This window comes from Xenopus laevis, chromosome 2L (assembly GCF_017654675.1).
Source record: "Xenopus laevis strain J_2021 chromosome 2L, Xenopus_laevis_v10.1, whole genome shotgun sequence".
Lineage (NCBI taxonomy): Eukaryota > Metazoa > Chordata > Amphibia > Anura > Pipidae > Xenopus > Xenopus laevis.
In genome coordinates this window covers 146,415,753-146,559,931 of record NC_054373.1, presented here as the reverse complement: position 1 = coordinate 146,559,931, position 144,179 = coordinate 146,415,753, and the positions used below count along the sequence as shown (strand labels likewise).

The 144,179-nt window shown below is 39.4% G+C and overlaps 1 protein-coding gene across 2 annotated transcripts; it reads left to right on the top strand.

Annotated features, from left to right (window-relative positions):
• Positions 1–58,133: 58,133 nt before the first annotated feature.
• stat6.L (signal transducer and activator of transcription 6 L homeolog) lies at positions 58,134–139,073 on the top strand. 2 transcript variants are annotated; one of them, XM_041581074.1, is made up of 21 exons: positions 58,134–58,724; positions 97,420–97,457; positions 98,583–98,721; positions 99,851–99,983; positions 103,774–103,857; positions 107,041–107,217; positions 108,312–108,460; positions 109,305–109,433; positions 110,516–110,704; positions 112,268–112,355; positions 113,923–114,045; positions 122,099–122,191; positions 125,333–125,533; positions 125,752–125,846; positions 126,028–126,164; positions 127,789–127,935; positions 131,414–131,477; positions 133,438–133,554; positions 134,708–134,776; positions 135,136–135,270; positions 137,769–139,073. In XM_041581074.1, the coding sequence occupies exons 3-21, from the start codon at positions 98,597–98,599 to the stop codon at positions 137,887–137,889; spliced, it is 2,376 nt and encodes a 791-aa protein (XP_041437008.1). In that variant the 5' UTR covers positions 58,134–58,724; positions 97,420–97,457; positions 98,583–98,596; the 3' UTR covers positions 137,890–139,073.
• The last annotated feature ends 5,106 nt before the right edge of the window (positions 139,074–144,179 follow it).

Below are 144,179 nucleotides of genomic sequence, written 5' to 3'. Positions count from 1 at the left end.
GGCAGAAGGGAGAGGAGAGCGGTAGAGGGGAGCGAACACAGACTAGGGATAGGCAGAAGACCATTTACCTGCCTTAGGCAGGTGACTCTTTTGCCTACCCCTTGTTCCGGCCCTGCTCCGACACTGGGCCCCTAGGCTATAGTGTACAGGATTCCAACGAGTGATACCTGCTAAGGACTCATATGTGACTAAAACTCATGGAAGTAAATGTCAGTGTAATATTTAGAAAAATGTTAAAATCTTTTAATAAATCAGTGTTATACTATGTGACCTCTGTACTCTTGTCCTGGAGCCTAACAGTGAAGGAGGGGAGAATACTGCTGATCAACACTATATGTATTATTTCTACTACAATCTTGTAAGTAGGCAATTTTACTAAACTTGGTGGAGCTCTCAGAGAACACCGAATTCATCTCTACATATATTCCAGATAAAAGGAAAAGTGTTTTTTTTTGTTTGTTTTTCTTAAGGGGAACTCACATTAGTGAACACAGGGTGCTCCAAGATTAATTGAATCTACTACACCATATTTTGTACCTGTTTTTTTGCTTTCTCCGTTTGCTTTAGGCTGTGATCCAAAAAACTTTAAATTCCATATGTGACATTCTACATACAGCTGAGAGACTGTAAGGGAATGTCAGGAGAGAGTTACCCTAAAGGACTAACTAACCCTAAGATTTGTTTTTGTATTGTTTTATAGTGTACAGAAAACTAAAATTAATCCGCCCTTGATTGACTTGTACAAAGCAAAAACTGTTTGGATTGCGTTTTCTCTACTGCCAATGCCACATGGTACTGATTTCTGCCTGTGGAAAAAAGCAGCCTAAGAATCAGCCCCTGCACTGGCATCACAGAGACCTTGTTTGCATTATTTTTCATACTTGCAGGCGGTTGCAGTATTCTCTACTGCAACTCTACTTTCTGTTTTATGATGGGCAGTTATGGAGTGGGACACTTGTCAGTATTTCCATGGCTGACAGCTTTTCTGGAAAAAAATACCGGCCTTCCTATATATTTATCTTTTTTCCCTATTAATAGCATTGGGATCAACCATTATTTTTACCGGCCAGGCCGGTAAAATACTGGCCAGGTGGCAACCCTACCTGTGGTAATTTATTATGTAGGGTGTTCCTGCAATAGTTTAGGAGTAAGGACTATAAACGCACTCAATCCACTATTTTACGATTTGACTAGATCCCGAAACCTTTGTAAAAGATTTGGGCAAATACTGAATCAGAAGCTAATTTGCATATGTAAATTAGACAAACAAGGGGGAAAGAGAACCGCATGCAATTAAAAAGTTTTTGACTTTGTGTGATGAAAAGTCATGTGATTTTTTTTTTTTTGGGTTCTGTTCGGCCAGGCACTTGGATTTTTACCGAATCTGAAAAAGGCCAAATCTCGTCGCTTGCGAGCTCAGTGAAGCACCTCAATTTAAAGAAAAATAAATGGGGAGGGGGATTTAAACACTATGAGGAAACAGACCCTGCGGTCCAGGCCCCCCTGAAACCACAGGGTCTGCTTCCTCTATAGTTACGCCAGTGGGTGCATCCCTAGTAAGCACAGAGCGATTCAGAATTTGAGCCATGCACCACAAATTCTGTATGTTGGACATTAAAGTTTGTTTCATCTAGCATTAATGGACAGGGATCATCTATGGCTTTGCCTTAGAGCCTAAAGGTGGCCATAGATGCACAGATATTATCGTACAAAACAAATTTTCATACAATATTCGGTGCGTGTATGGTGGGAAAAGAGCCGACTGATCTTTCTTGGAAAGATCTTTACCAAGAAAGATCATAATTGTTACGTCTATGGCTACCTTAAACCTTATGAGTCTGAGCTACCGGTTGAGGGTCCTACTCATTTGTTTTTGGGGGAAAGCTGACAACATTTGTGTAAAGATAAAGGGAGAATGTTGAGCTGTTATGTTTCAAGTTGTATGCAGCTATTCACTCAACTGACAAGCCCATGAATTTGATGCAGGCCAGCTGCCTGGCATTGAGTGTTTGCTGGTGTGAAGGTGTTTAATATGGAAAAAATGAAGGAGAGTACCTCATTTAGACCGACATATCTGCTGGTCATCTCTTATACCAACTAGGTAACAGCAAGCTATTGGGGATAGCCTGGGCCATGGGGAGATGTCAGAAGATTTACAGGAGCATTTGTAGTGCTTTTACTTAAAAGTTTGAGCTACAGAAGTACTTTATTTATAATTATTGTCTTTAAATGATATTTAAATATCTGTAAAATTATATTTAAGAAAAAATGACAACAATTAAATGTACATTTATAAATTCCTATAATCATTGACAAATGGGTTTTGCTGCCGATATAGGGTAATGTGAAAAAGACATTCATTTCTTCTGCTGTGTTTAACAGTCTGGATGAAAACCTGGCAGCTGCCAAAATTTCACTCTGAATTTATCATAAAGGCATGGCTGACTTATTTTTTTGACAGCTTGTGCAACTCTCCCCTTGTCAGTGTGTTTGTGTGTTACTTAAATGTGGTTTTGTGCATAAACTAAACCTTTCTTCTCCAAACTGTCATAGCTGATCAGGAAGTACATGATTCTATGCAGGTGGCTCACAGATACTTATCTATCTGCAAATTAGTTGCCACTTCTCTGCTTTCTATAGAGCAGTGGTCCCCAACCAGTAGCTCGTGAGCAACATGTTGCTCTCCAACCCCTTGGATGTTGCTCCCAGTGGCCCAAAATCAGGTGATTATTTTTGAATTCCTGGCTTGGAGGCAAGTTTTGGTTGTATAAAAACCAGGAGTATTGCTAAACAGAATCTCCTGTAGGCTGTAAATCCACACAGGGGCTGCCAAATGGCCAATCAAAGCACTTATTTGGCACATCAAGAACATTTTTCATGCTTGTGTTGCTCCCCAACTCCTTTTACTTCTGAATGTTGCTCATCGGTTAAAAAGGTTGGGGATCCCTGCTATAGAGTATACTAAAACTAATCTTGGATGCTTTTCCAGATCTAATGGCCAACTTCCTAAACTTTAAACACCCATAGAGGCATATTTATTATGCTGGGAAAAGCGAAAATTGCCGAAAAAGCTGGGTAAAAGGTGTATATAATTTTACACCATGTGAATGTCAGATTTTTACACTGTTTCCAGGGGAAGCCACTCTAAGGGCTGAAATACACGGTGCGCCTTCTTCAGATCCGACGTGCTGTGAAGAGACGGATGCGCCAAATATAATGTAAGTAATAGAAATGTTGGACCTACAAGTTACATGCATCTGACATGACTGTCAGATGCAAACGCCACACGTTGTGTCTTCATCCGACAGTTGTGTTGGATGCACGCAGCTTGTAGGTCCGACAATTTTATTACTTACATTATATTTGGCGCATTCGTCTCATCGCATGTACTTCCTCTCAGCGCTTTGGATCTGATTAAGGCATACTGTGTATTTCAGCCCTAAGAAGGGACACGTTACGCTGGTTTTTACACAGAGAAGCCTGGTGATGTGTGGTGTATAATCCTGTAGTAACGCCAATAACGCCTCAAAGGTGTTGCGGGATGGATTTATGCAGGTTTGGGGGTGAACACCAGCACTGGCTCTGATTCCTCATTGACAACTACAGAGGATAAGCCCATTAGATAGGAGATAAAGGTCGGGCCTTAAAAAGTCCCAATTTACTCTAAAGTAGGATAATGGGGTTTTACTTTACCTCCTAAATAATTGATATATTAGTTTGTAGTTATTTTAACTCATGTACAATGAAAAGTTATGTTTTACCTAATACTTTCACTACTTTATTGGAATCTGGAGCACAATCTTTTCTTTATTTTTTGCACGTATTCTGTGTTACATTGACCAGATAGCACCACCTGTTGCTGGAAAGGTTACTGTTATCAGAGATGGAAGAGAGTGCCAAGAAATCTCAGGCATCTCATATCCCTCCACTGTATAAGCACTTATATAGAATGATCTGCCTTTTAATAGCGTTTGGAATATTTCCCTTGGAAATGTCCCCTTTTAATACAGGAAATGGAATAAAATTCAGGTTTGTCTAAAACGGTGAAAGGGTGATGTCAATATAGAGGTTGCTTTTGTTGGCCTTTCCACATACAATTTAAAGAAAATATGACAAGAATGTAACCCCTTGGCTGTATTTTGGACTATTCAGCTATTAGCTAAAGCTTTACTCAAAATTTACAGATATGGCAGAACCTTACTTTACCACAATTTCTTCCTATACTGCAGGCTGCAATGTCCATTGTAGATATTTCCTTATTCTGTTCAACAATGTCAGCATGTGGTAGTTGTGTTTTGGGTTTGCCAAGTCTTCCACTTTAGGAGATTTGCTGCCACAGAGAAACTAGCCACTTTTAATATCTGATATTGTGTAACTTTAATATATATATTTGTAAATGGAGTATCTGCATAGTAAATAAAGGCCTACCAGTGATTCCTGTTGGAGTAACATATCTGGCTATTACCTAACAAAAAACTTCTAAAGTGGTAATTTATACCATTGTAAACATTAAAAAAAAGGATAAAAGCATTCCTTCTGGGTTGAAGCCAGAAGTCTATTTAAAAACAGACCCCCAAAACACAGAACACAAACCCTCTAATTTATTTTTATATAATGAATGCACTGTGCCTGTGCAGAAAACTGAACACTTGGCTGGAAAACTACAGGAAATCCATTGGTAAATATTGGGCAAAGGCCAGCAATGTAATGTATGAGCGCAGTCATTATCTCTTTGATAAAACTATGTACACTTGGATGTGAAAATGTGCATATTTATTTCTGTTGCTCTCCTATTGCTCAGCCCACATATCCTGATTTCTGTTTGATTTCTAAATCCATATGGTAACATCATAGACCCGGCATTCTTCTTTCTTACAGCAAATATAAGACAAATGATCAAATAATTAAATATAGTTCTGGCTTCTTGAGTGGCAATATGGCCTAAAAAAATCTCTGTTCAGCAAGGTTTCTGCAGGTCTCACCTTATTTCGGGTTATTGGTTCAGCACTGGTCTACCCAAATGTGCTAAATAAGTAGCTCTGACGCACTCCCCAAACCTGCTGGTGTAGCCATGGGAGAATATTTAAAGCAGAAGTGGGTCTGGGGAGGGGGATTTCTATGCTATAAAGGAAGCCCCTCTATCCCCCAGCATCACAATTTCTCCACAGTCATGCCACTGGTAGTAGGGCATATTTATATAGATTTTCTGGATTTTATCAAGACTTTTCTTAATATCCCTTGGAATAGACTGATCCCGAATCTACATGGCTCAATGGACATTTTCAATTGTACATATAATAAATACAAGGCCTGAGATAATATGGCTAGTTTATAAACATAGTTGCTAAATTCAGAAGTGCAACAGTTGTGAACAAGTTATAAAATTAAAGTAAGTGAAAGTGTCTGATTGGTTACTACTTGCAATGAAACAATAGAAATATGGCCATACACACGTATGGCCTCTCATATGGTATCCATTTTCCAGCCTGTTGGGCAATTGGTAGGAATAACGTACTGGTTGACCCATGTATGGCTTTTACACAGCCTGTCTGGCTTTTGAACTCATCATGTGTCTCCAGGCTCTAACACAGGGGAATATAATACTATGCAGTATAAGCTGCCTGTAGCATCAGCGTCACAAATTGCTCTGCTGACAATTAATTAAAGGTGGCCATACACTAACAATTACAATCCTTCCAGCAACCATAGGTCACAGGAAAGACAGTTTGTTTTCATTACAGACATGTAGAGCTGAATTGTTAGATATACAATAGAAACAATATAATTCTACCCAGCTCCGAACTGAGAATTAAAATAGACCCTGGCATTTCAGGTACACAGAGGCCCATTCAGCCCACATAGAGGCCCAAACAGCCCACCAGCCCATTAAATACTGACTTCCTATGGGACCTTATAGCAGCCCTTCTGGCATTTGCCAGAACCCACAGATTGCCAGTACAGGCCTGATTCTACCTGTATCTGATGATTCAGCAGTAAACACTGGCTGAAGTTGGGGCCAAGACGACCGATATCCAAGTCTTTTGCGGATATCAATCGGCTCATCTTCGTTTCGTATGATAATATCTGTGTGTGTTCGGCTGCATTATGAGGTTGTGGGCAACCATGCCCCAGCTCACTCATTATGTGTATGCAGATTGGGGGATCTCTATTAGACCGCACCTCCTCGATCAGATGCTCGATCAAATGCTGTTATTTTTAACAAATGTGCCACCCACAATCCTCACTCTGAATCCATTAGTTGCAACGTATTTACACCACAGCGTGTTTTTAAATGCAATAATGCAAACTAGAGAGAGAGAGAGAGAGAGAGAGCAGAGCAGGTATCTGCACCGTTCATATGAGACTGAAGCTGACCTAGTGCTGCACAAATCTATGAATCTATTTCTCAAGGCGTCTTTCTCAAGTACTCTTAGTTTAGGAAGCTTATGCTACATGCTATGCACAATAAAAATGTACAATGTAATAAATTTCAGATGAAGAATAGTACATTGTGAAATGCAAATTTGTGTTCTGATTCATTCCAATTTTTTTCATTTTATTGTATCTCTCTGTAAGGGCGTGACAAATCTCCATGTATGCTAGCACCCTAAATGTTTAGTGTGTTTTGCTTTTCTCTTGCTATCTTCCGAGTACCCATTGTACATTAATCAAGCATTGATTATTTTGTTCTGTCAGCATCAACTGGGGCCCTTAATTTGCAGAGTATCATGTGACCAGCTGTTATTATAAAACCCTCTCCAGGGCAGATGGTTCTCTTTAGTTTGGAAGGGTGAGTATGATAGAGCTTTCTTGCTACAGGAGGCTGGATTGGAACCAAGGCAGAATACATCTGAGCAGTTGGATAATGAAGACATTTTTGGCTATGCCCCAATCTGACAAGACAAAAAGGTCCATTTAACCTATTGACATACATAGCTATAATTTACTCCAAAAAAAAACAATTTCTCCAAAAAGCATATTGTTATCTTTTATTTGCTCCCCCATATTCAGCTATTATCTGTGAAATCTCAAAAGAATCTGAGACTGAAGTTCCTGGATAAGCTCACATCCCTAGTATGATCCCTAGACTAATTGTTAAATGCTTAAAGAGATACTGACACCAGAAATTAAACTCTTTTTTACATCTATCATAATATTGCCTTTGAAAGCTACTTATAACTTTGCCATAAAGTATTTTCACAATGCTTTTACATTACCTGTCTGATGCCCCATGTTCCTGTATGAGGGGGTTGCCATATTTGTGCAGCAGGAGTCCGTTAGCATTAGAAAACTTTAAAGGAGAATTCAACCCTAAAGTTAAAAAACCCCATACCCCCCTACCCTACATAGACCCCCCCCCCAGCCTAAGTGTTCCCCCGGGCAAATGCCCCTAATGTTTTACTTACCCCTCAGTGCAGATTCAGGCATGGGAGTTCACGGGCGCCATCTTAAGCCACTTTGGTAATCTTCGTAATGAGACGGCACTTCTGCAATTTCTGCGAGTTTCGGCACATGCGCAGTTGTCTTTCCGAAGATTTCCAAGAGAAGAAGATGGCGCCCGTGAACTCCGATACCTAAATTTGCACCAAGGTGTAAGTAAAACGTTTGGGGGCATTTTCCCAGGGTAACACTTAGGCTGGGGGAAGGAGGGAGGGGGTCTATGTAGGGTAGGGGGTAGGGTTGAATTCTCCTTTAACTGACAGGCTAAGATGGGACAGTCAGGTTGGCAAAACAGTCAGGTTTAGAAACTTCAACTAACAATTGCTTACAAAAACAAACCTTTCAGCAAAAAACGACAAACATGACCTATAGGTAACTTTTAATGTACATTCAAGAAGTAGTTTTATTGTGTCTGTATCTCTTTAAGTAAAAACTAGGAGTCATGAATGGGGATTCCTCTGAAAGAGTATAATAAGAGGTATAGAATACCTGTAGTACAATACATACTTTCAGTGGCTTATGTACCTTATTGTCATTGATTAATTGCCCTTTAATCCTCCTACGTGTCAACAGGACAAGGGCTGACTGTGCATATTGTACAAATGTTTCATGTGTAAAATAAGTACAGCTATAGAATATTATAAATGAAAATAAGCCTCCCTATCTACCAATCATGTTGGCTCAAGAAAGTTTTTGCATGCAGAAAGTCAATATCTGGATGGTATTCCAAAGCCTACCTTCTATTTAAAATACTGGTAGCTATTTATGTGACTCATTTATGAAGCAAATGCAAGTGCAAAAAGCAAAATTGCGTGCAAATTTATATGACTTAAAATGCTATTCACTAGGAAACTTGACTATGAAGATTTTCATTCATCCAGGTCATGGTATATCTAGTATAGGTAAATCTAAAACAACTGGTTCAATGATTACTCAGCAAGTCCAGTTGTTTTAGATTTACCTATACTAGATACTAGGAAACGTATGTCTATGCAGGCACCTCTATACCTTTATTCATCTTATCCTTTATCAAAAATCTAGCCTGCTCAGTATTGCATGCCCCAAGACTCTCCCTGGCACTGCTAATAAGCACAGTCTCTCTCAGACCTACACAATAGAATTTTGTGTTTAACATTTTTAATGCCGTGGAAGGAATGGTAAAAGCTTTGGTCGCGTGGGCTTGTCAGTACATCAATAGCAAAATCTACCCATGCTCTCCACAATGTCTACTTACTTTAGAATTTATCACAGATATTGGAAAAGAGACGTGCAATCATTATAGCCTTGTGTAGAACGAGGAAATAAAATTGGTTCCACAGTAGGCTTTCTCTTTCCTTCCACATTATGCTAATGATATTCATGGATATGCAAATGAATCCAGACATGGATTAACCATACACTTGATTTTGTACATGTACAAATCACTAATCACACAAGCACTTCTCTTCCTGACCCTTTAATATATATGTAAATCATACATTTGTGATAATTCACATCTCAGTAGGGCTTCTGAGGATACTGAAGAATGGGACCAAGGAATTTCATTGTCGCGAGGAGAATACACCTGGTTTATCCAAATTTCAGATCAATAAAATACAGCGATGAATATATGTTCTTTATTCATCTTAAAATGGGTGCTTATAAATGTTGAAGCCAACTGGGGGTCCCTTGGGGCTTATTCATCAAATGCGATTAAAGGAAAACTGTAACACCTAACAATGTAGGTCTCTATAAAAATATATTGCATAAAACAGGTCATAAGTAAAACCCTGCTTTGTGTAAATAAAACATTTTCATAAAAATATACTTTTTTAGTAGTATGTGCCATAGGGTAATCCAAAATATAAAATTGTCATTTTAAGTACTATGGGCCTCCCCCTGGCATCATACGATTCATGGTGCACACATAAAAACTATAGGCATACATACTGTACATATTAAGTCACATGAGCCAAGTAATGGCCAAGATAAAGGGCCCTGTGTGGCCCAAAAGATTGCCATGTTTTGAGGTCTACAATCAGCCAATAAAACCACCTTTTACATTCACTAAAACTAAAAGTGTGCTACAGCGATTTTGGATTTTATTGCAGCAGGGGGTCTTATATGCTGTCTAGCATCAGACACCTGAAAAGGTTGATTGAGTAACAGGTGGAGCACTCTACTCCTGTTTGGACATGAGCCAAGTAATGGACAGAGCTTTCTAGTTTTCTCTCACACCTCTTGCTGTTACAGTTAGAGCTGCAGTGTTTCTGGCCAGGTGATCTCTGAGGCAGCACAAAGACCATCACAAAATGGTGGCTCTAGGTAAGAGCAAAATATTAACTGATATCCATATTCCAGTTTGGTAAGACTCTTTAATAGGCCATTTAATATGATATAAACTCTGTTGGGTAAGTAATAATTCTGTGGGTATAGTTTTCCTTTAACTGTTTATAAGCAGTACCAAATAATGCTGCTATAAGAGTCAACAATAATGTAATCATTTCCTGAATCCTTTTTCCTTCCATACATTTTCCATTATGGAGCAAGACAGTAGTTAGTACTCGCTGGTGGAGCGAGTCCATAGGGCAGAAAGAGCCTAATTTAACAGTAATTGGCATTTATCTCTGAATATCAATGGGATAATTTATTCTGGGGTCATTTTACAAAACTTTAATCCCTGCATGGTCTGCATGACAACATCATTGCAGTGTGAGGGTATTTCCTATGCATCACATTTGATCAACATCCAGCTACATCTCAACCATTTTATTGTAGTCTCTGAAAAAGATTAACCATACACCAAAACAGGTGGTAATTGGTACTGTAATTGACACCTCTTTTAAAGGGGTTGTTCACCTTTAAATTAACTTTTAGTATGATGTAAAGAGCAATATTGTGAGACGATTTGCAGTTGGTTTTCATTTTTTACTATTTGTGGTTTTTTAAGTTATTTTGCTTTTTATTCAACAGCTCTTCAGTTTGCAATTTCAGCGATCTGGCTGCTAGACTCCAAATTACCCTAGCAACCATGAACTGATTTGAATAAGAGACTGGAATATGAATAGGAGACAGTCTGAATAGAAAGAGGAGTAATAAAAAGTAGCAATAACAATACATTTGTAGCCTAAGGGTAAGGCAACTAATCACCTCTTCTTTGGGGCGACTAATCTTCCAGGACTGCTTCACCCTGTCTTCCGCCTGCTAGAATGAAAAATCGCCTGTGGCATGGCACTCACCGCGCTTCATTTTCCGCTCGGCGACTAAATCTCCCCGAATCTCCCAGTGTGACTTTACCCTTAAAGAGCATTTGTTTTAGATGGGATCAGTGACCCCCATTTGAAAGCTGGAAAGAGTCAGATGAGGAAGGCAAATAATCAAAAACATATAAAAAATATATAAAAGAAAGACCAATTGCTTAGAAATGGCCATTAAATAACATATTAAAAGCTAACTTGAAGGTCAACCACCCGTTTAAGGCAATAGTTAAAGGGGAAATAAAATTTGTAAGGCGATGCAAGTATATAAATGCTTCCCTGAGCACTTTTGCAACCTACTTGAATATTTCAGTAGAAAGATAACGTTAATCTGTGATCCTTCAGATCTCTGTTTTGGCTTTTGCATATGTTTGCTGTTTATATATATAAAACATAATAATATGCTTTCTTTCTCCAAAGAAAAGAAACTCTGACGCCCAAGGCCAGAAATTCCACATATTCATTGCTCTTGCTGTAAATAAAAAAAACTGATGCTTTAATTAGAAAGTTGATTCTCATTTTCCCAGATTTTTGCCTGTTCACCCTCTATGCAGGCTCATGCAGGATATGTTCTCCTGGGAGCTCTTTAAAGGAAATGTAATATTTATTTATTCAGTAGTAATATCCACAAGTAGGAGTCCTTTTTCCAATGCAAACAAACTATGTTTTAACTAAAATCTTTATTTTGCTGTATTTTATTTCAAAAACAAAACTCTGTACTTGAGACTGAGATCTACAATTATATTGTATATATCAGTGCTTTTCTGTATCAGTTCCACAATTGCACAATGGACTGAAGAAGAGTAGGATACATGGTATGAAAATAAGATAAGTGATACAAATCTAGTCTCAGAATGAATCACTGTTATGGTTACAAGAGTTACTGACCCCAGCGACCAGTCAGCATTTTCAATTATATATTAGACAAAAAATACAGAGCCAAATAAAGACAAAAACCATAAAACAAAGAATAAAAGAAGACCAGACTAAGAATAGCTAGCTGTTTTTATGTAAAGGTATGGGACCTGTTATCCAGAATGCACTTGACCTGGGGTTTTCCAGATAACGGATCTTTCCGTAATTTGGATCTTCATACCTTAAGTCTACTAGAAAATCATGTAAATATTAAATACACTCAGTAGGCTGGGTTTGCTTCCAATAAGGATTAATTATATCTTAGTTTGGATCAAGTACAAGTTACTGAAATTTGGATAATTTCATTATAATGGAGTCTATGGGAGACGGCCTTTCCGTAATTCAGAGCTTTCTGAATAACGGGTTTCTGGATAACGGATCCCATTCCTGTACCTGGCATCTATTTGCTTTGTGAGTGTCTAGTAATTCCACTGATATTGGTTGTCTTGTATGTGTATATTCAGTGTATACCCCCATTTATTGTACAGGTATGGGATCCGTTATCTGGAAACCCGTTATCCGGAAAGCTCTAAAACACAAAAACGCAGTCTCCCATAGACTCTGTTTTTTTTTAAACTTACTGTTTATTCAATTTTAGTATTTTGCACAAAATGAAAAAAAAAATAGAAATAAAGTGAAATAATATGTCATAAAAGACAATAAAATAATATGAAATAAAATATTAACATTTTTGCATAAAGTTTCTGTCCATAGAATCTGTTTTATCCAAATAATCCATATTTTTAAAAATGATAAAAAATATTGATTGACCTTGTACTTGATCCAAACTAAGATATAATGAATCCTTATGGGAAGCAAAACCAGCCTATTGGGGTTATTTAATGTTTCTGTGATTTTCTAGTAGACTTAAGGTATGAAGATTCCATTCCCGTACAGGGCTGCAGAATATGTTGGTGCTTTATAAATATGTGATAATAATCAAAATAATAACAATGGTAAAACTTTTTGCTGTTTTTAAGGGTTACATGATGGGTGACTACATTATACCAAAAGTTTATTCTAAGGTGAACTTTCATTTAACAATTCCCATAACACTACGTTGGTTTCTTCTCTGAGCTAAAGGCATTGCTTTCCTGTTTCTAAATTCCTATCCCTAACACGGCAGAGCAAAGGGGCCCACATACCTACAGTCACTTTAAAGTCACATGCACAGCCTATATCCTTGCCTCACTTTTCTCCTGTATTACCCCAAACTCACCTCATCAGACACGTCAACTCACCTACCTTTTTTGGAATTCATCCTGAATTAATCCCCGCTAACCTGCAGTAACAGGCCCTTCAACCACTGTCAGTAATTTGCACACAAATCCTTACTTGCCCTCTCCAATGAAATGCATATAATCAGCACCACAATCTTTAAATGCAATACAGTAGAGAGTAGTGATGGGCGAATTTGCGCCGTTTTGCAGTACAATTCGCGAAATTCGCGAAACGGCGAAAAATTCGCGAAACGGTGCCGGCGTCTCGTTTTTGTCCGTTTTCTTGAAAAAAATTTTTTTTTTGACGCCGACGAATTTTTGCCGCGAATTTTCGCGGGCGTTTCGCGAATTTATTCGCTGGCGGCGAAACGCGCAAATTCCCCGCGAATTCGCGCCTGGCGAATAAATTCGCCCATCACTAGTAGAGAGCACAAACCTGGCATGGGGCTGAGAGTTGGGTCAGGGCCATGGGTGAGGCAGGTGGTGCCATGATGCATATGGTTCACTTTAAATATGGATTGGCATCTCTGCCATATACCACGGGTCCAACTTTGCACAAGTGCGCTAAGCCATAGTAATTAATCCGCCATTAAAAAGGGAATATATGAGTTACAGGGAATGGTGTAGAAACTGCCAGAAGGAATATCATAAATTATTCAGTTATATAGTGAATAAAGTACCCCCTCGTGTAAAATATAAGGATATTATAAGCTACCGAGGAGTTTCATAGCCATTTAAAAACACGAGGCCGAAGGCCGAGTCTTTTTATACAGGTCATGGAACTCCGAGGTAACTTCTAATATCCTCATATTTTGCAACAGGGGGTACTTTATTTATTATAATACACAAGTTTCAGTGACAGAAATGACATCACTACTCACCGTTTATAACTGATGACATCAGTACTCACCATTTATAAAGATATAATTTACAAGATATTCATGGTTCTTGTGTATTTTAAAATTATAAATCCCTGTCCCTATATGAGCAGAATTATAACTTATAGTGGATGGCACGACTAGTCTTTTTATTTTTATTAAAGGGGAAGTTCACGTTTGTGTTAACTTTTAGTATGCTATAGATGGATCTTTTCAATTGATCATTATTTATTTTGTTTTTTTAATTATGAGTCATTCTATTGGGGCTTTCTCTGATATGTAGCCACCATTAGTAAATATGAGACCCAATTAAATGAACAGTCCCTTCCCCAAAGGGGCTCCAGTAATTAGCCAGTTGGTTACCTGGACACACTGTATGCTGGACCCTGCAAACAAGAAAAATAATTCAATGACAACAAACATTTGAATTCTGGTGTCTACACCATACTACAATTTAATTTCAAAGTGAACAAAAGAGTGTATATGTTGTTCTACACTAGAGAGCAATTCCCCTGAAGCACCTATTGAAGAACCTTCAACCTGTAATGAGTGCGGAAGAAGGTGTTAAATTCAGAAAAGAGCAGGATTTTGGGTGGTGGTGACCTGTTAGGAGCAGGACCCTAAACCTGTGTGAAATGACCATCAAGGAAAAGGGTCTTCCAGAATAGATATGGCAAAATGCCATCCAAAACATAGTCTTGGTAATGTGTCCTCCAGAAGAAGATATGAGGCTTAGTAAGGCAACAGCGATGAGCAGCTTCTTTAGGTTTAACCTTAAGAAAACCATAGGCTGTGAGCTGTTAGTTTAGAGAACACAGGTTGTGACTGGAATCTAAAAGGCCTGCCTTTAATTAGTGACATAATTTCTCCATAAAGTTTATTGGATCAAGGCACAAGGCCCACAAGGGGCTGATTAGCAAAACCATACATTGAGGTCCAGAGTACAATATATTTATGCTGTTGTACAAAGAAAGCAAAGAAGTTTTTGTGCAATCTGGGGCCATAAAAATCTATTGGAGGGCTACACTAATCTGTAGGCCAAGAGCTGGAAATTCTTCTGTTAGAGGGCCTCATGTGTCATATGGTCTGTCAGATGAAGAGATATATTCTATATTCTCTAATTTCCTGTAGTCCTTTTCGTCGCTGTTTCAGGCAACTCTTGAGCCTGGGGTGGCAGAGCCCAATCACCTGACAGCCCCATACATCCTCACCATCCTACCATTGCTTATCTGTAGTCCTACTTCAGAACCAAGCAGGGAATTTGTAGTGGACATTTGATATGCAGCATGGTGTGCATGAGGTAGTGAAAGCTGCATAAACATCCTGGTGAGTAGCCCTACAAAAGCTGTGAATTTTGACTAATTTGGAATGTTTATGGTACACTGGAAATCACATGTAGATCAGACCAAAAATTTATGGTTCAAAAAAACTTTAGTTAAACAATCATCTCAAGCCTTACACGTTTTGTGTCCCACAAGCCTATGATTAATTGTCCGAGGGACACGAAATGTGTAAGGCTTGAGATGATTGTTTATATAAAGATTTTTCTACTTTTTAACCAACTATTTTTGGTCTGATCTACATGTGGTTTCCAGTGAGCCCTAACCCTTCCATTTCTCTTTGCATGGATTGTCCGCTCCCCTGAGCTGAGGGCCTGGGGCAGGAGAACCTGGGTCACTATTCTACTTTGGTGATTTTTTCTCAATTGGATGCCTTTATGCTTACATATGTATTTTTAGATTATAAAAACATAGCTAGATTTAATGTATATTTTCTAACATATTCCTGGTGGTTAACTGGATTGAATATATTTATTAGAGAATATAGCAGGATTCCCAAAAGTTTGATCTAATTTATGACTTGTGAAAAAGTTAAATGTTATTCTTGTTTTTCCGGGAGCAAACTGATGCACCCAATTGAATCCCACATTAACATACAAACTCTATGCAGACAAATACACTGTTTCTAGTTGAACATAGAACCCCAGTGCTGTGAAGCAGCAATACTAATACCGGTGGCACCACTGTATATATGCTATATGTCCAAAGGCAGTGTCGGACTGGCCAACAGGGATACCAGGAAAACTCCCGGCGAGCCAAGGTGTCAGTGGGCCCTCATGCTGCTAAACTTTTGGCCTATTTCATGGCCTTTCCCTATTCTATGAAAACAAAGAGGCTAAATAGATGTAATAATAGAGTATAGTTTGTAAAGAAAACAAACTAGCAGAATAGAGGTTGATTGAGGAGATAAAGAATATTAGTACTGAGAGTGGGCCCCTGGTCTAAGGTTTTATGGTGGGCCCCTGGTCTAAGGTTTTTGGGTGGGCCTCTGGTGTCCCAGTCCGACACTGGCCAAAGGTATCTGGAATAATATGACTAAATTGAAATGCCCTCAGCTAAAACACTTATGGCTAAATTACAAACTTTCTCTGAAAGCAAGAACTATTTATAGACAGCAACTGGTGATTGGTGGCAAACAAACCCAATGTCTCCATGAGCAATGCTAATCATTGGTTTGAGTAGTGTATAGGCATGTGCAAATTAGGATTCGGATTCGGTATGGTCGGAATCCTGGATTTGGTGCATCGCTTATTAATAGTATTTCCATCTACTTTGTGTACTTTCGTGAAAATCATTTTCCTGTTTCAACTAGAGCTGAAAAGTGCCAAAGGTCACTAATGCTCTTGTGGCTTAATGGAAAGCTTTTCCAGTAGAGTAGAGGCAGTTTTAGCAGCAGAGGGAGGACCAACTTCCTATTAATTACCCTTGTCTAATTACCTTTGTCTTGGGAATGAGATGATGGGCAGGCAAGTGTTTGGATTCTTTAGCCATAATGTATAGATGTATAGAAAACAGCAGTGTTTAACTGCTGCCTTGTTGTGTAATAACAAGTGAGTCAATCCCACTCAAGATAAATATTGTGTCAGCATTTTGGTAACTAATAATAATCTCATATATTTCCTTTTTCAGACAGATTACTAAACACCCATGCAGAATCCTTGCATCCCTTTTTCTCAGTTTCGACATAAAAGATGATCTTTTTCACAGGGATGTCAGTCTTATAAATATATTTTGGGTTTTAGTAACTGGCACAAACAAACCAACTTCTTTTATTTACATTTTGCTGGTTACTGCCTTTAACATCTTAATTGTTATAATTTTTCCATAAAAAAAACTTGATTTTTTTTTGTAACTTAAAATTATTACTTGGAGAGTAAAGAAGTTCAGACTGTAGTACATATAGATATTTCCATGCAAGCCGTTTCGTTTGTAGCATTTTGATGAGAAAAAATGACAAGAAAAAGAACGAAAAAAGGAATAAACAATAACGATAAGTGTGGTGTTTATACAAATGCCTGTAGAATCACTGTGCTCAGACTTATACTTCCTGGACAGCTTAAAAGTGAAAGTTACTGTTGTGTAATGCCTGCATGACTCTGCTAATAAAGTAGAGTTATACTCTACTCATCCTCGGCTACCCAAAACATAACAATAAGAAGGGAAAGTTGTGCTCACCACTAATTTTTAAAACCATTAGGCAGGGGTGCAATGAGGCTGTGACCACAAAATACATTTAGACAAATACTGGAGTCCTCTGCACTCAACCCATTATCAATATATTTAAGACAGAGACATTTTGTGCATACTGCTACTGAAAAATGCCTTACCCTTTAAACAAAACAGGGATTGTTTGTCTATATATTGCAATATATTTAAGCTGGCCAACTACGTTAAAGTCATCCCATACCTGGCCAGTCCTTTGCTCAATTTTCATCTGATTCATTAAGAATTCTATTGCTTCATTATGACGTAGTTGGCCAGCTTAAATATATTGCAATATATGGACAAACAATCCCTGTTTTGTTTAAAGGGTAAGGCATTTTTCAGTAGCAGTATGCACAAAATGTCGCTGTCTTAAATATATTGATAATGGGTTGAGTGCAGAGGACTCTTGTATTTGTCTATAACAATAAGAACTAACATAATGTTAAGATATAACAGAGTACATTTGCACTTTGGGATTTACATTCCTATAGTATCAGTTTTACCACAAAGCTATTTGGTCTCCTGCACGGTTTTGGGCTTGTCTTCATATTGGGCATCTCCTAGGGCAGTGGTCCCCAACCAGTAGCTCGTGAGCAACATGTTGCTCTCCAACCCCTTGGATGTTGCTCCCAGTGGCCTCAAAGCAAGAGATTATTTTTGAATTCCAGGCTTGAAGGCAAGTTTTGGTTGTATAAAAACCAGGTGCATTGCCAAACAGAGCCTCAATGTAGGTTGACAATCCACTTAGGGGCTACCAAATGGCCAATCACTTATTCTTATTTGGCACCCCAAGAACATTTTTCATGGTAGTGTTGCTCCCCAACTCCTTTTACTTCTGAATGTTGCTCATGGGTTCAAAAGGTTGGGGATCCCTGTCCTAGGGTGTTGAGGGAAAATAGGCTGCCAATGATGACCAGATATTATCATTTCACTGGGTTGTGTTGGTTATATAAGCTGTCAGTCAAAGCTTTTATTTTTTATCAACTCTAGAAATAACTTCAGCTATAGTGGGTATTGTTTTTGATTTCCATTTAGTCGTGAGTGCTAGTCGTACAGCAGTTGTAGGGGCAAATTCACTAACTTCCGAAAATTCACCAGCGATGGCTTCGCTCACAGTGCAACACTTCGCCAGGCATAGATTCGCCAGGACAACACTAATTCACTAAAATCCGAAGTTGCGTCCAGGGCGCCGAACGCTGGCTAAGTTGCACCAGTGTTACTGCGCCAAGCGAAGCAAAGTTGCGCTAGCGTTGGCTAATTTGTATAAGGTTGGAAGTTACAGTTCAATGGACGTATATGTACGTATAAGCCCGGGAAACCTTAATAAAATAGAATAAAGTTGTTATATTTCCCTACACATGAGCCCAGTGTATAGTTTATGTGCCATATGTTAGGAAATGTAGAGGGGAAGCCGGTTACCCCAAAAAAATTGAGGCTCTTTTTCAGCCTATCACCCTGAAAAAGGAAAAGACGCCAGCGTTTATTCAAAATCCGCATCTTATTGAATTTGCGTACTTACGTCCATTTGCCAGAGCGCAAATTCATCAGGCGTTAGGGAGCGAAGTACCGCTAGAATCTATCTCCTTCACTAGCGAAGTTACGGCAGCGACCGTTAGTAAATCGGTGAAGCACCTAAATTACGTCACGCTGGAGAATTTTCACCCACGTTAGTTACTTTGCCCTTTGGTAAATTTGCCCCGTAATGTGGTTGACCAGTTTTTGGGATGGTTTTTTAAGTTTCAAGATGGCTCATGCCAACAATAGGTGTGGTGGCTTGATGTTGAGTGGTACTGTCAGAAACCTCCCTCCCGAAGGGTGTTTATCCGGGAGCATTGCCACATTATGTGACTTAAGGACCCTACTTCTGTGCATCCTCCAACACCATGGGGAGGCAGATGGGAATTATTTTGATAGCCCTGGTTGGCAGCAACATTTCCTCCAGAAGTACTTCTTTCCCAATATTGCATATACTTATGTTTGGGAAAAGGATCCTCAGGTAAAACCTTTATATGGAAATGGGGCCCTTGGGATATTTTCAAATGGGGTTAGAGAGATTGTTATTGGATTGCCCAATATAGATGTTATAGCGTGCTTAACCTGTACTCCATAGATTATTCGTATTCCAGTTGTATTTGTCCTTTAGCCTAGCATAGGGATAAAGATCCTTTTTCAAAGGATCTTTGAAGTCAATACTTTTAAACATTTTAGCTGGTGTCCACATAATCCTATGACTTTGATTTAGCCTCAGAGGGAATTTGGGGTTGGCTTATACCGAAAGAAGAAGTGGAAGTAGAAGTTCCACAGATTTTGTATTTCTTATTACACTTGTTCCAAATATAGGTAGATACTTTGTATAAAAAATCTTTTAAACACACAGTACAGTGATAAGTAGGAGCGAGTTGTGAAACTAACAAATGACAAAGAATATGCAAATATTTCCTGTGCCAGTAGTGCCTAGATATCGCCACTGTGGATAGCTTCTAGTGAAGATAGTCTATGTAGATGTATTACTGCAGATAAAATGCCATAATTCTGTTTCAATGTCATGCAAATTTTAAGTCAGTTCTAAACTTCATTTTCACCAATGGCATGTTGAGAGAATGTTGGATATTACTAAGCTGGTAAAAGGTATTGAAAATCTTAGCTATGAGGAAAGACAGGCCAAATTGGGGATGTTCACGCTGGAGAAGAGGCGCTTAAGTGGAGATATGATAACTATGTATAAATATATAAGGGGATCATATAATAATCTCTCTAATGCTTTATTTACCAGTAGGTCTTTCCAGCTGACACAAGGTCACCCATTCCAATTAGAAGAAAGGAGGTTCCATCTAAATATTCGGAAGGGGTTTTTTACAGTGAGAGCTGTGAAGATGTGGAATTCTCTCCCTGAATCAGTTGTACAGGCTGATACATTAGATAGCTTTAAATAGGGGTTGGATGGCTTTTTAGCAAGTCAGGGAATACAGGGTTATGGGAGATAGCTCATAGTACAAGTTGATCCAGGGACTAGTCCGATTGACATTTTGGAGTGAGGAAGGAATTTTCTCCCCCTCTGAGGCAAATTGGAGAGGCTTCAGATGGGTTTTTTTTTGCCTTCCTCTGGATCAACTAGCAGATAGACAGGTTAAAAAAATTAAAAAGATTGAACTTGATGGACGTGTGTCTTTTTTCAACTAATTTGCCTTGATAAACTGTAGGATGACAAACATTGCTGTTGGAGGTAAAGTTACTTAAGAAGCAATTGTTATTTCTTCCTATTAATGTTAGTTCTCTTCACATTCACCCCTTTAAAAACTGCATGGCAGCTCAGTAAATATAAACTGATAAAGATTCATAAATAACCCCCTATAATGTAGCGCCTATGGGCATTTGATTATACTATACTATACTGTGTATATACTATTATACTATATATATCTATTAAAATGTAAGCTGGCCAATTTAGATTATACATTTAGCTGAGCTGGTCATAAACTGTAGGTAGAATGTTAAACAAAAAATATGACATTTGTTAAACAAAAGGGGGCATACATAAATATTCAAAATAATAAACAAAAAGACAAGTGCTAAAATGTTTTCAAAGTCCTTGTTGCAGCTTCCTCAGTTTGGCAGGTCTTCACATAGACTTCCAAATAAATGTCCAGACAAAAGTATTTAAAAGGAAGCGCGTAAAAAAAAACTAATAGTGCAGCATCATCTATATATTCACAAGCAGATAAAAACTGGCAACAGAAAAAAACAAGCAGATAAAAACTGGCAACAGAAAAGTCAGCAGCTTATTGGTCAGTGTATGGGGCCCCCGACTGGCTTCCTCGATCAATACAGTATCTCGCTGAAAATCAGTCAGATGATGAGTGGACAGGCTTAAAATTCTCGTTGGATTGAAGACAGCATCGGTTCGTTGACCGCCTGAATTCCTGGTCATGTGATCTCCCGACCTACAACTAACCATTCAGATTAATAAAGAAGTAAAAAGAACAAATCAGACAATGGTCTGTCAATTAACTCACAGACAGAAATCATACAGAAGTTATATCCGACAAATAGTAGTGACAGTTGCACCCGTGACAGTCTCCCATTGATATCGTCAGATATATCGACATATCAAACCAATCGACATGGCACGAAAAATGCCGGGATGATCCACACATGGTCTGGACATTGTATGAAACAAAGATTCGAATGACTTTATCTTTGCATCTGTGGCCAGCTTTTACAGTGAGCCGCTTCTTAGGACCCTTAACTGTAAAGTCTGTATTCGGTGATAAGCTTTGTGTACTGACAATATTTGTGAGCTTTGGTGCTTCAAATGAATCACAATGTGGACCCCAACAGCTTTGCAACCTTTCTTCAACCTAAAAGTGCTGTGGGTGATAAAAACATGGGGGAATCATGTGCAAATACCATATGGGTTTTGTCATTTGATTTTATCAATTTGTTCATTTGTTTCTATTACCTTATTCTGTTTTAATGTTTTTGCTTGTTTTTTTTCAGTTTGGTTTGTGATTTAATAACAATATAATTTAGGATACTTTCACTTCCTGTTCTGCTTCTCTTTACAGAAACAATATTTGGTGATTGTTGAATTGGACTGTATTGAGTGTATTGCAGCATAGCCAAGGATTATGTTTGTGCCAGTAGAGTCACAAGGGTACAGATCATGGAGTCACTCTGTCTGACATGTTCTTTTTTTCAACTTCCTTTTACCCTAGTTTCATCAGTTTTAGGGATAAAATCATTGCCTGTTTTGATGATGAACCCATCCTTGCATATGGTCTGTGTCCCCTGATATTGCCTGCAAATGTACTCATATTCCATAAATAATAATTACACAATAAACATTACACAAACGGAACTTACTTTAAGCTGCTGATGTAAATGATATTATCCTTTGCTGACTATAAGAATTTAATTGACCTTTTTTAAATCTGTGTTTTGGGTGGCAATCATTGACATGGGAACACTTTATAGTCCCCATCTCCTGGCTCGGGGCAGCACCAATAGTCCTGTGATGGTTTGAAGAAAGGCCAGACATGGATAGTGTAGCCATTGGTTCACATTGGCATTGAGGGATTCTCACTATAAGACACAAAAATAACTTAACAACTATTTACATATTTAAAGAACATAAAACAACTACAGTAATAAACACAGCAATAGACTCAGTGACTAAGTACATTTTAGTAACCCCTAGGATCAAACTGGGCCGACAGGACACTGGGTAAACACCAGGTGGGCCCCCTTCCAACCCAAACCCGTCTAAAACCATGGACGCGTTACCCCTGACCTCCATATCGCAGCCACAAAAAAAGAATAGGTAAGTGCAAGGGAGGGAGGGTGTGTTGTGGTACTGGTAAAGGACCTCATGACTGAGACTGGGGACCGGGGGTTGCACAGCTGTACACTGTCTTCACAGAATAAATAGCTATACAGACAATTGAAAAGCAGCATTTCAGAACTTTAAATACACCCTATGAAAGAGTAAGGAGACCACTCAAGCTGCTTTAGGTTTACAAGTGAGCCCAAGAATGGCACTGGTCTGAAATGCTGAGAATCACCAGTCTGTAGCATAATTTCCATGTACAGTTCCACAGTCACAATCAGAGGTATAGGTTTATTACCCCTTGTCCTATGAAGTACATTGTAACATATTACCTCCTGCAAGAAGACAACCGTCTGCTCCTTGCAACCTGGCCTTTGACCCTTGCGAGAGGACAGACTTGAGCTTGTTGAATTGCAATCCATTCATACAGACTGCAACTAAAGGAACCCACCAAATGCAGAATCTGACCCTTAAACTGCCTAATTAGATAGTTTGTTTTGAAATGCCAGTGAGATCCAAGCTGGAATACTTCATCAACTGTGTAACACCTCATTAATCACTCACCCAGTAAATACAAACCTCTTTGTTGTTGTGTGTGTGTGTGTGTGTCTTTGGAGGGGCATCTGGAGAAATACCGGTAGATATTTAAACAAAATCACTGCACTGGACAAAAGCATGTATAACAACATGTGTTCGGCAGACTGCTTATTTTCAAGATAACAGATAATGGCTCAGTGTTTTCACAGTGTGGAGGGTCAGGGAACAGTATGATGGAATGGAGAAGTATGGAGAATATTGTGCAGACTGCCGGACCTGCAGGTAAATGATAATGACCATAGAACTGGAGCAACTAAAAGGAACCTCTGCAAAGAGGTGGAGAGAATAATGAGTACAGGTATGGGATCGCTTAAGCGGAATCCCATTATCCAGAAAGCTCCAAATTACGGCCATATTCAATAGACTCCATGTTATCCAAATAATCCAAATTTAAAAAAGATTTTCTTTTTCTCTGTAATAATAAAACAGTAGCTTGTACTTGATCCAAACTAAGATATAATGTATCCTTATTAGAAGCAAAACCAGCCCACTGGATTTATTTCATGTTTACTTGATTTTGTAGTAGACTTAAGATGTGAAGATCCAAATTATGGAAAGATCCATTATCTTGAAAACCCCAGGTCCCAAGCATTCTGGATAACAGGCCCCATACCTGTATGAGTAAATGGATATAAGAAAAAAAGACTGACTCTGGAAAGTGCAATAGAGCATAATAATGATTTATAGCACAAATAAAGCCAGACCCAGTTTACTTGTTAATTGCACATTTTAATAGATAACGGATCTCTCCATAATTTGGATCTTCACAGCTTAAGTCTACTAGAAAATCATATAAACATTAAATAAACCCAATAGGCTGATTTTGCTTCCAATAAGGATTAATTATATCATAGTTTGGATCCATTATAAGGTATTATTTTATTATTACAGCAGAAAAGGCAATCATTTTAAAAAAATTGGATGCTTTGGATAGAACAGATCTGAGATGGTCTTTTAGTATTTCGGAGCTTTCTGGATAATGGGTTTCCTGATGACGGATTCCATACTTGTATTTGATTCTATCTAAGGAAAAACAGTTATATATGTTTATTATTTATTACCTGTTAATAGATAATATAAAATAACAATAATTGATAACGTAGGAATCGATGGGCTATGGGAGATTGCATTCTCATAATTCAGAGCTTTCTGGATAGCAGGTGTCTGGATAACAGATCCTATACCTGTAGTATGTTTAAAATCACCAAGAATGCACCCAAATTTGTAGGTTTTTTACAACATCACATTATCCAAATTTGCAAATTTGGATAATGTGGTGCAAATTTCCTCATGCAGGAGGACCATGATTTAAAGCCTAGTTCTTCCTATTTTGAGAAGAAACAGGAAGGCAGTAGGGGTGATGTGAATACATCTTTTTTATGTGAATATTTTTCCTGGGTGTTTTTACAAGTTTTGTGTACAAGTAGCACCTCGTCCCCATTAGTGTTTTTTACTTTGTGCTGCTGCACAGTGTCTGTATCAACATTTCTTACAAAAAAAACCCATTGTTTTTAGACTCAAAAATTGACTCAAAATGAGTATTTACAATTTCACAATGCAATGAACTTTCTAATGAACACTATTACATTGTGAAATGGTGTTTTTTCATTCTTGGTTTTTCCATTCAATATTCGTTTAATGGGGTTTATTAAATTCTGGCCACAGGCGGTGAGCTCCAGGGGACTGATGTGAAAGAAGAACAGTTTCTGATGCTCCATAATTAAATGCAAAGTTGACAAAAGTAACTGCTCTTTCTATGGATGATTATTGTAACGCAGCCTGTGCTGTCCAGGTCCCGAGACTCAGCTGTGATCACATCTGTTTCTCTGCTCTTGCCAGGGGTATGGCTTTGAGGTGTTAAAAAATGCAAGGAATTCAGACCAGCCCTCAAGGGGTAAATAAATGAGGTCACAGTTCTATTTAGCCCTATACAGCCTCTATGCCCTTCTTATAACATTCATGGGATTAAGCAAACAGATTTATTTTTGACACAAATATTTCGCTCTGAAATGTTCTCATGAACCATAGAATTGTATATGGGGTTAAAGAGCAGGATTTTAGGAGCACAGCTTATCGATTTAGGACACAACTGTATGTGCGTGAGTGTTTAGTCTCCTAAAATAACCCCCCCCCCCCACCACCACCAACCTTATCACTAAACTTGTAAAACAAACACAGGCCTGTAATTTGGACCATCTGATCATTCAAGTTGTTGATGGTCCCTTTATTGTTGACATTCCTGAATATTTTATAAAGCAACCCATCAATGAAAAGTCATTTTAGTTCATCGTTTTTCAGCAGTGATTTATTCCACACTTGAGGCAGTATATTTTCTAGGCTTCCCATAGGGAAGGAATCTCATTTTACTGGTACGGGCGAGACTGGTGGGTTATTTGCAGAAAACATTATATCTTTCCATTAGGATATTTCTGTCCAGTCAGTGGTATTCATTAAAATTACAAGAAGCATACTCTAATTGTAAACGTTTAAAAAAACAGAGCTGTAATAATAGCTGAATTATATTGGGTAATTAAAGCAATAACAGGAAATTCCAGAGGAAAATTAGTATAAGACTAGGGCTACGAGGCGACGTCGCTCCTCAGGCATCTGAGCTATATTTGCAGCGAGCAGAAAGCTTTTGGGTAATTGGAGGTGTGCTGGCAGACATGGGGCATTCTACATTATTACTAAAGGTCTCCCACTGGGGATTAGTATGGTGGGTGCACGTGAACCTCAGAAACAATTATCCTCCAGCATTTAACATCTTGCTTTCTAACTGATAAATAAATGTAAAATAACATTTACCATTTCATCCACCATGTACTGCCATATCATTACACAATGCAATTAAAGATACTGGGATTATATCTTAACAATAGGCACATCTGCAGTAACTCATAGTGGTACAGAAACCCATAGAAGCCAATCAGAAATGAGCTTTGTAGGATAACGAAAGCAAATTTCCACTTGGTTACTATGGGTTACTGCACCAGGGAAAACTCAAGCAAGTAGTCTATTGTGGGTCCTGGTTCTTTATTCTTTTATGAATAATGAGGCAATTATAGAATAAACGATTATTTTTCTATGCAAAGATGAGTATGTCAGTTAGTGGATTTATATTCAAAAGTGGAAATGTACTGTAGTGCCATAACCTTCTGGTGCATAAAGAAGTCTTTGTGGGGAGTTTTGTCAAAGGCATGAAGCTCTCACGGCCATCTGACCTCTGGTTATTATGATTATTATTATGCTTGTTCCACTTGTTTGATATTGGTTTGTTTCTCTTTTTTCCCCTTTATTGTACAATGGTGCAGAATATTGTGGCACCTTCTGAATAAAATATAATATTAACCCTGTTCTCATGTTCTGTGTTAAATGTACCTAACAGAGAGTTAAGCCTCTCACAGAACAATCAAACCTATTTCTAGGCAGCTGCAAGTAGCAGCTACTACTCTCCCTGTGTGGCATATAAACCTTACAAAGGATAGTTTCTGGCTCATGGAGGCTGGAATCTATGTCCTATCTGTTCAACTGACCATGGTAAACATTTGATAGATTTAAGGGGTAATTTATAAAAAGGAAATGCAGTGTGGAAAAGCAATTTCAGACCAAACTCGACAACTTCCAAGGCATCAAGACACAACTGAATTTGGGCTTAAGGGCATGGACACACATGCGTTTTATAGGCGCGGTTTTTAAAAAAGCTGACCGCCGCGTAAATACGGTAGCATAATGTGCCAGTGCTTTAACTTGAAACCACTAGCGTATTTACTCAGCGTTCTGCTTTTTTAAAAACCGTGTGTGTCCATGCCCTTAATGGGTTGTTCACCTTTAAATGAACTTTTAGGTGCAGATTTACTAAGGGTCGAATCTCGAAAGTTAAAAAAACTTCGAAATTCGACCCTCGCATTGAAATCCTTCAACTTCGAATATCGGATTTTTAGCGTATTCGATCGTTCGAATAGAAATCGTCCATACGAACGTTTGAATAGTTTCAATCGAACGATTCAAACTATTTTTAGCGATCGATCGAAGGATTTCTATTCGATCAAAAAAAACTTAGAAAAGTGCTGTGGAAGGACCTCATAGGCTAATATTGCACTTCGGTAGCTTTAATTTGGCGAAGTATGAAGTCGAAGTTTTTTTTAAAGAGACAGTACTGTCTCGATTGGTCGAATATTTGAACGATTTTTACTTTGAATTGAAGTATCCTAGTCGAAGTAAATTCAAAGTCGTAGTATCCTATTCCATGGTCGAAAAATTACTTCGAAATTGGAACTTATTTAACTTCGAAAATTCACTCGCGCTTAGTAAATCTGACCCGTAGTATTATGTAGAGAATGATATTCTTTTGAGATAATTTGCAGTTGGTTTTAATTTTTTATTTGTGGTTTTTGAGTTATTTAGCTTTTTATTCAGCAGTTCTCCAGTTTCCAATTTCAGCAATCTGGTTGCTGGGGGTCAAATTTACCCTAGCAACCATACACTGGTATGAATAAGACACTGGAATATGAATAGACGAGAGCCTGAATAAAAATATGAGTAATAAAAAGAAGCAATAACGATAAATTTGTAGCTTTACAGAGCATTTGATTTTTAGATCAGTGACTTCCATTTGAAAGCTGGAAAGAGTCAGAAGAAGGCGGCAAATAATTGAAAAAGGAAATAAGACAAAGTGAAGTCCAACTGAAAAGATGCTTAGAATTAGCTATTCTATAACATACTAACAGTTAACTTAAAGGCGAACCACCCCTGTAATGTAAATCAGCACAAGGCTTTTCAGGGTGAGTGAAGGTCCAGGGTGGCGTCAATATAAGTAATTGTGTAGCAACCATAAATAGAGGCAGGATGGACACAATGGTAACCATGTGCAAGTGCAGAAGCGTGTTTGGACACAGTGGGGGTCATTTATCAAGACTGGGCAAATTTGCCCATGGGCAGTAACCCATGGCAACCTATCAAATTGCTGCATTCATTGTTCTACTTGCAGCGGTCTTTAAAAAGCTAATCACTGATTGGTTGCTATAGGCAACTGCCCATGGGCAAATTTGCCCGGTGTTGATAAATGAACCCCACTACCTTAGAATTGTCTCACTTTGCCTCTCCATTGTGTCCATTCTTTTGACATCTGAAGAAGTTGTCCATCAATGGTACAGAATGGCTTTTTGAAATATAGGCTAACATTAAAGGGGTGGTTCGCTTTTAGTTTAATGTTTAGTATGTTATAGAATGGCTAATTCCAAGCACCTTTTAATTTTTTTCTTTAAATAAATTTTTAATTATTTGCCTTCTTCTTCTGACTCTTTACAATTTTCAAATGGGAGTCACTGACCCCCATCTAAAAAACAAATGCTCTCTGAGGCTACAAATTTATTGTTATTGCTACTTTTTATTAAACATCTTTCTATTCAGGGCCTCTCCTATTCATATTGCAGTCTCTTATTAAAATTAATGCATAGTTGCTAGGGTAATTTGGACCACAAATATTAATTGTATAAAAAATATTGGGGCCAATTCCCTAAAGGGTGAAGTGACTAATGCTAGCGAAAATTCGCCAGCGTGATGTCATTTCGGAACTTTGCCGATTCCCTAACGGGCGCAGCCGTCACTTCGCTAGCGAAGGAGATTGTTGCTTCGCACTCTAACGCCAGGTGAATTTTCGCTCTGGCGAACGGACGTAACGCTGCAAATTCACTGAAATGCAGATTTTACCTTATTAAAACCTTATTCGCCAGACTTGCCTTCGCCAGCTCAGACCAAGCGAAGTGCAATGGAGTGCATAGGACTTCCTCAATTTTTAGTGCAACATTTTTCTATGTACCAAATAAAGCTGGTGTATTTTCCTTTTTTCAGAGTGATAGCCTGCAAAGGTCCGTAAATTTTGTTTTGGGTAACCGGATTCCCCCCTACATGTTCTTACATATGGCACATAAATAAACTATACACTGGGCTCATGTGTAGGGCAATATAACAACTCTATTTTATTTATTAAGGTTCCCTGGGCTTGTGTAGTGTAATGTATTTTCTGCAACATATACGTCCATGTAACTTTATCATTTCCCGCCGTATGCAAATTAGGCAACGCTAGCGCGTCTTCGCTTTGATTGCCGAAGTAACACTAGCGAAAATTCGCCAATGTTCAGTACCCTGGATGCAACTTTGCACTTTAGGGAATCGGCGTTGTCCTAGCAAATTTATGCCTGGCGAAGTGTTGCAATGACTGCGAAGCTGTTGCTGGCGAATTTTCGCCGGTTAGGCAATTTGCCCCATTAAGTATTGTCACATAATATTACTCTTTGCATCAGACTAAGGGCGAATTTATCAAAGAGTGAAGTTAGAGATCGCCACAGTCCTCTAGAGTGAAACTCCGCCACTCTCTATTCATTTCTATGGGATTTTTAAAAGAGTATTTATCAATGGGTGAAAGTCAAAGTTCATCCTTTGATATCAAATATCGAAGTAGAAGGATTTACCGCAAATACTTTGATCAAACGATCAAAGGAAAAATCGTTCAATCGAAGGAAAAATCGTTCGATCGAAGGATTAAATCCTTCGAATCGAATGATTCGAAGGATTTTAATCCATTGATCGAAGGATTTTCCTTTGCTCAAAAAAAGCCTAGAAACCTTATGGGAAAGGTCCCCATAGGCTAACGTTGATGCTCGGTAGGTTTAAAGTGGCGAATTAGGTAGTCGAAGTTTTTTTTAAAGAGATAGTACTTCGACTATCGAATGGTCGAACAGTCGAACGATTTTTAGTTCGAATCATTCGAATCGAAGTCGAAGTCGTAGTCGAAGGTCAAAGTAGCTTATTTGATGGTCAAAGTACCCAAAAAAAACCTTCGAAATTCTACATTTTCTAACTTCAAATCCTTCACTCGAGCTTAGTAAATGTGCCCCTAACAGTCCCTTTAAATAAGAGAATTTACAGCTGATCTTTATCTATTAGCGTTCTCTTACTTGCTCCCATTCTTCAGCCCCGAACTGTAAACGAACTGTAAACGATAGAATACAGATGGGGTATAAACCTGAATTATTATGGCCCATATATTCGGGCCTTCTCCTAATTATCTTTAAATTGGTCATTTGAAATGCCGTCTAACAGCAGGCTCAGCATTCTATTTCCCAGGACAAGCTGTACAGTACAAAAACAAGGACGAAAATGAAAAAAGAAACCCAACAAAAATGAATAACAGCTGGAATTGATGTTAATAAGGTCACATTTTTACTGACAGTGTTATGCAACTCGCTTGTTTTCAAGTGACCTGCAAGAGAACTGGTCTTTGTGTGGGCCCTGCTCCAACCACAATCTGATTCAGCCTCATTAGAATTGGCTTGGTTGGCCAATGAGCCCCTGGAGACTGAACTGGATTATTCTGCTGCAGTGATCACATGCTGCAGTCTGTCTGTCCATCCATACATGTAGATAAATGGTACAAGATCACCTATAAATTTCCCCAGTTAATAACAGATGTATCTTCAAAATGTCTTGGTGGACTGCCAGCTTAAGAATAAGAGGGTCTACTGTATATTACAGGTATTGGATATATTATTCCAGATGCTCAAGACCTGGGGGGTTTTCCGGATAAGGGATCTTTCCGTAATTTGGATCTCAATACCTTAAAGTGGTTGTTCACCTTTAAGGTAACTTATGTTATAGAACGGACAATTCTTAGCAACTTTTCAATTGGTTTTCATTTTTTTTTTTATAGTTTTATAGTTATTTGCCTTTTTCTTGCTGATCCTTCTATTCAGGCCCTCTCCTACTTATATTCCAGTCTCTTATTCAAATCAATGCATGGTTGCTAGGGTCATTTGGACCCTAGTTACCAGATTGCTTGAGATGGAAATTGAAGAGCTGCTGAATTAAAAGCTAAATAACTCAAAAACCTTCAATAATAAAAAAACGAAAACCAATTGCAAATTGTCTCAGAATATCACTCTCTACATTATTAACATTATGAACATGTATTTATATAGCACCAACATATTGCGTAGCACTTTGTAGCATCATAAGAAAAGTTATCTGAAAGGTGAGCAACCCATCATTGAAACATTAAATTAACCCAGTAAGATTGTTTTGCTACCAATATGGATTCATACAGTTTAGTTATAATCCCTTGCAAAATACTGTTTTATTATTACAGAGAAATATATATTTCTTTAGCAAGAAAATATGTAGGAACTAAGAAATGAAGGAGAACAATGAAAACATATTCTAATTAAAATTGATTTTGGGGAAAAACTTTCCTTTATGAGAATCGATAGAAGAAAGGGCCGTGTGGGAGAGAGTGCCGGCATTCAGTATGTGTGTCATTATGTAACCTGAAACCAAATTCAGAGACTAAAAAAATGTTTACTCTTTATTTCTACCACCCAATGGGATCTGTTTGTTTCTGTAACTTTTTTTTGGCCCCTTTTCTGCCCTTCGTTTTGCTGTAGGTTATGAAATTGAAAGAAAATCGCATTTCTTTTTTCCTACACAAACCCCAGACTTGATGAAACCAGGTTGTTTGCAAATGGTTCTCTGGCAGGGAATGAGCTGATGTTTGATTCCTAATTTAAACCAACTGTACAGACATGGCTGTAATACACTACATGCGTTCCTGGGGACGGGATCTGTTTTGTTTAGCGGTTATTCCACTGCGTGTCTCGGAGGTTAGAACTAAACAATGCAACGCGGAATTCTCCGATTTCAAAATCTTTGACATATTCGCTCTAGGAATTGGGTTGTACCAATCACATTGTCACTGCTGTTTCTGGTCAACTGTCTTATGGCTCCGTTATATTTCCATTAAAGAACAAGACTAGGGGGCCTAGGAATTCTTTTTTTTTTTTTTCAATTGCTTTGCCATGTCCAGAAGTTAATGAGCTTAATATGAATATTTTGAGCATTTGTGATGATTTGGCATTGATTTTTACGCTATTGCGCCGATAACTTTCATTTTTATTTTGTTCCAAATGCTAAAAATGGAAGTCTCTTTTTATAGGGTGTGACCACCTTGGAAATATTTCACGGCATGCTGCCATTTTTTTTTTCTTGTGCCTTTCAGTACCTCTTACTGCACACAAACAGTCCAACACACAGAATGCCAGGCAACTGGAATATTAACATTTCAAGATGGGCAAACAAACAAAATAAAAAGTTTAACAATGATAGCAATTCAGAGATCCCCGGTGCACAGTCAGAGTTATCTTTGGAAAAGGGCGATGAATTGGGGCAGCTCCCACATGGCCCCAACTATGTTACAGAGCCCCAGCAGAGAAGCAGCTGTATGCAAAGGGAAAGTACATTTCCGCTGCGTGCCATAAAGTCCTCTCTTCATATGCATGCAGCAGTAGCAGCGAGATAGATTTCTAGGATAGCAAAAATGAAATCCAACACAGGACACCATTCAGTACTTGCTTGAACCAAGAACATGAAGTTTTTAAATGTTAAGGGAAAAAAACGAACGTTGGAATGTTATAAGCAAGGCTACCACAAAAGCCAAAGAAACAAAATCAGGCAATTTGCAAAAAAAAAAAATCAACCAAGTGAGAATGTTGCCTTTATTTCATGTCTATATAAAAATAGGAAATGGTACTTTTTACTTTGCCCCTTTTGTTAAGATACTCCTATTGATTATACCCCACAAATATGCCACCTAAGTCTTACAGTTGTTCTTGACAAGTGGGATTTGTAGTTCAACATAAGCCACATTTCGGAACAGCCCTACTTTATTAGTGAATACCGTACCCCCCCCTGTTTTAAAATATAAGGATATTATTAGTCACCAAGGAGATCCATGACTTTTATACAAGTGATGGAGCAAAAAACAAATATACACAGGGGCAACAAAAACCCTGAATACCAGAAAAGCATTAAGGGCTGTCCTTTCAAAGCATAGATTGGGGCATTATGTTTTCTACTAAAACCACAGAACAGCAATGGCTGTCATTTAAAATGATATTAAATCATTACTGTTCTTAATTTGTTCCCTTAAGAAGTAAATGTAAAAGCACCAAGAACCTCCCTATGTGGCTTAAAATAGAGGTAAAGAAGGAAACAAGAGAAAGGCATTTAAATACTACAAGTCTGTGGGGACAGAAGATGCATTTAATAAACATAAACACTACAATAACTGTGTAAAACAGCAACCCAGAAGGCAAAGATAGAAAATGAGGAGTGCATTGCGGCAGAGGCTAAGACTAACCCCAAAAAGTTTTTAAGTATATTATTAGTAAAAAGATGCGGGTTGAGAGTGTGGCTCCTTTAAATAATGGAACCAGTATGGTTGTAACAGATGGAATATACCCTCTTGTTCTAAAAGAGCTTAGTTCAGCTTTAGCCAGGCCTTTATTTCCGATTTTCTCAGACTCACTTTCATCTGGTATCGTACCTATGGATTGAAGGAAAGCTGATGTCATTCCTATATGTAGAAAGGGATTATGATCTCAGCCTGGCAGTTATAGTCCAGTAAGTTTGACATCCGTGGTGGGCAAATAATTTGAATGCTTGTTAAGGAATCACATTCAAAATGTTGTCCTAGTGAATGGCATTATGACACTAAGGACCCTTCTAGGGGATCTTTACCCTAAAATTACCAGTGCCTCAAAGTGGTCCAGGTATCTGAAATCTCAATCCTTAGAAAAACAAGAGTTATACGTAAAATCTTAACAAAAAAGTTACTGTTCTGGAAAAATTGGGACATGTGGGCCACCCTGCATACTGGATATGGTATTGTGCAATCAGCTCCTTGAAGGTCATAATGAAGCATCTGCTTTTCCTATTTCCATGACTCAGATACTGTACACTAACAAGGAAAGGGGTTAAGAGAAAAATATGTTACAGCCACATGATGTCTTTGGCCCTCTCTCCCCTCCTCCTTTTGTCCCCAGAACATATGGGGCTCCTTTTGCAGTGTTTGTTGAGCAATCCTCTCACCGCAGGTCAGACCAGAGTAAGAACTGCCTGGATGTCTCCCAGATGTGAATTCTTTGTAGGATGAGAGAGAACTCAACCCCTCCCCAATTTCCTGTGTCTGTCAGATGGAGAAAGGCTGTGTTTCACTTTCACCACTTTTTTAACCCCTCTGTTGCCAGCCAATGGGTTTCTTTGCTGGCACACTATGGGTTAATTCTGCCCTAGCCCCAAGAGTAAAACTGGCATGGGCAAACTTTGCCAAACACATTCGCTCTCCACATGTGTATCTCCTCTTCTGAGCAATGTGTCCCAACCCTTACAAGTTGATAAAGAATCGAGCAAGACAGATTAGTTGACTGATTTGCTTTCGTGTATGGGGAAGGGATAGTTCACTGTTCTCTTTGCTCCTGTTGGTGAAATAGACTGTGTGAGAGGCTATGGCGGGACTGGGTTACGCATCCCATGAGTGCACTCTGCAGCATGAATCCAGGAAAGGAATGGTAATAAAGGAAACAGCCCACTCTTCTTTCTATTTTAGATTTATTTGAACACTTTGTAGGCAGAAAGAATCGGAGCAGCATTTTATGAGCGAGGAATGCAGACTGCTGCAAAATATCTAGCAGCTTGACAATTTGGTGGAACCTTATGGGAGATGTAATGGGAAGAAGACCTTGGTATGTATTTCGGGGGTGTCATTCATGTGGCGTGAGTCATTATTAAAATAGCTGCATCAAGTACTGAATAATCGTATTGCACAAACACACATACACCCAATGGCAGTATTTGTTTTCTTAATTCCAACCGAACTAGACCAGTAAAACATAACTTCAATTTAATTGTAGGGTCACTTTATTAAATGGCAAACAAGGACATTGGCCCATGTCCCAACTGTATAGAGGCAGGCCACTGTGCCACTGATACTAAAAGTAACTTGGATAGAATATTGATTTTCTAGAAAACGGATTCTAACATTAATAAATATGTGTTTATTATATAGCATTTAGATGGTGCTGCCACAAATTAAGTAGGGGGGGGCTACCCTGGGCTCACCCGTGCCTTGATTGGTTAGAGAGCTAGAGCATAGTGTTAGTATCAAACTTTGTAGCCTAAAACGAACCCTCGTCCCGCGCATGCATGTGCAACAACTCTACCGCATATATCCACCTGAATGACGCCACTGCGCAAGCGCACACGACGACCGGGGAAGGGAGGAGCTGGCCGCCTGGTTTGCCTAGGGCACCCGGCCGGCCTGGCCCACCTCTGGATAGATGGATAGATAGATAGATAGATATATAGATAGATAGATAGATAGATAGATAGATAGATAGATAGATAGATAGATGATGGATGGATGGATGGATGGATGATACAGCAAAAAGTCCCAGATCAATTACTTGACTGGGCAGAAAGAAGGAGTGGCAGAAGAGATTGGAGAAAGTCTCCTGGACTATAAAGCATGATATATAAAAAAAATAATGCAAGCACTTAGATTAGCACTGCGATTTTTAATGGAAAGCCTAAAGAAATTTTTAGATCCAGTTGCAGTAACTTGGTGAATTGCCAGCTTTGGTGGGAGCAGCACCTAACTAGGTGGCACAGTTAGATTATTTTACACAATTTTAATGCAAGCCTATGGATGGAATACTGTGTGCCCCTACAAAAACTCCCATTTGAATTCATATGCATATTCTTATTGAATTCATATGCTTATTCGATGTACCTTAATTAATCATTGCTGTATCAAAAATGACAAAATGTTTATATAATCCTAATGTCTCAATTGTACCCTAACCTTTTAGTTTGTAAACTCTAATCTCTAGGTCCTTCTAACCCTATTGTACTCTGTAATCCTTGTCTGTTATCTATCATTTGTTCCCTGTTTGCTATAACTGCAGTAAAGCACTGCGTATCTTGACAGCGCTATATAAATAAATGATGATGATGATGATGATATGCATGCAGAGTGAACAACTACTATCACATATAATATAATATTATACACGAGGGAGGCCTCTGAGCTTACACTTCTTATGTTCATCCTATGCAAATGGTTTGCTGGGAATATCTGACACAATAGCCATAATGAGAAGAATTAGGATCAGATCTTGAAATGCCTTTGTACACTGCACAGGGATGCCAATGCATTTTAAAGCTGCAGCGTTTCAACTGCTGGTAAGTCACTTTGCGGTAATTAACTGGAATGTTACTTTCTTATATTAGCCAACTGCTAAAGTTGCTTGTTTTTGCTTGTACAGCCATGCCCTCTAGTGCCCAAAACACTGTACAGTGTTCCTTTTAAGTGTATTGTATTAAAATGGCTATTTTCTCGCTGGTTTACGTCCTTTACTTGTTACAGCGTGCCATCATAATTGCAGGTAAAGTTATTGTACCGTGTTAGCCAGTAAAAATGTTACAGGGCAACCCTTTTGAAATAAAAAATAACAAAGTGGTGATACCTTTTACCTTTTATTGGCTTTATTGGCTAACTAAGATAATCATAGCAAGCTTTTAAACTAAAACATTTTAGTTCCTTTTTCAAGCTGATTACATATATATCGAAAACCAACAGACAAACCGTCATATCTAATGTATGACAGCTTTCACCAGACCACACTAAACACTCAATAATTTACAGTCAGGCTTTACGATACAATCATATAGGTTCGGACACTGCTGAAAGGAATCACCACCTCAAAACGCTCAAAGCAGACTTTATCAACAGGGACTACAACCCCATGATTGTAGATCAGTATATTCATGCAGCCCCCAGGATTTCCAGAGGTCAACTTCAACAGTATAAACGAAAGCCTGAAATAAATCGGGTTCCCCTAGTGGTCACATACAAATACAATCCACAACTAATAAGGACGTTCAGAAAAATTGCCAGAGATCTACAGGATACACTTCATAAGGACGAGAGTCTCAGAAGCATATTCCCAGACCCACCAATAGCATTCAGACAGCCTCCCAACCTAAAGCCGCTAATGTGCCTTATTGCCTTATTGCACCCCACCAAAAATGGAACATTCCACTGTGGCAAAAACATGTAAAACCTGCCCACACATCCTGATTGCAGACAAAATACAGATTCCAGACATATTAGAGGAGTACATGGCCACTACAACTGTTGTTCTTCATTCAATGTGGTGTATTTAATACAAGGGGACTGTATATAGGAGAGACTGGGCAAAGTCTGCGAAATACACACCACCGATTCACTGTAACCAATAAAAAACTGGACACACCAATAGGAAATCATTTCAATGGCCCTCATCACTCCATAAAGGATTTAAAAAAATGTTGGTTCTCAAGGGCAATTTTAAAACGAATAATGGAAGAAAATCGTGGGAGTACAAACTAATGGAAACTTTCAAATCTGGAGAAAGGACTAAACCTGGGCTTTGGATTTATGGCTAATTACAGTATGTGGACTAAGAAAGGCCTGCACCAGGTCAAAAATACAAACGTGTGGATCTGGACTAAGAGATCATATGGAATTCCTCTTATTCTACATTAAATTATGGTAATTCAGCCCTAATTTATATTCAGCCTCTTTGACTCACATTATCTTGTACCTTATCTGCTTGTCTCTTGCAGATCCCCTCGTAAATGACTTAAAAAATGAACATCTTATACACAGATTGATATTCCTTTTTGTTGGTCATTTAACCTTTGAGCTGAATGTTAAATATTTACAGTAGATATACCAGAGAACACCAACGCTTCATTGTAATCAGCTTGAAAAAGGAACTAAAGTGTTCTGAAAGCTTGCTATGATTATATTAGTTAGCCAATAAAGTATCACCTTTATACCACTTTATTTTTTATTTCAAAAGGCTTGCCCTGTAACAGAGTGCCATCATGTGATACATTTCTTTACTACAACTTATTTACAAGTTTAATTGAAACCAGGAACCATCACCGAAAGTGCACATTTTTTGGATTACAATATCTTTGTTTTGCACCTGCAATAAAGATCAAGAAATGTATACTTCCAGAATATTTTTTGAGAGTAAGATAAAGTTGACAGGACTTTATGTGAATTCCTTTTGGTATTTCTATAAGGAACTGGAAGCAGAATAGGTAAAACAATGTTTTCTCATAGTATTATATTTAGCCAGACTTGACATAACTAGAATTGCAATTTCTGGGGGTGAGTATAAAGTCTGTCTGATGAGATTCCCACTTGGTTCCAAAATCCGTATAGGTTAGCGCTGAAAAAAAGCTTGGGGAAGAGAAGTATGGTGAAATAAGGGATATAAGATTTTTTTATAATGCAGTAGGGTTAGTAATTTTGTAGTTCCACGACTTCATATACTCCCAAATATCACCTTAGGTGTAATTACCATTTACCCTTTAACAAACATCAAACATTGCCTTATACTTGATCCAAACTAAGATATAATTAATCCTTTTTGGAGGCAAAGCAAGACTATTGGGTTTATTTAATACCTACGTGATTTTCTAGTAGACTTAAGGTATGAAGATCCAAATTACGGAAAGATCTGTTATCCTGAAAACCCCAGGTCCCAAGCATTCTAGATAATCAGTCCCATACCTGTACAAGGAATTTACACTACATAAAACTGTTTACTGCATTTCATTTACTGCATTTATCTCTATAAAATGAAAAAGACCTACTATAACATATATATAGACTAGTGATCATTTCAGTCTTGTTTGTGCTGGCAAAAATAACAATGCAAGCAGCATCTCACTGTTCAGATCAGTATAGCTAGACTAGTGCTAAATGGTGCCAGAAGATTCCTACATTAGAGATTTGGTTAGTTAACATAGACTTATCAGTATGGATGTTGTTTTTCACACCAGCTGACCTCAGGTAATCATTTACCATGTCCTTTATCTGCTGTTGGGGCAGATCTCCTCAAAGTCATCAGGCCACCTCTCTCTACCTGCGCTGCTGCTGCTTGGCCCTATGCTCATGGTGGAGGTGTGGAGTTCTAGTGGAGGCTTCTAAAGTAGCAGGCGGCGGGAATGCCTATACCAGCTCTAAGCATCAAACCCTCTCTCTCCGTCTTGCAAGGAATTCCCCCAACTTTTCCTTATATTGTGGGTCTAGCAGTGTGGCCACCCAGTAATCATCATAGTCTTTTATGGCATTTAGCCAGCCTCTTCTGCATTTTGCATCAGCTACATCAGTGATCCCCAACCAGTAGCTCCTGAGCAACATGTTGCTCTCAAACCCCTTGGATGTTGCTCTCAGTGTCCTCAAAGCAGGTGATTATTTTTGAATTCCAGGCTTGGAAACAAGTTTTATTTGCATAAAAACGAAGTATAGTGCCAAGCAGAGCCTCTTGTATGCTGCCAGTCCACATAGGGGCTATCAAATAGCCAATCACAGCCCTTATTTGGTACCCAAGGGACTTTTTCATGCTTGTGCTGCTCCCCAACTCTTTTTACATTTGAATGTGGCTCACGGGTAAAAAAGGTTGGGGACCCCTGAGCTACATCATTCCCCTTCTCCTGCTTTTTTGTGGCCACACTTTTCTCATCCTCCTCATCAGGCAGCTCCTCTTCATCCCTCCTTGCAGACCAGGCCTGCCCTCCCTCTCCTCCTCCCTCTAGGGCACCTTACCCATCTCTAGCAGGCCTCATCATCACCAACAAACACTGCTCCCCCTCTGAAGTCTGAACTGTTGCTGCTGTCATCCTCCTGTGGCAGCACCCTCCCCTTAATCAGACCTTACATCACACTTGGTGCCCAAAACCAGCATGCCAGCCTGTGTCTTTAAAGCAGTATGTGAGTGACGTCACAAGTGTAAGCCCACGGACATTCACGCAGAGACTGAGAGCATGTGGAGTGTATAGCAAGGAACACCTGAGTATTTTCGGAATACAGCTGTGGTGAACTTTCCCATTTGATATGCGCAATTTTAAAAGAGTGTGATTTTAATGTTTTCTGCACATTCCACGTCTTTTTATTGTCCCTAAAAAGGAAATCTGTAAAATAGTCTACAACTTGGGTGGAAGTGTTTATATGCCTTTAGTTATTTTAATCTTGACAATTACAGTACAATGGAACACCAGAGCCAGCACAGGGAATAAAAGTGGGTCTGCCGTCTCACATATAATGGGCTGTCTTTTTGTGTATTCACCTCAACACACTAAAGTGGATGAATGTGTGGCACTTAATGGTGTTATTTCACTAAATTGAGGTTCTTAAAGGCCACCTGTTTGGTAAAAATGTTATCCCCAAACAAAGGTGTGGGCTAATAGAACCCGCATTCCGGTTAGGGATAATTGTAGTTTTTTTTTAAAAGGGAGCTCCCGGTGTGAGCAGCCATGTCCGGTCACTCAGATTGCGCATAATGTAAAACTGCCCAGAATTGCTCATTATGCACATGCGCGTGACGTCACATGTACATTATGTGCATGCGAGTGACTGGACATGGCTACTCGCACCGGGAGCTCCCTCCCAGTGCAGGTAGCGTAGCTCTGGCGGGGGCATTTTGTTTTTTTAAAAAAAATACTGTTAACCCCAACCGGAATGCGGACTCTATTAGCCCACACTTTTGGTTGGGGATAACATTTTTACCCAACAGGTGCCCTTTAAACATGGTTTTAAGGCTCTTTTTTTGACTCAGTGTGGTGAGTGTGTGACACAAGGGGGCAAATTCACTAAGATTCGTAGTTGGGCCAGGTGCAACTTCGCCGCAAGGCAGATTCTGTGTATCGCTAGTCAGCGCTGGCCCATCCACATCAAGACTCGCCTTTTATTCGACTTGCATAGTGATAACAGGCAGTGGGTAAGTGGTGCGAACTAACGCGTTTCGTGCCCTCTCTATTGGCACTTCATCAGAGTTCAAAATGTGTCACGTGATAACTCATTATATAGAGTGTCCAGTGTTAAACACCTGTGTGTATAAATTAACACAAATCCATTCCCTTCAATTACATCAAAAACATCCCATTGGGTACTTGTGAATCCTAAATTATAATACTAAATGAATTCATTCTAATGAATTACCATACAAGTTATAGGGAATAAAACAGTGATTAAAAAAGTGGATAAAAAAGTGAAGGCATAAGAACAATTATAAAATGTAAAAATCCATATATTCTTATAGTGATAATTGTGAATAAACACATTTTATACATTGTATTAAACCAATACACTATATTACCTAAAGAATTTTGATTGCTCACATTACATATAAGTTAATTGATTTATTTAATATCAGGAAATCCCGATACAGACTGTATAAATGTATTGAGTCTCAATTAATCTGTATGAGTAAATATAGTAAATATAGTAAATATAGTGTAACCATTAAAACCACTAGACTGTTAAATAGGTGTTAAAAAGTATATATGTGCATATCACGGCATCTTATTTATAGATAATATTTAATAAAATTAATGTAGCTGTATCATGCATATATAACCATATAAATTACTCATTTCTGACACACATGAAGTATAAATAGTTTCAAATGTTATTTAACAACGTTATTCCTTTATCTTATTGTATATGGGAAGGGACTATTATCTTACACATATTCTCCATAGGGCTCAAAAAACTAAAAGCACTATCATAGGGGTTATGATTATAAACACTATCTTTACTGCTTCTGATTATATCTATGTTCTGTCTGAGTAATACTTCCTTAATATCTCCCTTTCACCACACTTTGCCAGGCGTAGTTTCGCCAGCACACCGCAAATTCAAAAAAAAATCAGAAGTTGCGCATAGGTGTAGCGTAAGGTTGCAAAGTTGCGCTAGCGTTGATTCGCTAAGCGAAGCAAAGTTACGCTAGCGATGGTTCATTTGCATATGGCGCCAAATTCAAATTTCAATGGAGGAATACGTACAATCACTACAAATGCCTGGGAAACCTTCGAAACATAAAATAAAGTTTTTTTTTGCCCTACACATGTGCCCACTGTATAGTTAAGTTGCCATGAGTTAGGAAATGTAGGGGGGAAGGAGGGGAGCCCCAAAAATTTTTTCGATCTTTTTCAGCCTATCACCCATAATATAGAAAAAACGCCAGCGTTTTTGGGACTTAGAAAAAATTTGAACTTTTTTTGAAGCAATCCCTATCTACTCTATTGCGCTTTGCCTGGTCAGAGGTGGCGAAGGAAGTCTAGCGTAAAAAGGTAGCGTTCAGTACAATGCGCGCGTTAGTGAATTTGCGTAGTTACGTCCATAGCGAAAATTCGCCAGGCGTAAGGGTGCGAAGTAACACTAGCGAATTTACGCCAGCGTTCGTTAGTGAATTTGCGAAGTCCCGAAAATGCCCAACGCTAGCAAATTGACGCTAGCGTTAGGCGCTTCGGCGCTTAGTGAATTTGCCCCAAGGTGTGTCAATTAACAAGAACACTGCACTACATATTATTTTTCTCTACCTTGTTTCCCCAAAATGCTCATTTTGACACAAGTTTTTACATCTTGGACCAGGGAGATTGGAGAGGATAGTTGTGTTTCACTGGTTTGGAGCTAACACTGATTTGGGACTCAAATTAATTTTGGTGAATTAAGCCATTAAAGCAGTAGCCTGCTTCCCAGGCAGACATTCCCTACTGCTGATGTGCTAGGGGGTGATGTGTTCTTTTCCTCCTCATTTGTTTGCCCTAATAATAATCCTTACACTCCTGCCTGCCCCAGCCATATTGCTCCACCCTGTCATTGCTTGATACATAAGTTACATAAGCTTTTTATTCAAGGCTTTTGGTAGGGTAGATGGGCGTTGGTTGGATCATTGGCTGGGTCTATCATAATGGGTGTAACATGGTGTGCAGTCTCTCTATGTATATCTTAGCCGACCCTCACTCACACCACCATTACCACCCGAGGGATTGCAGTAAACACTTAGAAGCTATAAATGGAAGTTTCCACCCCACTTTCAGTTGAACTCAGAAACAACTCTTTATTGGTCACCAGCACAGCTTCCACAGCCACACACAATCTTTTCCAGTACAAGTTAACAGCCTTTCAGCACTGGGGTCCACTGGGGTAACACAGAGGTACTAATCCCTACTACCCTAGTCCCCTCTTGTCTGGGCCCCTAATCTGGGCAAGGTACCACCAGGACACTGGTCCTTCTCCCTCTCCTCATTGGAGCTTACCTGCTTGGCTACATAACCTACACCTGTCTCTCATGGAATACAAGAAGACCCATCAAGCTAACCTATGACTGAATGACCTAACTAATGCTTTTCCCTAGCACCTCTCTGAGGTCATAGGTCTCTGGCTCTCCAGCTTCATTCCCCGATCTTCCTGTCAGCTAAAGAGGAGGTTATTTCCTGATCTTTTTCTTATATAACTCCTCCCCAGGGATTCCACTTACCCAGCATCACTACCTGTTGAGGAGTTAAAACCAATAACACTTAACTATACCCCCAAAATGAATACTTGAGCAACAGATAGTTTATATCAAATTAAGTGGCATATTAAAGAATCTTACCAAACTGGAATATATATTTACATAAATATTGCCCTTTTACATCTCTTGCCTTGAACCACCGTTTCGTGACTATCTGTGCTGCCTCAGAGATCACCTGACCAGAAATACTACAACTTTAACTGTAACAGGAAGAAGTGTGGAAGCAAAAGACAGAACTCTTTCTATTAATTGGCTCATGTGACCTAACGTGTATGATTTGCTTGGTATGTTTGTGTGCACCGTGAATCGTACAATCCCAGGCGGCAGTCGTTATTTCTTAAAATGGCAATTTTCTATTTATGATTAACCAATGGCACATCCTACTAAAAAAAGTATATTATTATGAAAATGGTTTATTTACATGAAGCAGGGTTTTACATATGAGCTGTTTTATGCAATATATCTTTATAGAGACCTACATTGTTTGAGGGGTATAGTTTCCTTTAACATAAATGATATTACTCCTTACATGGGGGTTAGTGATGGGCGAATTTATTCGCCAGGCGCGAATTCACGGCGAATTTGCGCGATTCGCGTCCAGCGATCGCGAAACGCCCGCGAAAATTTGCGGCGCCGTTTCGCAAATTTTTTGCAGTTTCGCAAATTTCGCTCGAAATTCGCGAATTTGTCGGCGAAGCGAAATGGCGCAAATTCGCCCATCACTAATGGGGGTGTCTTGGTGGCTCAGGGGCTAGTGCGTGCACTGTTTTATTTTCATTGGGCCCCCATTGTACTTGTTGGCAGGATCCTCTGTCCAGGGGCCCAGGTGACCAAAGAGTTAATAATTAGGGTCCTCTGGGGGGAGGGCAATGCTAACTTAGTAATATGGGGTCCTGTTATTTCTGATGGTGGTTGTGTATGTAATTATTATATCCTAGATGTGACTGTCGTTTCCAACTATGTATGTGGACAAACATGTCAAAATACTAGGCAAACAAAATTTCCATAATGAAATGCTGCTTTTACTACAAGGGGTACTAGGAGAGGTTCCAATAAAGGCAGGCCCGGATTTGCGGCAAGGCCGCATAGGCCCGGGCCTAGGGCGGCAAAGAAATAGGGGCGGCATGCCGCCCAGCCGCCGTTCAACTGCACCAGCTGCGCCGGCGTTTTTTCGCCGGCGCGCTGGGAAGGCGGGCGCTAGGACTGCGCGGCCGCCTGGTCGGACCGCGCGGCCTAGGGGCGCCCAGAAGTGAAATCCGGCGCTGAATAAAGGTGGCTTTCATGGCCTTGCAGCTGCAACATTAAAGCTGTTTTTACTGCCCCTCCCTTTCTTGGACAGAATTTATCTTTTGTAAAAAGATCTATCTTTTAAGAACATCTGGACTCCCTGTGTAACAAGAACACTGTGCCCTTAATTATCTCACATTCGGAATCCACTTTTTAGAGCAAAACAGACAAATTCCATTCTATGACCATTATTCTGTAATTGTTCACAACTTCACATTTAAAAATACAGTAGATGATCACGCTTGGGAGCAGGCGGAAGGGTAAGGGAATGCACCACTCTCGCTGCATATATTACAAGAAGGTTCTAATGTAAAAATCAGAATGGTATTCTGTATATAAAGGAAAAAGATTTTAATTGTGTGATATGAAGTTGCCAATAAAAGTTATGTTGATTAGTCAATTTGGTGGTAACAAATAGCCCCATTTATATCTTTTAAAGGGGCTCTACCGTGAAAATGAAAATTTTATATAAGCTTCATCTCACTGAAATAACACACTTTCTAAATACAATCAGTTAAAAATTATGTACCGTTTAAGAAATAATCAAGTTACTCTTCAGTATCTCACTCTCCACAACCTGTCACTCTTCATGCTCTCTTTATGCCAAGGTCTGGGTCATATTTTGATTCACAGGAAGGCCTAATACGTCTTTTAGGAGGCTCCCTTTCTTAGCAGAATGCAAACACCCTGCATGCAGAGAAACAAGATTACCATCAGAGCCGGTTATTTTTAAAGAGTGAGCTCCTAGATTAAGGGTGCTACCCCCCCCCATAGCATGTATTAGACCTAACTGTCAATCAAAAACTGACTCCACCTTCTGCATGAAGAAAGAATGAAGAAAGACAGGTTGCTCGGAGGGGGAGAGTAAAGAGTATCTTGATATTTTCATAAATATTACAGAATTCATTATATTTAGAAAGTTTCTTATTTCAGCAAGTTGATCCCTTTAAATATATAGCTCAAAAAAATCACACTGAGCTTACCAGCTAGACCTACACTGTAAGATCAATATTGAGCCAAACAATAAAAAAACAGTAGAACTTCCAAACTGGAGACTTATAGTACAGATATGGGATCTGTTATATTGAACACTTTAAAAAATAAACCCAAAAAACTGTACTTAATTTTTTACCTAATACTCAATAACTAAGCTAGCATAAATCCGTACTGGTGGTAAACCAATCCTGTTTTTTTTTTTTTAAATATTACAATGTTTTTAGTAGCTTAAAAGGGAGTTCACCTTTAAGTTAACTTTTAGTATGTTCTAGAATGGCCCATTCTAAGCAATAGAAGCAGCTCAGCGAGCAGGGACAATGGAAGGAGAGGACAGCGGGAGCATAGTTATGGCTCCGCCGGGAGCCCGGGACAGCAGGTGGAAATCCAGGAGTAGGTCTCCATCCAGGAGTCACTCACGCAGTGGCGAGGGGGCACCCTTGCTCTCATTTTTTTGCAGGAACAGTCCAAGGCATTCTGAAAGGGGAGCATCGCTAGCAAGGTGTGTAATGGACAGTGACAGGACAAGGAGGGAAGAGACAGCTGGGGCAGCTATGGGGAAGGTTTGGCAGAAGTGAGAGCAATGTCAACAGACAAGTAGGGCACAGGGACACTAGGAGGTGGGCCAGTTGCGGCTTTGAGTGAGCCAGAGGAGGGCAAAAAAGAGAGGAAAGCAGAGAGGGATGCCATAGCTAGTGGCATCACTGACACTGCCCAGCAGAATGCGTACGTATCATTCGCAGGCCCACTGAGGGTGCATGTTAAGGCAGAGGTCAAGGAAAGGATATAGAAGGGAGAGTTTGTGGAGATTTTCTCCCTTCTTCCACTGGAGGAGATTATTGAACTTAAAAGGGAGGATAAGAAGGAGAGTAAAAAGGAGGAGGAGGAAACACAGAAGAGATACATGAATCTTCCCAAGACATTTGGCAACTGGCTTAGAGCCTTTTGTATCTTAGCCAGCATTATTGGTGAAAAACCTCCTGAAAAATGCTCGGCCTCTTTTGTTACCTAGATGGTATTGGAAGATTTTTTCGGGTTTATGATGGGTTGGCATGGTGGCGCTACGACAAGCTATTCCGTCAGAGGCTAGTGGCCAACTCAACTATGTGATGGGACCAGATGGACATTCCCCTCTGACTCAAATTTATGATGGCCCAAAAATCATCCCCCTTTCAGAGGGGAGCCAGGGCACAACAAGGTGGCACCTCGGCCCCAATCAGATTTGGATACTGTTGGCAGTTCAGTGATAGCCAATGTAAGTGGAGGAATTCATGCAGGTTTAAACATGAGTGCTCAGGTACCGACGTTGCCTCTGTCATGTCTTTCACAAACAGACTCTTCCCATCCTAATGCCTCACTGATCAACACACCAATATATTGGCTCGACTGTTATGTTGTATATCTGCGTTTATATATCTGCCCAGTGGATGTCATGATGTTCTTGTACAAGACTTATGCTGTACATGCACAGTTGGTTGAATGAAGGCTGTTACACCATAGTGATTCCTGACTACAAAACATACCTTCGACCACATGTTAAGTTCCAAGCTTAGCTCTGAGGAACAGAACTATTTTGCTGCTACCAACAAACATCAGGATCCAGAACAAAGTTTAAAACCTGGAAATCAGTTGAAATAATATTGGAGGCTTAAGTAGGTACTGAAAAAAACAGATGCCATCTTGGGTGCACAGAGAGGTTTGGGGTGTCTATTTGAATGCACAATGGAGAAGGATTGTCTACCTCTTAAAGGAACAATAACAGCAAAAAATGAAAGTGTTTAAAAGTAATGAAAATATAATGTATTGTTGTGCTACGCTGGTTAAAACTTCAAAAACTTTACAATATTTTATAAAAACTATAGCTGTAGCCATGGGGGCAGCCATTCAATAGGATACACAGTAGATAACAGATAAGTTCTGAAGAATCCCATTGTATACTATAGAGCTTATCTGCTATCTGCTGTGTATTCTGTGCCTTTTCTCCTTTTTCAGCTTTGAATGGCTACCGCCCCCCATGGTTATAGAACAGCTTGTTTATATAAACTATAGTAGAGTTTCTGAAGCAAACACAATTTTACCAGTGAAGTGCAACAGTAAACTATATTTTGATTACTTTAAAGGAGAAGGAAAGGTTAAAACTAAGTAAGGCTTTTTAGAAAGACCCACCTAAATACACTGTCAAAAGAAACACAGCATTTCTTTCCTTTTATTGTGTACACATGGGCTTCTCTATCAGACTTCCTGCCTTAAGCTTAAACCTTCTTGCCCCGGGCGTGAGCATGCTCAGTTTGCTCCTCTTCCCCCCCCTTCTCTGCTGTAATCTGAGCCCAGAGCTATAAGTGGCGAAGGCCACTTCACCCTTTAGTAATTCTGCCCCTTGGAATCCACAAAGGTTCTTTATTCAGGGTGGATGAACAAATGTTGGAGGTCAAAATAATTATTTCCCTTCCTAACCTCTGGACTAGTTCCTCACTCATGAAAAGCAGGAACAGGAAAGGGATGATGGGAGAAACTTACATCCAGAAAGTGGAATAGGATGGTTTACAGACAAGGAAATAAAAACCTTGAGATATGACTTTGGTTGGACTTTGGTGGCAACATAACAATATTTAGGCATCTAAACATAATACAACTATTTTGCTGGGGCAGCAGACACGTCTATAACAGGATTACGCCTACAGCATACACAGGGTACCTACCTAGAGCTCTCTAAGGCATTGGTGGGAGTGATTGGGAAATTTGGTCCATAACAATGCAGTGCCAACATGTAAAGAGGTTGTTCAGCTTTGAGTTAAATTTTAGTATGATGCAGAGAGTGAAATTCTGAGAAAATTTGCAACTGGTTTTAATTTTTTTTTTTTACTATTATTTGTCGTTATGAGTTATCTAGCTTTTTATTGGACAGCTCTCCAGTTTGCAATTTCAACAATCTAGTTGCTAGGGTCTAAATTAGGGTCTAGGGTCCAAAATGCACTGATTTGAATAAGAGATAAATAGGAGAGGGCCTAAATAGAAAGATGAATAATAAAAAGTAGCAATAACAATACATTTGTAGCCTTACAGAACATTTGGTTTTTAGATGGGGTCAGTGACCCTCATTTGAAAGCTGGAAAGAGTCAGAAGAAGAAGGCAAATAATTATAAAACTATAAGAAATAAATCATGAAGTTGCTTATAATTAGCCATTCTATATTATGCTAAAGGTTAACTTAAAGGTGAACCATCCTTTTAATGTTCTCCAAAGGATACACCTTGGGGTGTTTCCCAAAATACAGCCATACAGATATAGTATTGTATACAGTTCGAAGCGTGATATAAGAAAGATAAAAATTCAACCAAAATTAAAAGTCTCTTTGATGGACAGTCCCCTTTCATTACCCTAGGAAGTTTATTTAAAGGCACAACATTGGCAATTTACTGAAACACAAATCCATGTTTACACCAGCAAATTTTTTGCACATTAAGCTCACAGTTCTGTAATTATGATTTTAAGTGAAGCTGCAATGTTGCAGCGAAAAACATACCTGACATTCAGGGGCCGATTCACTAAGCTCGAGTGAAGGATTCGAATGAAAAAAATTCGAATTTCGAAGTATTTTTTGGGTACTTCAACCATCGAATTGGTTAAATTCGTTTGAATACGAACGAAATCGAACGAATCGAACGAAAAATCGTTCGACTATTCGACCATTCGATAGTCGAAGTACTTTCCCTTTAAAAAAAACTTCGACCCCCTACTTCGGCAGATTAAACCTACCGAAGTCAATGTTAGCCTATGGGGAAGGTCCCCATAGGTTTGCTAACCTTTTTTTGATCGAAGGATTTTCCTTCGATCGTTGGATTAAAATCCATCGAATCGTTCGATTCGAAGGATTTAATCGTTCGATCGAACGAAAAATCCTTTGATCGATCGAACGAACGTTTAGCGCTAAATCGAAGTCGAAGGATTTCAATTCGAGGGTCGAATTTCGAAGTATTTTTAACTTCGAAATTCGACCCTTAATGAATCTGCCCCTCAGTGTTAGAGGAGTTTGCACTATAGAAAATATATACCACCCCACAGTCCCCTCCCAAAAGCTCTCATACTTCCTTCAATATAAAGGGGCACATTTACTTAGCTTGAGTGAAGGAATAGAATAAAAAATACTTCGAATTTCGAAGTATTTTTTTGGCTACTTCGACTATCGAATTGGCTACTTCGACCTTCGACTACGACTTCAAATCGAACGATTCGAACTAAAAATCGTTCGACTATTCGACCATTCGATAGTTGAAGTACTGTCTCTTTAAAAAAAACTTCGACCACCTAAAACCTACCGAGCACCAATGTTAGTCTATGGGGAAGGTCCCCATAGGCTTTCTAAGCAATTTGAGATCGAAGGAAAATCGTTCGATCGATGGATTAAAATCCTTCGAATCGTTCGATTTGAAGGATTTAATTGTTCGATCGAACGATTATTCCTTCGATCGTTCGAATTGCGCTAAATCCTTCGACTTCGATATTCGAAGTCGAAGGATATAACTTCGAGGGTCGATTATCGAGGGTTAATTAACCCTCGATATTCAACCAATAGTAAATGTGCCCCAAAGTTTCCTTTTTTATTGTATGAAATATAGTAAGGGTTGAAATATATCACAAGGAGCTAGTACTGAATAGAAGGCCCATCAGTGAAAAGAGAGAAACAGATACAAAAATATTATACTGATAGAAAAGGAGCATGTAATAAAAATCTAAAAAAAGCAAAGATAATTCTATATGTTTCATGCAGACACAAGACTGAAAGGGGATGTTTTCCTTTTTAAACTTTTTAGTATGTAAATGATGAGCATATCCTAACCAATTATTTACTTTGTCTACATTATTTTTTGTGATTTTTGAATTATTTTTGAATTATGAGCGTTTATTCTATTTTGAAAATGCTGTTGGGGGTCACTGACTCTGAGAATAAAAAGAAATAGAGGGTTCTGTTTTGTTCTTATTTCTAATTGCTTATTTTTCTTCCCGGGCCCTCTCTTTGATTCTGACTTTGAAATTGCTGCCTGGGTGCTGAGTATGTAAGCCCTACCAGCCAGAAAAATTTAGTAATTTATTTAGAGAGTATAACCAAGATCAGAGAAAGTTGTCAACTCTTGTGATTACCATTACATGACATTAGATGGTGCTAGACTTCATACTATAGTACAATGCAACAAGTAAAGCTTCAAAAAAAAGTTTACTGAGCAAAACAAAGGCATCCTTATTCTAAAGGTGGCCATAGACAATTTTTTGACCAATTTTTGTGCGATCCGACAAACCTGGGATATTATCGTGTGGTTATTGGGGACTGAACGATCTTAACATCTATGGCCACCTTTAAGGCTTCTGTAACCCAGGATATACGGATGACTAGGGGGGTTATACTAGGGGGGCCATGTGCAAGGCCTCTCTGTCAGTCACATACACAACCTAAAGCAATAAGTGATTGGTGCAGGACTGTATAAGGGGCATACTAATTGGAATTGACCATTTACAGGCAGAACCATGACAAAATATACATCTGGTTGGTATTTTAAAGGAGAAGTAAAGGCTCAAAACTAAGTAAGCTTTATCAGAAAGGTCTGTATAAATATACCAGTAAACCCTTAAATTAATGCCTCTCTGAGTCCTCTGTCAAAAGAAACACAGCCTTTCTTTCCTATATTCAAAGAGAGTGGGGAAAGAATACCATTAGGCGCAAAGTACTGCTGCACAGGTGCCTTTATTTACCATCACACGACATGTTTTGAGCTTAATAACTGTTTATCAAGTGTATCCCCAAACAGAGTAAAATATTCATTAAATCACTCCCACCTTCATTTTCATTGGTTCAGTGGCAATTGCACGGAGGGGTTTCAGCCTAGCCAGCCAAACACAATGTTAGCCCCTTGTGCAAAGTGTCCATATAAACCATGTCCATTTCTTTAATCCAATACGGTTTGATTGATCCATTCTTTTATCCAAAGTCTCTTGTTTCCAATAAAAATTGTGTTAGCTAAAAGAAAATTAGTGAATAAATACAATTATACACTTAACCCCCGCACTGCCCTTAATGGGCCTGCTAGAACTACACTTTGCTGAAACCTGTTATGCCAAATGTATTACAAAAGCAGAAACTGCTACAGTTAGTTCAACATGTTACTTTACTATGTTGCAAAAGTAAGTCACAAAGCTGCCGAGTGCCAACCATACATGTAACAATAGTAATTACTAAGTGTATCTTACCATACAGATGGTTTCATTTTTTTAAAGGCAGCACTATCTGTTAAAGAAGGAGGAAATAACATTAGTATCAATCATTATCTATAGAAAGCTCACAATACTCCATTGATCATTTAGACCTTGAGGTTCCATAGCGCGTTTTCTAATCCAAAGGGCCACTTTCTGTAACAAAATTCTCTTTTTATCACCACCTCTTTGTGGTACCTGAATCACTTCTAGTACCTGTCATCTCAGTTGTGACATATTATTTCTAGATTCATTAAAGTGGCGTGAGACTGAGGTATCGGTGTAAGTGTTTTATTTCAAGTTTTTGATATCTCCTCTATGTTCTTTTATTGTAGCCTTTATTTGTCTCCCTGTTTGGCCAACATACACTTTTCCACACAGACATTTTAACATGTAAACTTCCCCCTCTGTGTAACAAGTGGCATAATGTTTTAAAGGGATACTGTTTCCTTTAGTGGGGTGTTGTACAACTGCACCTTTGATGATTGATGAACAGCAAACACAGCTAAGGAAAGGTGCCTATACTTGGTGTGCTTTTAAAAATTCTCTCCATTCTTTTCGGTGCGTGTGGTTCAGCAGGGCACAATATGTCTTTTAATGTATTACCTTTTTTGTAGCTAAACATAGGAGTTTGTTACATAGTTACATAGTTACATAGTTAAATTGGGTTGAAAAAAGACAAAGTCCATCAAGTTCAACCCCTCCAAATGAAAACCCAGCATCCATACACACACCCCTCCCTACTTTTAATTAAATTCTATATACCCATACCTATACATATATAACTATAGAGCTTAGTATCACAATAGCCTTTGATATTATGTCTGTCCAAGAAATCATCCAAGCCATTCTTAAAGTCATTAACTGAATCAGCATCACAACATCACCCGGCAGTGCATTCCACAACCTCACTGTCCTGACTGTGAAGAACCCCCTACGTTGCTTCAAATGAAAGTTCTTTTCTTCTAGTCTAAAGGGGTGGCCTCTGGTACGGTGATCCACTTTATGGGTAAAAAGGTCCCCTGCTATTTGTCTATAATGTCCTCTAATGTACTTGTAAAGTGTAATCATGTCCCCTCGCAAGCGCCTTTTTTCCAGAGAAAACAGCGCCAACCTTGACAGTCTACCCTCATAATTTAACTCTTCCAACCCTCTAACCAATTTAGTCTCTGTACTCTCTCCAGCTCATTTATATCCCTCTTAAGGATAAATGGTTTTAACACCATTGAGTATTGGCCAGAATCTCTTTATAATCTTTTCAATGGATTTACTCTGTTTAGCGTATTTACTAACAAAAGGTTAAAGGTATTCTTTTTGACTTCTCTCCAATCTCCCTATTTGTATCTTTTGACAGTAATGAATTTCTGGGGATCTTCTCTACTGCATTAGCAGTATTCAAAAGTGATCTCTTATTGTAACCTTTTGCCTGAAATCTGTCAATGAGTGTAGAGGCTGCTTCCCAATATTTCTCATTGCTTGAGGCTATTCGCCTGTCTTTTTAGGAATTGTCCTTTCGGTATCCCCTTTAATACACTGGGGATTATGGAAACTAGTGACCTTGAGTAGATTATTTTTATCTGTAGCTTTCCTATACAGGTCTGTTGTTAATTATAGGAATTGTCAGACAGTCCCTAACTGCTCTGCAGGGAAACAATCATACTTATAAACAATAGGGGGAGCTCCCACCTTACTTCCCAGCCATGCAGAACTCAAGCAGCTTTGTTTGTTTCCCTGTAGAGCAGTCAGTGACTGTGTTGAGATTTGTATTGGATTTTATATTTGCCTTTAGAGCCATCTCAAGCTGCAGGGACAAAGATAATGGAGCCAGATTTAAACAGATAAACTGGGATTCTAGTTGGAGGATTATTTTGCTGCAGCCACTGGTTCTGCAGAGTTGGAGAAATTTGTATTAAACAATACAAAAACTATAAAATCCACATTAGATTACATGACCCAGGTTAGTCTGCCAATTCTGATTATTAATCAGTCTTGCTGTATCGGCTTCTGGCAGATATTATTTGACTTGTGCTTTTTCAATAATTTGTGACAATCCCTAAGCAGCCCAAACTACACTGAGCATGTGCACAGTCTTGGTCTTGCAAAGATGTTTAACAAAATTACAAATGGTGGCCCCCCTGTGGCCAACTTTGAAAGCATAAATCATTTGTTTGATTAGGCTTCATGTTTAGGTTTAGTATACAAAATACAGTATTTCTAGCATTATTCTATTTTAGACTTTACTTCCCCTTTAAACCTTTAAACATTCATAGAGGAAAAAAGCAGTGCATCAGTGTACATCAGGACAACATTTTGATGCAAAATCCAGAAAAAACCTTATTTAAAATCAGGGAAATACACCCATTGAAATGCATTATAAATTGGTGGGACCACAAATAAAAAATGTTAAATGCGGGAAAACTTAAAATCAGGGTACTTAAAATCGAGGTTTCACTGTATTCTGATATCATTAAAGGTGGCTGCTGTCAACTGTATTAAATGTTCTCTAGAAAAATACTCAGGAAGGAAGGTAATAACAAAACAATTATTCTACTATAGTAATTCTATACATAATAATGTGTCAACCTGCTCTCTGCCAACCATCCTTTTAATATTAAATTCTGTTGGAATAAGGTACCTGCACTTTCTGTTAAATTCTCAATAGAGAATGAGTGCTGAATCGCGTCATGGGTTAAATAATTGGGACATTATTATGTGGCATCTAATACATATTATTAAAAATCCATAATTTACATGTGGGCTATAATTTACAATTAATATATATATATATATATATACCAACTGCATGATGTTTGTGCTGTTATGACTGTGGTGTTTGTATTGGATTTCACCCCATGCATTTAATGCACTGTACATGTCAGTGTTTGCTTTTGTTCATCAATATAAAGTGTAGCTGCAAAATGCATTGCACAAGTTCCCTTTTGAGCAGGCTGGATTCTTTCATCACCTGCTTATATTAATAAGAATATAAGCAAGAAAGGGTTTTTGAATAATCAATCATCCAAAGGCTCCCTGGCTCCAGGTGCATGATTTATTATGTATTATTTTCAGCTGTCTCACCTAAAAGGTCTTCAATCTTTTTTTCAGTGGAGTGTGCCGGTGTTCTATGAGCCCTAAATGTTCTATGCTCCTCTATATTGTCACTGCAACACAAATATTTCTTCTAATCAATGAATCCTACTAATGAAACACCACAACGTGTGGAAAATAGGAGGGACCTTTCCCCAGGGATGAGCCCAGAGCCCTTTTTCCTGCTCTCCCCAGTTGCTCTTTTCTCAGTGTACCGCTTGGTGGTCCATACCACAGGTTTCTGCACAAGCCTGATTGTATGATCACAGCCTGCTCTCTGGTGCTTCAAGTTCTGTTGTACATCAGCCACTTCTGCTCATGACCTCTGTCCTCTTGAAGAACTGAACCTGTACAGCTTAAGGGGTTGGGATAGTGGGAAAAAACACGAACACCAAAATGTTATCTGGCCTCTCTTCTCCCCACCTCACTTTATAAGCTTTAATCTCATCCCCTCTCATACCTGCCTTGAGCCAAGGGGAAGGGGTTGCAAACAACCAACTAGAGAGACCTCTGGACCCAAAACCTATCCTATAAATAGGCATTGCAAATATACAAACCAATGTCTGAGAGGTGAAAATGAGTGCTAATTTTATTACTATCCCAACCAACCACTGCACATAACCTTTTAAAAAATCACTGTAAACTGGTATCTGGATAATGCCGTACTATCCTTATGCCTTAGAAATGGGCCACTGTCTTTTTTACTGCTACAAATTCCTGTATAAGGGTACAACTACACAGATGATTTCTCTGCGTTTGTGCCGGATCCAACTTTCAGCGATTAAACCCCGGCCTTAAGTTGGATGCGACGGAAAACAAGGTAAGCAACAGGAACGTCGGATGGTGTTGCTGCGTTCATCTGGTGCAACACTACTGTCGGATGCAGACGCTGCATGCTGCATCTGCATCCGGCGGTCATGTTGTGACAGATGAACTCTGCGACACCATCCGACATTTGTTTTTCTTACCTTGTTTTCCATTGCATCAGACTTGCCGCCTGCATTTTGGTGCATCGCGTCGGATCCTGCACAAACACAGAGAAATCGTCCGTGTAGTTGTACCCTAACCTTCCACGGACAATTTTCAGCTTGCTGTTTTTGTACAACTAACCAGTTACCTATGTCTATCAGATTTTTGATTTTCTGATAAAGCATAAGACTGAGTTTTCTATATTGTGATCCGCCCTTTGCTAAACTCCAGACCCCTCCTTCTTGATGGAGCTACCAATTTCCCTATGCCAAAAGTCCCATTAAACACTTATATTAAAGCTGACCAGAATAATTTTCTTTGTACTTGTATTTTACCTGTAATTGGCGATAGCCTCCCCTACGATTTCCACTGGGATCTACGACCCTGGAGATGGGAATAGGATGAGGATCATGAACACCGATGGGTAGATTCAGTAAATCTTTTCAGGTCTCAAAGTGAAAAACACTCACCAGTTTAAGGAAGGGGTCCAGGTGCACCGACCTGAACCTTCAGCTGAGGGAGCGGATAACCGTGTATAGAAATTGAGCAGGCACTTCTAGGAAGCAATCTTCCAAGCAGACTTTTCAATTAAAAAAGTATTTATTTATTGGAGATCACTAGGAAACAGCATAACGCGTTTTGTATCAGGAATACGAGTGACTTTATTGACCAAATAAATGTGATGAAAGATTTACAAACAGATGCCATCTTAGTGACTCTGGATGTTGAGAGCCTCTACACCTCCATCCCACATGATGGGGGTGTGGAGGCTATCATACATCATTTGGATAAAGACATTACTCTTTATGGAGCCCAAAAAAGGTTTTTGATCACACTACTACAAATTGTTTTGTGTAAAAATTACTTTCTTTTTCAAGATGAGTATTTCCTGCAAATTAGGGGAACAGCTATGGGATCGAATGTCGCCCCGTCCTACGCAAATCTTTTCATGGACATATTTGAAAATAAATTTGGCTACACTGATCATGGTTTTCAACAGCACTGTATGTGCTGGTATCACTACATAGATGATATTTTTGCGATTTGGACGGGGCGACATTCAGATCTCATGAATTTTGTTGAACAAGGATGGGGAAGTCAGACAAACGAGGGATAGTGACAAACAACAGAAAACTAAAAGAATCCCTTTTGTTAATCAGTTTAACTTACTGAGTGGTGAAATTTCCAAAAGAATAAAAAAAGACTGGAGTTTACTAACAAAGAACTTCCCAACCAAGGATGTGTTTAAATCTCCACCTGTAATGTCATATACTAGAGCAGAGACAATTGAGGCTAAATTGGTCAATGCAGATCTGTATCCCTCTACGGGTTACAAACAAACCTTTTTAAAAACGAAAAAAAAAATGGAACATTTCCATGCTGCGGGTGTAATCATTGTAGCATTGTTTTAAAAGGTGAATGGATAGACCATCCTCTAAAAGGTTTTCGTATTCCAATAAGAGGATTTTATACATGTGCATCCACATATGAAGTATAAAATGCCCGTGTGGCAAAACATTTGTGGGAATAACTATACGGTGCATAAGAGATAGATTGAATGAACATAAGTCAGCTATCAGAAATGAATTAAATCAGCCAGTTGCAAAACATTTTAATGAAAATAGCCACACCATCAGTCAGTTGCGCTTTCAAATTCTTGATTCAGTACCAAGAAGGAGGTGTGGAGGAGATTGTGACAAGGAATTATTGCGAAGGGAGGCCCATTGAATAAGGAGACTGGGAACCATGCTTCCTTATGGTCTGAATCAGGAATATGATTTGAGCCCGTTTTTATTGAAACAATGAGTATTCCTTTTAAAAATAGTATTTTATCTTTTACAGGTATCATTCAAACATGTTGTTCTTTGGCCCGGGAGCGGGTTAATATCTGGATGGGACATTGCTCAAAATCCAGATAAGTTAATATTTTTTTATTTATATACTTTGTGGATCACTAAGCTAAATGAATCGAAAAGAAATTACTTTGGATGTCAGTTGTATCTGAAATGTATGTTTGTAATGACACACTGTTATACTTTGTAATAATATGTTATAACACTAGGGGGCATCATGTGCTCGTGTGGTTTTTATGCTTGACAAAGAGTGGAGTGCCACTCCGAAACATTGCATTGTGTTGCTGTTCTGCTATGCAAATAACTGCAACTATTATAGGCGGTTTTAAAGAAATTGGAGTGCTGTCAATGGATATACATTTGTACATTATGGGGGAGCTGTTGTGAACAGGATCTAAGACGTGCAACCAAAGGACAAGTGGGCCGAGAAAGTAAGTGCAGTTCTCAATGGAATTGCTTTGTCCAAACTTAAAAACAATGTCAAGATTTGTAGTGTAGTGACTTTCTAACAAGGGAGGGGGATGAGATAATCAGGAGTGAAAAGGAGTAATTTCCAAGCAAGCCACACAGAGGAAACTTGTGCAACTTTCATGGGCAGGGCTAATAAAGTAGTACGTCTCATGCTCACAACGCTGGGCTGCAGCCAGTTTTTCTGCCTCAAATCAGGAAGTGAAAGCAGAAAAAAGAAAGAAAGAAAAGCAACGCAGCTTTGAGATCTTTCGAGTTGCTCAGGAAAACATTAATACAGGCTGGGCACTTGGACTTGTTGCTCAGATGAACATTTCTGTCCGCTTCTGACATGGATTGAATAGAGAATCACATAACACTGGGAATATTTAAAGGAAGAAGAGAAAGTGAAAGTTTGGAGGCAAAACCCGGTGTTGGAGAGGTAAGTGGGTTCCATAGTATGTCTGTCACCAGCTTTATAATGTGTGCTTGTCTGTAAGGATACATTAACGACTCTATATTGTGAGTCCCTCGCTTCTATATGGGCAAGTATATAGACTTTATTGTAAACATGGCCTGTCTGGGGAGTGGATTTAATCATCTGGATTATTTGTCAAGCTTCTCCCTTTAAATTGCTCATGCTAACTATCCTAATTATCTAATTATCATACATTATCATCCAGTACGCTGATCTTTTCAATATTTAAAGCAAGATCCAATCAAGCTGTCGACACTAATAATTCTAGGTTCCTGTTTGGAAACGCATTATACAGTATATTTAGTTCAAATACATAGATATTTAATATCGTTATATTGGTACAATCTCTTGTTATATGGAAGGCTGACAAGTGATATTCTTGGTTTAGCATATATATACGTCTTCTCATTCTAATTAAAGAGCTCCATTCCTTTTGCTTGAGGGGAATGGGCTTGCTTATAAAGTGCTTGGCTGTATGTAAACACAACAACTAGGCCTCCCTTATCTGCACAACCTGCAAAAGGTCTGACTCTAACAAGTCTATGGATGTTCTGAATTATTATCATTGGTCCGGGGGGATTGGGGGGCCTGGAGCCTTTGCAGAAAAACAATGCAAAATAAATTGATTTTGCCATTTAAAGGGGTGGTTCACCTTTAGGTAAACTTTTAGTATGTTATAGAATGGCTAATTCTAAGCAACTTTTCCATTGGTTTTCATTATTTTTTTTTTTATAGTTTTATAATTATAAGGGCGTCACTGACCCCATCTAAAAAGCAAATGCTCTTTAAGGCTACAAATTTATTTGTTATTGCTAATTTGTGTTTCTCATCTTTCTAGTAAGGTCCTCTCCTATTCATATTCCAGTCTCTTATTCAAATCAGTGCATGGTTGCTAGGGTAATATGGACCCTAGCAGCCAGATTGCTGACATTGCAACCTGGAGAGCTGCTGGATAAAAAGCTCAAAAACCCCAAATAATAAAAAATGAAAACCATTTGCAAATTGTCTCAGAATATCACTCTCTCCCTATGTTTTTGACAGCTATGCATTTTCCAGTTTGAAGTGCAAAGAAAGCAGAGACATGCCTTTGGAGAGATGCTACATTAAAGGGCATATTTATCAAGGGTCGAATTTTCGAGTTGAAAAAACTTTGAAATTCGAATTCAAAAAGACCAACCGAAATGAAGTCGAAGTTTTTTTTTGGTTGAATAGGTCCATTTACGATCAAATAGGCTGTATTCAGCCGAATTCGAATAGAAGGAATAGCACATTCGATCGAATTTGATTCGAAGATTTTCACAAAATTTCACAAATTCCACTAATTGACTCCATGTTGGTTCTAGGAGGTCCCCCATAGGCTAAAACAGTCATTCGGCAGGTTTTAGATGGCAAATGGTCAAAGTCGAATTTTTAAAGAGACCGTACATGATAAATTTCGATATTCGAATTTTTGAATTTTTTTAAAATTTGAATCAAATTTGGACTATTCCCTAGTCGAAGTACACAAAAAATAGCTCGAAATTCGAATTTCTTTCATTCGAAAATTCACCTCGACCTTTGATAAATCTGCCCCTTAGAGTATTTTGCAGTGAATTATCTCTATTGTTATTTTGCACATGTTCCACCTTATGAAAGAAGGAAGAATCGCTTAATAAATATTAATTTGTGTTTGGTAGGGTTAAAAAACATAAGCACCATTTCGAGTCATATTCAGAGTGATTTGGTGCTAGTATGATATACTGTATCCTGTAAAGTTAATATAGCCAGGGGCAGGGGCAAACACACCTCAGGCGGCAACTCCGGAGAGGTTTCCAGGGCCGGCAAAAAGCCACTCCTGGTACCTTTAAGAGCAGAATTTCCGGGTTTAAAAACAGAAATTCGGCTTAACTAATGCAAGAGAGTGCAATCGTGCTCTCCGCATTGGTGTTCCTGCCTCCCCTCCCGACAGGTAAGCCAGCGATGGGTGGCGGCATTGCAGGAGCCGCCTCAGGCGACCCTTAGGTTAGAATCGGCGCTGAATATAGCAAGTTATGTCTTCTCACTCAGTATTGTACTATGTAGTATAAAATGCTGTTCAGTAAATTGTTCATGCAAAAATACAAAAGTAATTGGCTTGTAAATTGGCACAGTGGCAATCTCTCAAAATATAAATTCTTGAATTTTCCTATGATCCTACCTTCCGAGCATGGGTAGGGGAATCCTTCAGACCTCTATACAGGGTGATAACAAAGATCCCCAAGTAATCTCTATGCTGAAGAAGGGACAGCCATTTGTAGCATGTTGTTCATTTATTTATTTATAATGGGCAGTGCAGGTTTCCTGGGGTTTCAATACTGCAGAACACCATTTACTTAAATATGACAGGAAATGCACTGCATACTAATTTATAATATTTATTGAGGGGCAACTCTCATAAAGCAATGGGCCCAGGGATGTTCTTGACTGATGTTCAATATTCCAGCATGAAAAATGACCTTTGTTAAGGTTGAGCTTTTAGTTTAGTCACACACTGCAGATATTGTATGACCTCTGCCTTCAACATAGAAATCCTTGCTTTTGACATACTGAAACCCACAACATGAACATCAGCAATGGCACTGTATACCTTTCACAAAGAAGTGCAGCTGAGGATCAATGTTCACAGCGTTTCACAATTGCAGGTCAGGAAAAAACAACAGTAAATGTTAGAGTTATGAATGGTCAAAGGCTGTTGGACTTAAGCAAAGGCCAAGTTAAATACATATACATACTTTATATTACTACCTGATACAATTCTGCTCAGAGGCCTACGCTTGTACACTTGGATGTCCCTTCAGATGACATGGAATTCCTCCGTGTCACCATATTTGTCTATATTACATTGGGTCACAATATAATATTTTAGTCAAAGAGGGCTGTGCCCTAAGAGTGTGGATTAGGAAAGATTGTAAAGGATGCCTGATGGGGTGTCCGTGGTCTTAATGGGTCCAAGATAGGAAGCACACCCTTCTATCCAGAGGCCGTTAATCTTAGCAGTCTATGAAATCTCTGTCTTTGAGAAGAAAAATATCAGTCAAATGAGTGTTTCCATCTCGGTATGTTCACTGGAAAAAGGTGATAGGATAAATATAGTTTCATCATATCTGTTTTGTAAAATTCATTGTTGAAGTTCCCCAGGAAGTACTCAGGATAGCCTCTTCTTCCCATCATTATTTTAGGATATATTGAGAGCATGATGTGGGATTTACAAGTTCCTCAAATGACCCAGGTTTTAAAATATTTCAGATCTAGAACAGGATGCATGGCAAAACTGGTGTAAACAGTGTGATACTTGAGATAAATAGATGGATTGAAATATCCATTCTACTACCCAATATATTCTACTCAGCCAAGAGGGTCTTTGTGGGAAGATATAGTCAGGGGTGCAAAATGATTTTTACAGCACTGGCCATACATTATAGACCTATACTAAAAAAAAAAAGTTGCTGCTGCACATTGAAGTTAGGAAAGGTGAAAAATGATGATCTATTGACTAAAAACCACACAATTAAATACAACATCTTGGGCCTTTCTGAACTCTTTTAGCAGGTCTTGTACTGTGCAGCACAACAAGGTTTAGATAATGTGGGGAAAGACTGTGCTCAGGAGCAGTTACCCATAGAAACCAATAACATGTTTGTTTTTAATTAGGTGGCTGGGAAACGCTACCTTCCGGGTGTATTGCGCATGTGCCAATAGTCCCTCTCCATTCAGCTATTTTTACAATTATCTACTGTAACTGGAAACGAACGCTAGTTCTGAACAATTGATAAATGAATTAGCATCTCATAACTGGCCTTGTCTGAACAACAAACCTCCCAAAATCTGAAAAAGGAAAAGAAGGACAAAAACTTGGGCAATTTTTTTGGCCATGCCCATTTTATGGCCACACCCCCTAATTATCATGTCCCTTTTACAGAATTTGGCAGGTTAACACATTCCTGGGAGTTTCAGTGCAATGGTTTATGTCTTATAACAGTTTTGCTAATGAAAGTGAATTGCCCTTTAAGTCGCTAGTCTCCGTTCTCCCAAGAGACTTGTTTATCTTAAATAGTTACAATTGTTTCGTTGCTTATCTTAAATTGTTACAAACGTATCCAAGTGCTGCTGCTGCCTGTTCTGGGTTGTCTGCCAAAAAGTTTCTTATTTAAATTACGTTTCAGAAACGTTGTATCTTTTTCTGGTGTCAGTGCAGGAGATCAAAGAGAAAGTCAGGACATTTGAGTAAGAACCCTGGGACTGCGGACTGAGCTGTCAAAATCGGGACTTTCACGCAGAAAACGGGACAGTTGGGAGATGAACAATGACATACCTATTCATGCATAGACAGTGAGAGGTATCTCCCTGTAGCATTTGGAAATTAATTGTTGCATGTACAATTTTCCTTTGGCTATTTAACCAATATTAAATGGTTTATTATTGTGTATCTTTCAGGCGAGGGTAAATTTTCATAATTATACATAGTTTGTGTTTGCATTAAGGCTAATTATTTAACCAGTGCTGACTTGCAACCTGATTTAAAGCATTATTCAATTATCTTTTAGTATGGTTATATACACGTAAATGCTTTGAGTAAAAACATGATTGCAGTGCCAAAAATATGCTCACATTCAAGCTTCTGTTTTCGAAATAAATTTAGCTTTCTTGTGCAAACAAATAATTGTTTTTTTCTGTCATGTTTAATAGCACCTGAGCTTCCCCTACCTGGATGTTCTTTATTCCAGTTTAAGATTAAACTGTACTTGGTCCGTTAAAAGATAAGTATGTAAAATATACAGAGCACTCTGTGAAAGCCTCCAGGCTACACAGGGACTGGAATTTAAAACAAATAGAAAGAGAAATGGATCTATAGTGCTCATTTGTTAACTCTGTCACTACCAACTGATTTGCCACAAAGTGTATATCAACTGACAAGCAATTTTTAAGCATTTTGCACTTATTAGGATTATCAAGGTATTTTTCATAGGAAAACCTCCATTATTTTTATATATGATTTTATTATTATGGCGCAAGTTTGACTCAACATATAAAATATCAAATATGAAAAATGTACAGTTTGATTTGAAATATTATAACCAACCAAATACAAGAGGCAGACTTCTTCTAAACAGCACAATACCCCAGCTGTGTGGGTGCATATATAGGCACCAAACACGTCCAAACTGAGGCAATATATAAGGGCAATTATAGCATTTGAACATGATCAATTATCATCATGTACCAAAATTGTGGTAAAGGAGTGTTTCTTGTTGTGCCTATTAAATTCTCAAAGTGAACTACCCGTTTGAATCAGCTAGACAGCTGCAGGATAGGTGCTACACAACTTTTTGTTACATTATTATTATTATTATTATTATCATTATTATTATTAATAAAATGTATTTATATAGCTCCAACATATTTCGCACTGCAATAAATCATAATTGTTGGGGTAGGGGACATAAATGTAATGAGGTTGCCCATTTGTAATTGTTTGAACTACCCTGAGATTTAGCAACCTTGAGATCAGCTAATAACCCAGGCTAGAGTCCTGACCCCGTACCCACAACTTGCAATCCGCAACCCGGACCTGCAACCCGCATTCTTACCTGCTTGGACTCGCTACCCGACCCTACCCGCAAGTACCTTATCCGCCACCCGGACCCGCGACTCGCTGACCATCAAGAATCAGGAAGCGCTGTCATTGTAAACCGGAAGTGACATCATCGGAAGTAGACGTGACCAGAAGAAAGGAGTGAGTATCGATATTGAGAAGACCCGCAAACCCACAGAACCTGCACCTGGAACCTCTAAACGCAACCCGCAGGGTACCGCAGGTTTTTGCGGGCACCCGACCCGCTGCAGGACTCTAACCCAGGCTGTAGAAATACACACCTCACTGGAAATAGTCTTGCAGGGAATGTCGTTTAATAATGAAGTGCAAAAATAATATCATATGTATTTCTTTTAGCCAGACTGGACTTAAGGAAAATTTGCAGTGAATTTATTCGCCCATCACTAGAGAGGTCCCTATCCTATTTGGAATTTTATGTGGTCTGCACTGGAATTAGCCTGAAAATTTGACTTTTTAGGACTTTTCCTGGCAAAAATTCTAGCTTTTCGGGAAAGTGGCAGAAAAAATTGAGCAATGCAGGAAAAAACTCAGAAAAAAACGTACGATTCGGATTTTCACTTGATTTTTTTCGGACTTGTCCCCGATCTGATTAAATAGTGCTTTTTTTTTTAATAACAAATAAGCTCCAATCATGGATTCTAGCTTGGTTGGACTTTTTAAATTAAAATATAGTACTTTGATAAATATGGCCCCCCATCTTTGGGAGCAGAGGAGGAGTGTACTTTTCAGTTTGACCCGGACCCAACCCTAACCCACAGTGGTTGACCAAATTTAAACCTAAACCTATTCAACCAGTGGCCCCTTCTTTTCTAACCTTCACATGACTTTGGATATAGAATCCTTACCAGTTGTGTATTTTATAGTTCAATCACCACATTTTTGCTACTGCTTTGAGGGGGAAACTAAAGCTTTGTTGAACTACCAATAATTTTAACATATTCTTCTAATTAGCCTTAATATCTCATCTAGCTACTGTTTCATGTTTTGTTATAAAACACTTATTACATTGAATAGGGGCAAATACATTATATTAAATGGTCAGTTTCTTAGTACTTTATACTTGTTCTATCTTGATATGATAAGATGGGTTACACGATCTGTTTAAGCCTGTCTGAAGGCATTTATGACAAAATGTTGAAAGTACTGGAATTTGCTCCCAGGTAAACTGTGTCTCTCTACCTTGTGAAGTACAGGAAGGACCTTGCATACTCAGAATGTTTTCTATAGAAGGTCATAGAATAACTTCACATAAGACAGATGCATTTTTATAAGAATAGTGCTTTATAATGTATTCATGGAAAATGCATGAGCTGCTCCAATGGAGAGAAATCACAGGATGTTATCATTGCGTAGGCCGTTCTACAGAACCAAAAAGATATGCTCCGCTGCTGTAGGTCAATCGCACTCAGGGAGACATTTGGTAAAATCTCTCCTGTTTACTTTTATAGCAATCAACTGAAAGCCTTTGTGCAAGAGGGCTCATGTTAAAAACATCTATACAGAGGTTCAGGGTCAGACTGGGGTGTCTGGGGCCCACCTGGCCAGCCCCAGCCTCAGTCTTGAGCTCCTCCAAAGGCCATATCCGCTGCCGCAACCCTCCCTTTGCTGTGTGCGCCTTTTACTTTTTTTTCCTTTGCATTCAAGATTGGAGGAGTTGAGGGGGAGCACCCAGAGTTTCCTGCAGGGAGCAGGACTAGGTTGGCAGGGCCCATCAGGTTTTTTTTCAGTCCAACCCTGCAGAGGTTAATATTAATCTAATCTTGTAAACTCCAGGGAACATCCCAACAACTCCACTTAGAACAGCAACTCCGGCAGTTGAACAGCAATTTCTGACTCAACCTACCCCTGACATTCAACAACAACTATCTGAGACCAGGACCAAGCTCAACGATCTCTCCTTTGCCAAAACACAACATAGATTGAAATTACTAAAACGCTACTACTATACTACCGGCAATAAGGCCAATAAACTTCTCGTCTCCCAATTAAGACATAGGCAAGCCAGGTCGCGGATAGCCTCTATTTCGACCCCCCATGCCAAATTAACCGACCCTAAGAATATTGCTGACCACTTTGCCTCCTATTATTCTAAATTATATAACTTGCAAAATGACTCCTCTGAATATTAATCTAATCTATACCATAGGACCATAAAGTCAATATTAGTGATGGGTGAATCTGTGCAGTTTCGCCGAAAAATTTGCGAAATGCATTGAAGTCAATGGACGTCAAAATTATTTTGATGCGCATCAATTTTTATGCACGTCAAGTTTTATATGCGCGACTATTTGATTCAAATGCATTAAAGTCAATAGGCGTCCGAATAATTCTTTTTGGCGCGGTTGATCTTTCGCCGGCGAATTGTCGCCGAAATGTATTCACTTGCAATGAAACATGGAAATTCGTCGCAAATTTGTGTCTGCCGAATTTATTCGCCCATCACTAGTCAATAAGTAAAACCGTGAAATGCAATCTTAGTACTAAGAAAAATTTTATAACGAAACTTCTAAAATGGTTTGGCAACTTGAAGAACATATTTTTTTTTAAAAATTATGGAGTTTCCCTACAATTAACCCAGACAGTTTTCCAAACAATTAATTTTTTATGCTGAAATTGAGTACTGCTGTGTTTTTTTATATAGTTCAGCTTATGAGTACCCATGCATTTTTTATATTCTGCAACTGCATGCACAGAAAATCTGTGCATGTGTGTGACAGCTAGAGATTGGGGGTATGGCAGAGGGTACATATGGGTTACAAGAGACAGCAGGGGACATTCTTGGGTGGCAGGTATGAATATAGAGGGCAAAGAAGAAGCAGGGAGATTGTAGCACTGAGGTTTTAGGTTTGATTCCAGCCAGGGCATTACCTGCAATTGCTTTGTTTATTCTCCTGTGTTTATGTGGGTTTCTTCAAGCTCTGGTTTCCTCCCAGACTCCAGAAACATACAGGAAGGTTTTGACCACATTGACCTTAGTTTGTGTGTGTGAATGTGATAGGTACTTAAAATGTAAGCTCCACTGATGAGGCAGGGACTGATGAGAATGATTTATAATCTCTTTAAAATGCTGTGGAATATGTTGGTGCAATATTAAAAAAAACAGTATAATATTTGGCAATAGGGTGCTGAATAGTCCGAGATAACAGTGCAATAGAAAGGACATATAATGCACACATAATTATGTGACAGGGTTGGTTACCATCTTTTGCCAGGTCTAATAACGGCCTGGGAGTGGGACATATCTGTGGGGGGACAGGTTAGTGATGTTGGAGGATGGGAATGGGAGCGGAGCTGTGATTTCACCAAACACATCAAGCTAATCTATTGAGTAGATGAGGGTAAAGTGGTGAGCTAGGAAAGGAAATTAGAGGTGGGCCAGGGCAAAGTACTAATAATTGGACATTTACTGGTAGTTATATTGCTGGTAAATTGGCAATACCAGCCCTGGCCTAGACTGGTATTTACCAGCTAGGCTGGTGGAATACCAGCTGGATGGCAACCGTAGACAGAGGACAAAATAGCAAAAGAGAAGTGATGAGCAGTTGCTTATTCCTCCAATACAGAGATAATTGGCTTGTATTACCTACGCCATGAAGACAGGAGGATCTGGACAAACTGCCATTCTGGGCAGCTAAGTAGCACATACGATTCGATGTTCTATATGATCTATGTACTATGCAGAATTTTGACTTTTTTTCATGCCACTTGGCTCAAGAATAGGGATGTAGCGAACCGCCGATAATGTGTTCGTGAACGCCGTTCGCGAACACCGGCAAAATTTGCGAACAGTTCGCGAACAGTTCGCGAACTTCGAACATCCGAAAATCGTTCGATTCGAACGATCGAAGGATTTTAATCGTTCGATCGAAGGATTTTCGTTCGAATCGAACGAAAATCGTTAGATTTTAGCGATCGAATGGTCGAACGATTTTGACGCGAACGCCTATTGGCGAACGTCGCGCGACGTTCGCGAACTTGCGGCGGACGCGAACAGCTGATGTTCGCGCGAACAAGTTCGCCGGCGAACAGTCCGCGACATCCCTACTCAAGAAGTCAATAAGTAGTTGCACACACATGTACACATGTATAGGTGGCCAGACACAGGCAGATTTTAGCTGCTGATTGGCTCCTTCAGTTCAAGTGGGCAGCTTATCTGCTCGTTTAAAGGGTACTCTGATGGGACAGATTTAAACAATCTCATCGGGGCAGTATATTTGGTCATACTTTATCATCATACCTATTCAAAATACCAACCTCTTTCTGTTGACTCATATGAGGGACTTTTATGCAAATTTCTTCTGTGTAATGCCATTTCCCTGGAATTTTTTCATGTTTACCATTTGCTTTTCTGCTTGAGACAGTTGAAATGTGTTATAAAAACACAGCCTGTGATTTAAGTAGTAGTTGTACCTTCTCATCCTTTCTGATTAAAGTGAGTGAGTCCATTACTGACTCACTAGATTCTGTCATAGATGTACAATGACCTTTCTAATGTTCAGATAATAACAGGTTTAAAGTAGGTATTTACTTCCCCATTTTAATCTATATGAATCAGAATTTAGTAGTGTGGGAGCCACAACCAAGCATTATGTTGACAACTGCTTTGAACTTTAGAAACCACAGAGGTTACATTTACGTGTTTTTCAGTGAGGTTTTCTCTTTATTTTTGAAGTTTCACTTGGACACTACACATTCAATTCTCATTCTACCTTCTCCACAAGTGCCTTTCCAGGATCTGATTTATGACAATATACCTACCCCATTTTTCACTTATCATTATTCCCATGTATCTCCATTACTCTGAACAGGTTCCACTGCTTTCTTCTGTCTTTAAGGAGAACTAAACCCCCCAATAAGAAAAACCCCTACTACCCTCGATAGTCTCTCCTCTCTGCTTCCACTCCGCATAGTTGATTACCTCTGAAAGTGCCCCTAACACAGTACTCATGTAGGCACTTTATGAGGGATACTCTTATTTGTTCCCTGTCCCTCTGTGTCCCTCCCTTACTGGATGTGTCTCTTTCTCATATTCAGTTTGTTTGGTAATACTATTTTATAAACCTGTTTCCCTTATTACCATCATGCATTTTTTGTCTGCTTCTAATTATGACACCTATGAGCCGATTTAATCTTTACGGGATCAAATAGCGGCTTTACCGAGACCTGATAAAGACCACATGGTCTACAATAAAGAATTTTGATAAAAAATTCATAGCTAAAATAATTGCAGACCATCCAAATACCTTTTTTGGGTCAGTAAGTCAATTCTGACAGGCAGCTGATGGATGCAAAAATGGATACTACAGAAGATTCAGGGGCAGATTTATCAAAGGCCGAGGTGAATTTTCGAATAAAATATTTTTTTTAATTTGATCAATTGCTCTATTAATTCGATTTGCACAATTCGAATATGGTCGAATACGGACCTATTTGATCGAAAAAGGACCTATTCGACCCAAAAAAAAACGTAGGGGCAAATTCACTAAGCGCCGAAGCGCCGAACGCTAGCGTTACTTCGCTAGCGTTTGGCATTTTTGTTACTGCGCAAATTCACTAACGAACGCTGGCGTAGTTTCACTAGTGTTACTTCGCACCCTTACGCCTGGCGAAGTTTCGCTAGCGACGTAACTACGCAAATTCACTAACGTGCGCATTGTACTGAACGCTACCTTTTACGCTAGACTTCCTTCGCCACCTCCGACCAGGCGAAGCGCAATAGAGTAGATAGGGATTGCTTCAAAAAAAGTCAAAATTTTTTATAAGTCCCAAAAAACGCTGGCGTGTTTTCTACATTATGGGTGATAGGCTGAAAAAGATCGAAAAAATTTTTCCCCCCTACATTTCCTGACTCATGGCAACTTACCTAGACAGTGGGCACATGTGTAGGGCAAATTAAAATTTTTATTTGATGTTTTGAAGCTTTTCTAGCCATTTGTAGTGCTGATACGTATTCCTCCATTGAAATTTTAATTTGGCGCCGTATGCAAATTAGCCTTCGCTAGCGTAACTTCGCTTTACTTAGCGAATCAACGCTAGCGCAACTTCGCAACCTTACGCTACCCCTGAGCGCAACTTCGGATTTTAGTGAATTTGCGAAGCGCTGCGAAGTGTGGCGAAGTGCGGCGAAGTTACGCCTGGCGCAACTACGAATCTTAGTGAATTTGCCCCTTAGACTTCATTTCAATCAAAATTTTCAATTTGAAATTCAACCCTTGATAAATATGCCTAAGTATCTATACAGCAAATAAATACATGTATGCTACCTCTATTGATTTCAGAAAAGCTTTGCATTCCATATCTTTGGCATAAATGGGGATTGGAGACAAATATTTGGCCAATATTAATGCTTTATATAAGCACCCCACTTATACAATGGGAACTGTTCTTTTCCAACCCCTTCAAATGAGAGATGTCACTAGACAAGGAGGCCCCCTTTCTCCTGTCTTATTTATTTCAGCGTTTAAACCCCTGGCATCTATGAGTATAAATTTCTTCAGATTCTCATAAACAATGCTGGTTTGCAGATGATATGTTACATCTTTATACGAATTCAAATAGGCCCTTACTGTAGCTATTGCAGATCTAGGGCTAGGGTTGCCACCTGGCTGGTATTTTACCGGCCAGGCTGGTAAAAATGATGGTGGATCCCAATGTTATTTATAGGGAAAAAAGTTAAATATATAGGAAGGCAGGTATTTTTTTCCAGAAAACGTGGCACCCCCTCAGGGCCCCTCGGCAGTCCCCGGCCAGTTCTGGGTGTATGGAGGGGGGCGGGGGCCCGGCTGTGCGTCCTGCACCAGGGCCTGCCCCCCTCTAGTTCTGTTTCTGGTGGCAACCCTATTGGTATATGGCTTCAGCTCAATTACATTACATAATCCAGACTGGGAATCCCAGTGCTTTAGGGGATGATTTGAGGAGGGCATGGTTTTACACGTTATGTGGCAATGTCTGGAATTAATCCCACTGTGGCCCAGAGTGTAATCATTAATAATAATAATAATAATAAAAACCATTCTGGGCCATGTCACACCAGGGTCTATCTACACTGGGAAGAAAAAATGCCAATCTGCTCCCTTTTGCCAGTGTGTATTTATAAGCACAGCTTTGGCCTGCTGGTGCACATAGAGTTGCCACCTGGCCGGTATTTTACTGGTCTGGCCAGTAAAAATTATAGTTGATCCCAATGTTATTAATAGGGAAAAAAGATAAATATTTAGGAAGGCCGGTATTTTTTTCCAGAAAAGGTGGCAACCATATGCACAAATGGGTAGGGATGTCGCGGACTGTTCGCCGGCGAACTTGTTCGCGCGAACATCGGCTGTTCGCGCTCGCCGAATGTTCGCGAACGTCGCGCGACGTTCACCATTTTGGGTTCGCCTTACCTGGCGCTTTTTTTTGACCTCTCACCCCAGACCAGCAGATACATGGCAGCCAATCAGGAAGCTCTCCCTCCTGGACCACCCCCACACCCCCTGGACCACTCCCCTTCCATATATAAACTGAAGCCCTGCAGCGTTTTTTCATTCTGCCTGTGTGTGCTTGCAAGAGCTAGTGTAGGGAGAGAGCTGTTACTGATTTCACTGATTTCTTTGAGGGACAGTTGATAGTAAGTTTGCTGGCTAGTAATCTACTTGATACTGCTCTGTATTGGAGGGATAGAAGTCTGCAGGGATTTGAGGGACATTTTAGGGTAGCTTTGCTGGCTAGTAATCTACCTTCTACTGCAGTGCTCTGTATGTAGCTGCTGTGGGCACTGATCTCTTCTGATCTCATCTGCTGACTGCTGTAATAACCCAATAGTCCTTGTAAGGACTGCTTTTATTTTCTTTTTTGTTTTTTTACTTTGCTAGTTGCTACTATAAGCCCAGTGCTATTAGTCTAGCAGTGTTGGGGAGTGGGACTGGTGTGCTACTGTGCTGCTCCTAGTAGTTCAGCAGCACCAACCCGAGAAAAATATTTTTTTTAATATACATATATTTTTTTTTCTTTTACTTATCTTACTGTTCTTTAACGTGTACAGTGCTGTTGCTGTTCTTCATAGTAGTGCACCAATAGTAGTGCACTTGCAGGCATTATTTGCTCAGTGTGTTCTTCATTTTCAAACAACAACCATCTAGCTGTGTGAGCTTGTTCACATTCTGTCTAAATATCAATAATAATACCGTCTCTAGAAACACCACCCGAGTGACGTTTTTCAGGCAGCAATAATATATTCCGTATCCACTGCTGTAGTAGTGTATACGTTAACCTTGTAGGCATTATTTGCTCAGTGTGTTCTTCATTTTCAAACAACAACCATCTAGCTGTGTGAGCTTGTTCACATTCTGTCTAAATATCAATAATAATACCGTCTCTAGAAACACCACCCGAGTGACGTTTTTCAGGCAGCAATCATATATATCGTATCCACTGCTGTAGTAGTGTATACGTTAACCTTGTAGGCATTATTTGCTCAGTGTGTTCTTCATTTTCAAACAACAACCATCTAGCTGTGTGAGCTTGTTCACATTCTGTCTAAATATCAATAATAATACCGTCTCTAGAAACACCACCCGAGTGACGTTTTTCAGGCAGCAATAATATATTCCGTATCCACTGCTGTAGTAGTGTATACGTTAACCTTGTAGGCATTATTTGCTCAGTGTGTTCTTCATTTTCAAACAACAACCATCTAGCTGTGTGAGCTTGTTCACATTCTGTCTAAATATCAATAATAATACCGTCTCTAGAAACACCACCCGAGTGACGTTTTTCAGGCAGCAATCATATATATCGTATCCACTGCTGTAGTAGTGTATACGTTGACCTTGTAGGCCTTGTTTGCCCAGTGTGTTCTTCATCTTCATTTTCAAACAACTCCCATCTAGCTCTGTGAGCTTGTTCACATTTTGTCTAAATATCAATAATAATACCGTCTCTAGAAACACCACCCGAGTGACGTTTTTCAGGCAGCAATAATATATTCCGTATCCACTGCTGTAGTAGTGTATACGTTGACCTTGTAGGCCTTGTTTGCCCAGTGTGTTCTTCTTCTTCTTCATTTTCAAACAACTCCCATCTAGCTCTGTGAGCTTGTTCACATTCTGTCTAAATATCAATAATAATACCGTCTCCAGAAACACCACCTGAGTTGTTGTTGTTTTTGTTTTAAAAATAATGCCAGGCAAAGGCAGGCCGCCACGCAGAGGCACTAGGGGCCGTGCTGCTATGTTATCCTGTGGCCCTAGGAAATTGCCCAGTTTTAAAAAGGCAATGACCCTGAACTCCCAAAATGCTGAAGAGGTAGTTGACTGGCTTACACAGCACACCCCATCCTCTACCGTTTCTAACTTTACCACAACATCCTCATCCTCCACTGCTATGGGCACCCCACGTAACACTTCCTCCACCACCGGCGCCCCTTCTTCACTGGAGTCAGAGGAGTTATTTTCACATGAGTTTCTTGAACTGAGTGATGCGCAACCATTATTGGCAGAAGAAGATGAAGGAGATGAGGACGTTACACCAGATTTAATTCTGGCAGAGATGGACATAATGAGTGATGACGAGGAGGTCCCCGCTGCTGCTTCCTTCTGTGAGCTGTTAGAAGAAATTGATGCATCTGAGGAGAATGAGGATGAGGAGATTGATGTTTTATGGGTGCCCAGTAGAAGAGAGGAAGAGGAGGATAGTTCAGATGGAGAGACGGAGAGTCAGAGAGGCAGGAGGAGAATAAGACTTAGAAGAAGCAGGGAGGACAGCTCGCAGGGAACAGTAGGGCAACAACATGTATCGGCACCTGTGGTCAGCCGGCCAACGCACCCGCCATTGCCGCCAACGCCGCCGACTTCTACTGTTACCGCCAGATTGCCAGCCTCAAAAAGGTCAGCAGTGTGGGATTTTTTTAATGTGTGTGCCTCTGACAAAAGCGTTGTCATTTGCAATGAGTGCAGTCAGAAACTGAGTCTTGGGAAGCCCAACAGCCACATAGGTACAACTTCTATGCGAAGGCACATGAACGGCAAGCACAAAGCACTTTGGGAGCAACACCTCAAAGGCAACAGGCAAACTAAAAGCCACCCTCCTTCTGGTCCAGCATCTTACTTACCTCTGCTGTCCTTCACCCGTCTGAACCACCCTCCACTCCGCCTTCCACCTTGACCACCAGTTCCCATTCCCAGTCATCTGCCCCCAGCCAAGTTTCTGTGAGGGCCATGTTTGAGCGTAAGAAGCCAATGTCTGCTAGTCACCCCTTGCCCGGCGTCTGACAGCTGGCTTGTCCGCACTCTTAGCCCGCCAGCTTTTACCATACCAGCTGGTGGACTCTGAGGCCTTCCGCAAATTTGTAGCAATTGGGACACCGCAGTGGAAGGTACCCAGCCGCAATTTTTTTTTCAAAAAAGGGAATACCACACCTGTACCACCATGTGCAGAGCCAAGTCACCGCATCTCTGTCACTTAGTGTTGGGCCAAAGGTCCATATGACTACTGACGCATGGTCCTCCAAGCATGGTCAGGGCAGGTATGTCACCTACACTGCCCACTGGGTGAACTTAGTAATGGCTGGGAAGCAGGGAATGTGTAGCTCAACAACGACAGTGGAGTTGGTGTCACCGCCACGGATTGCACGCGGTTCTGCCACCACCTCTACTCCTCCTTCGCTCTCTACCTCGTCTTCTTCCTCTTCTTCGTCCTCTGCTGCTGGGTCCTCCTCCTCCACACCTGTGCACCCACAGCTCCCCCTAGGCTATTCGACGTGCCAGGTACGCCATTGTCATGCTGTCTTGGGGATGACGTGCCTGGAAAGCAAAAACCATACCGGATCTGTACTCCTGTCATCTCTGCAGTCACAGGCCGATCGGTGGCTGACCCCACACCAACTGAAGATCGGAAAAGTGGTGTGTGACAATGGAAGCAATCTGTTGGCAGCACTGAGACTGGGCAATTTAACACATGTGCCCTGCATGGCACATGTTCTGAATTTAATAGTACAACGTTTTGTCTCAAAGTACCCAGGATTCCAGGACGTTCTCAGGCAGTCCAGGAAGGTGTCGGCCCATTTCAGACGGTCCTACACAGCCATGGCACGCCTTGCTGACATTCAGCAGCGGTACAAAATGCCAGTCAGGCGTTTGATTTGCGACAGCCAGACTCGCTGGAATTCAACGCTCCTCATGTTGGAACGTCTGCTGCAACAACAAAGAGCCGTCAACGAATACCTGTTTGAACTGGGTGGTAGGACTGGATCTGCAGAGCTGGGGATTTTTTTACCCCATTACTGGGTGCTTATGCGCGATGCCTGCAGGCTCATGCGCCCTTTTGAAGAGGTTACAAATATGGTCAGTCGCACCGAAGGCACCATCAGCGACCTAATACCCTTCGCTTTCTTCCTGGAGCGTGCCGTGCGACGAGTGACAGATGAGGCTGTAGACCAGCGTGACGAGGAGCAGGAAGCGCACGATTTCTGGTCGGAATCACCAGAACGAACCCAGGCACCTGCTGCAACGCAGGGAGAGGTGTCAGAAGTGGAGTCAGAGGAGGAAGGTGGCTTTGTGGAGGAGGAGGACCAACAGGAGCAGGCTTCCCAGGGGGCTAGTGGTGACCTTTTGGGGACCCCTGGTCTTGTACGTGGCTGGGGGGAGGAGACCGTGGATGATGCAGTCCTTGATAACGAGGAAGCGGAGATGGATACCTCTGCATCCAACCTTGTGAGAATGGGGTCTTTCATGCTGTCATGCCTGTTGAAGGACCCCCGTATCAAGAGGCTTAAGGAGAAGGACCTGTACTGGGTCGCGACTCTACTAGACCCTCGGTACAAGCATAAAGTGGCAGAAATGTTACCAACATACCACAAGTCTGAAAGGATGCTGCATTTAGAAACCAGCCTGCAAAACATGTTGTACAATGCTTTTAAGGGTGATGTCACTTCAGGAACTCATCAACATTCCAGGGGCAGAGGTGCCAGTAATCCTGCCACGAGCGCACCTGCAAGGACAAAGCACTTTGGCCACTCTGTAACGTCAGACATGCAAATGTTTTTCAGTCCAAGGCAGCGGCAGAACCGTTCGGGATCCACCCTCAAAGAACGCCTCGACCGGCAGGTAGCGGACTACCTGGCATTAACTGCAGATATCGACACTCTGAGGAGCGATGAACCCCTGGACTACTGGGTGCGCAGGCTTGATCTGTGGCCAGAGCTGTCACAATTTGCCATGAACCTCTTGTCTTGCCCCGCCTCAAGTGTCCTCTCAGAAAGGACCTTCAGTGCAGCAGGAGGGATTGTAACTGAGAAGAGAACTCGCCTAGGTCACAAAAGTGTGGATTACCTGACCTTTATTAAAATGAATGAGGGGTGGATCTCGGAGGGTTACTGCACGCCGGAAGACTTGTGCTGAGTTTCTGATTCTGACTCCCCATGCAGCTGTCCTTCTCTGCACGCCTCATGACTCCACATACAGCTGTCCTTTAGCGTCCTCCTCCCTCCACCACCGTTACAAACTAGGGTGCAAACCCTACTGGTTTAATTTGAATCCAGGTAAATCCTGAGTTTTTCTGGCCTCTGTGCTTCAGTGGCTGTGACAAAAAAATTGAATATTTTCAGCATTTATATGGCATATTTTTTATGGCCTCTGTGCTTCAGTGGCTGCGACCAAAAAAAACAGAATATTTTCTGCATTTATATGGCATATTTTTTCTGGCCTCTGTGCTTCAGTGGCTGTGACAAAAAAATGAATATTTTCAGCATTTATATGGCATATTTTTTCTGGCCTCTGTGCTTTAGTGGCTGCGACCAAAAAAAACAGAATATTTTCTGCATTTATATGGCATATTTTTTATGGCCTCTGTGCTTCAGTGGCTGTGACAAAAAAATGAATATTTTCAGCATTTATATGGCATATTTTTCTGGCCTCTGTGCTTCAGTGGCTGTGACAAAAAATGAATATTTTCAGCATTTATATGGCATATTTTTTCTGGCCTCTGTGCTTCAGTGGCTGCGACAAAAAAAACAGAATATTTTCAGCATTTATATGGCATATTTTTTATGGCCTCTGTGCTTCAGTGGCTGCGACCAAAAAAATTGAATATTTTCAGCATTTATATGGCATATTTTTTCTGGCCTCTGTGCTTCAGTGTCTGCGACAAAAATTTTTTATATTGTTAGCATTTATATGGCATATTTTTCCTGGCCTCTGTGCTGCAGTGGCTGCGACCAAAAAAAATTAATATTGTTTGCATTTATATGGCATATTTTTTCTGGCCTCTGTGCTGCAGTGGCTGCAACAAAAAAAAATTAATATTGTTTGCATTTATATGGCATATTTTTTCTGGCCTCTGTGCTGCAGTGGCTGCGACAAAAAAAAATTAATATTTTCAGCATTTATATGGCATATTGTTTCTGGACTTCTGGTTCAGTGGCTGCGACAAAAAAAACATAATTTTTCAGGAAAGTACACATGCCTAATTTTTCAGGGTTCTGCAACAGTGGCAAAATCGCATCTTTTATGGTCACCGCAGGTGATCAATAAAGTAGACCAAAACTGGGCCCACACTGCAGAATCAGTGTTTTTTGGTTCACTTCACTGTACATTGAATTACCTCTGCCTGACCGTGCACGTGCGCACAAGCACGGTGACTGCTAAACACACCACTACAGAAATATTGCCACCAACAGGACGAACATCCTGGAGGTGACAAGCAACTAGTAATTAAAAACTATTATTTGCTCACTTGACGGTATCATTCATTAAAGCTCTTTGCGTCTTTTTGCGTTGCAGTAAGCACCGCGTTTCGTCTTTGCGTGTGAACAGGCTGTAACTTTTACACGACTTGATTGGCATGTAGACGCCGGACGTTTTAAAGCATTTTATTACACAGGTTTAGAAATGTAGTGTGATTTCTGCCCTTTACAGCACAAAACGCAGCGCTGTGTCAACAATGGATTTTTTAGAAACATTTTTGCCCTTGATCCCCCTCTGGCATGCCACTGTCCAGGTCGTTGCACCCTTTAAACAACTTTAAAATCATTTTTCTGGCCAGAAATGTCTTTTCTAGCTTTTAAAATTCGCCTTCCCATTGAAGTCTATGGGGTTCGCGACGTTCGCGAACCGTTCGCATTTTTGACGCAAGTTCGCAAATATGTTCGCGAACTTTTTTTCCGACGTTCGCTACATCCCTACAAATGGGGCAGATTTTGGCTCAAAATGCATAGTTTCACATTTCTGTGCTGAAATCAACTCCTTCAACTATCAGTGCACACTAGCAAAATGAAGCTAGCATTTTCTCCCCTGAGTAGATAAGACTGGTGTGATATGGCCCTGTGTGTAAGTTTCCCAGTCCTTCCTCTGTATGTCACTCTCTCTCTCTCATGGTTGAAACTTCTGTTTTTTTCCCTGAAGGAACATTCCTGTCATCAATAGCTCTGTTTCTGTAATGATTTTTAAAAGCCTGTCAAAATACTGTTAACCTCTTTCCCAGGAAATCTATAGGTTGCAGCCCAAAAATGAGATCCCATACCAATGAACGGGAGCAGTCCCATGACAAAAGACACACCGCTCTACCACATTGCTTGTGCATCTGTGTCTGGTCCCCTGTCTCCACATTTCTCTCTCTGTTTGTATCTCCATCTTATTTGTGTCTCAAGTCTAATTTTTCATCCCTGCATCTGTCATTTGACGTGATCAACTATTTTTATATGCGCGACTACTTGGTACAAATGTAGTAAAGTCAATGGGCGTCCGAATAATTTTGACATGCAACAATTTTTATGTGCGCGTCAATTTTTTTTTACACTGCTGATTTTTCTCAGACGAATTGCCGTTATAGTTTCGCAAATGAATTCGCTTGCAGCGAAACAAGGAAATTTGCAGCGAATTAGTGTCTGGTGAATTTATTTGCCCATCACTACATCGCTGTATTCATGGGGGAAGCACGGGTCTTTGAGTTTCATTCTGGATGCAAAATGTGCAAAAACATGGTGATTGCTCCCTTTTTTGCACTGCACCAACGTTGCAAAAGTCTTGGTTCTCCAGCAAAGACAGGTCTGTTAAACAGCTGCCTTGTATTACATTGTATCAATAGTGATGGGCGAATTTATTCGACAGGCGCAAATTAGTGGCGAAAACATTTGGGCGGCGGTGCCGGCGTCAAAGTTTTTTCCGAACCGGCAACGATTAACAGACGCCTATTGATGTTAATGGCATCAACATCACCATTTCGCAAATTTTTCTCCAGTTTCGCGAATTTCACAGGAAATTCCCGAAATTCGTGGTGAAGCAAAACAGGACAAATTGGCCCATTACTATGTATCAACAGTCTGAGCCACCAGGGCAAAGAATAGAAAGGGACAGACAAACACTGCGAGCAATACACAAATAACTTAAAAACCATAGACAGTGTGTAATGAATGTACATTGCAAAATTGCCTAGAATTATGTTTTCTTGTATTGGGCAAATTTTTATTTTGGGGTTGACGTTCCCTTTAATATATAATAGCATTTAATGAAAATGTTATAAAAAAAGAAATGCTAAATTATTACCTTAAAAGGGACAGGTTTAACAACAGTGCAAGCATTAAAAAAGTCAAGATCTGATGAAAGTATAATGCTATCATTAATATTATCTTAATATTAATAATGAAATTCAAATTGTTAGGGAAGTTAAGTCAAATTTTATGTCCATTTTTAAGAGTTTTACTATTCCCCTTAATATAATTTTCCAGTAGACTTGTGGCCTTTGGCTAGAAACTATTACTAACTCTCGTATAGACAGATACAGTAAACCCTCCTATATTATGTTTTTTTAGAGAACCAGGAAAAATGTTGTAAATATCAATAAATGTGTGCCCAGGATTGAGTTTTTCTTCACAATGTAATACTTATTTACTAAAGTTCAAATTTCTATTTTTTTCACAAATTAAAATTTTTCCTCTAAATAGTTGTGTTTTTTACTCTAAAAATTGTAGAAACCACTATAAACTTTAATTAAAACATTCGGTAAGTGAAAGCAGTTGAGATCCAACAGAGGTCAATGTGAGCTGCGCTCATTCAATTGGACCTTTTTATTTGCCATTCAGAGGTTTTCTGAATTTTTTTTTGCTAGTAATTATCATAAAAACGCAAATTTTGTTTGGTTTTCGAGGTTTTTGTATTTTTGAGCACACCGGTCAGTGCTTTTGTTCGTTGTGATTTATGCATGGCCGTAAGAGGTTCAAACTAACTGGGATTTGCTATTTACCAGAAGGAGCCATGTTCAAGATCTGCAACTTTTTTTTTTTATACAGGGTAATCTCTACATAACATTCACAAAATACAAACAGGCATTTTTAGAAAAACTGGGACACAATTGTGGTGTAATATGCAACAAAATGTGGTGTAAAATCCTAGAAAAACACCCTGAAATGCCTTAGAATTGGTAGAATCACAAAAAACGGTGTAAAATTCAGGACTTGTTGTACTTCCAGCCCCAGGCAAGATTTTCTGGCTGCCACAAATACTGAAACATAAACACGTGTCCCAGCTGTGTCAGGCTCTTTCAACAGAGGCTAGACATACATCATCTGAACAAAGAAGCAAACAGTTTAGATTTTCGATTTGCTCATTTCTTGGCATTCCGTATCTGTGATGTTGCTGGTAAAGGAGCAGTGGTAAAAAAAACAAATAAAAAAAAAAAAACAGGTGCTTTCCTAACTAAAAGCACCAGAAAACATTTATAATTAACTGTAAAAGGAAAATGATCAGGGAGGCATCTGCACAACTTTCATACTAATAGAGTGGAAAACCTATTAAAAATGAATGACTTACAAAACAACAGCGATGCCATGAGCTTCATCATCGTTTTTATAATAATTACACTGAAAGTAATAGCCTATTGACTGGTGCTTCAATTAGTTGTAAGGCAACTGAACAGTTGTACAAATGCTGTCTCTGAATGTAACTGTGTCTGCAGAATCTTTTGAACTTGCAATAAAATTGTGCAGAATGTCTTTAAAGGATACTGATACCTAAATGTACACTGAACGGATATATTAGGGGGTTATCCACCACACCATGTAGTTACATGAAAACCCTGTTCATTAAAGTTACTTGCGTCAACATTGACTCTTTGCTCTTCTGTATAGTTGCTCTTGGTGACTCTCATTTCCTCCTGTTTGTTGTGTTTATTGTGTGCAGTTGTGCCTATTGGTGCAGGCAGCATTGGGAACCCTGGAGCTACCATTAACGCTAAACCAGGTTGTAGCTCCAGGTTTCCCAGAACCAGCATCAGAAATCATGGGGCCTTGTGTGAAAAAATCTTAGGGGTCCCCTGGGCCCCCAACACAGGCCCTGTGCACCCCCTCACCACAGTAAAAAAGTCTCACAGGCATGAGTGCAAAAACATGAGCACTAAAAACCCATTAGTGGCCAGCTTCTTCCCTTACAAATTAAAAAATAACATTGGTCGCCAGACCCCCCCTACAAGTAAAAAAAAATATTGGTGGTTAGGATCCTTAGAAAATTTTAAATAAAGAGCTCATTGGTGGGCAGGTTCCCTCCTACAAGTTAAAAAAAAAAACATTGGTGGTATTTCGGCTAATCCAGATGGTGCAACACAGCTGGCTCCCCCTTTAAATTTGAAATTTACAGAACCTGGGGTGGCTGTCCTCCTCTTTACCCCTGATGTCGGCCCTGCCTACAGCAGTCTGCTTCCATTGCCGTAGCGCAAAAGAATAGGGTGCACATTTCACTCTGATACTGAATGCTGTAAATTATGTCTGCACAATTGCATCCCATTAACATCTAACTGCAAACACAACTGCATCAATTCTGATGCACTGACTGCAGTTGTCTCAAGTGCAAGTCCTCGGGGCAACAGTAACGATGCTGGAATTATCAGGGACAAAAACATGGCAATAGTGTCCAAAATTGCACTTTGCCACTGCAGTGCAGTAAGTAAGTAACCCATATTAACTATTTGGAGTATATTTATCAAAGAGTGAAGTTAGAGATCACTACAGACCGCTGGAGTGAAATATCTCCTCGTTTTATTCATTTCTATGGGATTTTTAAAGCCATATTTATCAAAGTGTGAAAGTTCACCATTTGATAAATATGCCTTTAAAAATCCCATAGAAATTTTGGGAGTGGTGGGAGTTCACGCCAGCCATCTTTTCTCTTCGGTAATCTTCGGAATGAGACCGGTGGAGCGATGCATGCGCAGTTGGAGCAATTCTCTGTTTTGTGACAACATCGCATGCGCCGGAACTCATGAAAATTGCCGGAGCGTCGGTCTCATTCTGCAGATTACCAAAGCAGCTGAAGATGGCGCCGGTGAACTCTGATGCCTGAATCTGCACCGAGGGGTAAGTAAAAAGTTAGGGGCATTTTCCCAGGGTAACACTTAGGCTGGGGGAGGGGGCTCTATGTAGGGTAGGGGGAAGGGGTTTTTAACTTTTGGGTTTGCTTCTCCTTTAAGGGATCACATTTAAAATTGAGAAAAGCGGGGGAGCAGTAGATGTGATGTGATTTGGATTTTGCATTTGATACCGTGCCCCACAAACGACTGCTTTCTAAACTAAGGTCTGTTGGACTTCATAAAGTCGTTTGCACGTGGATAGGAAACTGGCTACAGGATCGGGTACAGAGGGTGGTTGTTAATGGTACATTCTCTACTTGGAGTAAGGTTCTTAGTGGGGTCCCCCAGGGCTCAGTATTGGGTCCACTTTTATTTAACTTGTTCATTAATGACTTAGGGGGGGTATTGTAAATAATGTAACAGTGTTAGTGATGGGTGAATTTATTCGCCAGGCGTGAATTCGCGGCGAATTCCTGCAACAAAAAATTTGCCAGCGTCAAAAAAAATGGACGTTGGCATCAAAAATGAGATGCCGACGCCGTTTCGCAAATTTTTTGCCATTTTGCAAATTTTGCGGAATATTCGCGAAAAATTCGCCCATCACTAATCAGTGTTTGCAAATGACACTAAACTATGCATCCCAATCAATTCCATCCAGAATACAGCATGCTTGCAACAGGATCTTGACAAGTGGCAGATGAGATTCAATGTTAATAAATGTAAAGTCATGCACCTGGGATGTAAAAATATCCAAGCCACTTATACCCTTAATGGGACTGCACAAGGCAAAACCATAATAGAAAATGACCTTGGAGTCCTTGTAGATGATAAACTTGGCTGTAGCAAGCAATGCCAGTCAGCAGCATCAAGGGCAAATAAGGTCTTGAACTGTATTAAGGCAGGAAGGGGTCATTCTTCCACTTTATTGTGAACTAGTATGGCCCCATCTAGAAGTGATTGGCAAGAAAATAATTAAGGATTGTAGACAGTGGTTCCTTATTCTCATAGACTGTGCAACACATTGCTGAAGAATTTTAGATTTTCTTCAGTAAATGCCTCCCGTTGTCTCCTCCTGTGCCAACCACTGCCAGTATATATTAAAGAAAGCAAACTGCAGTCTGTAGGTGGTTCTAACTGCATTACTAATACATTCTTTACAGTGTCAAAGTGACCCTAAAGGCTTATTCACATTTTATAGCTAGTTAGACTGTGATGAATAGTAAAATGCTTCTTCCATTACAGAAAAAGGCATTTCCAGCTTCCATCACTACATTATATTTTGCTTTTGGCAAGACAGACTAAAATGGTAGTTCTGGTGTTTGCAAGCATTTGTGATGTTTTTAATACATAAAAGGCTCGCCTTGAAAAATGTTTTCTTAAATAATCAAATAAATGAGTAACTATGTATTGTCAGCAATAAAATAAGAATATTTACTTATAGTCACATGGCCAGCTTGGTGTAAGGACTTTCCCTGGTGGTCTAGTGGGCAGCGGGGTCCACCGCCGCTCCTTCGCCGTGGACGCCCGCTGCGCTGCTCCTTTCTTCTCTGTGTCTGGCACCTCCATGGCGCTCTTCCTGGGTTATGTGCCGGCGTGATGACGTCACACGTAATGGCGCGAAATTCAAAAAGTATTTATTGGGGCTTTTGCAAATTACACATTGCCCGTTGTTAGGTTCTATTTTGTAAAGTTCCTAGGTGCCTTGACTTAGTGTATTCTATCTTATCCTCTGTGTATTGACCCTCGCTTTGCCTGACTACTCTGATTTCTTCAGACCTGATCCTAGCCTGCCTGAGACTATTCTGATCCACTCCAATCCAATGCCTGTCTGACGATTCTCGGCTTGTGCTGGCCCAGCCTGCCTGTTCTAGGTGGTGTTCTTCCTTCCAATATCCTGGTGAGACGATCGTGCCCCTTTGCTCGTCCAGAACCGTTAGCTTTCCTCCTCTCTCAATTAAGACCTGGTGGCATCCGGTTAGCCGAGGGCTCCTCCCGAGGTGAAAGGCGGCGGTTAGAGGCAGAAGTGAGAGCCGAGACCAGGGAGCTTAGCTTGGGTTCTGGATATAGGGTGCCGAACGTGACACTTGGGTCTCCCAGTGTGGCTGTAGCTTGAAATTTTTCATTAGTCTTATGGAGGGAGGTGAGGGGTGCAGGATTTCAGCCAACAGAATTCCAGTTGGAACTTAGATTTATTGCAGTTACATAGACAATCTTTTTTGTACAGTGGTCATAATACCACATGTAATAAATAACTTAAAAAAAGAAACATCACAATAGACCAGTTGCATGGTATAGGTAAATAGTGACCAAGAAATGTACTATGTGCTTGGCAGTGTCAGCTACTAACCAAGACAGCATAATACGTGGTTAAATGGGTAGTTTGCCTTTCAGCAAACTTTTAGTATGTTATACAATAATTATTATTATAATTAACATTTATTGTTATAGCACCAACATATTTTGCAGCAGCGCTGTAAAGTAAGTATGTTTATACAACTAAATCCCAAGAATTACATACATAGAACATGTGGAGTTCTAAACTAGGGTTGCCAACTTTTCTGGAAAAAAATACCGGCCTTCCTATATTTTTATCTTTTTTCCTATTAATAACATTGGGATCAACCATGATTTTTACCGGTCAGGCCGGGAAAATACCGGCCAGGTGGCAACCCTGATCAAAACCAATACCGGTACAAAAGGTGCGGAAGGCCCTGTGCAAAAGAGCTTACAATCTAAAGGGGAGGGAATAAGACACAAGGTGTGAGAGTGGGCAAGATCACAATTAAGTGGGTGAGAGATATGGTACTGTATGTGGTATTGCATTTGGTAGTTAAGCAGGTCGAGGGTAGGCTTCTCTAAATAAGTGCGTTTTAAGAGATCTTTTGAAAGCAGAAAGGTTGGGAGAAAGTCAGACAGACCATACAATGGCCAATTCTGAGCAACTTTTCAATTGGCCTTTATTTTTTTTAATAGTTTTTGAATTATTTGCATTCTTCTGACTCTTTCCCACTTTCAAATGGGGAACACTGACCCCATCTAAAAAAAAACTATGCTCTGTAAGGCTACAAATGTATTGTAATTGCTACTTTTTATTATCTTTCTATTCAGGGCCTCTCTTATTCATATTCCAGTCCCTTATTCAAATGAATTCATGTTTACTAGGGTCATTTGGACCCTAGCAACCAGCTGAAATTGCAAATTGGAGAGCTGCTGAATAAAAATCGAAATAATTCAAAAACCACAAATAAAAAAAATTAAAACCAATTAAAGGTTGACTCAGAATATCACTCTCTACATCGTAAGAAAAGTTCATTTAAAGGTGAACTAACAGAATTAGACACAGAAGATATATTGGACTTCTTGCGTCTATTTTCAGATTAGTAATTCTAAAACTACTAAAACTAATTCTGAATCTGGGTTGTGTTGTTTTAATGAAGGCTGGTCTCTGGCACCTTGTATTGTATTGTAAACGATGCACATTGTTTGAGGAGTTTGTGCTCTGGATGAGTTTTATTGTTGGCAATGGGGATTAATCTTCTTTCTGCACTGAGCCAAGTCAATGTTACCCAACAGGGGAAGTGTGGTGCCTTTTATTTTTTCCTCTGAGCTTATTACTATTTGTGGTGCTTTGCTTTCTTGCTGTGTTTTTAAACAATACAGTTTGTTGTTATACTTTCAGCTGCATATCTGTAAAAGTTAGTGAGGTTGTTTTTTTGTTAAGGACACTTCTCGTCTGCCTTCAGAAGAAGTAATATATAGAAATATAAGGTTAGAAGGCGCACACTCGAGTGGATAATGTAAGGTGCTAACAATGTCGGACTGCGGAGCCAGTGGCCCATGAGAAAATTTTAGGCTGAGGGCCCACTTTCCAAACTATTATTCCTCCTCTCCTCACTCAACCTCTTAATTCTCCTAGTCTCTTTTCTCTACTTACTATACTCTATTCTTCTATTATTAAGCCTCTTTGTTACCATAAAGAAATAAGGAATGACCATGAAACAGGCCAAATGGTCAGAAGCAAGAGGCCCAATGACACCTGGGCCCAATGGGAGTTTTCCTGGTATCCCAGTGGGCCAATCTGACACTGGGTGCTAATCCAAAGGAGGCTCCCCATACAAGTCTCCAAGGTTATAATGGTCAAAAATCAAAACTAAGATTGCCCTCCCTCTCTCTCCAAAAATAAAAGTTTATTACATCAAAAAAAAGGTTACAACAATTGTCACAAAACAAATGTCATTAGCCCACAAGAAGTAAAGCTGCTGATACACCTTTGTGACCAGAACCCTGCGGTTCTCTTTCCAGAATAGTTTTTTCAGATGCAGAAATGTAATGGATTTGAATGATCTATCATTATGAGTGATAGTTTTTCATAATATCATTTTTTTTGTTTTCACGGTATATATGGTAGGGTCCTTGCCTTTGAAATACTAAATGATATTCTAATTGTTTCTCTGTAAAGAGGCACATCATCATCATCATCATCATCATCATCATCATGCAAAAAGTCTATTAATGCTCTTTGCACACTGCACTTGCTGTCATATTATTTCATCCTTTTATTGCCTTTCAAGGTGTACTTGAGTCAGTTATGTCATTGTAGGTGGCACATGCCAACATGATTGAGTGAGTATGAATATGAATCACAATCTGAAGCATGAGTCACATTCTCTGGTAGATGACTAATGGTAATATAAATGATTACCTTGAATTCAGTGTCCTATTATTATCGGCAAGGAATGACTTCAAACGGCATGTGAAAAGAGTTGCTTGTACGTGTTACATGAGTGTTTTTGAAATAAATACGACATACTGTAGGCAGCACCACTGATATTCTAAAAGTAATTCTGCTTGGTGTCCAAGACTAGTAGCTCACTTAATGCAAGAGAATCCTCCAATGACAACACTAATCAATTGTGCAAAATAAATAGAAATCTAAAGTCATACTGTCCTATTCAGGTAGCCCAAACACTGGATCTCTGGATGATAAACTTTTTCCCTTGGTCTGCAGGGCCAGAAGCCCACTTAATGCAAGAAGATCCTCCAGTGTCATTTCTGGGCCCAGAATCTCTGTAGAGACTTTTGTGCACCAGTGGAAAAGTAGCTTAATATTTAAAGGTACATTGACATTCTTTCCAGCAGTCTAAGCAGTTGATCTTTAAATGGAAAACGTGTTGCTTGCAGCATTATAACATTCTCCCATCTGCAGCTAAAACCAGCTAGTAGGGTAGGGCATGGGTTACATTAGACCTTCTTTCTGAAGGATGGGCCTTTGCTATGCAGTAGAAACATATTGTGAGGGTGTTGGTAAACTACACTTCAACACTGCCAAAAAATCTAAAAAGAATAGTAAAGAGGATGCCAGGGGTTTTATGCAAGACATATAACCACAACTTTAGTCAATATAATTGGTCGAAATACTCACAGCACAAGAGGTAGTTGCATGAATGCAGGTATAGTCACAGGTGTTAGTAGATACAATCACAGATGGTACCATCCACGGTAGGAATAGCTCTGAAAGTTGGAAGTTTCATCTTTAGAATGTCAATATTTCATGTGGTCTGGATCCCCTACAGTAGACGTGGAACAGGGATAGAATATAGCCTGATATCCTTGTCAGTGCTGTGGTCCCTTCACTACAAGGCAAGCAGAATCTAGGGGAGAGCTGCTCACTTATATGCTCGTTATTAGACTGGCCTGAGTGCAACTACATGGAGTGGAGGTCAGCCCAAAAAAACACAAAAGAATGCATTTTCTTTACTTTTTTATTTACTTATGCTATATAAATTACTTAAATCTTTATTGCCTTCACCCTTGGAATTCCCAATCACAGCAAGCAGGCAGCAGACAATATGTGAGCCCTATTATGAAGGCAAGCTTTGTATCATTCCAAAATCTTGTTTACACGCCTGAATGGGGCTCCTTATGCCCATGCCCATGCACTGACTCCACAATTAGATGGTGACGAGGTAGGAAGGATGCGGGGAGTGCAGCGACATGTAGGAAGTACAGAATGGAAAGTGAAAGTATTTGCCTGCCCCTCCTCTAAGGCGTAGAGGAGGGGCAGGCAATATATGATTGACAGCTGAGACGTTTAAACATGTTTATAACAGCAGGCCCGGATTTGTGGAAAGGCCACCTAGGCCCGGGCCTAGGTCGGCAGGATTTTAGGGGGCGGCATGCTGCCCAACCACACCCACATTTGTTCAAAAACACTGGGGATGCGCAGGAGATACAATAATTTAATAAATTTCCCGTGTGCCAATCCCCCATTGCTCCTGTCCCCCTAGAGGGGACAGGGGTGATGACCGGTAGTGGGCCTAGGGGCGCCCACTATGTAAATCCGGCCCTGTATAACAGGTATAGATGTTTTAATAAAAATAAAAGGATTTGGGGTTCATATTTCATTTGAAAATGCCTTTAACTATACAGCTTTTTATGTCTGAGTGAGAGGTCCCCTTTAAGTATTGTCTGGAAAAATGCGGTGCTCTGACATACAGGAGGTATTGCATCACTATGACAACAAAAGTTTGTTAAATAATTCTAAGCAACACTCTAATATTAATTTTTTTAATGGTTTTAAAGTTTTGTAGACATGTAAATGCTAATGAAAAGCAGATCTGTCCTGCTGGTTCTGACTGCTGAAAAAGATGTACAAGAAACCAGCTAATTAACAGACCTGTATAGAAACCTGCAGGGCATTGAGAGTAATTGAGGAGGATTGATGGTATGTCAATTAAAGCGCTGTGATGTTCCATTGCATAATAAATATTAAAAAAAAACAAGTCCAGTCTACAAATCTTTTTAACAAAGCACTCCCTGAATGTTAATTATAGGTAGATAACAAACCAGCCACAAACTCCTCCTCCTAGGCTAGCCACACCTTCCCCAACTGATTGGTCAGTACAGTCTAGCATATTTTTCAGTATAGCCGCCATATATGGAGTGTATGATGTCGGCAGTGTGACTGGTTCCTTATTTGCCTGGAAGGCGATTTTAATTGCTTGTTTTACTTCACTCCTATTAGTCATCCCCTAGTTTTGTGGCTATACAACCTAGCTACAGTTTGTTTTTGCATTCCAGGGGGACTTGTCATCCTCTTAAAACCTGCCTGTTGTAGATCTTATTAGGTGTCCTTTATGAAGGCACCCACAAGTGAATTCAATGGAGAGTGCATATTGATACAATCCATCATGAAGCTACTTGTGTCCATCCTGCCGCTTTTAATGAATGGTGCGTAACTGAACCTACTGACACTGATGCTGGGGAACACTCAGGCCTGGATTTACCAGCCAGGTTCCTCAAGGCCAAGTCCCCCTTGGACAGTCCATCTGCCCCCATGCTCCCACTGGGCTCCCTTCTGCTTCCCCCGCAGATACTCTGGATACAGGATTTAAATCTCCTGTGTGCCCAATTCTACAATATCGGTTAAAAATGTAGAAGTGGCTGGATGGCATGCCACCGTTTAATTGGTGCTGCCCCAGTCCCGGGCCTTTCCACAAATCATGGTCTGGGAGCACTGAAGCTACCCTCTGTGGTTACTACATGTCAGTAGAAACAGCAGGTACAGTAAACTGTATGCAAATGTCATTAGTAATGGTTGCTAAGAAGTGATGCAACCCTACTCTGAAAATGCTAAATACTACATGCACCCAATTTGCATCACAATGCAAGAACAATTGCTTCAATTTTGATGCATCAGACCCAATTGCAGCAGCCCCAATGCAGAGTGATATATGAAATACCTTGTAGATTTATCAATAGACCTCAGTGAATGAGAGCAGTGATTGGCTACTGGGTTTGGGCAGAGAAGTGAGTAAAGTACCATACAGCATCCAAGCATTTATCTTGTTGATGTCCAGCATAAAATCATAGCCTGCAATTGTGGGCAGTTGGGAGCAACAAGAATTGCTCACCAGCAGGCTGAAAGCTTAGTTGTACTTAAAGTCATTCCCAGATGGTATCACTGCAATTAGCAGGAGTCATTTCCACACTGTTTTAGTCTTTAGTGTAAATGGCAGTAAGATGATGTGAAAAAGATTGGTATTTACTTTATGGCAAATGATCAAAGAGTAGGACAAATGAGCACAATATTGTTGAGAAGGAAACAGTGTTGGCAACATATCAACAATATGATTTTGTCTGCAAGTCTGTAGAGTTATTATTGGGAATTCTTATAGAGCTTTAGTAGTCCGTATTTAGTGTTGTATAGGAAACAAACTTCACTACTTCATATGAATTATGCAGCTTGTTGAAGAGCCCTAAAACTACAAGGGCAAAATTTGGAATAACTATACAGCATAATCAGACCCACCATCAGTAATTTAGAGGACCCTATCCTAAGAAAAAGGCCCCCCAAAAAGGCTTTAGTTACTAACCCAATGGTCAACTGGGCCTTTTTTTCAGCTCAGCCTTTTTTATCCAAAAAAAAAAAAAGAAAGACCCCCAGGTGCATGGCTACGCCGCTATTCCACTGCAGTCATGACCATTATAGTAAAACCCCACCCATGATCCATCTGTGGCCCTGAAAATGTTGTATTTTGAATAATAAAAACATGGTGACATGTCTGAAAAGTGAACTCTGCACATTGCACTGCAAATTAACTATTTAGCATTCGTTGGATTTTATTCACAAAGATACTTTAATTATTTCATTTCGAAATGGAACATATAAGGATAATGTAATACAGTTTGCACCAGATCTAGTAACCCAGAGCAACCAATGAAATGATTCAGAAAGATGACCAGTAACAGCAGCTGGTTGATTGCTATAGGTTACATGACTTGGTGTGAGTTTTATTACATTACCTTCTAGGAATATTAGCGTAACATTCTTTTGCAGACACCTGTAACTAAAATTGTCATTTCAGTAGCAGTGTTTTAGATGTGTGGGGCCAGGTTGTAAATTACAATAGTCATTCAAGACCTGGGTGAAACTGAATGACTGGGAGCCACTGTTCAAAAAAAACAAAAACTTATGAAAGAATGGAGAAGCAAACTTTGTTTTATATTTTTGTTTTATTTTTAAGCTAATAGACACCCATTTAGACCAAATTACCAGTGCCAGTTGGTTAAGAAATAACTCAATGTTTATAAGGAGCCAAGTAGTAATAAATATGTATACCTTTTAAACTGGTTTATAATGTATCTTCCATTGTTATAAAATAAGTAGATGGAAGGCAGTTTAATTACAGTGTCTTTAACGTACAAAAAAAGATTTGTTTTTGTAACAAGGGGTGGGTAGATAGAGCACTCCTACTTACCTAAACCCTCTACCTTTTTCTTTTTTCCTGTCTGTCAGTGGCCACAGCTGATCTGGAACCAACACACGATTCACATTCATTTGAACATAATATGACCATTAATATAGAATCTGTGTTGCCAGAAATCTCTTGAAGGTGATGTAAATAGAGTTAAATGATATGTTGTGTGCACAACTGTAGTTACACAGAACTTTATAATTTAGAACAAACAAGTCCTAGAGGTTTAGTGGTCGGCCTTTGAAGTGGGATCTCTAGCTAGAAATCCTGCTTTGGTTCTCTGTGGCAACTGCTTGTGACTAGTGATGACTAGTGATGGGTGAATAAATTTGCCTGTCACAAATTTGTGGCGAATTTCCAAGTTTCGCTGCCTGCGAATAAATTTGTGAAACTCCTGCAAAAATTCGCTGGCATCAACACTATTCGGATGCCCATTGACTTTAACGTCGGCATCAAAATTGACGCAGGCGTCAGTTTTCGAGTTTCACAAATTTTTCATGAATTTCGTAAATTTTCCGATGAAACAGGAGAAATTCGCCCATCACTAGTGATGACAGAATCTGTCCCATTTCACTTGGAGAAAAATTAGCAAAAAATTAGCTAAACGCATTGAAGTCAATAGGCAACAAATCTTTTTGGCAACAATTTTTTTATGCATGCAATTTTTTTAACTTCAAATGCATTAAAGTCAATGGAATTTTTTCTTCTGCTGACTTTGTCTTGGTGACTTTTTGTCCAAACGCATTAAAGTCAATGCCTCACCAGTACTTGTGACCCTGGAGAAGTTGCAATCTCCTGGTTTCTCAGCATGCTTACTGTTCCTATAATGGGCATGGGGCTTGCTGTAAAGTGCTTTGGGGCAAATTCACTAGTTCAAGTGTGGATTTTCACCAGCGAACAATCTGCCACACTTCGTGCCAATTCGTCAGGCGCAAATTTGCCACCACTACACTAATTCACTAAGTTTCACTAGCGTTCATTCATCAGCGTGACCACTTAATAGTGATCTTTCACCAGCGTTTAATTCTGCTGAGCGTAAATTTGTTAGCACTGTTACGCTTAGGTCAATTTGAATAGGGAGGTTTTATATAGGTCGTATGTACTTCTTTATTAGAAATGGTTGTGAAAAAAATTTTACACAAAAATCTTTAATAGTTAGAACTTTTGAATGCAGCGTTTTTTACAACTTTTATGACTTCAGCATACAGGATATAAAATCAAACTACACTCTACAATATAAAATGTCATTCCTGAACCGGCAAGTGTATTTTTTTAGTTGTAATATTGGTGTGTAGGCGCCATCACAGGTCATTTTGCCTGGTCATGTGCTTTCAGAAAGAGCCAGCGCTTTAGGATGGAACTGCTTTCTGATAGGCTGTTGTTTCTCCTTTTCTCCTTTTACTATTGAGTGCTGTTCTTAGATCTACCAGGCAGCAATTATCTTGTGCTAGGGAGCCAGGGGTGCTTCACCAACGAGGTGAGTTGAGGCTGTTGTCTCATGCGGCAGCGCCTCACTAGGTACCAGGGGTGGCAAAAATGCTGCTCCTGGTAATTTAAGAGTGAATTTCCAGGAGGGGGGCGGCGGAGGGGCCAGGATCGCCCCTATAGGGAGCAGCTATCTCGTTACCTTGCCATTGTTCTGTTGTTTGGCTGCTGGGGGGGGGGGTAGGGGGTGATATTATTCCAACTTGCAGTACAGCAGTAAAGAGTGACTAAAGTTTATCAGAGCACAAGTCACATGACTGGGACCAGCTGGGAAACTGACAACATGTCTAGCCCCATGTCAGATTTCAAAATTAAATATAAAAAAATCTGTTTGCTCTTTTGAGAAACAGATTTCAGTGCAGAATTCTGCTGGAGCAGCACTATTATCTGATGTGTTTTGAGAAGAACATATTTTCTCATGACACTATCCCTTTAAAGGAACAGTTCAGTGTAAAAATAACAACTGGGGTGTAAAAATAACAACTGGGTAAATAGACTGTATGAAATATAATATAGTTAGTTAGTCAAAAATATAACGTATAAAGGCTGGAGTGACTGGATATCTAAGATAATAGCCAGAACACAACTTCCTGCTTTTTAGCTCTCTAATTCTGAGTTAGTCAGTGCTCTAATGGGCGACCACATGGGATAAAACAGTTCAGTGAGTTTACATTTGATCCTAAGCATTCAGCTAAGATTCAAAAGCAAATGGTTATGGTCCATGTGGCCCCCCTCAAGTCTCTGATTGGTTACTGCCTGGCAACCAATCAGTGGAAACCAAAAGAGCTGAAAAGCAGGAAGTAGTGTTCTGGCTATTATGTTAGACATCCAGTCACTCCAGCCTTTATACATTAAATTTTTGCCTAACTAACTAGGTATATCAGAAACATTTTTTATTTTGCACAGCCTATCTATTTGCCCAGTCTTTATTTATACACTGAACAATTGCTTTAAACCAAATTTCAGTTATTTAATACTGAAATTGATAGGGTTGATTAACTCTGGTTTGTTTATCTTACTTGTTCAAATCAGAAAATTTAAATAAACTTGCAACACGCCAAATATGGTGACAAATATCAAAGCAGGAAGGAAATTAAGATCTGTTAAGAAGAAAATATCTTTATTGTGGTAAATCAGCCTGAACTGAAAACTCCACTATTCCGGTTTGTCTTGCAGTTCAAGATTTTTAAGTTTATCTTAAAAAAACAAACCACAAATAACTCATAATGACATTTTAAATAACTGGTTTTATTCTGTGCAGTAAATTTAAGGGGACACTTTTTTTTCTGTTATCAACATAGATACAAGTCCTTTGCTTCCATTGCAGTTATGATTTCCTTCTGATCAGTACTTAACATAACACAGTGATATGTCTTAAAAGAACAGTTAAGTGTAAAAATAAAAACTGGGTAAATAGATAGGCTGTGCAAAATAAAAAATGTTTTCAATATAGTTAGTTAGCCAAAAATGTAATGTATAAAGGCTGGAGTGACTGGATGTCTAACATATTAAGCCAGAACACTACTTCCTGCTTTTCAGCTCTCTAACTCTGAGTTAGTTAGCGATTTAAAGGGGGGACATACAGTAACTGTTCAGTCAGCTCAGATTTAAAAGCAACAGTTATGACCCATGTGGCCCCCCTCAAGTCACTGATTGGTTACTGCCTGGTAAAAAATTTGTGGAAAACAAGAGAGCTGCAAAGCAGAAAGTAGTGTTCTGTAGTGATGTGTGGGCCGGCCCAATACCCGTGGGACACACGGGTTGCCCGGGTTCGGACCGACCTCACACCCTCCTTTCCAGTTGCGGGTTGAGCTCTTCTGTCTGCTCTCCCTGCCTGCTACCTTTCAAATGCCAGCTTCCGACTTCCGGGTTGAACTTTTATAGATGTGCTCCTGGGTCTATAAAAGGAATCCAGAAGTCAGGCGCGCGTGGAGGGAGGGCGTGTATGGGTCGGGAAACATCCGACCCGCACATCACAAGTGTTCTGGCTATTATGTTAGACATCCATTCACTCCAGCCTTTATACATTACATTTTTGACTAACTATATTAGAAATATTTTTTCACATTCATTATATTGATATTGTAAAAATTGCTGATATTTTGAAATTAGGAAAGAAATAATGCAAATTACAAGTGCTTAGAAGGGCACTCTGACAATGTTTTCATTGATTTTCTCAAGGTTTACATGTCCTTTAGGTTGACCATGGAGTTCAATGTAGTTCTTGTTGTCTGACTCTTTCTCCAACCTTCCCCGGCATAAACAGCTTGGGCCCCATGGCTTTTTCTCTGAGCTGGAGTGGGCTTCAATATGCTAAGCTTCTAGGCACAGAAATGGCCAGCAGACAGTAAAAGTTCAGTACAGGATCCATTATCTGGAAACATGCTATCCAAAAAGCTCAGAAGGCCATCTCCCTAGACTTAATTTTACACAAATAATTCTAATTTTAAAAAACGTATTCCCTTTTTCTCTGTAATAATAAAACAGTACCTTGTATTTGATGGCAATTAAGCTACATGAAAACCATATTAGTGGTTAAACAATCTTATTGATTTTAATTAAAGTTTAAATGCTTTTTATCAGAATTAAGGTAAGGAGATCCAAATTACAGAAAGGTCCCTTTTTCTGAAAACCCCTGGTCCCAAGCATTTTGGATAATAGATCTTAAACCTGTGTAAGATATTGCCACTGGTTATGCTACTAAGTGAGCCTTATTAATCAGCATGTCTGTATGTATTAACGCTGGTTATTAATACCGTATTCAGTGGTTTATTTGGTGTGGGTGCCACTTCTGCTTTTTCTTGACAAATACTTTACTGCTGAGCAGGAAGGTGAGATGTTGCATTATTTCTGTGTTTTGCTTTTATTGTGGAACTGACCAGTTTTGGTGTCATAAACATGTGGCCACTCGGCTATGACCTTTAAAGACACTACTTCCGATGACACTTGGGTTCATTTATAAACACTGGGCAGCTTTGTACCTGGGCAGTAACCCATGGCAACTGATTTCATTGTTCCACCTGCAGCTGGCTGAAAAAAAAGTCTCTGATAGGTTGCTATGGGTTACTGCCTGTGGGCAAGTTTACCCAGTGTTTATAAATGAGCCCCGTCGACTGAAGTCCACATGCCCTGGCCTAGGCTCAACAGAAAATGCCTTGATTGTGTATCTTAAATCATATTATTGCTCTTTCCCTGTTTACTTGGGATATGCAGGAGAGATCATCCAGAGCAGTCTGTTTCAAGTAGTGGGTTAGTGTCTCTAGCAATCAGTTTTCTCAAAGTAAAAATGGGTAAATGTATCGGCACTAACCCTGATTGATAGTTAAAAGTTGGATGTTTCTTGTTGAGTTCCTAAAATAAAGACTGACACCAAGAGCAATTTGTATTGATTTTGTAGCTCTAGATAACACCTATAAATCCATGTTATTCTGCTTCCTAAAAAAGACAGATAGCGCAACGTGATACTGAAAGTGCATCATTGCTTGATATTTGAAAAAGTAGATACGAAGTGGCCAAATGTTGAATTAAATATTCGGTATATTTACTGATCCAAATATAAAATAACTGGGAGCATTAATAAACATCACTGAAATCTATAACTAGTGATGGGTCGAATTTGCGCGAAATTCGTGAAACGTCGTAAAATTCGCGAAACAGCGCCAGCATTTCGTTTTTGACGCCGACGGCCGTTTTTGACGGCGGCGTCCGTTTTTTTTCGATGCAGCGGAAAACATTTTTTTGACGCGGGCAAATATTTGCCAGCGAATTTTCGCGGGCGTTTCGCGAATTTATTCGCTGGCGGCGAATCGCGCAAATTCGCCACGAATTCGCGCCTGGCGAATAAATTCGCCCATCACTATCTATAACTTATGCATGTAATACAATATCCATGATCTGAGATATGGAGAAAATAAGAGCAGGTCAAGAGTAACTTAAAAGTGATATCTGACATTTTCCCTCGCTATTTCTCTCACAGCAGTCGCAAGGGGACAGTTCAGAACACTCAGAGGCATGGTAATGACTGTTTACTTCCTCAATTGCTAGCTTTTAGTAGATAGACTATAATAATGCACCACAAAGATATTTTAGGATCAACGATACATTATAGGCCTCATTTACAATGCAGGATGCAGCTTGCAAAATACAAAAAAAAAGCCACAGATATTTGCACTAATTTTGCAGCTGACACAGACCTGTGCCATGCCCCATGTATCAAGCGCTAACTGTGGTAGACGGCACTCATCTTAGCATTGGAAAAGGGAGAACAATCTGCGCTGGGCCCCTCCGGGGTTTTTTTGCAGGGGGGAAGGTTGCGGGGCTTTGCTACACCACTGCACCAGTCAGATTTTTGATCAGGCAGTCAGTGAAGTGACCAGCAACCTGGAGAACCAAGTGATCTGTAAGCAGGGGTGTAGATACAGAGGAAGCAGACCCTGCAGCTGCAGGGGACCCCAGGGGTTATAGCATACCTCCCAACTGTCCCGTTTTGAGCGGGACGGTCCCTCTTTTGACAACTCAACCCACAGTCTTGCGTTTGTACTGGAAACTCCTGATTTCTCTGCACTGAACAGCCGAAAAAGATACAATGTTTCTAACTTAATTGGCTCTTGGCAGAGAACCCAGAATAGACTCACAACTTAAAGGGCAATTAAACCTGCATTAGTAAAACTGTAATAAAACATAAAAACTACAGAAAAGTGTTCAAACTTTCATAACCTGACAAATTTTGTAAAATGGGCATGGTAATTAGGGGGTGTGGCCGCAAAAAGGAGCGTGGTCCAAAAAATGTTTTTGTCAGAGCACCAAAGGAAACAAGTGATCATCTAATTTTGCTATGAAGAGCACAAATTCGCCATGTTTTCTTTTTAAAAAAAAAACAAAAAAACAGTGGTGCTTTAAAATTAGTTTGTCTGAAAAAGGGGCAATGTTGAAAAAAACGGGGCATCCCACTACAGCCATTAACTGTAGGTGCATATGATAATCTATTTGAGAGTTAAATGTATGCTACATATTCTGATTTTGAGATCACAGAAATGAAACTGACTAGTTCCAGTATTTCACTTGTTATTGAAAGGCTGAAATAGGAAGATCACTGAGCTTTCTGTTTCATGTAATTTCTTTTTTGTTTTTGTTTTGCAGAACCCATAGATAAAATGGCTCAAGTGTCTCTTTGGAGTTATGTGTCCAGAATTGGTCCTGAGAAGTTTGAAAATATGTACCAAGAATTTCCAATAGAAGTTCGGAGTCTCATGGCTGATTTCTTGGAGAATCAACCCTGGTACATGAAATTCTAAACAAATTTGCAGCTTGCAAACAGAAGTAAAATAGAGGCAATTTATACACATATCATAGTGAGAGGGGCCATGTTCCTTTCTAATTGTAGAAGTGATACAATTATTTGCTAAAAATGTAAATGAAAGGAAATCATAGTCACTAAATGATCCAATAGGATTTTATGTAGCACCTCCAATGCAAACAACTCTTTACTGGAAGTGGACTAGATAGAAACCTCTTATCCAGAAAGCTTGAAATTACAGGAAGGCTGTCTCCATTAGACTCCAATTTAAAGTGATACTGTCATGGGAAAACATTTTTTTTTTCAAAACATATCAGTTAATAGTGCTGCTTCAGCAGAATTTTGCACTAGAATCTGTTTTTCAAAAGAGCTAACTGATGTTTTTATATTTAATTTTGAAACCTGACATGGGGCTAGACGTATTGTCAGTTTCCCAGCTGCTTCCAGTCATGTGACTTGTGTTCTGATACATTTCAGTCACTCTTTACTGCTGCACTGCAAGTTGGAGTGATTTCACCCCCTCTCTTCCTTCCCCAGCAGCCCATCAGTAGAACAATGGGAAGATAACTAGATAACAGCTCCCTGGTAGATATAAGAACAGCACTAAATAGTAAAAATCCAGGTCCTACTGTGAAACCTTCAGTTACTTTGAGTAGGAAAAACAACAGCCTGCCAGAAAGCAGTTCCATAGTGCAGCACTTGCTCTTTCTGAAAGCACATGACTAGGCAACATGACCTGAGATGGCTGCCTACACACCGATATTACAAAAAAAACAAAAACTTGTTGGGTTAGGAATGAAATGTTAGGAATGAAAGGTTAAATGGTAGAGCATTCTGGATAACAGGTCCCATTCCTATAGATATGAACTTATGTCCAGGGGTCTTTGTAACATAGTAACATAGTAACATAGTAACATAGTAACATAGTAAGTAAGATTGAAAAAAGACACACGTCCATCAAGTTTTTTTTTTTTTAATTTATATTTGTAAATGACCCCTAAAAACTTTGTGTGGTGCCATTCTGAAACTTAAATATAAACTTTACCCCTACTATTAGACTTTTCAGTGCCTGTCATCATTAAAATGCAATGCATGTTCCTGTTGCTCACAGGGAGTATGTCACTGGATCAGATTCATTCTGCTTGGAATTGGCAAATACTTTGATACAGCGTTTATTGGAAGAACTTAAGAAGATCTCCAGAAATAGTGGAGTTGCAGTTCATCTGATTCATCAGTATGTACAGGTAATTCATGTTCCCCGCTACTGGACTATTTCCTGCTGTTAGTCTAAGCATGAAGTACTTTGGTTCTGTTAATTCTAGGACATCACTTGACTTCTCGTGCATTACTGGTTCTGGTTTCTCCATTCTGATATAAATAGATTGCATGGAATTGAAATACTGTTTATTCAATATAACATACATTTTACAACCAGTTATGTGACTTGCCAGTCTACCAATTCATACACATTCAAAATATAAAATACAATAAGACTATATCATAAGGCCACTCAAAATTCAAAAGTATCTGATAAAATTAATTTTAAAACGTTTTCAAAATTCCTCAGCAAGAAATGGGGCCCTCAAACAGTACCTGGAAATCAACAGCCGCAGTTGTTAAAGTGCTAGTGTAATAAGCAGCCACAATTATTCAAAGTACCAGTGGAAACAGCAGCCTTGGTTTCTTAAGATGCCAGTGCAGTGTCCGGAACTAGGGGTAGGCAGAAGAGGCAGCTGCCTAAGGCGCAACAATTGGGGGGAGCTGGGCAGCGACTTCTTCTGCCTACCCCTAGACTGGACCATGCTCAGCACTTTTGCACGCACAAGCGTCACCGTGCATGCACGTGAACAAGCTACAGGGGAAGGAGGGCGGCGAGCTGGCCAGCTGGGTTGCCTAGGGCGCCCGGCCGGCCTGGCTCGCATCTGAGTCAAGTTACTGTGAGTTACAGTTCAGCAACTTCCCATTGTTGCACAATGACAGTGCAGTCAAGTATCTGTGAGTTACAGTTCAGCAACCTCTCATTACTTGTGTGGTATCTTAATTGTGGCAATACTTAATGAAAAACGGATGGAAGTGGAAATTTACCACAGTTTCATGCTGTGTTGTTCGCAGTGCCAGTGCTCCCAGCGGACACAATTGTTCAAAATACCAAGGCAAACAGCAGCCAAAGTTTGTTTAAAAGGGCCCATGCAGCCACATAGCTATGAGTTACAGTTCAACAACCTCACATAACTTTAATGATATCATAATAGCAGCTGATAGGTGAACAAATTGATGAAAATTGGTCACAGTTTCCCCGGGGAATTAAATGTGTGCAATTTGTATATGAATAAACTTTCCAAATGAATGTGAAGGGCACTACCAGGCTCCTTATGGGCATCCCCTGCCTTAAAACAGTATGAAAAGATCTCACCAAACCAGCTATTCATATGCTTCACTCCTTATCACCCACAAATACTCTGGCTGTGTCCCCCCAATGTTCTGTGCTGCTCAAGATCACTTTCTGCTTCTCCTGTGAGCAGTGCCTTACCAAGTCGGCCGGGCGCCCTAGGACTATATAGCCCCTCCTCTTGCGTGTGCGTAAGAGTGCCTCTTCTGCTTTCCTCTAGTTCTGACCCTGCCTGTGAGGTTGCAAAGATGGAGCTGTGTTCTACCTTGTGCATGAGTTCCACCAACAGGCTTTAAATCTTATTAAGCAGTATTATTATTGTAAACAAGGTCTTCAGATTGTTGTTTGTTTCACGTTTCAGTTATAAAATCTTCATCAGGCAAACTACTCACTGTTACAAAGATTCTTAAATTCCTCCTACTTCATCTCTATTTGTTCTATTTAAAGATTACCACCATTTTGTTAAAGGGAAAGTAACCCAACAATACCAAAATAAATAGGACTAAAAGGTTTCACTGTATATACCAAATATTCTATTTTGTGAATATTTAAGCCTCTGCCAACTTGTTTACTTTGCCAATCATATTTACAGATAACACAATGAGCACCCCTTTACATTCCATTTGGTCTGTGAAAAAGAAAAGATCCCCCTAACTATTCTCTATGATTCTCTGGTCTCAATCAATTCTGATGTTGGTCTAGTTCTTGAACCAGCTTATTTGGCTTTGACCAGGATTGTTCAATATATGGATTCCGACATTCAGACTTTAGGTTATTTTCTCTTCTGCTATTTTCAGCCAGATTCCCAACTAAATACATTCTCCCCTGCACATGTCATGTACACTTACAGTACATCATTGTCAACAAAACAAGTGTGTCATTGCACTTATACAGGATTGTGCAGATGAAGCACCATTCTCCTTTATTTAGAGTGCCTCAATAAAGCATCTTGATCTTATACTCCTTTATCTAAAGTGTATTAATGTGTCTCACGGAAAGTGAAATCATTTGATTTATTTTACAGCCCCAAGAGAAGTTTTACAGTAGCTTTTATCTGATGCACAGGGATCCTGTATGAGTTCATGTCTGAAAGCTCTATTTCACTAGTTCTCCTAGTTCCACATTGTCAGTTATCTGTAAGTGGAGACCACAGAGACTGAAATAAATAAAGAAGGTTTGGGGAAGGTGGTTACTACCAAAACGGGATTCGGAGACAGGATGGAGTTAGAAACTAGAAACTAGAACAGTATGGTGCAAGCATAGACTATTCAATTGAACCACTAGAAACAAAGCAGAACAGAATAGACAATGTATAGGCAAAACAAGATGAAGTTGGTGGAATACTAGATAGGAAGGAACTGGGCATAGCAGCACTAAAGTACAGGTTAGTGCTGCTACAGAGGAAGACAGAAGAAGATCGCTTTGTGGTGCTCACTGGTATAACCCTGGGCTGGGGCAGTTTTCTGCTGATAGGAGCACTTGCACTGAGTTTCAGGTAAGTGAATATATTCACTTGGGGGTATTAGCATTTGGCACCCCAAGTACTCCAAGCCTTTCCTTCTCCGTTAAGCAAAGTTATAGGGGTTATGTAGGGGTGTTAAGCAAAGTTATATTTTTGATGTTTTTTGCAAGGAATTTAAAACATCGGTCTATAACTTATTGCTGCAAGAGTTCCTGGGATATTGGCTCTGAAAACCGTGTTGGCTTTATTCATAGTAGAGTATTTCTTCTAAATGTATTGTTGTACTGAAATATCTAATTGTCCCTGGTTCACCCACAGATACTATTAGGAACATTGATTAAAACATGCTGCTTTCAAGTTTCATTTGTAGAAGTTGGTGTTTTCTTAAATGGAAGCAAACACTTGTGTCCCTGTCCATAGTTAATGCAACTGTGATCTGAGGGTTAAGTGCTGCAGACCCCATTTTGCCTTCTTGCCAAGAGGCACCCACAAACCTCTAATAAATGTTCCACCCCTCCATTCAGTAAGCAGTTTTGCCACATGCATGTAGCATTACAATTGGAGGGGGTTGAAGCTCTTTTACACCATTATGGGAGTACCAAAAGCCAACAAGAGCAAATCCATGAATGCAAGGAGCATTGTGGGTAAAAAATATTAGTAAATGAACCCAGTTGTCTTTTTAGACTATGGATACTGTATATAAAAGTGTCAAGCAGAGGTTCCTGCAGAAAGTTACACAAAGGAATTGTAATAAGTGCTGATATTTCCAATGGCTGGAGCACTGGCCCATGAGTGTCAAGACTGACCAGATACCATGTGCCAAGATGTAGTATCTCACTTTAGTTTTGGAGAGGCTGAGGTAGAGTTCATGGATGGAATTCCACAGATAAGGGGCAGCAATACATTTAACTTATGGAATATTTAGCAATAGTGGGTCCCCTGTTGGATTGTATGTGGTTGCAAATATCCACACATGACATCTTTCACTTCTATCTAACAAGAAAACTATTCATTTTACTATTATCCTTTATATTTATAGCTCCAACTAATCAAATATAGCAATTTAAGGTAAATAGGTTTCCAACAAATTACATTTCACTCGTTTTCTAAATGTGTTTATTTAAATACAGACAGATTTGATTATTTCTCGTTTGCTGATTGTGTTTTTCATTTGTGAATGCAGAGGATATCAAAGCAGGATTCAGTGCAGACAGTGCTGCAGATTAAATGTCTTCTGGAAAATGAAAAGGCGGTGGTCTTGAAACAGGTAAACATGCATGTTGCATAGATTCATGGAAACAAATGAATTTTAGGAAGGAAATGCTGCAGTTTTTGTGTTTACTAGCTGATAGAGTAACCATGTGATATAACAATGTATCAGTGCACCTGCAGGTTAAATAACTATAAATGTATAAACCACTTGACAATTGAGGAGTTACAGGGTAGGATACATTGTAACTGTTGTATCCACCCTGCAGTCCCCCAGTTAACCAGTTCAGGTGCTATAGGTCATTAAATTAATAAAACACAACATTTATTTTTATTTGGTTAAAAAGCACACGCTGACCAATATACATGACCCACCTCTGTAGATTAACCCCAGAGATGCTGGACAATGTCCATAAAATACACAAAAATTAAAAGCACATAGGAAGGAACCGTGGAGAGTATACGGACTGCTAACAATTCAGTCACAGTCTTGTGAAATGGCGATCATGGGGTATGAGTTTATTGCACCCTTTATATTTCTCCAAGTGCTTATACACCCTCTTATTCTCCTAACAAGGGATTATAAATCAACGGCAGTGTCGGGTGTAACCACCGCCCCAAAAATACAGTTTAGCCACCAAGAGCAAAGCGAGCAAGAGATCTAAGTGATCTGGTTAGGTGACTGCACACTTTGCTGAATAGTATTAACCTCCAAGCTACCCACACCTCCCTTCCGTTAGTTTCCCAGACTTTTCTACCTAGCTACGTAGGGAGCTTGTGGGAGCTGGTCCCCCACAGTCCACCGATGCCACCCAACGCGTTTCGCCGGGTAACTGGCTTCTTCAGGGTCATAAGCTTTTGTGTTTATCCGTAGCTAATGATATCAAAATATAGACTTAGTTCTTAGTATGTAAGCTGGATAGATAAATTAGGTTTAATACACTGTCCACAGATTATACAACATTTAACACGTTTTCTTCAAATTTCCCTTTTTTTTTTATTTGTGTTTGTCTTTTATTGTGCCTTGGCATTCCAAGTGCACAATGGCAGATTAAGCCGTTAATTCTGAACCTTAGTCTAGAGATCCTGAACACACTTTTATTGCATAGCTCTGAGACTGGATGCAGGTACAATGGGCCAGATCCATTTTTATGAGAAAAGAATATCTAATCTACTTCAATTCCAGATTGTCCCATAGAGCCAGATGCAAATCAATGAGAACTCTATTGAGGTATGGGAAAAACTGGAATGAAATTGGGAGAAAAGTTGTTTTTTTCTCCTCAATTGAACCTCCCCGATAAGATATAACATTATCATGGTATTTAATCTGGTCCAGTAGGTAATGTACAGGTATTGGACCTGTTATTCAGAATGCTCAGGATCTGGGGTTTTCAGGATAAAATAACCTTGTTATCAGCTAAGTGTTGGCCATGAGTAAAATTTAGATCTCAATCCTTCTTTTTACATGGTTTATTGGTATTCTCACAAACATTCTCAAGTAGTACAACTGCTCTCATTAAAGTAGTAATATGTGGGGGATAAGGCATTCTTCTTACGCAAAGAATTTTTAACAGAATTTTATCACAAAATATACATCCACTCCATGACTCAATTTTATAAGGTGAATAGTGTCAACCCTAAGAATGTACATTCCAAAACATGATTATCATGTAAGTTTAAATTTTTAAAGAACAAACATGATCTCCTTTCTGTGTTTTACTCACCAAGTACACATGGTGTTTCCCCTTTTTGTCTTGTTTGCAGCTGAAAGTTAACTTTTTTTTTTTTTTTTTTTACAGTACAGAGATATTTTCACATTATTCGCTTAGAACAGATGTGAGAAAATGTTCAGTGGCCTATCAATAAACCAAAGATATGATCCAAAGATAGGAGAAGGAAGAGGAACTCCAGCAGTATTACTGCAAACAACTTTTTATTCCAGGCAGTGGTAAACACAACATGTTTCAGGTTCAATACCCTTTATCAAGTGAATAAGGACCTTATTCACTTGATAAAGGGTATTGAACCCGAAACATGTTGCGTTAACCACTGCCTGGAATAAAAAGTTGTTTGCAGTAATACTGCTGGAGTTCCTCTTCCTTCTCCTATACTTGGATCATTTGCAGCAGTTGCAGCACAGAGCAACTATTAAGGAATTGGACGCATACCATTTGGAAAAGCTGTGCTAACCACCATCCCCCTCTTCTATTTAAACCAAAGATATGATAAGATTTACTACATGGTTGCATAGTTTTCAGTGATATTGTTATAGCCTATGTATGAAATCTGAGAGACGTAAAGTAGTGTTATAAATAAAAGTGGTTGGGCCTTCAACAGCAAAATCAATTTGGTAACCAAAACTTTAAGTAAGATTATAATTTTACAAATATAATTTGACAATATCCATAAGCCAGGACCCTTCTGGGACACCCAGTCTGTGTTCCTTCTGTTGCATAGGTTCCCTAACTATGAGGTTCGGTGTTGTGGTTAAATTCTTTTTTGCTGTCCAAAATATTTCTGCAAACCCAGAAATATGCCTGATTAATAGGGTCCTTCATCCTTCATTGCATAATGAAAAAAATATATATAATTCTAAGTGACATTACAATATATATTCATTACACATTTTCAATGGTTTTATGCTATTGGTAAATGTAGTGTCTGCTGCAAGCTTCAGAAGAGAGGACAGAAGCTCCAGTGCATGCATGATTTTTCTGTCTCTCTGTACCCTCATTGGTCACTGACGTTTATGTTCCGGTAAAGCTGCATTGGGATTGGATAGGCTGGAGGGGAAGTTCCTACTTCGACCATCCAATCCCTGTACAGCATTGCCAGGATTTATAAAGGTACAGAGAACTGAATAGGAGAAAAATCATGCATGCACCTGAGCTCCTTCTGAGTCCTGCAGCACGCTGACAGCAGGGGGCCCAGCTAATCAAGTAAGTGAAGCATGGCCAGGCCCCCCCTAAGACACAAAAACCCATGCGGCCAGGACAACTGTTGCCCCTGTGCCCCCCTGATGGTGGACCTGATTGGTGGGGCAGGGTGCAAAGTCTGAACAACATGGCAGCTTGCAACTGTTTGACCAGTGATAAATGACCCCTCTGTTGCCAAACAGACCATCTGCACAAGAAATCAATAGTGCATATCCTTAAGCCAGGACCAGCAGTCTTTTTTTATATCCTAATAATAGTTTCAGGTTGTCACTGCTTTCTATTTTTTTCAATTTCTTTCCATCTAGGTTCCACGCTTAAGCGTGAGCCTCAACCAGAGAAAGGAGGAAATGCAGTTCAATGTTCAGATAATGAAGCTAAAGCATAAGTTACAGCAAGTTACAATGGTTCAACAACAGTTAAGAGATGCAAAGAAGAACATGGGCTTTCACAATCAAATGCACAACGTGGCAAGTCTACATATGGTAACGTTGCATTAAGTATGAGGTTTAATCATAGAAGGAGTAGTTGCATTAGGCTCATTAACTAGCACCTGCTTTATAGCACCAATCTCTGTGCATGCATACTTGCATATTACCATAAGGTTTATAGTAGGATGGCAGTTATCTAAATGTTTGCACTACTTGGTGTAACCACTTACATTTAGATTCAACAAGGGACCCTTCTGGTGCTACTGAATGATGCAATGAATAGGGATGTAGCGAACTGTTCTGCGGCGAACTTGTTCGCGCGAACATCGGCTGTTCGCGTCCGCCGCAAGTTCGCGAACGTCGCACGACGTTCGCCAATAGGCGTTCGCGTCAAAATCGTTCGACCATTCGACCATTCGATTCCTTCGATCGCTAAAATCGAAGGATTTTCGTTCGAATCGAACGATCGAAGCCATTGGATTGAATGAAATCATTCGATCGAATGGCTTTAATCGTTCCATTCGAACGAAAATCGAACGATTAAAATCCTTCGATCGTTCGAATCGAACGATTTTCGGATGTTCGAAGTTCGCGAACAGTTCGCGAACTGTTCGCATTTTTTGCCGGTGTTCGCGAACGGCGTTCGCGAACACATAAACGGCAGTTCGCTACATCCCTAGCAATGAATACATTGCTAAAGGAACATAATGGTTCCACTTGAAACACAAATAGAAAACCTTCACTTACTGCCTCATTATAAGCATTGACTTTTTAATAGAATGTGCAGACTGAGAGAGAAACATACTGAGGGGAAGTACTGCAGAGAGATTTGCTAAATCTGATACAATTGTGTGGCACACGTTGATGTTTTTATTTTACCCTAAAGTATGGCATGCTTTAATGTGTATTTTTAAAATATGTCTTAAAATACAGCCATGCACAACTATCTGTGACAGGTTTTAGGGAACTCCCAGACTGTGCTGGTTTGTGTCAGACCAAAAAACCTAAAATGCCATTGTGCAATCCTTGCAGTTACACATCCTTATTATTTTAGCATTGTTGTTAATCTGTTCAGTTATTGGGCTGCTCTTCTTGCCGCTCAGTGTTAAATACTGGGCATATAAATAAATATATATTTTTCTCAATAGCAATGGGAAGTGCTCGTAAAGGAATACTTTCAAATTTTGGAGAGTGCTCAAACTCAGGCCCTTAAAAGGATCAGTATCTGGAAAAGACAGCAACAGCTTGCAGGGAATGGTGCCCCATTTGATGAGAATCTGATTCCCCTGCAGGAAAGGTAAGCAAGTTGAAATTCTTCTGCAAGGCAATTAAAACCATATTGAAGGAGTTTATTGCATAATCATTTTTACTTTAAGAATGCTAAAATGACATTATTTCCACTTCCACTTCAATTACAATGGAATTGTTTTCAATCCATTGCTAAGCCTCCATGCCTCATTCACTCTAATGTAAAAGAATGATCTGTTTAACAATACAGAACTGCTGACTATTTAATACTATATTTATGCCTGCTTAACAGTAGCCAAGTACCAACCCCTGAAACATTCCTGCTGTTACAGAAGTTGGCCACTTCATCAAATGGTTTATGTCCCTTTTAAAGTAATCAGCACTTCTCTCAAATAATCTTATCAATGCAATAATTTCTCAGTGTTTGTAATAAGGGCCCTCTAAATTTCCTCCATTGTTTATTTAATGTTTATCTACCTGATGGTAATAAAGGATAAAAAATACATGGCACTGTAAAGAGGGAGCACTATATATGAAAAAAAGGTAACACTTAATGGATATATACACTATAGAGAAAATATATATGTAACATACATAGCTTTTAATTTATTAGCCCTGTTCCCTATTTGCTCCTGCCAATCAGATAAAGAGACATTCAGCTCCAACTGTACTGTCTTATAATTATGTATTATCAACACTACATTACATTGACAGTCATCTATAAACACATTTAAAAAGCTGAGCCCCATTAAATGCTTTTATACCAGTGCAGAATGGAAGACTTAGCTGAGAGACCTGTACAAACTAGTTCTTAGAGAAACATTTTAGAATACTTAGAGCTATGCTTGCGTGTGTTTCTATTATGCCTAGTACCTTGCCTTTTCTCTTTGCAGAATGGAAACAATATTTGCAATGTTTCAAGATATTGATCGAGCATTGAAGGACTTTAGTTTATTGGGGGAGGAGGTGCCATCAGGGCTTCCTGAAAACATGAACAGTTCCCTTCGGACTCTCATTACAAGGTCTCTTTTTTCATTTCTGTACAGTATGTCACTTAATCTTGTATGCCTGAGTATTATCTTCCCATTTATCAGTGTTATGTGATAGCAAAAGTGAGCACCAGCTCTACTCATTCTACTCATTCTTTAAGTAAAGAAACTTATTGTGTCCCCAACTTATTGTGTACCCAACTGACAGACTAACAAAAACTACTTATTACATTTGCATCTTACCTTGAGCAGTTATTAATTAATTTTTCCTGCTCTTTTTATATTTGTAGTGTAGTCTACATTGGTTTTTAAGGCTATGTCCTTTACTATATGCCGTGAACTTCCCAATCCTAGACTGGCAAAGCTGCCATTCATATAAGGGCAGAGACACATGTGAAGATTCAGGGAGATTTAGCGCCCAGTGACAAATTGCCTCTTCTTCGGGCAACTAATCTCCCTGAACTGCCTTCCTGCCGGCTAGAATCGAAATCGCTGGCGGGATGCTGCTCAGAACGCTTCGTTTTCCGATGTCGGCCGAAGTTAGCCAGGCGACTAAGTCTCCCCGAATCTTCGCATGTGTCTCTGCCCTTAAAGTCAAGCACACTTCGCTTGATAGTCACTTCACTATCACTATAGTCACTATCACTTCACGTATCACTAGGAGCACATTGACCCATGAACAATAGAAACAAGTCAGTTTGCTTGATTTTCCTTTTACCCCCTTTCTGCATACATTATGAGAAAGCAAATGAACGCCAGTCAGTCTCCTTGTAGAAGTCATTAGGTCAAATGAAAGCAATGAAAGCAGTGAAAGTCTGGTTCACACTCACTGGACACTGTACTGCAGCAGCTCAGACCACATGTTCCAGCATTACATTTGACAGAAATCATGTCAGGATGCTCATAGAGGAGCTATAGATATAGAAATGTATAGATTTCGACTATTTAAAAAGAACCTCAATATGGACGTTAATGTCAGTTATTTGGGAAATAGTCATGTAATTTACAAATTAGAATCAAATATGGTTATCCAGTGTGTCGATCTGAACAGCCCTATTGTTAGGAATGTTTAAATTGCTATGTTTTATATTTGTTCCCTTCTGTGTTGTCTATAGTTCTCTCTTGGTTGACAAACAGCCCCCACAAGTGCTGAAGACACAGTCAAAGTTCCAAGCCAGCGTGAACTTCTTGCTTGGATCTCGACTACTCAGTAGTTCCCCCAAAATGCCTGTAGTGAGGGCAACTATCATAACTGAAAAAAAAGCACAGGAGCTCTATCAGACACCTATCGGGGAGTCCTGGAAGTGAGTATGCAACAGTGTTTCTTGTTTCATTCCCTATTGTCCTTTCAAACATTGATCCAAATGTGATTTATAGGCTATTTAGATGAGAATAGATACATGTTATTGCACTTTAACATTGGTTAGCGATGGACTTGAACTTGATACAATGAAGATTAACATAAAAATAACCAGTTGGCCCATCCTGCTTGCCCACTAAGTACAGGTATAGGATCTATTATCTGATATGCATGGGACCTGGAGTTTTCTGAATAAGGGATCTTTGTGTAATTTGGATTACCATGTCTGCTTAAAAAAAACTTTTAAACTTGAAATAAATCCCATAGGATTGTTTTGCTACTAACGTAGATTTATGCAGCTAAGCTTGGATAAAGTACAAGGTACTGTCTTATAATTACAGAGAAAAAGGAAATGAAAATAAAAATTAGAATTATTTACTTATAATGAGAGATGGCCTTCCTGTAATTCAACGCTTTCTGGACAACAGGTTTCCAGATAATGGATCCTATACCTATATCTAAGTCTTTTAAGTTATTAAAACAAAATCAACCTAACTCCCATCCACAAATTTAACTCATTTATCAAAAAGTCAGCTTGAAAAGTCTTGACAAAATCGTGCGATATTTAAATCGTATGAAGTGACCCCCGAATTCCTTGGTTTTTTTCGAATTGTCGCTCGAAAACCCCAACTTTTTAGGATTATCTTACGGAAACCAGAGCAGAAACATCTTCAGGGACATCTGCCATTGACTTCTTCATGACCTCAACAAGTATTAGCTAGTGTATTTTCGGATTCGGATGTTTAGCAGCTTTGGAGTAGAATAAATCTCTAAAAAAAAAAAAAATACATTTTTTTTTATTCCTCTAAAAATTCGAGTTTTCCCATTTAAAAATCCGACAAGAAAAAAATTGAGGTTTAATAAATAGACCCCCTATTATTCCTTCCTGTGTTAATGCTCAGCTCAACTTATTAACAACGCTCCGCCCACACTAGTTTCTAAAAGGCTCACTATTATTCTAAGATATGTGCTGATATATCAGGGAGGTTATTTTCTCCCTGGCACAGTTGGGTTTCCTTGGTTGCAAAGACTTGACAGATCTAAGCTGCAGGCCATTCTGGCAGAGGCACAGAAAAAGTCCACTCTCTCCCTCCACATTCCTGTGGCCCTCTTTGTGTTTAGCCCAAGGAAGGCAATGACCCTGTTTTTGGTGTTATTAATGATCTTTTTAAACCACCCACATATACAACAACACTGGTTTGCTGCTATAGTTTGTCACTGTTCCATGTAAATGGCATCCAGCCAGGATTAAACAAGTATTTGCTCTGGTCACAGAAGAATCCCAGGGCACTACAAAGAGAGTGTTAAAACAGATTGGAATTATTACTGTCATAAGGAAGGTTTTAGAATAAAATGCTAAACTTTATATTAATAATGATACACCAGTGTTCTGTATTTCTCTCCAAAGTCAATATTGCTCGACTATCATCACTTTCCTAACACAGCAACAATTTTATTTTTCCAGTAAACAACACAAAAAAAATAATAATAATTTTTCTCATTGCAGTGAGGGCGCTGGTGATATTGAGAATGGGAAATCTGTCCTGGAGATTGCGCCAAACTCCAAAACGTGTGGTGCTGTTTTCAAAAATTTGGTAGGATGAATACAAGAATCAACTTTGATTATGCCATTATCTGCACTTCATGTTATATCCCTGGTTCCATCTATTCATTAATTTAGAGACACCCCTCAGATGAATAACCATCTCTAAATTTTGCTGTATCTGTAACAGAACATATAACAATCTGACACCATAGGTCTCTAGATGCTAATTTAAAAAAAAAAAAAAACACTTTTTAAATTACTTTCCAAATGCAAATAAAAACAACATGACTGCTACCTTTGCGATCAATCCCATTCCATAAGGTAACACGATCGTTTTAAATCCATTTCAATTACCCTTCCTAAGCCATTTGGTCCATAGTCACCATTATGTCCTGCCTTTGTTGTTTTGTTTTGTTATGTTTCTTTCCTTCCTTTCCTCTCTTTCTTCATCTTCTTCAACTGCTTATTTTAATTCCTCTGCCCATGCTACTTTATCAATCAGTTTCAGACTATGCTGCTCCTATTCTACAGATGAACATCGATAAGTGTATATCTGACCTACTATATGTACTATATGTTATTATATGCCAAAAACTATGCAATCTGGTATGATACAGTGGGCACATAACAGCAATTGTTGACAGTAAAACAAAGCAACACATTTGAAATATACACATAAGCTGCAATGATGTGTTATATGGTTTGTTGTCTAAGGGCAATGGCACACAAACCCCCATATGTAATAAAAGGCACTAAGGTTGCCCAGGAGCAGTAACCAATAGCAACCAATAAGATGTTTGCTTTTATACCAACTGATTGGTTGCTTTGGGTTGCTGCTCCTGGGCAAACTTAGTGCCTTTTATTACATAAGCCCCAAAAAGATAAGCCAGCTGAAGTTGCTGCAAACTTCGAACGACTTTGGAAAAAACGAAGCGTCACATATGTTTTAACCTTCACTGATGTAGAATATTGCCAGTGGGAAAGCCCTGGGAGGAGATTAGTCACCTGCAGAAGGGTAGATGTAACATGGGCGACTAATCTCCTTGTGTGCAGTTGCTCTAAATAAAAACCTTGCCATAGCCAACAAAATAAGGGGTTGGTTGATAAAGTCCTGGCAGTATGTTATCCAGTAAACTAAGCAAAGTGGAAGAAATAAAAGAAAAGCAATATTGTAATAAATGGACACAAACAAATACATAGATAAATTCTGATCAATGCCAGCCATTCCCCAAAGCAGAAGTGCTGCCAGAATGAGCACTCAGTGTGCCCTTGCCCCCCTGCCCCCTCATTGTTCTTGCACTTATGCCAAAGGGTATCATAAATGACCCCTACTGCCTACTACTTAACTAACTTAACATACTTTCCCTAATGGAGTGCACATCATTAACTAGATGTATGTATCTGTGTTCCCTGAGCTTATATGGTTCTCTATTACTTACAAGAGGTATTGATATTACATTAATATGTTTTACACTGAGGCTAGCCTAGTTAAGTAGAATTATTGAGAACTTCAGATAGAGCAGAACAAACGCTCAAGAAAACTGATCCCTTGTTCTGCTTTTTTTTAACCTGCATTTTATAAACCTATTTCTGATATGTACTTCTCATTCCTCCAGTTGCTGAAGAAGATAAAACGGTGTGAGAGAAAGGGTTCCGAATCAGTAACGGAAGAGAAATGCGCTGTGCTGTTTATAGCTGAATTCAACCTGAACTCCATAAACACAACGTTCCACATACAAGTATGTGCCCACAATGCCTGATTGCTATTGTTACTCTTTTGCTGGGTAAATATTTCATGTAGGTACAGAAGAGTGTCTGATCAATGCTTGGAAGACTTGGATATCAGTCGACTCGTTGATCAGGCTGGATGGAAAATTTTGATCGGTGCTTTTGAAGGCACCCAAACATCAGCCACTGTTAGTGCTGAATTGTCAGATACAGTTAGAATGTATTGAAACAAACTATCTTTCTTGGAAAGATCTTTTCCAAGAAAGATTGTAAGTGTTACGTCTTTGGCCACCTTTAGAACTAACTGATGTTGACCAATTTCAGGGCTATGTGATAATACGGGGACGTTTTCATATAATTGTTGGAGTACTATCACAGGATACTTATTCCACGTTTCACCATCAGCAGAAAATGTTCTTCATTACCTTGGGTACAGAAACCACTTTGTGTCAATACCTACTCAAAGTAACTGAAAGAGTCGCAGTGGGACATGGATTTTTACCATTGATTGCTGTTCTTATATGTACCAGGGAGTCTTTATCTGGTTACCTTCCCATTGTTTTGCTGAAAGGGAAGAGGGTGATATCACTCTTACTTGCAGTACAGCAGTAAAGAGTGACTGAAGTTTAAGTCACATGACTGGGGACTCCTGGGAGACAAAATGTCAGAATTTAAAATTAAATATTAAAAAAAATCAGTTTGCTCTTTTGAAAAATGGATTTCTGTGCAGAAATCAGCTGGAGCACCACTATTAACTGATGTGTTTTGAAAAAAACAAAACATGTCTTCCTATGACAGTATCCCTGTTAATTTAGCTAGCATTAAGTACACACTCCTTTGCCCTTTGCATGCCCTGGCACTTCTGCCTTGTGTGTCATTAAAGGACAAATAAAATGCTATTCATTTGGAGGTGACAAATTGTTAGGTACACAGTGAAAATAATCACTCTTACTTGATTGCAATTGGCTCAGGTCACTATTCCATTGGGCACCACATTGTCATCTTTCTTGAAGGCCCAGTGATCCCCTCAGCTGTCCTGGACTGTGCGTGTAATATAGTAAATGTCAGAGCTTAAACTTCACGTTTTTTTGTCCTCACATTGAAACAATACATTTAGGACATATTGTATCTAGCATCATACCATGTAAATCTGAGCATGAGTTTCTGAGGGAATTTGATGAATTTTATTGAGTGCTTTCTTGGTTAGAGAAGTTCGTGGAAAATGAAAAGGCGTAGGAAGAAATGACAAACGTATTCGTGTCTATTTGTCCAACTGCAGAGATAGAATTTGGAAAAAGTAAAATATCCAATTGTCATTGAAAAATTACTCAATAAATAGAGGCCTCAAAAAAAAGTACGCCCTTCTGCAGGTGGCATGGATATCCCTAGACAATACTACTTTAACCAGCTGCTAATCACTGCCGATCAGGAAATGTCATAAGGATCAATGTTAAATATTCCAGTCCTCTTGCAAGAATTGAACATCATGTGGAATGCAACACAGAGGAGCAACACGGGGAGACGAGATTAGAGCAACCAGTCCCACTATCCAAGGTACACATACATTTTAACAATATTCAGTTTTTGGTATATTTGTATTACTGACACAGCTTTATTAATATTGGTGGCACAATCAAAACAAATGCAATTAAGATAACATACTTTTAATAGAAATAGTAGGACTGATAATACCTATTTAATTTTATTGTTAAGGTCAGAAACAGCTCATATATTATTTTTATTTTGTTGCTTCAACAATTCTGAAGTTGACTACCTATGTGTCTCTCTTTGTTTTGTTCCATGAAAGAGCTGCTTGGAGACTCAGAAGTCCATTTTGGTCACACCAGCAGTCAACTGAACAAGAAAGCTATGCTTTGTTCTATCTTTGTCCCACGTGTATCATGCCATACAGAAACTAGCACGCATTCTCCTCCATCAACCGGCAACAGGATGGCCTATATTTGAACAGTTTCAGTTCAAAGTCTTTATGGGCAATATGCTTTAGAATCTACCCAGGCAAGGCGTGCTAAAGAAAAGGCATCCCTCAACAAAAGGCAAAAAGGGATGATCAAAGCATTTTTGCAATTAAGTTGCATCAAGGATGTGGCATATGCATGAAACGCATTGCCTTTTGCTGAATCTCTAATCACGGATACACTACAGAAGGGATTCATGAAAAGACTGTGCAAAAACACATGTACTGTAAATAAATATAACCCTTACCAACCAACTTAATTATCCTAGCTGTATTCTCCTCTGCAACCTTCATTCATTCCAACTCAAGATGTTGGGACCTAGACTCTATGGTTTCCCTACTCATCTGCTTTAAATAATTAATACACCACTGGTCTCTGTTGTATACATAAAAATTGTAATTTGTGCATAATGCTTTTTTTTTTATATTTATTTCCATTTATGTGTCATGTTTTCTATTATAATATTTGGCCTCTGATTGCACTTTTATACATCATTTTAGATTCTGCTTGGTTTGTTTTTTTCTGAATAAATTGTGCTTTAGTTTGATTTATAATGTTAAAAAATATTGCTAATATTTTAAGTAATGTGGTTTTAGTGCCTTGCTGAGCCTTGCCTGAGCATGTGACTTGCAGAAGCATGTTGAAACTGCAGTCAGATATCTGTAGTTTGTAATTTGGATTTCTTTCCCTCAGCTCTCTCAATGGACCCAGATGGGAAAACTGATAACTGTTAACAAGCCCCAGCTTGCTCCATAGCCTTCTCTCAGTAACAGAATTGCAAGAACAGTACTTTGTATCTATAACTTCTTTTAAAGGGGACGAATTTCCACTTCGGGAAACGTCACCATACTTCACGCTATTTTGCAATGAATACGTGTATTTATCAATGTGTGAAGTTTCGTCTCAGCAAATGCTGGCTTCGTTTCACTGGTGAAACTTTGTCAGCATGAACATTTCTAAGCAAATTTTCTCTAGCGTTACTTTCTTCCTAGGGAAATTGCCTTAACACACATACGTTTACGTCAATTTAAATATGGCGGGTACATTTAGGAATATATATCTTTATTAGTGCTGGAAGTGGCCACTTATTGTTCAAAATGTCCAATGAATCCATATAAAGACAAAACAAATACTCTATTGTCCAAGACATGAGCCCACTCTAAAACAAATGCGGCATGAGCTTCAAATGTGTAAATACCTTGTATTTAAAAGTTACAACTTGTAAATATAATCCTGCATTAAAATATGAAAAAACGGCAGCATTTTGTCTTTTTTTTTATGACTTTTTTGGCATATGGGATATGATGTCACTGACATAATAATGCTGAGGATGCAGCTTCATCTTTTCAATTCCCAGGTAAAACCTGGAGAAACAGACTCGAGCGAAAAGGGAAATGGATTGGAAAGTTCGCACTTTGATAAATTTGTGGGTAATGATAGTTCATTGAGTGAAAATTCGCCTGGCAAAATGTTGCAAAGATTCTTTAGCGTTGAGCTTTTTCACTAGGGAATTGTCCGTTTCACCTTAAGTCAATTGGCGATGTCCTTGCAAATTGTCATTTTGGCGAATTTTCACTAGAAAAGCCCACTTTGCCCTTTAGTAAACCTGCCCCAAAGAGTATTCATGGGGCAGTACGGCGGTGGCTAGTTAGCACTTCTGCCTTGTAATGCTGGGGTCCTTGATTCAATTCTCCTCTTTGCCTTTTCTGCATTGAGTTTGTATAAAATGTGTTTGTGAGTTTCCTCCCACATTCCAAAATCCATTTATTCAATGAAATACTGCCATACTATAAAGCAGCCTATGCTTTGAGAAAAACTTATACTGGGTTCTAAATTCTGATAAAGTCTTCATATCACTGCTAACCTGCTGATTGTTTACTGTGTATTATGTACCGTAACTCCCTCCCTTTCCCTTCTTTCTTATCTCTACTTTATCTGTTCCTTCTTGTTCTACTCTTTTTTTATTTTCACTTTTCATGTTCTCTTTTATATGATTTAGATGTTTGATTGGTCGAATTATAATTGTTTTCTTAAAAAGCAAAAATAAAAGCTTGAAAAAAAAAATAAACAAAATAAATCAAGATTTAAAAAACAAACAAACATTTTACCAGAAATGAATTACGGATACAACTGAATGTTGTTATGTCTGGGTGTGTATTTAATAATTAGCGGTGCTGAATTGATAAGAACTTCTTGAGTACAAGGATCTTCAAGTGAAACTTGTGTATCACTAGGAAGGCAGTCCAGGGACCGGCAGAGAGGGGCGGCACTTGTAGAGCTCATATGGTTTGTTTTCCCTTACAGAAGTGTGTTTGGTGGGGATTTCCAGAGCCAGAAATACCCCCAGCTGGCACTTCTCATAATTCACAGATCTAATTCTAGGCATTTATTTAGTGCTTCAGCTTCCCATCTGACAACAGGCTGAAGCTAATTGCACTTGGTTGAGGTAGCAGAGGTTTCAGATCTGAATCTCTTTGCAATGAGACCACAGTTTGCTTCAGCTGCTCGTCAGATGGTAAATGCTACGTGTCCAGCATTAGAAGAGCAAAAAGGAAAAAGTGCAGGCAGTGAGAGTGACAGGCTGCAAGCACAACCTGGTTAAGCACAAATTTATTGCAAGAAATATTCCTTTTCATGGAAAGAAACTCACATTTTTCAAGATTTATTATACCCCAAAGCTGCTAAAAATCCAAAAATACTCCATGACAAACCTGTCGAGGTCATGAAGAAGTCAATAGCAGATGTTCCTGAAGTTGTTTCTTGACCTCATGATCTGCACTGGATACTCTAATAAAGTCGGGGTTTTCATATGATAATCCGAAAAAGTCGATCAATCGTACGATACGAATTGATGTCTTTTTATGTTGTGACGTTTTGTCACTTCGAATTTTTTTCGAAAATAGTTATTAATAAATGAGTTCATCTTTGTGGAAGAGAGTTTGGTCAACTTTGTTTTCATAAAAAAACTGAGATTAATTTGAGTTTTAGTAAATCAGCCCCCTATTTTCAATTTCAGTATTTGCCCTGCCCAAGAAATAACAAATATGTAACCGAGAATATCCCAGATATTTCTAATTTAAACCAGACAAAAAGAACAATTAGCAAGCCCTAGTTTTTTTAACTAATTATAAAAATGGTAAAGTGTACTGCCCCTTTAAAATGGTAGTATTAAAGGGTTAGTTTTTTTAAGCTGCCATTTCGGGGATCTCCTGACAGAAAATAGGAAAGAGGGAACCTAGAACAAACCTACAACAAACTGCTGCTTATTAAATGCTAAAAAGGGAAATTGTGGTCACCATTATAACTATGTTTTTCTATAAAGCAGTACTGCACTGATGCTGTGACCTCATAATACACTTGCACAAACATGCAATCTTGTCCTTTTAATATATTAAACAACCCTGACCTAAAATGCACTTACTATTATAAGGAAAGTGAATACAGAGGATTTATTCTGTATTTAAAAAAAAAAATGAAATACAGGTATGGGAGCTGTTTTCCAGAATGCTGAGTTTCTGGATAAGGGATTTTTCAGTAATTTGGATTTGCTAAAAAATGATTTAATCCCAATAGGACTGCTGTACCTCCAATAAGGATTAATTACACCTTAGTTAGGATCAAGTACAAAGACCCTGTTTTATTATTACAGAGAAAAGAATAATTTTGAATTATTTAACTAAAGTGGAGTCTATATATTCCTGTACAAACAAGAAGCTATAAAACTTTTTGCGGCAAAAACAAAATTAGCAAATTCATGGGTGGTGAAATATTGTATTGTATATATCAGTGTTTTCTCATGTGTTTTGTGTCACCTGAAAAATTTTGTTTTTTTTTTTGCTTGGGGGGAAAAAACAGGAGAAAAAAACACCCATTGACTCCAATGCATTTGTCTCAAGGAATAAATGCAGAGAAAAAACACCCATTGACTCCAGTGAATTTGTATAAGAAAAACTACCTGTGCAGCAGGGTCGCCCGCCGCGCCATCGGCGGGGACGCCCGCCGCATGGTACTTAGCTCCGGCGCCATGTTGGTTCTAGGGCATGCGCGGCGTGCCTGCGAGCCTCTTAGAGGCGCTGGCGTGTTTGTGCCAACGCGTTTTTGCGCACGTTTTTAAAGCTATTTAAGGCCCATTCAGTGTACAGCCCCTTGCCCATGATAGAACTTGTTTCTAGTGGTTTCCTGAGCCTTGTGCATCTGATCTGTATCTTGTCTGTCTGATTACCTGTGTTTGACCCTGCCTGTTCCTGACTATTCTGCATTCTGTATCCAGACCCTCGCCTGCCTACGACAACTCTTCCTGCTTAACCCCTTGATTGACAACCCGGTTTGACCCTTGCCTGCCTGACGATTCTTGTTATCTGCCTGCCTCGACCCAGCCTGTCTGACGATTCTCTTGCCTGCTCCATTTGTACCTTGACCTTCGACCAAAAAGACTCTGCTAACAGCCGTGCCCCTTTGCCAGCCAGAACATCTCACCTTGTACCTCTCGTTAAGTCCAGGTGGCACCCAAGTAAGCTGAGGGCTCCTCACGAAGCCCAACGGTGGTCACACTACTGGTGAAGCCGAGCCGAGACCAGGGTACTTGGCACTTGTTCTGGTATTGGGTGCCAGTCGTGACAATTTGTCTCAAAGAATAAATGCAGAGAAAAAAAAAAACTGTTGACTCCAACGCATTTGGTGCAAGAAAAAGAGCCCATTGACCTCAATGAATTTGGAGCAAGAAAAACGCAGCGAAGAAACAGCATTTCACGAATTGTTCCACAGTTTCACAATCATTTACCGGTACTGAAGCAGAACAGGGCAGTTTCGCGTATCGCTATTTATAATAATGTAGCACTCTGAAATAAGTATCAGACACACATGGTCATTAAACCTCTAATAAGAGACTACACTGTTCATGAGAAATGGTCTAGAGTAGGTACTGTTTAGACATGGGGCATAACAGTTCTGGAATGTGAAGCTTTTGAAGTACAATTATAAAAGGCACAAGAGGCACCTTTGCTTAGGGTGTTCGGAATTGGCAAATTGATTAAAGGAAATGTGAAACTATAAAGAGTTATGGACTGCTGTACATTCTGCGTCTTCATGCAATGGAATCAAATGAAATTGGATGTATTCATATTCATTATTCACAAAAGTGCTTGTGGGGAGTCTGGAGACAGAGCTTGAATATTTCAGGATTCAGGTTTTTTTACTAAAATCCAAATTTTGATGATTTAAATAAAAAAAGTCTGACCAAACTAGGACCTTATTTATCATTAAAAATCATGATTTAATTGAATTGGGGGGAAACTTGATAAAATCAAGCAAAAACCTGAAACGTACGGAGTTTTTTTTATCAGAATCGTACTTTTTTATGGCTTTTCCCCAAAAAGCGGGATTTTTAAGATTTTTGCCAGAAAAAACCTGAAATAGTTGGATTTTCAGGCTAATTCCAGCACAGAAACTTCCAAAAAGGATAGTGACCTCTCCCATTGACTTATATACAACCTCGGCAGGTCTGAGATAGCAGATTTTCGGATTCTGACTTTTTGAAGCATCGGACTTTAATAAATCCCAAAAAATTCAAGTTTAAAAAAAAAAAAGCCTGACTGGACTTTAGTAAATAACGTAAATAACCCCCTCAAAGTGCATGTAGGTTTGAAACACATTAAATCGTGTTATTAATTAATGTTTATTAAAATTTTAAAATTGTACCAATTGAGCTCTATACAGTAATTTAATAAATCTACCAGGTCTAGTAATGATTAGCAACCCATCAGCAGCTAGCATTTACTGGTCACCTTATCTAATTGGCTGCTGTGGTTATTAGATTTGGTGGACTATGGGACAGATTTTGAAAAAAATATGAGAGTCACCCACATTCTATTCATTCCTATGGGATTTTTAAACGCATATTTATCAAATGGTGAACTCTGACTTTCACCCATTGATAAATACATTTGTAAAGTCCCATACAAAAGAATAGAAAGTGGGTGAGTTTTTCTGTGGCAAACTCTAATCTCACATTTTGATAAATCTGCCCTCTTAGTGTTCCATAGACTTTAAGTTCTTGTAATAAGTAACTCATTTTTATTTTCCTTTGCAGGCCTTATCCCTACCTGTCGTGGTTATTGTTCACGGGAACCAGGACAACAATGCTAAAGCCACCATTCTGTGGGACAATGCTTTCTCAGAGGTGGTAAGTAAATACAACGCTCATAACTGAGAGCTTTTCTTACAAATTTTATTGTGTATTGCAATTGAAAATTCCATTGTATTCTACTAGCACTTGAAAGCTGGGCATTATTATTGATGGAAAATATTGAGTTTAAATTTCATTTTTAGAAGCTTAAAGACACTTTTCTGCTGATTTCCTGAGTAGGAATTGGCCTGCCTGCTTTTCTTTGTTGTAACTTTTGAAACAAAAGACTTGCCTCCATTTACATACAGCAGGGCAGCATAGCAACGTTTCGAGCCTCGCACGGCTCTTTTGTCAAGCTCGAGGCCCGAAACGTTGCTATGCTGCCCTGCTGTATGTAAATAAAGGCAAGTTTTATTCATCCCTGGAGTGCTGCCCATTTCTCTTCTGATTCCTGTGGCTCAGTGTGGAAGGACACTGCGGGAGGTGCACCCAATCAACCAAGAAAATTAACCAGGTGTGTGCCCCTCAAACCCCTGTTTGGAAGAAAAGACTTGCCTGACAAAAAAAAATCTAATGAGGTAATGTAATTAATAGTCATACGTTTGCAACTTGTCTAGTAACTCACAGCAACCAGTCATCAGGTAGCATTTACTGGTTTGCTGTTTGAAAATAAAAATCGGACTGGTTGCTATTGGTTACCAGATGTGAGCAAACTTCTATTCGATTACCCAAGTACATCACCATTTCATTGTTTATATTGTATATATTGTATATATGGTATCCCTAAAGGCAGGGGCGATCCTGGCTCCTCCGCCGCCCGAGGCAGCAGTAGTTGCTGCTGCCCCCCCTCCCCTGGAAACTTGCTCTTAAAGTACCAGAAGCAGCATTTTTGCTGCCCCTGTTACCTAGTGGGGCGCTGCCGCCTGAGGCGACAGTCTCAACTTGCCTCATTGGCGAAGCACCCTTGCCTAAAGGCTATGGCCAGACGGGGCCGAAATTAGCAGAATCCTCCTTCTTTTGCGTCCAGAAGCCTTGTGTCAGCTCCGGCACGAGCACACCTAGCTGAGTGTGTACACACCAGAGCCAACACAAGGGTTCCGGACACAAAGGAAGAAGGAGGATTCTGCTTGCGGTAGGGGCTGAGCACTGGGGATATGTACTCCCAGGGCCGCCATCAGGGGGGACAATTGTCACGGGTCCGGGCATGAAGGGGGGCCCGGGAGTGCTGCACTTTTGAAAGAGCTGGGCCCCCCTTGAGAGCGCCCGAGCCATGCGGCCACTTCTCAAGTCCCGAACGGGCAAAATGTGAAAGTGCTGAAAAGCCGAAGTTCCGAAGCCACGAAAACAGCCGAAACGGCGAAAAGACCGGCAGCTATGAAAATTGCCTAAGTCCCGAAGCGGTGAAAAGAACCAAAGTCATGAAAACAGCCGAAATTGAAGTCCTGAAGCGGCGAAAATACCCGAAGGCACGAAAACTGCCGAAATTTAAGTCCTGAAGTGGCGAAAAGACCCAAAGTCACGACAGGAGGCGAATTTGAAGTCCTGAAGCCTTGAGTTCAATTCTACTGAACGCCAATTTTATTTTATTTATTTTTTTAATCTCCTGGCCATTTTTATTTTAATAATCTATAGGCCCCTGCCACCAATGTTTTTTTTTTTTAAAAAAAAAAAAAATTTTAAGGCCCAAATTTTTTTTAACTTGAAAGGGGGGCCCTGGCGCCAATGTTTTTTTTAAAAAATATTCTTTGGGGCCCCAATTTTTTTTAAATTGTAAGGGGGGCCCTGGCGCAAATGTTTTTGTTTTTTGAAAATTTTGGGGGCCCTGGTGCCAAAGTTTTTTTTTTTTTTTTAACTTATAAGGGGGCCCTGACCATCAATAGCTTTTTTTAACTTGTGTGGGGGGGTTACTTTTTTAGCATTGATGTCTGTGTGGTCTTTTAACTGTGATGTGGAGTGGGCGGGATCTGGGGCGAGGCTTGGGCGCCAGTGTGGGCAAGGCCCAGGGGGCCCCAAAAATTTTGTTTTACGGGGCCTGTAATTTCTAATGGTGGCCTTGTGTACTCCTATATGTGTAATCCCCAGGGCGCCATCGCATGTGTGTGCATGGAGGTGGAGCGATGCACTCGCACTAGGACCCAAAGGCCTTGTCCAAGCCTGAAATCTGGGCCTGGCTTTTTGTGCCAAAATCAACTGCCAGTGCACTTACAGAATGAAGTGGATGTGAATAAATTGGTTTAGATTGTTTTTTTGCTCCATCTGTGTTTCTCCACAGGCAAAGAAACAGCCTAGTGCACCATTAGCTTTCAATACTCTGTTTTATATATCAGTAGCTTGGTGGAAAATACCATGGAGGATTAGTAACCAGACCAGATAATTAGATTACCGGAGCTCAGGCAATTCCAAGGCATAATGATCCCCTTCTCACAAAACAGTCACATCAAAGAGTAACTATCTACCTCGCAAGGACCAAACATGGAGTTGCTTCAATTCACCTGATGCCCTGGTTAGCTCAAGAAATAACCATTGATTGTTTGTGATTAAACCAATAGACGAGAAGTAAGTTCAGTACAATTAAATTGCCATTTAAACAGGGTTCTATGCTGGACCAATAAACAAAAGTAATTCCCAGCAATAAATAACAGAAATTGACCTTTAAACTGGACTGTCGTTGTTTTTCTAAGGGATTTGACCCAAAACATTCTGTGCAACCACAAACTACTTTTGCATTTAAAGGATTTACTGTGGGAGTTTCCTTATTTCTTTACTATTTATTGGCTATGCTACTTGGTAGCCAATTAAGCAGAATGATTATTGGATTGTTTATTACTATAATCCGCTCAATTGTGGCTGGATTTTGTTACGCTAAGGGAGAAATAGAAGATAGAAGAAACCTTAAGCCTCTGGGTGTCAAGTTCCCAAATATATTACTCTGTGCTCAAACCACACCAACAAGTCTACATATTCATACAAAAAGAATCTGATGTTTATGTGAATAGTCTTACTACTGACACCTATGATACTGTTTGATATATTCATTTATTATAGTAATGTACAACACAAGCCATAAATGGTAACTTAAGTAGGGTTATGACCATAGAGCAGTCTAATGGCTGCAGATCTGCCTAATGAGGATCTCTCTGGCCATTTAAAAGGTCAGTAGTCCTTGCTTTTGTAAATTTTTATGCCTTTATGTCTTAGGAACGTCGCCCCTTCTTTGTAGAGGAAAAGGTGCCCTGGTCCAAGATGTGCCACACCCTTAATATGAAGTTTGTTTCTGAAGTGGGGACAAAGCAAGAGCTGCAAAGAGAGCATTTTATGTTTCTTGCCCAAAAGATTTTCAATGACAACAGCTTAAATGATGACCAAGACCGGATGGTTTCATGGTCTCAGTTCAATAAGGTAATGAGTCTCTGATGAGCCATGTTTTCTTCTAGTATGGGAGATTTTGGTTATTGTAACATGTATAGTATATTCCACTATATAATATTGTTCATGTAAAGGGTTTGTTCATCATTAAGTTGTTGGGGTTAGTAGTAGCACAACATCAGAAACCTTTTATAGCCTACTTGACTTTTAGGAGAATTTCCAAAGCTTTCCTCCTTTTTTCTCTTTTAAAGGAGCCTCTTCGGGAAAGGAACTTTACATTTTGGCAGTGGTTTGATGGTGTTGTGGATCTCACCAAAAAGTGTTTGAAAGATTATTGGTCTGACAGGTGAGATAATATAATTTTTTGTTTGCGCAAAATGGCTACACTTGGGTCCATGCACTGGCTTTGGGGTTGGGGGCAAAGAATCATAATAAAAGCAATAAAAGACGATAGAAATGGCAGAATTAGAGATACCTTAGTGTGTTATTTAAGCTAATTGGATTTCTGGCTCTTTTTTATGTTTCAGGTTGATTATAGGCTTTATCAGCAAGCAGTATGTTCACACGCTACTAAGTACTCAGCCTGATGGAACCTTCCTCCTGCGTTTCAGCGACTCGGAGATTGGTGGCATCACCATAGCACATATTTTAAAGAGAGAGGACAGTGAGTTTTCCTGAAAACATATAAAATATTACAAACCAAAATATCCCCAACTGTTAACTGTATCATTAGTTAACTATATTTTCTTGGGCACCATGTGAACATGCAGATTGAAGTTTAGTGTATCATAGGGCTCTGCCAGCTACTTGGGTAGAAACATTAACACTTGTTCGTTGTTTGGTACAAATACTTGAAACCACAGACAACTTGAGTGTAGAAAATGTAGTCAAATGTTTTAAAGACATTTTATTGCTTCTGTCAGTGTTATTCTTGGCTGTTCGTCGCATTCTTTCTAATCTAAAAACTGCATTAAAAACAACATAAATGCAAGTTATACACTAAATGGCAATGTGTTGGGAGTTTCCTTAAATTAAAGGGATCTAGGGGTCTTTGTAGATAACAAGTTGTCTAATTCTGGGCAGTGTCATTCTGTGGCTACTAAAGCAAATAAAGTTCTGTCTTGCATAAAAAAAAGGGCATTAACTCAAGGGATGAAAACATAATTATGCCTCTTTATAGGTCCCTGGTGAGGCCTCATCTGGAGTATGCAGTTCAGTTTTGGACTCCAGTCCTTAAGAGGGATATAAATGAGCTGGAGAGAGTGCAGAGACTAAGTGCAACTAAATTGGTTAGAGGGACGGAAGACTTAAATTATGAGGGTAGACTGTCAAGGTTGGGGTTGTTTTCTCTGGAAAAAAGGCGCTTGCGAGGGGACATGATTACACTTTACAAGTACATTAGAGGACATTATAGACAAATGGCAGGGGACCTTTTTACCCATAAAGAGGATCACTGTACCAGAGGCCACCCCTTTAGACTAGAAGAAAAGAACTTTCATTTGAAGCAACGTAGGTGGTTCTTCACAGTCAGGACAGTGAGGTTGTGGAATGCACTGCCGGGTGATGTTGTGATGGCTGATTCAGTTAATGCCTTTAAGAATGGCTTGGATGATTTTTTGGACAGACATAATATCAAAGGCTATTGTGATACTAAACTCTATAGTTAGTATAGGTATGGGTATATAGAATTTTAATTAAAAGTAGGGAGGGGTGTGTGTATGGATGCTGGGTTTTCATTTGGAGGGGTTGAACTTGATAGACTTTGTCTTTTTTCAACCCAATTTAACTATGTAACTATGTAACTATGTAACTAACATGTACAGTATACTTTCACATGAATATAAATGGCAGGGTTCATTTACAATGCACAGCTCAGTGTTCCAAAATGCATAAAGGCTTCACTTTGAGCATTGCCATGGTGAATTGTGCAAAAAGCTACAGGCGCTCTGTTTTGGAACATGGAGACCTGCATCTCCCTTCACTAATACTGGTGTCATTCCAAGGTGCAAGTTCGGGAACCGCAGGAGTTGCAGCAAGCATCAGGGCCCTGTCCTTACTGCCAACCCTAAGGCAGACAGTAAGGACCGGGTAAGGGAATCCTGCTTTCAAAATCCCCTTCCCTTTTTTCATGGGTTCATTTACCCCAATTCCAGCAAAGGATGGGCTACTTGCTCAATCCCCAAATACTTCATTATTAAAGATGGATAATTTGCTACCTGTGAAGCATACAAGTGGTTAGTATTATATGTGATTCTTTACATAACAGTATTTATTCTGCTGTTTTCAAGACTCAGCACAGATCCAGAATATCCAACCATTCACTGCTAAAGATCTGAACATTCTTTCTCTTGGTGACCGCGTTAGAGATCTGAAACAGCTAAAATATTTGTACAGTAACAAATGCAAAGATGACGTCTTTGGAAGACACTACTCAAGTACGTAACCATTTATTATGTGTGTCTAGTTAGTGTTAATGTTCTACTAGTTGCATTTTATTTTCATGCTAAGCACCTCAGGCGGCAGCACAAAGGAAAGTGCCAGGCAGATCTGGGCCCGGGTGCTTATCGAATGTCCATGTACATGTGGCTAAATCAGTTCCTAGCTCCCTTCTTCCAGGCCCGGATTTATGGAAAGGCCACCAAGGCCCGGGCCAGTAAAGAACCTGCCAAGGCCAGGGCGGTATTACAAATTTACTGGTAATGTAGTTGCCGGTAAATTTGTAATACCTTTAAAAAAGCCCTTGGCCCGTCCTCAACTTATCTTTTTTTTCAGCCTTCTGGCCATTGCTCGACGTGGCTCTGCCCCCTTTTGTGGCACATTGCTTAGCCCCACCCCCTTTTGCATCATGGAATGCCCCCTTTTGTTCCCGCACCCCACCAGCCTGTAAAAACTTTTGGAAAAGGTGGCAACCATACCTAGGGAGGCAAGATTTTAGGGGGGGGCATTTCACCCAGCCACATGAAATACTATAGTTTATAAATTTCCCATAGCCAATTCTCAGTGCTACCGAACTGCATGAATACAAATGAAGGAGGGGACAGGGTTGAAGAACAGCAACGGGCCTTGGGGTGACCTCTATGTAAATCCAGCTCTGCCTTCTTCCATTTGCTAGCAGCTGAAACCCCTGGCTAAACTCGCAATTACCTGCCATCCCAGCGTGAAGCAGTGGCAAGCATATGATGCATCATCCTTCCCCCCCATGCTCCTTTGAAAAAATTTTCTTGCTTGAAACCGGTCCCTGGGGCAAAAAAGGATGGCGACCTGCTGGGTTACTGTGCCCCCTTATAAAATAATATATTGCCTAAATATATTTCATATATATTTTTACTTTAGGAAAACAGTATATTCTTTAAAGCTATTACTATTACACTTTGAACAATAGTTACCCATACTTTGAATGGCACAACAGTGGGTAGTATATGATTACAAACCTAAAGGGATACTGTCATGGGGGAAAAAAAAAATTTCAAAATGAATCAGTTAATAGTGCTGCTCCGGCAGAATTCTGCACTGAAATCCATTTCTCAAAAGAGCAAACAGATTTTTTTATATTCAATTTTGAAATCTGACATGGGGCTAGACATATTGTCAATTTCCCAGCTGCCCCAAGTCATGTGACTTGTGCTCTGATAAACTTCAATCACTCTTTACTGCTGTACTGCAAGTTGGAGTGATATCACCTCCTCCCTTCCTCCCCCCCCAGCAGCCAAACAAAAGAACAATGGGAAGGTAACCAGATAACAGCTCCCTAACACAAGATAACAGCTGCCTGGTAGATCTAAGAACAACACTCAATAGTAAAAACCCATGTCCCACTGAGACACATTCAGTTACATTGAGAAGGAAAAACAGCAGCCTGCCAGAAAGCATTTCTCTCCTAAAGTGCAGGCACAAGTCACATGACCAGGGGCAGCTGGGAAATTGACAAAATGTCTAGCCCCATGTCAGATTTCAAAATTGAATATAAAAAATTCTGTTTGCTCTTTTGAGAAATGGATTTCAGTGCAGAATTCTGCTGGAGTAGCACTATTAACTGATGCGTTTTGAAAAAAACATGTTTTCCGATGACAGGATCCCTTAACATTAGTTACCCACACTTTGAAAGAGACAGAAGTGTGTAGAGAATGTATTCATCCCCCCTCTTGTGCAATGCACCAAAACGTGTTTAAACTGCAGTGACCTAAAGTTGTTTGTAGCCTAACAGAGTATGGAATGTAGAAAATTACTGTTCAGTAGTCAGAATTTTACGGTAACAACTATCTGAAGATTATGGAGGCTGGCCTGTATAATCTCAAATATTGTGCAGTCACTGATGATTAACAAAAGTAAATAGAGTGTAAAAAAGATATCCAACATCGTCCAATACAAGCAGTGGCTTTCTTCAATCCACTAAAGAATATTTTGGAAGCACAAGAATAATATAAGTGCACCTGATCTAGCCAAAACTGCTTTAGACACACTAAAGAAATGAATCACTGCTCATTGCCTACCATTGTGTAATTCCTTCTGTGCAAGTGCATACATTTTCACAAGCAAGAGGGTTCAGTTAGAGTAGCTAGGTGATCATAAAGGGGTTAAGCCATAAAACCAAATCATGGTTTATCCCATATGATGGCCCTAACTATTTCCTTGTGGTCATGTTTTTCATAAGTTAGCAAGTCCCAGCTCAGGGGCAGATTTACTAAAGGGCGCAGGCGTAACTTCGCTAGCAAAAGAGACATAAACTATACAATGGGCTCGTGTATATGGCAATATAACAACTCTTTTATTAAGGTTCCCTGGACTTGTGTAGTGTAATGTATTTGCTGCAACATATACGTCCATTCAACTTTACAATTTCCCGACATATGCAAATTAGCCTGCGCGAAGACCTCTAACGAAGCTGCAGTAGGCATAATTGAATGTTAGTGCATCTTTGCTTTAATTGCCGAAGTAACGCTAGCGAATATTGGCGCCCTGGAAGCAGCTTTGCATCTTAGTAAATTAGCATTGTCTGAGCGAATATTCATCTGGTGAAGTGTAGCGATGGGTGCGAAGCCGTTGCTGGCGAATTTTCGTTGGTTAGTGAATGTGCCCCTTAGGAAAAGTACCCAGAGTATAAACAGAGGAGAGACCAACAACCATTTTTTTAGACACAAGACTACCATTAAAGGGTTAGAACACCACATAGAAATTTGGTCTGTTTTCCATCTCCTGTGAGAATAAGAATACATCATGAAGTCTATTTATTATGCTGTGTAAAACAATATTCACCGCAAAAATGGTGTAAAAATGGCGAATTTATCAAGGTGTATTTTATGTTATGGCATGCAAACACCAGATTTACCTTCATTATTTTACACTGCTTCAGATGTTTGTAAGTACATTAAGTTCCAGCAGAAGTTGCTCAAAGAGAAAGCTTGCTAAAAAAAAATACGTCATTTTTGGCAAACTATTCTGCCATTTTTTACACCACATAATAAATCTGCCCCCAAGTGTGTCTCTGAGTTTGCAGTCAGTCTAGAGCCCAAACCCAGACTATTGCTGGAAAAAGAACCCATTCCCCCAAATTACTTCAGTTATGAGTTACTATCAGTTAGGTGTTTGATACATGAATGGGTCTGTTATCCGGAATCCCGTTATCCAGAAAGCTCTGAAGTACGGGATGACCATCTCCCATAGACTACATTTCATCCAAATAAAACACATTTTTAAAAATGATTTCCTTTTTCTCTGTAAATATAAAACTGTACCTTGTAATTGATCCCGATTAAGATATAATTAATCCTTATTGGAAGCAAACCCAGGTTTATCTAATGTTTAAATGAATCCGTTATCTGGAAATCCCAGGTCCCAAGCATTATGGATAACAGGTCCCATATATGTTTTACAAACTTCAACTCTGTTTCATTTACCTCCTTTTTATTTACTTAGAAAAAACTTCCAAAACGCCTGATGGATACACCCCAACATTGATAACATTAAAGGTTGCTGGCGGGTAGGTATACACTGAAGTCAGAATATATATTGGATATGAATCATTTTTATTTTTACCCAAATGGCAAATCCTTTATATTTATGATGGTACAACAAGCCAAAGCTATTTATAGGTTAAATTATATTCCAAAACAAATGTGTCCTCTGTGAGTAAAAATTATTGTCTTCGGTAATGATAATAACACTTACTGAGATTAATGGGTTTAATTATTTACTAAATCTCGATTTTTTTTTCTGGTCGAGCTTTTTTGGGGAAAACTCAAATTTTTCATGGTAAAAAAACTAGAATTTTTAGAGATTTATTATATCCTGAAGCTGCTAAAAGGCTGAATCTGAAAATCTGCTGTCTCAAACCTGTCGAGGTCATGTAGAAGTCAATGGGAGATGTCCCTTTTGCAATTTGCGTTTCGGTAGATAATACGAAAAATTTTGGGTTTTTGGGAGATAACTCAAAACAAAACAAGCAATTTGGGGTGTCAAAACCGAAAAATTCATGTTTTCGCTCAATTTCATTGAGTCTTTTCCTGCACTGAATTTTTCAAGTTATTTTATTGATAAAAAAGATAAATCGTGCATGGGAGTTTGGTCGAGCTTGGTTTACTAAAAACCGGAAAATTTGTAGAATTCATGTTTTCGCTCCATTTCATTGAGTCTTTTCCCGTACTGAATTTTTCGAGTTATTTTATTGATAAAAAAGATAAATCGTGCATGGGAGTTTGGTCGAGCTTGGTTTACTGAAAACCGAAAAAATTGTAGAATTCATGTTTTCGCTCCATTTCATTGAGTCTTTTCCCGTACTGAATTTTTCGAGTTATTTTATTGATAAAAAAGATAAATCGTGCATGGGAGTTTGGTCGAGCTTGGTTTACTGAAAACCGAAAAAATTGTAGAATTCATGTTTTTGCTCGATTTCATTGAGTCTTTTCCCGCACTGAATTTTTCGAGTTATTTTATAGATAAAAAAGATAAATCGTGCATGGGAGTTTGGTCGAGCTTGGTTTACTGAAAACCGGAAAAATTGTAGAATTCATGTTTTCGCTCGATTTCATTGAGTCTTTTCCCGCACTGAATTTTTCGAGTTATTTTATTGATTAAAAAGATAAATCGTGCATGGGAGTTTGGTCGAGCTTGGTTTACTAAAAATATGAGATAAATTTGAGTTTTAGTAAATAAACTCCTAAATGTATATGTAATGACTTGAAGGAAAAGGAACTGTACACCCTCAGGTGGTGACAAAATAAGAAATCTTATCAAAAAGTCAACTTCATCTACAGTTACATTATGTTGAAGATAAAAAAAGAAAAGAAATAAGGTGGAAAGGCATAGGGGCCCATTTACTTAGCTCGAGTGAAGGAATAGAATAAAAAAAACTTCAAATTTCGAATGGTTTTTTTGGCTACTTCGACCATCGAATTGGCTACTTCGACCTTCGACTACGAACGATTGAACTAAAAATCTTTCGAATATTCGACCATTCGATAGACGAAGTACTGTCTCTTTAAAAAAAAAACTTTGACCGCCTACTTCGCCACCTAAAACCTACTGAAGTGCAATGTTAGCCTATGGGTAAGGTCCCCATAGGCTTTCTAATGTTTTTTTGGTCAAAGAAAAATCGTTCGATCGATGGATTAAACGATTCGAACGATTTTTCGTTCGTTCGATCAAACTATTTGCGGTAAATCCTTCGACTTCGATATTCGAAGTCGAAGGATTTACATTCGGCAGTCGAATATCGAGGGTTAATTAACCCTCGATATTTGACCCTATGTAAATCTGCCCCATAATGTCTGGGAGATGGTCGTTGAGGAAAGTGGTTTCCAAATTGGCAGGAAAACAAATATTTATATCCTTATTAAAACAACATATTTATGCTGCAAGAGGTAAAAGTACACTCACTGGTTCTTTATATGAGTTATATTTATTCTCAGGTGTTGAGCAGCCATGTTTCTTTATTTTTACAGGGATACCACCAACCCAGTTAACCCCCTGATCAGTAACGAACCAACATGGCCGGTTAATGGAGTGGGAGCAATTGGTAGTATCTCACCGCCGCCGCCACCACCACCAAGACCCTTACAGTAAGGCACCGGAGGATACTCGTAGCCCAGCTCCTATGTTTATTTCTAGTACATTATTTTCAGCCATCTACTCTAACAATGGCAAATAGTATCATTTTCTTCTGCCATTCTACATTATCTATCGTTTATTTCAAAGCTTTATAGGGAAGGCATTATTTAAAAATAATGGAGCTAGGACATTTACTAGGCTGATGCCGAAAGTGCATGTGAAGTAAGTCTGAATGTGGGAGTGTCATATTTACAACATGAGATATGTATAGATAATATACATTGCCAATGAAACTGCCTTATACATACCCAAATTCAAAACTATTCTGTTTTAGAGGTTCATGGTTTCTAAATGTGTAAGGGAAAATACATACCCTCATTTAAGATAAAGGCACAGATTATTGAGCATATTTTCTGATGCATTTGTACAAGCTGAAACCATCCCAGATGCCAACTGAACTGTACATCTGAAGAAGCCAAAACACCCCAGAATCACTACACCCCTAAATGACAGGCAATGTAGGGGGTTATTTGCCATCGAGTACAAGGTACTATTTTTTATTACAGAAAAATAGAGCAATATAAATACAGGTATGGGATCCGTTATCCAGAAACCCTTTATCCAAAAAGCTCCAAATTACAGGAAGACCATCTCCCATATATTCCAGTTTAATAAAGTAATTCAAGTCTTTAAAAAATATTTCCTTTTTCCCTGTAATAAGACAGTTCCTTGTACTTGATCCAAGATAAGATATAAATGATCCTTATTGGAGACAATGCAATTCTTTAAGGTTTAAAGGTTTAAATGTTTTTTTAATAGACTTGAGGTATGGAGATCCATATTTTCTTTATCTGGAAAACCCCAGGTCTCAAGCATTCACATAAAATGTCCTATACCTGTATCTATCTATCTATCTATCTATCTATCTATCTATCTATCTATCTATCTATCTATCTATCTATCTATCTATCTATCTATCTATTTAGAATTATTGTCTTAAAACATCAGTAATTCTGAGTTTTATGGATATAGTGTTTCTGGATAAGGGATTCAATAACTGTATTGCTATATCCAGAAACTTGGAATTACTGGAGTTTTAAGCAAATTATTTCACTGCGCACTGTAGCAGCTTCTGCATTTTTTTTAACATGCATTTGTTTTTAGGCCACCCATCTTTCATCACGTTGAAGGCCATCCTACTCCACCCTACTCCACTCCAGACTTTGTACCCATGTAAGTTATCCATGATACCTCATAACATTTATCAGTTTATATGGAGCTTATGAGTGTTGTGCTGCTCCTTCCTATCTATGACTAGGTTTACTCTGACCTGGCAATGTACTCTCGGCACTGCCAACAGATTTCTGCTACTGAAATTTTTTAACAAGAGCAGATAGGAAGCCATAACGTTTGGTCAACTGGCCTTGTCAGGAAAAGGGATAAAATCACTGCTACAGGATATGACACTGAATTTCAAAGTCAGCTAATGAAAGCGTTAGAAAGCTATGTCCTTATATACTGTTTACAGACAAATATAACATTGGATATGAAAGACAAGGGCATGCTTCTCAGTTCTTGCTTTCATATTTTAGGTTGCCTTATCCTGAGGGGTGTGATCCAGGATTGCAGTGGAATGGACCGATCTTCATTCCTCCAGTGCAAATCATGCCGCCACAACCCTTTCACTCGCAAGAACCATTTCCCAACATGGTCCTAAACCCAAATGAGTAAGTGTCATCTTCATGCTAACATTAGCTTCATGTGCCCATATTTGTTTCATTTGCAGGAGGCTAAAGTTAGAGGTTCGTTTTGCTCCCCCTTTTAGACACATCAGAGCTAGGAATGTTTGCCACTGCTATGGTCACAATTGTCCCCAAAGTCCATGTTTATAAGGATGACTGTATCCTACAGTTTTCCTGCTGGAATACATTTTCTCCTACACAAGTACAGACATGGGACCTATTGTCCAGAATGCTCGGGAACTGGAGTTTTCCAGCAAATGGATCTTTCCATAAGGATTCATTATATCTTAGGTTGGCTCAAGTACAAGGTACTGCTTTATTTTTACAAAGAAAAAGGAAATATTTTATAAACATTTAGATTATTTGGATAAAAAGTAGTCTATAGAAGATGACCTTTCTGTAATTCGGAGCTTTCTGGATAATAGGTTTCCGGATAATAGATCCAATACCTGTACTATGGTACAATGAAATGAAAGTATACAAGCATACAGGAAGTTGTACCTGTAAATACAATGGGGGTGATTAATTAACGCTCTTATTTGAATTTTTGGCTGCAATACAAGCTTTTTTTTAGCTAAAACTCACAAATTCAAATTTCAGAGATTTATTATGCACAACAAACTTGAATTTATAAATTCGGCATCTAAAATTTGCCAAGTTCATGTAGAACTCAATGGAAGTTTTTTCAATTCAAGTTTTTTCTGAGTTTGGTTGAATATTGTTGAGCTTGTAAACTCACAAATTCCAGGTGTTTGAGTCTTTTTTTCCCACAATAAGCAAAGCAGTGAACAATGTCCTATTAAAGGCTGAAAACTAAAAAAGGCTACTGGTTTCCATCTGTGACCAGATAAACAAACAGTAATGAATTCATGGCCACCATTGGGGGGGGAGGGGGTACTGCTGTCCCTGGCCTGAATGATTTTGTATAGCCGGGCTCCTGCCATCAGTGAGCTGCAGACTTCGGGTGGGCTGGAGCTCCGGTGCCTGCATCTTGCTTTGTGTGCTCTGATTCGCCAGTGCAGTGTAAGTCCCGGTAAAGCCGCATGGGGATTGGATGGATTAAGTTTGAACCTCCCCTCCAGTTTATGCAACGATATGCGGCTTTACCGGGACTTACACTTCACTGATGAATCAGAGCAAAGGAAACTGATGATACAGGCACCTGAGCTCCCTGGCTAAAGTAAGAACAGTGTTCTTATTTCTTATAATTTGTAGGGGCCCTGGCCACATATGGTTTTTTTTAATAACTTGTAGGGGCCCTGGGCACTAATGATATTTTTATTAAAATAACTCGTGTGGATCCTGGCCACTAATGATATAAATATAAAACAACTTGTAAAGGCCCTGGCCACATATGTTTTTTTTAATAACGTGTAGGGGTCCTTGTTGCAAATGTTTGTTTTAAATAACTTGTAGGGGCCCTGGCCGCTAATGATTTTTTTGCACATGTTTTTTTAATACCTTGTAGAGGTCCGTGGCCACCAATCTTTTTTTTTTCTTTAACTTGTAGGGGACCCTGACCATCAAAACTTGTAGGGGGGCCCTGGACACCAACATTATTTTTTTTAACTTGTAGGGGGTAGGTGCCATGGGGGGCCTAGAAAATGTTGTTGTGCAGGGCCCCGTGATTTCTGATGAATGAATTTATATAGTGACTATGGTTGCCACCCAGTTGGTATTTAACTGTCCCAGCCAGTAAATCACCAGCTAGGGCTGGGGCCAGAATTTACCAGACTCTCTCTGCTGACAGATAACCCCTTATATGGATAGCCTGCTTCCCCATTACTCCACCCATTTTCCCACCTACTCCTCACAGTGATGTCATCATCCTGCCCCATATGACGTCACCACCCACTTCCCCGATGCAAAGGACGGTTTTAGTCAAGAAAAAAGATGGCAACCCTAATAGTGATTCCGGCAAAAAATGTTCCCCATCTACAATAACAAATAGAAACCAGCCATAGGTTCTTTAATGAGAGCAAATGTTTGCCTGTGTGTCTGCATAAGCTAGCATGTCTTGTAGAACTTACTGCAATGCTTGTAGAATTACTGCTACCAGCAACAGTCAGAGGCTGACTATTAATATTGCTCAACAACTTTTGAAATGTTTATCTTGGGCAGGGGTACAGTGAGTGACAATAACCTTACTTTCGCTATTGACTTGTAGCATGTGAATATTACTGAAAGGGTCAGTACACTCCCGATTTTCAACAATAAGCTCAATGAAAAGGGCTGGCGCTGAGAATACCTCTTCCCTATTTTCTATACCTTCATTAAGAGAGGTGAACACCATCACAGTAAATCAGAAAACGAATCAAAGTGATTTGTGATTTTTCCATAATATAACTTAAAATATCCTATACTGAAACATGTCTTCTAATATTCCATAGCAATGCACCAGGTATGCTTTACATACTGCTATTCCCTTTACCCTCTGGCTTTATTCTGACTTATGAATCCTTTCATCTCTCTTGTGATGGCAGTATCAACATGATGGACGAACTCCAAACCATCGAGGACGCCTTAGGAGAGGATTTCAGTTCATCCCATGTGTTGGCCCCACTGAGCATAGTCCACGATACAGATACCAACTGGATGGAGTGAATGCAAATGCCCGGACTCACTGCAATTTTGTCTCTCCCCATATACATAAACATAATAAGCTCTGCCGCCTGTGAAACTTCATTTCTAAGTGCAAACCAACAGATCCCAACTTGTAACTGCTTACAATATATGGCTCGTGTTTGAATCTCTTTCCCTTTTGGATAAAGATGATATTTTGCATTATGGTAAAGAGATACAGCGGGGAAGAGGTTAGTTTTAGGAATGCAGGAATATGAATTCAAGCCCACGTGAATCAGCCTACATCTTGATCTGCAGCTTTCTGGCAAAGACTAGGCTTGGCTTCATAGCATCTGGTGTTCTGCGTGGGCAGCACTAAGCAGGGTGGTTTTCAGGTCTGACCTTTCCTGTGTGTGTGTAGGCAGCACTCCTAAACACTGAATTCCTTTAGCAGAGAGCTAGGGGCTGGGGATTTCTGACTGCCTGCCTTAGTGCTCTTTGATATCATTAAACGATTTTATATTTCAAATGCACCTAGAGTTTCCTTTTGCAAAATTGACCCAAATAATTCAATTACAATAGCTTTATTACTGGGATTTCTATCCGAACAAATGCTATATGCAGTTGTTTGGCCTCAATGCATCATGTTCATGGATTGATTTTTTGTTCTCCCCGCTCTACCGCTGCCAAGCCAAAAAGAATAAAGGGAAATGGGGAGCCCTGAGACACCCGCAAGCTTTTGACTATACTTTTATTTACATTCGGATGAACAGATCCAATGGTCCTGGAAAAAATCAAGATGACAGGAGAACATTGTGATGGATTGGAAAACCCTGTACAACATGAAACAGAGCCGCAAGTTTATATTGGGAAGATTAATTTGCTCTTTGATCCTAGAGAAAGCAAACTCGTCGGCTGCTACTGTATTTGTAGATGTCTGGCATAGCACCATTTCCATAATCATTAATCCAACATAACTCAGCTAAGGAAATATAAGGAACTGCTTCGGAGAACAACCTATTAATAAGCAAAGTAGTAACAAGACCAAGTATTCGCTTGGGCTTATTGCATGGAACAAGAATAAAAAGACTACACATGAGAAGGGCAAACCACAGAAATGTATTACTTTTACATTCAAGATTATTCTACCTTTATTACGAGAGCAGATGTATTGTAAAAGTGAAACATGTATATCACAGTCAATTATTAAATCTTATATTATTTGTCTTGGGTTTCACATTATTTTGGTGTTGAAAGCTAAGCCTGCAGCTGCTCACTTGGAATTTATATACTGTAGATGCCAGGGAATAAAATCCATAGTCAGTATGACTAGGAAATGTGCTCTAAAAAAGCATTTACTGTACATATGATTTCCTCTTAGCACTACGGAAAATATGGCATCAATACTTGAGTGAGGAGGCCTTGCATACTCATTTGTATCCAAAGCAGAACAAATCACTCCTACAGTTTTCACTTTCGTGGAATATCATAGGCTAACACTCACTTACTGGGGTTTAAAGCACAGTCATGGCAGGGCATGTTTTTATTTACGTCCCTGATTCTACAGTACATAAGCTCATAAGAAAACCCTGCACTACAATAATGAACCCCAATAAGGTGGAATAGGTCAACAGTCAGGATCTGAGCAGCAACTGCCCTGGTTGTGATTGAAAACCCAGTGAAAGAACTTTAGCCTATGTTATTTCATAAAAACGGAAACCCAGTGATACTGGGTTTCCTTCCCAGGATTCGTTCTGCTTGCTGTAAGGTCAGGGTCGGACTGGACTGCCGCTCCCTGCGTCTCTGCTTCTCTTCCTTCCGCGGCACAAGCAGGCGAGCAGGGGGTGGTCGCGGCATTACATTTTTATCAGATAATACAGGTATGGAACCTGTTAACCAAAATGCTTGGGACCTGGGGCTTTTTGGATAATAAATCTTATGTAATTAGGATCTTCATAGCTTAAGTCTACTAGAAAATCATGTAAACCCAATAGGCTGGTTTTGCTTCCAATAAGGATTTATTATATCTTCGTTTGGATCAAGTACAAGGTACTTTTTACAGAGAAAAAGAAAATAATTTTTAAATATCTGGATTATTTGATAAAATGGAGTCTATGGGAGATGGCCTTTTAGTAGTTTGGAGCTTTCTGGATAATGGGTTTATGGATATTATCTAAGGCTCCATTGAATACAATGGACTGGGTTGGGTTTTGTTTAGACAACTGATAAAAGATGGCTAAACACGTCAGAGTTGCTAACCTACGTCTTGCAATAAAATCCACAAATTTTCACAAGCTTTTTTGTAAGTACAATATGGAAGTTAACATGTCAGGTTAAACCATTTTAATGTTGGCCTTAACGGAACTTCAAAAATTAACAATAAAATAATAAATAATGCTGTTCTAACATCTGTACCCTGGCGGTTTCAGAACACTTCACACGTCCATTCATGCAACTCTCACAAGTAACACCAGTATCTAGGAGTTGCATGACACATTGGATAATCCTATCACAGTAACTACACAGAATCTACACCTCTGTGAATTTCTTCAGATGTCACTTCTTTGAAGAGTTACAATGTGCCATTGTGATTGGATTAGTGGAAGAGTTTATATGGCGAGAACTTCCCACACCAGTCAGTTGAACTGAAGAAGCTGCTCGGATGAGTAGTGAAACGTCTTCATTGATTACTCAGCAAGTCCAGTTGTTTTAAATTTACCTATACTAGATATACCATGACCTGGATGAATGAAAATCTTTATAGTCAATAAAATAATTACATGTTTAAAAGGATGACATTCAGAAGTTGAATGACTGAAAAATAGCCAGGGCCGATCAGGTTGTACAAACTAAATATTGTTTTTATCTTCCACCAAACCAAGCAGAAAGAGAAAAGTGATTAGAATAAACCAGAATACTCAAATTCCTCGTCCCGACTAATTTTTTAAACCTATGATCACTGGCTGATTTTCTTCTAGATAACGGTCAGGCAATCATTTTCAGAGGGCCCCATACACAGGCCCATAAGCTGCTGACCTCAGTGCAGAAGGAGCAAATCGGCAACATATATCAACTCGTGTATGACCACCTCTAGAGGGAATCTAAACCAAATTAAATGTATTCATGGAAATTACTGAGAGTAGTGATTTTATTTTAATTTCAGTGATATTAGGAGTTTTAGGCAAGCAGTGCACTTTCTATGCACTTCTTTTATTCAGTGAACCCTCAGGTTGCTGACTCTCAATCTAACGATCAATTAATTTTTTGATCAACTTTAATGGTGGGTGGACTGTTCCACCGACTCTATTTGGACAGTGAGCAAAAGCATCAAGCAAAATCCCACCCTTTTGTTCACATTCAAAAAGCACTTGCAAAGGGGACATTTTGTACCGTGCACCAGACAAAAAAAGGTACAGAGCCCAGAGCCAGCAGGAACAAGCTAGCCCTGTCTTACCGACTGCTCCTTTGGCCTATGCCGTTCCTAACTGGTACATCTGAGCAGAAGGGAGAATGCCTACATGCCTTCCGTCCCTCGTGAATAAAATTAATGCCATACACAGGCAGTGATGTATTGAAGGGGCAGACACAGGTCTTTGTGCTCCATTTTGGGCAGTTTGTGCCAGTTTTTGCAATTTGTACCCTGCCCTGCTATATGTAAACAAGGATTTATATTTTTCATCAGTACAGTGCTTGGGTTTCCATCATATGTATTTATACACTCATGAAATACAGTGAGATCCACATCCCTGTGCTCCTCTTTTGTATTCACAGGGCTGCATACAGAAGCAGGAGGGCAGCATATCAGTATTAAGTGTAGGATCCCTTGCTCAGTGTGAGATACACTTATCACCTTGTGCTGGATTTTTTAATCTGGAGTAAGGTTCAGAGTCCAGACCACACCTGACAATGCTATAGGCTCAAGAATAAATTCGCCAGGTGAGAATTCGCAGCAAATTTCTGTGTTTTGCTGCCGGCGAATAAATTAGTGAAACTGCGGAGAAAATTTGCCGGTGAAAAATCAGCTGCGTCAAAAAAACTTCAGGCACGCGTCGTGCACAGAAAAATTGTCGTGCATCAAAATTATTCAGACACCCATTGACTTTAGTGCATTTGGACAAAATAGGCATGTCCATCACTAGCCAAGATGTGAATCCCAAATAAGTAAAGGCTCAATCACTGACAGACACATACAGGTATGGAATCTACTGATGGCAACTCACCCCTTGTCACGATAATGTGATAAAATTGGACTTTTAATAACCTAATTGCCTTAATCTAAATGGTAACATGAAATAAAGCCACAAAAATACCAAGAGTGAATCATGTTGCTCATAACATGTCTGGTACAAAAACCCCATTATGCAATGCTCCGAAAATACAGGAATATCACTTCTCGTAGTGTCCTCTTTAAACAAAACAAGTCTGTGCATTTCCCTGTAACAATTAGACAGCCCACTTGATTGTTATTAAGCTACCACCCTTGTATGTGGATGTGATGAATGAACAATTCTTTTGTTTTTTTTTTAATATTTAAATATTTACAGTATAGTGCTCTATATTATGAAGACCAATTCTAAAGATAATAGATCCCATTCATTCCTACATAAATTCCACATGAGTTTGAACTGATCAGAACTGCATTATGTTTACTCTACAAATTGCTCTAGGTTGTATGTAACCATACAGGAGTTCTTGTGTTATGAAGCTGAATAATCATTAACTAGACAGTTGCTAAATATTTAAATGTTTAAAATGTTAATGTGCGAAACCTCAATTCAGTTCACATTCCTTGGGACACGTATTGCAACTGAATATTCTATGTGTCATCTGTAGGTTGGTCGTATTTAGTTATACTTGACCATACTTGATCGAACGATTTTCCTTTGATCAAAAAAAGCTAGGAAAGCCTATGGAGACCTTCCCCATAGGCTAACATTGATGCTCGGTAGGTTTTAGGTGGCGAAGTAAGGGCTCGAAGAGAAAACAGAGAGTACTTCGACTATCGAATAGTCGAATGATTTTTAGGTCGAATCGTTCGAGTCGAAGGTCGAAGTAGCCGAAAAAATACTTTGAAATTCGAAGTATTTTTTATTCTATTCCTTCACTCGAGCTAAGTAAATGTGCCCCTTCATGTCATGGTCAATCTATGCTTTGGATAAACAATTCAATTTAGCAACAATACCCCTATAACTAATGGTACTCATTTTTTCTGTGTCATGATAAGATAACATTATCTCTCTTTTCCTCAGCCAATGCTGAGAGTATATATTTTCTTTGCATGTTGATCTTACAAAAATACTTACCAAAAAATGAATAAAAAAATATATAATTCTCATTTTGCCCTGTTCTGAAATTTAAGGAACGTCATGACAATAAATTGTACATTCAAATAAACACCTCCAAGGCAGGTAAACTACAAAATAAACTTTATTGTTTCAAATAAAATAAATATTCTACTGTACAAGAAATAAAAAAGCTAACACAGGAGGTTCTACAGAGAACACAGACATGACAGTTGCACAAGCTGTGGATGGAGCCTTTCCTCTATTGCTAGCCAGTTGTCTTAATAGAGTGGGGCAGATTTACTAAGGGTCCCATTTTTTCCTTCTGCTTAAATTTGAATGAAACTCATGTTTCCCACAAAGTGGACAGTTTTCCCATTAAAGGAGAGCAGGGTCATAACTAGGGGTAGGCAGAAGAGGCACCTGCCTAGGTTGCAATGATGGGGGAACGCTGGGCAGGTACCTGTTAAATGGTCTTCTGCCTATTCCTAGTCCGGGTTGTTGTACTCCCTCTGCCACTCGCACCTACCTCCCCTCTGTCACTCTCCCCTACCTCCCTCCTTTGGCCTTCCCCTCCACTGCTCTCCCCTCCCTCCCCTGCCCACCCTGCTGTTATGGCGCACTCGTGGGGGGGTGGGGGTAGCGTGGTGGCTGGCCAGGTTGCCTAGGGCACCTAGTCGGCTTGGCCCGATACGGCCCTGAAGAAGAAAACTAATTTGGAGTGCTACTCTTTTATTTTAAGATATTATCAGCTTTAGACAGCTTTATACTGCTAAGCAGGCTTGAGATTTTATTTCTGTAAACTTTTTTGATAATGCAGAGTTTTTATTTCTTTATTTACCAAATCATTTCTCTAACTAGAATTTTTTTTGCTTTATTTACCAAATCATTTTTCTATATCCCATTTTCACCAAGAATATAGGACACCTCTAAGGTATAACCTGTTGCCAAACAATTTGAATTTTCCTCATTCACAAAGGTGAAGAACGGTTTTTCACCAGGTGAATTAGGAATAATAATCTTCAGAAGAATTTAATTTGTGGGAGGATA

Excerpts from the sequence above, each read along its gene's own strand:
- stat6.L (XM_041581074.1), top strand. The coding sequence starts at position 98,597 with ATGGCTCAAGTGTCTCTTTGGAGTTATGTGTCCAGAATTGGTCCTGAG. Across the intron at positions 108,461-109,304 it reads CTGATTCCCCTGCAGGAAAG|AATGGAAACAATATTTGCAA; the intron begins GTAAGCAAGTTG and ends TTCTCTTTGCAG. Across the intron at positions 127,936-131,413 it reads CTTTGGAAGACACTACTCAA|AAAAAACTTCCAAAACGCCT; the intron begins GTACGTAACCAT and ends TTATTTACTTAG.